This window comes from Prionailurus viverrinus, chromosome A1, assembly GCF_022837055.1.
Source record: "Prionailurus viverrinus isolate Anna chromosome A1, UM_Priviv_1.0, whole genome shotgun sequence".
Lineage (NCBI taxonomy): Eukaryota > Metazoa > Chordata > Mammalia > Carnivora > Felidae > Prionailurus > Prionailurus viverrinus.
In genome coordinates this window covers 92714555-92858733 of record NC_062561.1, presented here as the reverse complement: position 1 = coordinate 92858733, position 144179 = coordinate 92714555, and the positions used below count along the sequence as shown (strand labels likewise).

At 41.8% G+C, this 144179-nt stretch overlaps 4 protein-coding genes across 9 annotated transcripts; 2 read left to right on the top strand and 2 right to left on the bottom strand.

The window, feature by feature from the left end:
* Positions 1 to 27666: 27666 nt before the first annotated feature.
* Positions 27667 to 99042, bottom strand: YTHDC2 (YTH N6-methyladenosine RNA binding protein C2). Of its 3 annotated transcripts, XM_047857783.1 has the most exons (30): positions 98663 to 99038; positions 97381 to 97471; positions 89620 to 89816; positions 88099 to 88298; positions 84348 to 84514; positions 83732 to 83834; positions 82681 to 82837; positions 78863 to 78970; positions 77351 to 77499; positions 75740 to 75875; positions 71272 to 71398; positions 71003 to 71068; positions 66124 to 66302; positions 65777 to 65873; positions 65610 to 65697; positions 65441 to 65521; positions 63403 to 63485; positions 59634 to 59739; positions 58052 to 58171; positions 57182 to 57454; positions 53943 to 54069; positions 52593 to 52798; positions 52053 to 52248; positions 44548 to 44657; positions 42541 to 42833; positions 38328 to 38505; positions 31727 to 31930; positions 30849 to 31031; positions 29553 to 29644; positions 27667 to 29455 (listed from the first exon to the last, which is right to left on the bottom strand). In XM_047857783.1, the coding sequence occupies exons 1-29, from the start codon at positions 98841 to 98843 to the stop codon at positions 29564 to 29566; spliced, it is 4287 nt and encodes a 1428-aa protein (XP_047713739.1). In that variant the 5' UTR covers positions 98844 to 99038; the 3' UTR covers positions 27667 to 29455; positions 29553 to 29563. The 3 variants fall into 3 exon arrangements, 2 of the variants coding, with proteins under 2 accessions (XP_047713739.1, XP_047713745.1); XM_047857789.1 differs by lacking the exons at positions 89620 to 89816; positions 98663 to 99038; XR_007152019.1 differs by lacking the exons at positions 27667 to 29455; positions 29553 to 29644; positions 30849 to 31031 and having other exon boundaries at positions 31794 to 31930; positions 38328 to 38479; positions 98663 to 99042.
* Positions 99043 to 114279: 15237 nt separating this feature from the next.
* On the bottom strand, positions 114280 to 116432 carry LOC125174089 (transmembrane emp24 domain-containing protein 9-like). The gene is made up of 5 exons (XM_047873872.1): positions 116191 to 116432; positions 115725 to 115825; positions 115269 to 115394; positions 114573 to 114719; positions 114280 to 114429 (listed from the first exon to the last, which is right to left on the bottom strand). The coding sequence occupies exons 1-5, from the start codon at positions 116318 to 116320 to the stop codon at positions 114280 to 114282; spliced, it is 654 nt and encodes a 217-aa protein (XP_047729828.1). The 5' UTR covers positions 116321 to 116432.
* A 9506-nt stretch (positions 116433 to 125938) lies between these two features.
* Positions 125939 to 129745, top strand: TMED9 (transmembrane p24 trafficking protein 9). The gene is made up of 5 exons (XM_047873860.1): positions 125939 to 126156; positions 126327 to 126427; positions 127192 to 127317; positions 127677 to 127823; positions 128887 to 129745. Exons 1-5 carry the CDS (start codon positions 125973 to 125975, stop codon positions 129034 to 129036), a joined length of 708 nt encoding a protein of 235 aa, XP_047729816.1. The 5' UTR covers positions 125939 to 125972; the 3' UTR covers positions 129037 to 129745.
* A 2833-nt stretch (positions 129746 to 132578) lies between these two features.
* B4GALT7 (beta-1,4-galactosyltransferase 7) lies at positions 132579 to 142331 on the top strand. 4 transcript variants are annotated; one of them, XM_047868577.1, is made up of 7 exons: positions 132579 to 132718; positions 134482 to 134643; positions 136143 to 136505; positions 139214 to 139439; positions 140740 to 140823; positions 141092 to 141196; positions 141630 to 142331. In XM_047868577.1, the coding sequence occupies exons 1-7, from the start codon at positions 132669 to 132671 to the stop codon at positions 141783 to 141785; spliced, it is 1146 nt and encodes a 381-aa protein (XP_047724533.1). In that variant the 5' UTR covers positions 132579 to 132668; the 3' UTR covers positions 141786 to 142331. The 4 variants fall into 4 exon arrangements, with proteins under 4 accessions (XP_047724533.1, XP_047724547.1, XP_047724541.1 ...); XM_047868591.1 differs by lacking the exon at positions 134482 to 134643; XM_047868585.1 differs by lacking the exon at positions 141092 to 141196.
* Positions 142332 to 144179: the final 1848 nt, after the last annotated feature.

Genomic DNA, 144179 nt, shown 5'->3' with positions numbered 1-144179 from the left:
GTGAATGGTGTGAGAAAGTGGTCTAGTTTCAACCTTCTGCATGTTGCTGTCCAGTTCTCCCAGCACCATTTGTTAAAGAGGCTGTCTTTTTTCCATTGGATGTTCTTTCCTGCTTTGTCAAAGATGAGTTGGCCATACGTTTGTGGGTCTAGTTCTGGGGTTTCTATTCTATTCCATTGGTCTATGTGTCTGTTTTGGTGCCAATACCATGCTGTCTTGATGATGACAGCTTTGTAGTAGAGGCTAAAGTCTGGGATTGTGATGCCTCCTGCTTTGGTCTTCTTCTTCAAAATTCCTTTGGCTATTCGGGGCCTTTTGTGGTTCCATATGAATTTTAGGATTGCTTGTTCTAGTTTCGAGAAGAATGCTGGTGCAATTTTGATTGGGATTGCATTGAATGTGTAGATAGCTTTGGGTAGTATTGACATTTTGACAATATTTATTTTTCCAATCCATGAGCAGGGAATGTCTTTCCATTTCTTTAAATCTTCTTCAATTTCCTTCAGAAGCTTTCTATAGTTTTCAGCATACAGATCCTTTACATCTTTGGTTAGATTTATTCCTAGGTATTTTATGCTTCTTGGTGCAATTGTGAATGGGATCAGTTTCTTTATTTGTCTTTCTGTTGCTTCATTGTTAGTGTATAAGAATGCAACTGATTTCTGTACATTGATTTTGTATCCTGCAACTTTGCTGAATTCCTGTATCAGTTCTAGCAGACTTTTGGTGGAGTCTATCGGATTTTCCATGTATAATATCATGTCATCTGCAAAAAGCGAAAGCTTGACTTCATCTTTGCCAATTTTGATGCCTTTGATTTCCTTTTGTTGTCTGATTGCTGATGCTAGAACTTCCAGCACTATGTTAAACAGCAGCGGTGAGAGTGGGCATCCTTGTCGTGTTCCTGATCTCAGGGAAAAAGCTTTCAGTTTTTCCCCGTTGAGGATGATGTTAGCTGTGGGCTTTTCATAAATGGCTTTTATGATCTTTAAGTATGTTCCTTCTATCCCGACTTTCTCAAGGGTTTTTATTAAGAAAGGGTGCTGGATTTTGTCGAAGGCCTTTTCTGCATCGATTGACAGGATCATATGGTTCTTCTCTCTTTTTTTGTTAATGTGATGTATCACGTTGATTGATTTGCGAATGTTGAACCAGCCCTGCATCCCAGGAATGAATCCCACTTGATCATGGTGAATAATTCTTTTTATATGCCGTTGAATTCGATTTGCTAGTATCTTATTGAGAATTTTTGCATCCATATTCATCAGGGATATTGGCCTGTAGTTCTCTTTTTTTACTGGGTCTCTTTCTGGTTTAGGAATCAAAGTAATACTGGCTTCACAGAATGAGTCTGGAAGTTTTCCTTCCCTTTCTATTTCTTGGAATAGCTTGAGAAGGATAGGTATTATCTCTGCTTTAAACGTCTGGTAGAACTCCCCTGGGAAGCCATCTGGTCCTGGACTCTTATTTGTTGGGAGATTTTTGATAACCGATTCAATTTCTTCGCTGGTTATGGGTCTGTTCAAGCTTTCTATTTCCTCCTGATTGAGTTTTGGAAGCGTGTGGGTGTTCAGGAATTCGTCCATTTCTTCCAGGTTGTCCAATTTGTTGGCATATAATTTTTCATAGTATTCCCTGATAATTGTTTGTATCTCTGAGGGATTGGTTGTAATAGTTCCATTTTCATTCATGATTTTATCTATTTGGGTCATCTCCCTTTTCTTTTTGAGAAGCCTGGCTAGAGGTTTGTCAATTTTGTTTATTTTTTCAAAAAACCAACTCTTGGTTTCGTTGATCTGCTCTACAGTTTTTTTAGTTTCTATATTGTTTATTTCTGCCCTGATCTTTATTATTTCTCTTCTTCTGCTGGGCTTAGGCTGCCTTTGCTGTTCTGCTTCTAGTTCCTTTAGGTGTGCTGTTAGATTTTGTATTTGGGATTTTTCTTGTTTCTTGAGATAGGCCTGGATTGCAATGTATTTTCCTCTCAGGACTGCCTTCGCTGCGTCCCAAAGCGTTTGGATTGTTGTATTTTCATTTTCGTTTATTTCCATATATTTTTTAATTTCTTCTCTAATTGCCTGGTTGACCCACTCATTCGTTAGTAGGGTGTTCTTTAACCTCCATGCTTTTGGAGGTTTTCCAGATTTTTTCCTGTGGTTGATTTCAAGCTTCATGGCATTGTGGTCTGAAAGTAAGCATGGTATAATTTCAATTCTTGTAAACTTATGAAGGGCTGTTTTGTGACCCAGTATATGATCTATCTTGGAGAATGTTCCATGTGCACTCGAGAAGAAAGTATATTCTGTTGCTTTGGGATGCAGAGTTCTAAATATATCTGTCAAGTCCATCTCATCCAATGTCTCATTCAGGGCCCTTGTTTCTTTATTGACCGTGTGTCTAGTTGATCTATCCATTTCTGTAAGTGGTGTATTAAAGTCCCCTGCAATTACCACATTCTTATCAATAAGGTTGCTTATGTTTATGAGTAATTGTTTTATATATTTGGGGGCTCCGGTATTCGGTGCATAGACATTGATAATTGTTAGCTCTTCCTGATGGATAGACCCTGTAACTATTATATAATGTCCTTCTTCATCTCTTGTTACAGCCTTTAATTTAAAGTCTAGTTTGTCTGATATAAGTATGTCTACTCCAGCTTTTTTTTGGCTTCCAGTCGCATGATAAATAGTTCTCCATCCCCTCACTCTCAATCTAAAGGTGTCCTCAGGTCTAAAATGAGTCTCTTGTAGACAGCAAATAGATGGGTCTTGTTTTTTTATCCATTCTGATACCCTATGTCTTTTGGTTGGCGCATTTAATCCATTTACATTCAGTGTTATTATAGAAAGATACGGGTTTAGAGTCATTGTGATGTCTGTATGTTTTATGCTTGTAGTGATGTCTCTGGGACTTTGTCTCACAGGGTCCCCCTTAGGATCTCTTGTAGGGCTGGTTTAGTGGTGACAAATTCCTTCAGTTTTTGTTTGTTTGGGAAGACCTTTATCTCTCCTTCTATTCTAAATGACAGACTTGCTGGATAAAGGATTCTTGGCTGCATATTTTTTCTGTCTAGCACCCTGAAAATCTCTTGCCAATTCTTTCTGGCCTGCCAAGTTTCAAAAGAGAGATCAGTCACGAGTCTTATAGGTCTCCCTTTATATGTGAGGGCACGTTTACCCCTTGCTGCTTTCAGAATTTTCTCTTTATCCTTGTATTTTGCCAGTTTCACTATGATATGTCGTGCAGAAGATCGATTCAAGTTACGTCTGAAGGGAGTTCTCTGTGCCTCTTGGATTTCAATGCCTTTTTCCTTCCCCAGTTCAGGGAAGTTCTCAGCTATTATTTCTTCAAGTACCCCTTCAGCACCTTTCCCTCTCTCTTCCTCCTCTGGGATACCAATTATGCGTATATTATTTCTTTTTAGTGTATCACTTAATTCTCTAATTTTCCCCTCATACTCCTGGATTTTTTTATCTCTCTTTTTCTCAGCTTCCTCTTTTTCCATAACTTTATCTTCTAGTTCACCTATTCTCTCCTCTGCCTCTTCAAGCCGAGCTGTGGTGGTTTCCATTTTGTTATGCATTTCGTTTAAAGCGTTTTTCAGCTCCTCGTGACTGTTCCTTAGTCCCTTGATCTCTGTAGCAAGAGATTCTCTGCTGTCCTGTATACTGTTTTCAAGCCCAGCGATTAATTTTATGACTATTATTCTAAATTCACTTTCTGTTATATTATTTAAATCCTTTTTGATCAGCTCATTAGCTGTTGTTATTTCCTGGAGAGTCTTCTGAGGGGAGTTCTTCCGCTTGGTCATTTTGGATAGTCCCTGGCGTGGTGAGGACCTGCAGGGCACTTCCCCTGTGCTGTGGTGTATACCTGGAGTTGGTGGGCGGGGCCGCAGTCAGACCTGATGTCTGCCCCCAGCCCACCGCTGGGGCCACAGTCAGACTGGTGTGTGCCTTCTCTTCCCCTCTCCTAGGGGCGGGATTCACTGTGGGGTGGTGTGGCTCGTCTGGGCTACTTGCACCGTGCCAGGCTTGTGATGCTGGGGATCTGGCGTATTAGCTGGGGTGGGTAGGCAAGGTGCTCGGGGGCAGGAGGGGCAGGCTTAGATCGCTTCTCCTTAGGTGATCCACTTCAGGAGGGGCCCTGTGGCAGCGGGAGGGAGTCAGATCCGCTGCCGGAGTTGGGTGTTTGCGCGGAGCGAGCAAGTTCCCTGGCAGGAACCGGTTCCCTTTGGGATTTCGGCTGGGGGATGGGCGGGGGAAATGGCGCTGGCGAGCGCCTTTGTTCCCCACCAAACTGAGCTCTGTTGTCAGGGGGCTCAGCAGCTCTCCCTCCCTTTGTCCTCCAGCCTTCCCGCTTTCCGAGCAGAGCTGTTAATTTCTGACCTCCCAGACGCTAAGTCGCGCTTGCTGTCGGAACACAGTCCGCCCGGCCCCTCCGCTTTTGCAAGCCAGACTCGGTGGCTGTGCTTGGCCGGTGAGCCGCCCCTCCGCCCCGGCTCCCTCCCGCCAGTCCGTGGAGCGCGCACCGCCTCGCCGCCCTTCCTACCCTCTTCCGTGGGCCTCTCGTCTGCGTTTGGCTCCGGCGACTCTGTTCTGCTAATCCTCTGGCGGTTTTCTGGGTTATTTAGGCAGGTGTAGATGGAATCTAAGTGATCAGCAGGACGTGCGGTGAGCCCAGCGTCCTCCTAAGCCGCCATCTTGCCGCAACTCTTTTTGTTCCTTTTCTTAATCAGTGGCAGTTCCTCAAAGTAATTATATAGGGTTCTAATTTATGTTTTTATATTTTTTGAGTTCTCATTCTATTCTACTATCTTCATCTCTTTCATTGTGAAACATGAAAACAGAGGAAAATACATAAAACATAAATATACATAGTTTAACAAATTATTGCAGAGTGAATATTCATACAATCACCCCCAAGGCTGACTTCATGGGGGTGCAGTTACACAGGGACTCCCACTTAGAAGGGCTCCATGCTTGGTCTGATGACCTAGTGTCACTGTCTTGATATTTCTAATAATCTTAAAAACAAGGGACCCCACATTTCCATGTTGTATAGACTCCACAATTTATGTAGCTCCTCCTGATGACCATCCATGTCAAGAAATAAATAATTGCCTTATGTCCAAAGCTCCACCCTGTCCCTTCCCAGTTACAATCCCTTTTCTTCCCACGAAGATAAGATCTATCTTGACTTCTATGGCAACCACTTTATTGATTTTCTTATAACTTTACTAGCTGTGTATGATCCTCAATACTATAGTTTAGTTTTCCCCGCCTTACTGAATTTTCATATTGTAGCACATCATCACGATTACAGATGCCACTAAAATACTATTTGTAAAAAATTATAGGGAATGGAAATCCTGACAAGATGGCTGATTATCATAGGCTCTTGCTTCCTCCTCCAAACCAACCCTGAAGATGTCACGTAGAAAAGAGCCATGGGGCGCCTGGGTGGCTCTGTCGGTTAAACGTCTAACTCTTGATTTCATCTCAGGTCATGATCTCACGGTCATGGGATCGAGACCTGCATCAGGCTCCAAGCTGGGTGTGGAGTCTGCTTGGGATTCTCTGTCCCTCTCTGTCTGTCCCTCACCCACTCACACACACGTTCTGTCTCTCTCTCTCTTTTCTCTCTCTCACAAAAGAAAAATAAAGAAAAGAGTCATGAATGGAGCTAAGGAACTAATGTAAAAAGAAAGAGAAAGCTACAATGTCCCAAGCAGCATGTCACAATGATGACCTAATAAGGTACCTGCACAAACAATAATGAGCAAGCAATCCCACAATGAACATGTGTAATAAATGTCCAGGGGAAAAGTACCTGGTGCAATAAAAGCACGTAATGGAGATGTGACCAAGCCTAAAGTGTCTGAGATCTTCCCAGGAGTAACTTTTGCTCTGAGGTCCAAAGGAGTTAACTGAGATGAGATCCTTGCTTTTGGAAGGAGCACGACAGGGCTGAAGGATTCGAAGAAGACAGTATGTAGCAAGCAGACGAACCTGGAGAGAGAAGCAGGGTCCAGATCAGACAGGCTTTATCCCAACTACAAAGATTTAAAATAGGTTAGTGACGTGATCCAGTTAGGTTTTAAATGGTTACCTGAGTTACAGAGAACACACTGGCAGGGAAAAGTGGAAAGGAAAGACCCATTACATGGCCCCAAAGGCACTCCAGGTGAGATATGCTAATGGCTCATCTAGGGCAGTGGCAATGAAAGGGGAGAGACACAGATTGATCTGGAAGATATGAAGAAGTAAAATGGTCAGTTGTGGTTGGGGAGGTTGAAGCCAAAGGATGTATCCGGATGAAGAACAATGCCCAATTCCTGACATGCACATCTGGGGGAATTGTGGCACCTTTCGCTGAGTTAGGAAACCCAAAAAGGGGAATGTGATTCGGGGAGGGGGGGTTGGGGGGGGGTGTCCCAAGAGTACGCTTGGTAGAGTTTTAGACATGGTGGTTTAGCTTTCCTTGGAGACATCCTGTGGAAGTGTTGAGTGGACAGTGTGGACCTTAAAAGCCTTTCACGTGGCTTCAGGGGCTCCTGGGTGGCTCAGTTGGTTAAGCCTCTGACTTCAGCTCAGGTCATGATCTCACAACGCATGGGTTCAAGCGCCCTCCCCCCCCCCCCCTGCCTCCCGTCAGGCTCTGTGCTGACAGCTCAGAGCCTGGAGCCTGCTTCAGATTCTGTTTCTCCCTCTCTCTCTGCCCCTCCCCTGCTCATGCTCTGTCTCTCCCCCTCTCTCAAAAATAAATAAACATTAAAAAAAAGAAAGCTTTCATGTGGCTTCAGATCACACACAGGAGTTTATCATTTAAGAAAGAAAAAAGAAACAAAAGGAAGGAAAGAAAGAAAGAGAGGAAGGAAGGAAGAAAGGAAGGAAAGAAGGAAGGAAGGAAGGAAGGAAAGAAGGAGGGAAAGAAAAGGCACAAAAACAATAGTTACTTCGTGCATCTTTCTTATTCCTTTCTCCAGTTCCTGGAGAAACTAATGAAGTCACAGGCACTATTCTTACTGGGACAGTCTCATTCCCAGGTCAGGACTCTATCTGAAGAGCTCTATAACCTATAACCTCTGATATACAGCTATTCCCAGTCCCTGGACATTAAATAACACTAATACTAATACTAATACTAATACTAATACTAATACTAATAATACATTTAACTCAAAACAACTCGAGAGAGCTCCTTAAAGAGCACCGTATAGGGCGCCTGGGTGGCGCAGTCGGTTAAGCGTCCGACTTCAGCCAGCTCACGATCTCGCAGTCCGGGAGTTCGAGCCGGGCATCGGGCTCTGGGCTGATGGCTCAGAGCCTGGAGCCTGTTTCCGATTCTGTGTCTCCCTCTCTCTCTGCCCCTCCCCCGTTCATGCTCTGTCTCTCTCTGTCCCCCCCCCCAAAAAAAAAAAAGTTGAAAAAAAAAGCACCGTATAGATTCTGAGCTCTTCTTTTTGGGTGCCTACAAACATATTGAACATAGGTGCTCATGGAGAATGATGACGAGACTGGACACGGAGCTCTTTCTCAGTAAAGGAGAGCAATTAGGTAGAAGAATCTGACTTTCTGCATCAATAGTTTTTCAGACAGTATGTGCATCACTTTTCCTTAAAAGGCTGCAGATGTATTCCATATGAATGTAATACTTCAGCACTAATCGTTAATAATTCAAGAGTTCCCACCATACCACTATTCCAACAAAGTCCGATGACTTCCGTTGCATCAGTGATCAGTGTTTAAAAATGGACACTCATTTTACTCATCTCACAAGGGGGTGGGGGGTAAGTAATCTACCGTGCTAGCATGTTAGCCAAGGTCAAGACACTCTTCAAGCTTTCCCTTTGTTCTAATAGCAATGTCCCATATAGAAACAGGCATTTCTTACTTGCCATGTCTGCTTCTCCTTGCATGATAAATAAAATTCTCTTAGCACCAATTATTAATTTATTAATTATCGCCAAGTAAAAATCTGTTAAAAATACCCAGAGGATGGGTCCTGGAGGTTCACAGCTGCAGATCCAACAGAGTTTATGAACTTGTTGCCAATGAATTAGGAGGCTTCCATATGCTCAGAGGCCATTATCTGAACCAAAAATAAAATTTCTAATTATTTCCATCCATAAAATGTCCAGAAGAATGCTATGCTATGCTAATTTTAAGAATATAGAGTAATGTAACAGATGTCATGGGTGGGCCACTACCTAGGAGGGACAAAACCCTTCAGTGAAGGAAGTGTTCTTTTTGGCATTATCATATTTCATGAGTTATGAGCTCCTATTATTAAATAAGAAACAACAGTGCATTATTGGAATGTCCTCTCTCGCCCAGACTCTGAAACAGGTGTTTTCCATGGTATCTTGTTCAATCCCCACAATTTACAAGGTGCATATGACCTGTGTTTTACAAAGGCAAATCCTAAACACATTAAGAAACTTGCTCCCAAGTCAAGTGCATAAGTAGACAGCAGAGCCATCAATTAATGCTTCATCTCTGGACCACAGAAACTCTACAGGAAATAATGGTAAGGAACAAGTGGCACCCTGCACATGTTAGAAATTCTAGAAGGAGAAAAAGAAATCCCCCAATGATGACAATTTTCAATGTGCTTTTCACTTCAGGTCAATTCTTGGTCACGTCAGGATACAGAGAGCAGAAAAGACCTAAGCCACGGAAATCTTGTGAAAAGCTCTAAATCTGCTTCACCAATTCCTTTTCTTGTTTGGTGTAAGAGGTTAAATTAGGTTGCCAAGAACTAATGCACAAAGATCTAACATTAACTTGAGTTACAGGGAAACAATAGTCAAACAGAATTAGAGTCCACGGCACATGTGAGCAAATGACTTCAGAATTCTTCCAATCTCCCTCTTTCTCTACATGCAAACCAGGAATTAGACATTTCCTCAAGACAGAAGAGCAATGACAGTTATCACATTTTCATAACGACTTTTTTGATCGTTTAACGTCAAAACCCCTTGCTTTAGAATCTCTCTGCCACAACCTTCATTTTCCCCTCTTAGTTTTTGGGTTTCTTAATTTTTTTTTTCCTTTCCATAGAAACCTAGGCTTCATATAAAATATTTTCTTATGAAGCTGAGGGATCTGCTGTTATGGGAACATACTGGTTCTGCGAGGGTGCTCTCTTAGGATCCTGGCCACTCTGAAAGTCGTCTTATTCTGGAAGCAGGTCACCAACATTGGGTAGCCATATGATCCCTTTCAACGTCATCTCCTTTGCCATCTTTTGGAATAGAAATGTGCCCAGCCAAGGTCTCCATATTTCTCCCTGATCCACCCATGAGATTAATCCATCAAGTTAAAGATTACTAGAATCCACTAAATTCCATTTTTGAGATCTGTCCCTTCCCAATATCCAAGGATACAGCAGTCAGCTAAGTATCCCTCTTCAATTTGGTTTAAATGATGTTGTATCTAGAAGATATTCTTTAACCTGTGACATGGCATTTAGCTGTTTCCTAGTTTCATTATAGATATTGCCCTCCTATATTTGATACATTTTATTCACTTCCATAGTTTTCAGGGACAGGAATAAGATAAGCTTGCTCTTATTTTATCATCTTTCCAGAAATTTCTCCAATATGAATATTTAAATACTGGATAAAATATTGAATATTCATCAAAGTTTGATTAAATATTGTATATTTAAATAGGCAGAGCCACAGAGTCTGGGTAGCTCAGTCAGTTGAGCATCCCACTCTTGATTTTGGCTCAGGTCATGATGTCACAATTCATGAGATCCAGCCACACGTCGGGCTCTATGCTGACAGTGTGAAGCCTGCTTGGGATTTTCTCCCTCCCTCTCTCTCTGCCCCTCCCCCTCTTGCTCACTCTCTCTCTCTCTCAAAATAAATATTTTTTTAAAATTTTTAATGTTCATTTTTGAGCGAGTGAGCGAGCGAGAGAGACAGAGCATGAGCAGGGGAGGGGCAGAGAGAGAGGGAGACACAGAATCCGAAGCAGGCTCCAGGCTCTGAGCTGTCAGCACCGAGCCCATCGTGGGATTCAAACCTATGAACCGAGAGATCACGACCTGAGCCAAAGTCAGACACTCAACCGACTGAGCCACCTAGGTGCCCCCCAAATAAATATTTTTTTTAATTTAAATAAATAGGCAGAGCTATACACTACTGAATATCAAGAAAAGATACCAAAAATGCAAGCACCTAAAACCTCTTTTGACGGTCAGTGTTGAGAGTACTTACCTAAGCTTTGTTCGAGTGTGAACCTTTGACACAGGCTTGAGAAATCACGTCACCCACTCCCTTTTAAACACTGACTTACCAGTACTGGTCTCCTGTGCAGCGTGCTGGGACCCTATAGGAACACAGAGTTAGCAGGGAGGGTAACCATTCTACTAAGACATCCTATAGATAACCACCGACAACCCGGGTGGTTAGGCAGGCAGATTACCTTGCACCATGAGCAGGAACCACAAACTGGTGCTTTGTGTGCTGTTTAGTAAGGAATTATTTGATGAGCAGTGGAAATATCTTCCTAGAGTATGAATTTCATAGTTACACACTGCGTATCAGCTGAACCTGAACCACAGCATGAAGCAGCCCCAAGACCACATGGCCTGGGTCATCAGACTACACCATAACCCTTGTCACAATGGGCTACTCACTTCTCTGCAGGTCCCACAAACATCCCTCTACCCGAACTTTTCCATTTCTGCTTGTCCATATTACCCATCTTTCCAGAGCCAACTCAAATGCTTTTCCCCCTCCATGAAGTCTTTATCGTTGCTTTCTCCGATCAAGATTATCCTTTCCCTACTTTGCATCTCTATTTTACCATCTGTCCTATGTCTCCATTCAGCCAATCATTAGTACCCAGCACCTATGATCATCCAAGCCCTATTCTAAGGAGTATGGCCACAGTACCTAAAAAGGCACAGTTCTTGTTCTAGGAGCTCATAGTCAAGTGGATGACACAAAGTAACAATCAAAAATAATTTTATGTCAAGTGCAATTTGATGTGTGAAGAAAAATTAAGCTAGGTAAAAGGTAAGATGACTAGAATGAATGACCCTGGAAGGGGTCAGGGAAGACTTCTCTGAGTATGTGACATTTGAGCAGAGACCAAATGGAGTGAGGGTGTGATCATGGTAAGGTGGGTGGAGAGCCTTTGAAGTAAAGAGAATAGTTGCAGAGGCCCCAAAGCAGGAATTAAATGCTCAGCTTACTTAAGGAACAGTAAGGGGGATGCCTGGGTGGCTCAGTTGAGCATCTGCCTCTTGATTTGGGCTCAGTTCATGATCTCATGATTTGTGGGATCGAGCCCCACATTGGGCTCGGTGCTGGCAGCGTGGAATCTGCTTTGGATTCTCTCTTTCCCTATCTCTATCTCTGCCCCTCTCCTGTTCATGTGTATGCACTCTCTCTCTCTCCCTCTCTCAAAATAAGTAAACATTTTCTTCAAAAAAGGGAACCATTAGAAGGCTAGTGTTGTCTTGGATGGTGGGGGAGACAGAATGGAAGGAAATAACATTTAGGAAGGCTAAGTGGAGTAGAGTCTGGTAGGCCTTAATGACTTCAGGAACTGCTCTGGACACCTCAACATCCTTTTCTTGGGTGAACTCCCACCATCCCCCATGTGGCTCTATTGAATCTCCATCACAACACCCCGCTTGCTTCCCAGCTACAAAACACATGACCCATGTCAGGTCTCCTCTCACCCAGTCAGGAGGTGATCACATGACCCAAGCAGGGTCAAAAGTTTCAACAACTGCATTGCCACCTTGTGCCAGAGGCTGTCTGCACCCCACTCATCACTGCCAATGGGAGTCCTCATTGTCAAACAATTCATGCATAATCCAGATCCAGAATTTTATCCCAGCATCTGCATTTTGAGGTCAGACTCTGAGGAGGAGAATGGTATCCAGGGGTCTTCTGATGATGGACGCCTGAAAGGGGGAAGCAAGGAAGCAGAGTTGGCCAGAGGAAGAAGATGAGCCTCAACGCAGTCCCACTGGCGGTCTCCGTGCTTCCCATGGGAAGTCTTGATGCTGGGATGACCCTTCAGAGTTATCCTGAGTTGGGACAAGAGGACTGAGCCTTTGTGTCCTGGGTATTAATCAGCCACTGGAGATGGGCCACTCTGGGTAGGGGACATGACTTGGGCAAGGCAGTTCTGTTCAGCTGAGGCTGAAGACCTGTGAGGATCTGACACCTGAGGACTTCTGCCAGCAGCCCACCCAGTATGGGGGAATAAGTTCCTCCTTCCCAATGGTGTACAGAGTAGCTAATCATGGTGTTCATCACAGAAACTATGACTAGCAGTAAGTCATGGATTCTTATGAGACTGTTTTAAAGCAGACATACATACATAATAAAAATGTCAATGTTCTGGGGTGCCTGGGTGTCTCAGTCAGTTAAGTGTCCAACTCTTGATTTCGGCTCGGGTCATGATCTCACAGCTCATGAGTTCAAGCCCCACACTGGGGACCCGCGCTGACAGTGCAGAACTTGCTTGGGATTCTCTCTCTCGCTCTCCCTCTCTCCCTGTCCTGCTCATGCTCTCTCTCAAAAATAAATTTAAAAATTTTTTAAATGTCAATGTTCACCTACTAGGTAAATGCCTAAAGACTGTCAACTATAAAATGCTTAATTCAACTTAATGTTGTGATAGGATCAAATGGAATGAGAGACTGAAGTACCTCATGTCAAGCTTGGCACTCAGTATATGTTTTCAAACTAAGTATAATAAAATGTGACCATTAATGTTCCAGTTCAAAAATCTACACGTAACTCCAGCATCATAAACAGGTGTTTGTGAGGAAACTCATACTATAGACATTCAGTGAAGCTTCTGGTTGAACAGGTCAGGGCTTGGACTGAAAACAGATGGAAAGAATGAAGAAATTTTAATGAAGGGTCTGTTTACAAAGGAGGAGGCAGAATTCGGGAAACATGAGGCAGAATGAGGCACCCCATAACTAGCAATAACAGAAAGATACTACCACTTTTAGACCTGATGGAACAAGGGAAGGAACGAGAAGTTACTAGAAACCAGAAAGTCCTAACTGTGGCAGAGAGCTGCCTGACAGGAGCTATGGCTTTTAGCAGCAGGTTGAGGACACAGCCAAGCTACCCAGTGACCCAGCAGACAGTGATGCAGGGAAAGAAGTTCTCCAGCTCTCTCTCTCACCTTCTCATCTCATGCTGGTACCTCCCATTGGCCAAACCCAACACGAAGTCAGAGTAAAGGGGTGCCTGGGTGGCTCAGTTGGCTAAGCATCCGACTTCAGCTTCAGGTCACGATCTCATGGCTCTTGTGTTTGAGCCCCATGTTGGGCTCTGTGCCGACAGCTCAGAGCCTGGAGCCTGCTTCTGATTCTGTGTCTCCCTCTCTCTGCCCCCCACCCACTTCCTCAAAAAGTTGTCAGAGGACATAAAAGTCAGCATCCCAGGCACAGTTAGAAGCATGGGTCTGTAGAGACAAGTGGAGACCATTTCACCACAGCTTGCTGAAATTCAATACACGACATTGAGTTTTAGATATAGTCAGGTATATGTATCAGTACAGATGAAATTGTTGTTGTTTTTAAGGACACTTTATTGATTCATATTGTTAGCTTTGGTGGGAAGAGGTATGAATGGTGAACACTTGGGTTCTTCTCTTGGTGTGGCTGAGGAGATTGCCAAAGACAGAAAGGATCTAGAAACAAAGAGAACAGGGAAGTGGGGGGGAAAGAAAGAAAGAAAGAAAGAGAGAGAGAGAAAGAAGAAAGAAAGAAAGGAAGGAAAAAAGAAAAAGAGAGAGAGAAAGAAAGAGAGAGAAAGAAAGAAAGAAAGAAAGAGAAGAAAGAAAGGGAGAGAGAGAGAGAGAGAGAAAGAAAGAAAGAAAGAAAAAAAGAAAGAGAGAGAGAGAAAGACAGAGAAAGAAAGAAAGAAAGAAAGAAAGAAAGAAAGAAAAGAAAGGGAGCAAGCAAGCACATCTTTTGAAGACTTAGGCATGTCCAGACTCTTTTTGGGGAGAAACATAGAAGATTGTCCCCGAGATAGGTGGATCCAAAGCACACGCCGTGGCCACTCTTCGTGTCTTTGTTTAGTGATCTGTACACAAAGGATGCTACAGAGAATCTGTCCAGCCACTTTCCCAGAGTGGTCTTCGCATTTGACTTGGGTTTTCTCTCTCTTCCGGTCTGAGGAATCCAAACATCAATATTTATAGCACTTCCCTTATGTGTCATCAATATTGCTTACACATATATTTATAGGGTTACCACTGGCTCTGGAAAGAACATAATGCACATAATTAAGATATGTCTAAAGCCAACCAGGGAAGGGGGTAGGAGAAGATTAGTCACAGGGAAGAATCTGCCCAAGTTCCCTCCTTAACTAAATAAAGCCCTCTTCAGCAACACCACCAGCTCCCAGGGGAAAAGGGCCAAATTTCATGCCATGACTGTAACTGAAATATACAAATGTCTCAGAACCAAAGAATCTAAAGTCTACAACCAGTACCATCCCCAGTCCTATGGGAGCCAGGGGCACATCTTTCAAGTACACTTTGGTAGGAGGAGAGCCCCAATTCCAGGGCATCCTTTTGACTATTTAAAAGGTCTGGTCCCGGTCAAATCTCTCCCTTAAACTTTGGGCATCAGGTTGTCTATCTATGAAACAATAAGACTGAACTATGTGATTTCAAAAATTCCTCCCAACCTAAAATGAACTTGAGAACTTGCCATTAAACTGCGCTTTTTCCATTCAATAAATCAATGAACCTCGCTATTGGTGTTTGAAAATGCGTACAGCAGCACCACCTAGCGGACAAAAGGTAGTAATACTAGCGACGATTAAGACCACTGAAACGAAATTTCACAAGGATAAAGTAATTTTTGTGGGACATTCCAGGGAAGATCTCTTAACTTCTTTGTAGATTGTGGCCCTCTTGGAGAATCTAACAAAAGTTATGGACCCTCCTACCACCCAACAATGCAAAAGGCACACATACCAAAAATTCTGTGGGAATTTTGTGGGAATATGTGAACTTCCCCAGCTCTCCCCAATCATGCATGGGTCACAGTTTAAGAACCTCCTGTAGGGACACCTGGGTGGCTCACCCAGTTAAGTGTCCCACTTCAACTCAGGTCATGATCTCACAGTTCATGAGTTCAAGCCGCACATTGGGCTCTGTGCCGACAGCTCAGAGCCCGGAGTCTGCTTCAGATTCTGTGTCTCCCTCTCTCTCTGTCCTTTCCTCTCTCTCTCTCTCTCTCTCTCACTCTTGCTCTCCCAAAAATAAGTAAACATTAAAGAAAAAAAAGAACCTCCACTGTACACATTGTAAGGAAAGTGAAAAATGATCCTATAATCATCAGGAATCAATAAATGTTGTAACAGAGTTACAATTTTTTTTAACTTAACCATAAACCAAACCACCTTTTTTTTTTTTAATTTTTTTTTTTTTAAGTAGGCTCCACACCCAACATGGGATTTGAACTCATCATTCAGAGATCAAAAGTCACATGCTCTACTGGCTGAGCCAGCAAGGCACTGCCAGATCCTTCTTTTTCCTACTGGGTAACAGAAAGGGTACCCACTTGCCCAGTCATTTGCTCCTACCACCTCTGATTCTTGACAGGATGTGACAAAGATACAGGGGATGTTATGCCCAGAATTCGTGATCCCCAAAGACCACCAGGGAGCTGAGTCCGATGCAAAAGCAAGAGCCTTTATTCGAGCTAGCTCGAGCTCAATCCCCTACCTGCACCGATGCAGCGGTGAGATGCTGGGGAGAGAGAGCGAGTTTCAAAAGCACAAAGGTTTTATAGGGGTCTAGGGGCAGTTGGTGAGGTAATGGCTGTGGCCTCAGCCGATTGGCTGGGGAAGGGTCGGAGTCCTGTTAGGAACGTCGCCGGGCTTGTTTTGATCGGGAAGTTTGGGTGAGCGGGAGGTTACTCAAGGGAAGGAGGCGTGGTCTGAGGTGTCTGCGATTTTCCCGGAAAGGGGACATCTCGGGGACATAGTCACTCAAGGTGGAGGATACAGAACAAGATGGAGTCGGCCGGTGTAGGTCCGCCCTTTCAGGGAGGCTGGAAACCCGTTGAAAAAGAAGTGAGAATCTAGCACTGGCAGCACCCAGTAGCAGCAGAGCCAGGGGTGCGGTCCTGATCCTACCTTTCCTGAGCTCTAAGTCCATCTACCCCTGCCTGTTTCCATACCTCATCCTTCAAATCCATCAATTCTGGAAGCTGTTTGACATCCTTCCAATAAAGCCCTTCACCACTTTGAGTCAGTATGTGTTACTTACAATTAAGTAACACCAAAGGTTGTGATTGATACACCAAATCCATAGGGGTGAACTGAAAAGGTAACTCTTCCTCAGCGCAACATACTTCATCATGTACTTAATAGCACTTTTAAAGCAAAAGACCAAAAACTAATCAAAATTTCCAGAAGCCACGTCTCCTCTAAGGATGATCAAAATATTGGCGGAACATTATAGGTGTCCTTCTCTCGCGGGATGATCCCGCATTATGCTGTTTATACAGTCCTCCAAGAAATCATTTCTTGTTTTGGTATTTTCCCCTACATTTCACACCAGAATTTGGTTTAATACAATCTCAAATCCTTTTTGGAACAAGACAGAGTCTTTTACATATTTATATACTCACATAAGGGTTTCTGATGTTTAGCCAAGATAAATTAAGGGTGGATGAAACATGTTCTTAGGAAAAAAAAACTCATGACTATAGAATTGTTTTTTTAAAATTATGGCCAGGGGCACCTGGGTGACTCAGTCAGTTAAGCATCTGATTCTTGATTTCAGCTCAGATCATAATCTCACAGTTCATGAGTTCAAGCCCCACGTTGGGGTCCATGCTGATAGTGCACAGCCTACTTGACATTCTCTCTCTCTCTCTCTCTCTCTCTCTCTCAAAAATAAATATTTTTTAAAAAATTATGCCACATGGAAAAGAAAGACCCACCAACAGTAAAAATAGGTGTTTGGTTTTTAAACCCAAAGAGAATAGGCCCAATATTTTTTAAAGATGATTTTCTTGATTTAAAAATCCTTTTGAAAAAATTTATCCAGGTATAGCTAAGACCATTTCCATACCCAGATCATTCTGTTTAAGGAACCATATGCTCCACTGCTAGCTAAGTATACTTTAAAATAATGTAATATAATTGTTCATACCCTCTCATCTAGTAACACCACTGCTGGGTATATGTCCTAATGAAATTATTTAAAATAAGAAAATGTTTGCATTAATACTAGGGAAAAAAAGACAAAATTAGGTATTTTATTATAATAAATGAAATTTATTAAATATCACATAGCCATTACTATGAATGAATTAGAAGTCTGAAATAGCATGGGAGCAACATTATCATATAACTTTAGATGAAAATAAATAGAATAAAATATTGCTCCATACTAAAAAGAGACTAGGTAAAATTCATATTCAATAATGAATTTTTCTCATTGTTATTTTCTTTACTGCTCTTAGTAACTTTTTTTTTTTTTTCAACGTTTTTTATTTATTTTTGGGACAGAGAGAGACAGCATGAACGGGGGAGGGGCAGAGAGAGAGGGAGACACAGAATCGGAAACAGGCTCCAGGCTCCCAGCCATCAGCCCAGAGCCTGACGCGGGGCTCGAACTCCCGGACCGCGAGATCGTGACCTGGCTGAAGTCGGACGCTTAACCGACTGCGCCACCCAGGTGCCCCACTCTTAGTAACTTTTTAACGTTTATTTAATTTGAGAGTGACAGAGACAGAGCGAGTGGGGGAGGGGCAGAAAGAGAAGGAGAGAGAATCCCAAGCAGGATCCACACTGCCAGCACAGAGCCCAGTGCAGTGATCGAACTTAGGAACTGTGAGATCATGACCTGAGCCAAAGTCAGAGGCTTAACCAACTGAGCCACCCAGGTGCCCCTGCTGTTAGTAATTTCTTAAACATTTATTAAATACCTGATAGGCATTGTGCAAGAAACTCAGTATATAAAATGGAAAGATTCTCCACCTCCAGGCCGTGTATGGTATGTGGAACAGAAGGAGGCAGCACATGAAAACAAGGAATACAATTACTCTAATGAAAATATGCAAATTAGGAAAAAACTAGACCAGTACCTAGGAGTGGAATGCTTTTACTGCTTTTATGTGTATGTTTTTTTTTTTTTTTTTTTAAATTTTTTTTTCAACGTTTATTTATTTTTGGGACAGAGAGAGACAGAGCATGAACGGGGGAGGGGCAGAGAGAGAGGGAGACACAGAATCGGAAACAGGCTCCAGGCTCTGAGCCATCAGCCCAGAGCCAGACGCGGGGCTCGAACTCACGGACCGCGAGATCGTGACCTGGCTGAAGTCGGACGCTTAACCGACTGCGCCACCCAGGCGCCCCTATGTGTATGTTTTTATGTGTGTGTTTTACTTCTTCAGAAAATGCCCAACTGTTTTCTAAAGTGGTTCTATCATTTTACATTCCCACCATCAGGGAATGTGAACATCCTTGCCAACACACTAGTTGCTCTAACAGATATGTGAGGGTATCTTATCGTGGGTTTTAGTTTGCATTTTCCTAATGCCTAATGGTGTTGAGCATAATCTCATGTATTTATTTGTCTTCTGTATGTCTTTTTGGGCAAAATATCTTTTCAACATGGCCCAGCTTTTTAATTGGGTTGTTTTCTTATTGCGGTTTTGAGAATTTTTTTTACGTATTCTGGATACAAGTCCTTTATTAGATATATGTCTTCCAAATATTCTCCTGCAGTCTACTGCTTGTAACAGTGTCTTCTGAAGAACAGAAGTTTTGGGGTGCTGGGTGGCATTCAACTTTGGCTCAGGTCATGATCTCATGGTTCGTTGGTTTGAGCCCCACATCAGGCTCTGTACTGACAGCTCAGAGACTGGAGCCTTGCTTCGGATTCTGTGTTTCCGTCTATCTCTGCCCTTCCTCTACTTGTCTTCTCTCTCTCTCTCTCTCTCTCTCAAAATAAAGAGTGAAGAACAGAACTTTCAAATTTTGATGAAACCAAATTTATCCTTTTGTTCTCCCAGAGACAGTGGATGTAAGAAATCTTTTCTCCTGTTTTCGCCTAGCAGTTCCACAGTTGTGGCTCTTACATTTAAGGCAATGATCTATTAGGAGTTGATTTTTTTTATATTCTGTGAGATAGGGATCTAAGTTCATTATTTTGCATATGAATAGCCAGTTGTTCCCTCACCATTTGTTGGAAGGGCTATAACCACCTCCATCACATTGCCTTTAGGCGCTTGTTTAAAAAAAAAAAAAAAAAAACACAATTGTCCGCAGATGTTGGGGTTACTTCTAGACTCTCCATTATGTTCCATTGATCTATTTGTCTATCTTTATGCTAGTATCAAACTGTTTTGTGTACTACAGCTTTGTAAGTCTTGAAATCAGGTAGTGTGAACCCTCCAAAGTCGTTCTTTCTCAGAGTTGTTTTGGTTATACTTGATCCTTTGCATTTCCATATGAATTTTGGAATCAGTTTGCTGGGGTCTACAAAAGGAAAAAAAAAAGGCTGCTGGGGTTTTGATTGGGATTGTGTTAACTCTATAGATTTTGGAGAGCATTTACATCTTAACAATACTGAGTCTTCAACCCATGAACGTGGTATTTTCTTAGGTCTTCTTTAATTTCTCTCAGCAATATTTTGTAGTTTTCAGCCTATAAGTCTTTCACATCTTTTGTCAGATTATTCTTCCTAGGTATTTGATATCTTTGATGTTATGATCAATGGTATTATTTTCATTTCCAATTGTTTGTTGCTATTATATAGAGATTTTAAAATATTTTGGAGGTATATTGACCTTGTATACTGCAACCTTGTTAAATTCACTAACTTGTTCTAGAAAGTTTCTTAGAGGGAAAGTTCTAGTTTTGGTATTGCATAGCTAATAATTTTGCCTGCCCCAGAATTTTCATTCTGGGAATATTACTTTGATAATCCTTTAAAGAACCATTTCTCTCCTATCCTTCATCCATGTGTTTGAGGTGAGCATTCACTATACATTTGGTCAATTACCACAGTGATAATAGACTAGTGTGGAGATAAGTACATGACCAACTGATCCAGGAAGAGTCAATCGTGGAACTTACAGGAAAACATTGCATTTTTCTAGCTAGTTCAAAGTCGGACATTACTCATTTCCAACTCAAGACCACTGTGGTCAGAGAACACACTTTGTGGCACGTGAATCCTTTCAAATTCATTGAGATTTTAAAACAAAACTACCAGGGGCACCTGGGTAGCTCAGTTAGTTGAGTGTATGACTTGATCTCAGGGTCCTGAGTTCAAGCCCCACATTGGGCTCTGTGCTGGGCATGAAACCTACTTTAAAAAAAAAATTTTTTTTTAAATAAATAGGGATGGCTGGGTGATTCAGTCGGCTAAGCATCCAACTTTAGCTCAGGTCATGACCTCACGGTTTGTGGGTTCAAGTCCCACATCAGGTTGCAAGCTGACAATGCAAAACCTGCTTGGGATTCTTTCTCTCTCTCTCTCAAAATAAACTAAAAACAAACAAACAAACAAACAAACAAAAACACCTTTAAATACATACATTCATACATACATACATACATACATACAAAATCACCATATTGACTCAGCAATCCTACTTCTGGGTATATATCCAAAAAATTGAAATCAGGATCTCAGAAGGATACATGCTTTCCATGTCCAGTGCAGCATTATTCAAAATAGCAAAGACATGGAAACAATGTAAATGCCTATCAAGAAACGAATGATTGAGAAAATGTAGCACATACATATGATGGAATGTTATGCAGCCTTAAAAAAGAAAAAAAACCTGTCACACACAACAGTATGAATGAAGCTGGAGAACATTATGTCAAGTGAAATAAGCCAGTCACAGGAGGACAAAGAGTGGGTCATGCCATGTACATGAATAAAATCTAAACAGTCAAAATTGTAGAAACAGAGAATAGCAGTTGCCAGGGACTAGGGAGAGAGGGAGATGAAGGGTTGCTGTTCAAAGGGTAGAAAGTTTCAGTTATACAACATGAGTATATTCTAGAGATCTGCTGTACTTATGGGCCTCTAGATCTGCAGATCTAGAGATCTGCACGTTGTTAACATTATTGTGCACTTAAAAATTTGGTAAGAGGGTAGATCTTCTATTAAGTGCTCTTGCCACAATAAAATATAAATGTTTTGAAATTTGTTTTATGGCCCACGAAATGGTCTATCATGATACATGTTCTGTGTGCACTTAAATAAGGTGTATTCTGTTGCTGTTAGGTTGATCAGATCAAGTTGGTTGATAGTGTTCTTCAAGCCCACTGTATCTTTTCTGATTTACTGCCTACTTTTTCTATCAATTATTGAAAAGGGGGTATTGAAATGTCTGACAATAATTGTGAATTTGTCTGTTTTTCCTTTCAGTTCTATCAATTTTTACTTAAGTATTTTGAAGCTCTTTTATAGATGCCTAAGTGTTTAAGATTATTACGTCCATTGACCCTTTCAATCATGACTAAATGACTGTCTTTATCCCAGATTATATTCTTTGCTCTGAATTTTCCTTTGCCTGATATTAATATAGATATACTAGTGTGTTTTTTTTTCTTTTTCATTAATGCTAGCAGGGGATAACTTCTTCCATTTTTTTTAACTTTTACCTTATTTGTGTCTTTATACTTGAAGTACATTACTTATAGGCATCCTATAGTTGAGTGTTGAATTTTTTATATCCAATCTAACAAGCTCTCTGTTTTATTTTTATTTTTTTTTATGTTTATTTATTTTTGAGAGAGAGACAGAGCGTGAGCAGAAGAGGGGTAGAGAGAGAGAGGGAGACCCGAAATCCAAAGCAGGCTCCAGGCTCTAAGCTGTCAGCACACAGCCCGACACAGGGATCAAACCCATGAACCGCAAGATCATGACCCGAGCCAAAGTTGGAACAACCCAACTGACTGAACCACCCAGGCACCCCACAAGCTCTCCATTTTAAATGGGATTTTTAAATTCTTCTTAATTAAGTAATCTCTCCACCCAACATGGGGCTTGAACTCACAGCCCCAAGATCAAGAGTCACATGTGCTTCCAAATGAGCCAGCCAGGCATCCCTTAGTTGGGACTTTTAGACATTTAATATGGTTATTGATTTTGTTAGGTGTGCATCTACCATCTTGCTACTTGTTTTATTTTTGTTCATTATTTTTGTTTCTATTTACTTCCATTTGTTGTTTCTTTTTTCCTCTTTTCTGTCTTCTTTTGGATTTTTACAAGTCTGGCTGATGGGAACAGGCACTATTCCCTTTAATCCTTTCAAACTGTTTTTCCCCCTACCCTTTCTGCCCATGCATGCATTCCAGCGAGACCATCTACACATCTCTAGGCTTCTCTCTGTAAGCAGTTCTCCCTCTGGTATTCTGTTCTATGAACTTGAGCTGTTGGGTTTCCCCACTTTCAACTCTGTCTCCTCAACTCAGGAGTCTTGTCATATATATGTCATATATATATGAAAAAATATATATACATATATATGTTGTTTCGAGCAAGAAAGTAAATCTGGTCTGTTACTCCATTTTAGTTAAAAGTGCAAGTCCTTGGGGCACCTGGCTGGCTCAGTTGGTGGAGTGTGAGACTCTTGATCTCCAGGTCATGAATTCGAGCCCCACACTGGGTGTAGAGATTATTTAAATTTATTAATTTTAAATAATTTAAATTTATTAATTTAATTTAAAAAACAAGTGCAAGTCCTCACTACCCCACTTTTAAAAATTGCTGTAGGGGCGCCTGGGTGGCTCAGTCAGTTGAGCATCTGACTTCTGATCTCACAGTTCCTGAGTTCCAGCCCCACATCAGGCTCTGTGCTGACAGCTCAGAGCCTGGAGCCTGCTTCGGATTCTGTGTCTTCCTCTCTCTCTGCCCCTCCCCTGCTCCCGCTCTTTCTCTCTCCCAAAAATAAATAAAACATTAAAAAAAATTTTTTTAAGATGTAAAAATATCTCAATAAAGATCAGTCTTCTCCACAGTGGTGTTGGACCCACTGGATAACCACATGTGTAAAAAGGACTCTCAACCTAAATATCACAGCTTGTATAAAAATTAACTCTAAGTGGATCATGAATCTAAATATAAAATATAAAATTACATAACTGTTAGGAAGAAACATAGAGGAAAACCTTCAGGGGTGCCTGGGTGGCTCAGTTGGTTAAGCGTCCAACTCTTGATTTTGGCTCAGGTCATGGAATCATGGTTTGTGAGTTCAAGCCCCACATTGGCCTCGGTGCTAACAGCATAGAGCCTGCTTGGGATTCTCTCTCTCTCTCTCTCTCTCTCTCTCTCTCTCTCCAAATAAATAGATAAGCATTAAAAAAAGAAGAGGAAAACCTTTAGTGACTGGAGATAAGGTTCTTAGACATGACATCAAAGTCACGATCTTTAAAAGAAAAAAAAATTGCTAAGTTGTAGTTCATCAAAACTTAAAACTACAAAAATATTGTGAATCTACAAAAAACTACAAAAACTACTATGAAGACAATGACAAGACAAGCGACAGGCAGAGAAAAAATACTTGCAAATCACATACTGGATGAAGAGCTCGTACTCCAAATGCAGCAGCCCTCCCTTTCTATGGTTTCAGTTATGGACAGTCAGTCTCAATCCACAGGCAGACGATTCTCCTTCTCTGGCACCATCAGGTAGGTCGCAGCCTAACGCCATGTCACAGCACCTACGTCATTCCCCTCACCTCATCCCATCATGCGGGCATTTTATCATCTCACAGCATCATAAGAAGGGTGAGTACAGGACACTAAGATAATTTGAGACCACATTCACATAACTTTTATTACAGTAGATGGTTATAATCATATTTAATTTGTTGTTGTTAATCCCTAACTGGGACTAATTTAGAAACTAAGCTTTATCATAGGTGTGCACATATAGGAAAAAACGCAGTATATAGGGTTCGGTACAATCCATGGTTTCAGGCATCCAGTGGGGGAGCCTTGTACATAAAGGGGAGTACAGGCTATAAGGAACTCTCAAAACTCAACAGTAAGAAAATAACTTAACTTCTAAAATGGTCAAAATTTGGGGTGCCTGGGTGGCTCAGTCGGTTGGGCATCCAACCTCGCTCGGCTCGGGTCATGATCTCACAGCTTGTGGAGTGACAGGACTGAGTGACATAACAAGCATAATAAGCATATGAAAGATGTTCAACATAAGTAGCCATTAAAGAGCTACAACCGAAAACCATGATCAGATACTGATGCACATGTAAAAGAATGATAAAAACAAAAGATACTGACAATAGAATGGCTAAAATAAAAAAACCAAGAGGGGCGCCTGGGTGGCTCAGTCGGTCAAGCGTCCGACTCTTGATTTCAGCTCAGATCATGATCTCACAGTTCATGGGTTCAAGCCCTGTGTCAGGCTCTGTGCTGACAGAGCAGAACCTGCTTGTGATTCTCTCTCCCTCCCTATCTCTCTCTACCCCTGCTCTGCTCTCTCTCTCAGAATATTAAAAAAAAAAAGAAAAGAAAAGAAAGAAACAAGTGTTGGCAAGGATGGGGTGAAAAAGTAAAGCTCTTGCACCGTTGGTGGTAATGCAAAGTGGTGCAGCCACTCTGGAAAACAGTAGGGAGGTTCCTCAAAAAATTAATAGATTACCATATGATCCAGTAATTGCACTACTGGGTACTTACCCCAAAAATACAAAAACACTAAAATGCACCCCTATGTTTATTGCAGCATTATTTACAATAGCCAAGATTTGGAAGCAGCCCAACTGTCCATCAACTGATGAATGGACAAAGAAGTGGTGTATAATACACAATGGAAGGCTATTCAGCCATAAAAAAGAATGAAATCTTTCCATTTGCAACAACATGGATAGAGCTAGAGTTTAACGCTAAATGAAATAAGCCAGGGAAAGACAAATACCATATGATCTCACAGATATGTGGAATTTAAGAAATAAAACAACCAAAGGGAAAAAAAAGTGAGCAAGAGAGAGAGAAACCAAGAAACAGACTCTTAACTACAGAGAACAAACTGATGGTCACCACCAGGGAGGTGGGTGGGGGAGGATGGGTGAAAATAGGTGGTAGGGATTCAAGAGTACACTTACCATGATGGAAGAAACAAATAAAATAAAAAGAGATGAAGAGAGGTTGTGAACATATCCCTCTTAGATATATTGGCTTGCCTCTGGCAGGTGTCTTGGTGTAAATTGAATTAATTACAGTATACTAATATTTATGAAGTTATTGCACCAAATAGGAAAACCTAACATGCAGAATAGGCACCTTGTAATAATAAATAGTTCCTTACACTGTTCTTCAATGGAACAAAGCAACAATTTAATAAAATTGATGTGTATTTTCAACTTAAAGAAAAAAAATATCCTGACAACTGTTAAGTGCTGTCAAGCATGTGGAGCAACCTGACCTCTAAAATATCGCTGTAGGGATGCAAAACAGAAAAGCCACTCTGGGAAATAGTTCGGCAGTTTCTTATAAAACATACACTTACCGTATGATCCTGCGATTACAGTCCTAGGTATTTACTCAACAAATGGCAACTTATTTTCACACAAAAAGGTGTGCACAAAATAGCTGTTCTATGTATAATCACGTGTGCGTATCCTAGGTCAATGACTAAAAAAAATGGCATGTTCTATACAATGGGATACTACCCAGCAATAATAGGAAATGAACTTTGATATGTACAACTGGGATCAGTTTCAAAGGCCTTATGCTGAGTGAAAGAAGCCAGTCACTGTGTGATTCTATTTATGTAATATCCTCAAAAGAAGAACACTAGAATGACAGAGAACAGACCTAAGGCTGGCTGGCATTATGGGTGAGAGAAGGCTGTTAAGTACAAAGAAATGGCATGAGGGAGTTTCAGGGGTGATGGAACTATATCCTCACCAAGGACAAAGTTCTACAAGTCTGTGTGTCAAAATTCAGAGTTGCACATCTAGGAAACATTGATTTTACTGTATGTTAATTATAAAAGTTAAATGAGCTCTCAGGGCGCATGGGTGACTCAGTCGGTTAAGGGTCTCTTGATTCCAGCTCAGGTCATGATCTCATGGTTCGTGACTTGGAGCCTCACATCAGGCTCCGTGCTGACAGCTCGGAGCCTGGAGCCTGCTTTGGATTCTGTGTCTCCCTCTCTCTCTGCCCCTCCCCAGCTTGTGCTCTGTCTCTTCCTCCCTCTCTTTCTCAAAAATAAATAAAAACATTTAAAAAATTGTTTTCATAAATAAAATGAAATAAAAGTTAAATAAGCTTCACAGAAAACTTTCCAGTGAACCTAACACTACATGGTGATGACCAGTTGGCCAGAGGTTCTAGGAAGAGCATTCCAGGCAGAATTAAGAGCTCACACTCGTCTCTGGGCTAGAACACACCTATATTCAAGAAACAGTCAGGAGGTCAGTATGGCTGAAGTGGAGTAAGTATAGGAGTTGGGGAGAGACCGCCTGAGGTACAAGACAGGACCAGATCATGTAGGTATCCGTGCCATGGGAAGGACTTTGGCTTTTGAGAGAAACAGGGAGCCACTACAGGGCTTTGAGCAGCCAAGTGACACAAATTGTTCTTAAAAGGATCACTGGTTTCTGTGTGGAAAACAGACCGGTGGCAGCGGGGAGAGGTCAAAGAGGGAAGACAAATTTCAAGAAGCAATTTCAACAACCCAGGCAACAAGGACCGTGGCTCAGTCCAGAGTGGGTGTGACCGACGCGGGGAGAAACAGTCCAAGTTTAGATCTACTTTGAAGGTAGACCCGAGACAATTTTCTGATGGATGAGACCGAGAGAAAGAAATGCGTCAAGGATGACTGTATATTTTCTGGTCTGAGCAACCGAAAGGCTGGAACCGGCATCAGCTGAAGAGAGAACAGCTTTCAGTGGAACAGGCTGTAGGAAGGAACACTAGTTCCATTTTGAAAATGCAGCATTTGTGGTTTTAGGAGACAGTCAAGCGGAAATTTCACCCTTGGCTGGAAAGACCAAAGCACACCTGGTGGCCCTGAGCACGCTGAGTGCACTGTGTGGTCCAGTGTGTGGGGAGGAGCTGTGGAGAGTGCTGGAGCACAGCAAGCACCTGTGCCACAGGAAGCTCACACAGACTGGCAGGTGTTGTCACTTGTCGGTTACATGTGTGGTCCGAGCGGATCCAGGGGTGAAGCTCACCTGACTTAGTCCTCAAGACTTTCCCTGCTGCAGGAAGTAAGATTTTATATGGTGAAGAATGAGTCTCTGAGGACAAATTCTTAAATTCTCAAATTCGGTCTTTTCTTGAAGTACACATTTGAGATTATGCCCCCCGCCACGCCAATCTCTGCTGTAATTGGTAGAGTGAGGCTGGGGTGTTCAGTGGATATAGTGGCACATCACCAAAATGCAGTGTCCTGACTGAATGCAAGGTGAATGGCTGCGCAGTTTACCATATTCAAAAGATTTTATGTTGAACACATCTTGAGCTTTTTTTTCCATCCCCTTGTGGTAATGAGGCAAATTTTTTCAAGAAAGAGATACTGATGTGAAATCATCACCTTCTATATATCAATTTAGTATTCTTCAAGGTGTTTGAAACTCATTAATAATATCTCAAGGGATATTATTGATAAGCCCTATTATAGAGCATCAGAAATAACAAGACCTAAATAATTTAACAGAATTTCATTTAATAAGTATATTTAAAGTTCATCTCTTCCAAAAACAGCATTTTAATTACATTCAAATTGTGTTCATTTTAAATATCAACAAACTCATCATTTACATACAGGGCTAGATATTAGAAAACAGAAGGACATTAAAACAAGTTTTATTTTTTAAAAGTTCTCACTTCCAAATTTAGAATACCATAAACTGTTAAATATATACCCAAACAAAATGTATATACAGTACCAGGAGAAAAAAAACACAAGTTGCTCTAATAGGAAAAAAAAACCTGTAATACACATACAGCAGAACATAATTCACATAGGCTCAATTTACAAGTGTATCTCAAAGTATAAAACAAACCAACAAAAAGTCAGTAATGACAAACACAGGCAAAATTCACAGCTGCCATTCTAAACTACTGCACCAACACACAATACTTTCCAAGAGAAAGACGGGTTCCCAAGATCTTATGTTGACCCAGGACTTTTCACTTCTTTGTTTTCAAATGCAGAAGCAAAAAAGCCTTAAGAGTTTTCTTCTTGCCTTTAAATTAGATTCATGTTGGTTTTTCTTCAATAACCCAAATATATCATGAGAAGTGCTATCAAAGCTGTTCTATTTAGAGCTCAATAACCAAGACATTTCTTTCATTCCGTATTTCCCTATACCTCTATTTTCCTTCAAAAAGCCACTGGGGAAACTTTACAGAGTGGTGGTAAAGAGATCAAATAATCCTGAGAAGACAAGGAAACAGGAGAGCTGGCACTATCACTAGTTTACCAAAAATTACACACACACACACACACACACACACACACACACACACACACACACCCGTTTATTAAACCATAAATGCAAAACAGTAAGAAATCCAAAAACGCAAGGAGCCTGAAAAGTACTGGAAAGCAAGCAGGAGGCATGCTGAATTGTGGTGTGGCTTTCGTTTGAAAGACATACACCAACCAGGCTCCTGCTAACTGCTGGGCACTTTTTGTAACATGCACCATTTGTTTACATTTTTAACTTGTCCAAGCTGAGTTTCTCTAGCCAAAGCAGAGAGGTCGTAATTACCGTGCTCAGGTAAGAGAGGTGTGAAGGTTGTAAGATGAGAGGAGGGGGTAAGATGCAGGACCAGGAATAAAACTAAGCACTAAATCTGATCCAGTCAAAGACAGGAAAGAACCCTGATTTTCTTCAGATTTTACTGCACTTTGTAATCAAAGAAAAAAGAACATCTCTCCTTTTTTTCGTAATGTAGCTCAGGTTTAAAATGGCAGAATGAATAGTCCTTAATCAACACACACTATTTTTAAAAGAGACATTTTTAGAATTGGATTGTTTTTAATGACAAACCTTAAGAGTTATTTAGCTCTTCTAAAATGGTGCTCAGAGGTACTGATACAGGCCCTTCTTAAAAGGAAACAACTTACTTTGCATTAAAAAAATCATCAATAAGAGTTATGAGTCAGTGTTTTCAACAAACGAAATGTTTAACTTCAAATTAAGTATGTTTTTCAAGTAACTGCTGTTGTGCCAAATAGTGTTACCTGCTACTATTTTATTCAAGTATAAACATATAATTAACAAACATTACATAATCATTCTTTATGATCACTATAAAAATTTAAATTACCCTTTTCTCTTTTATATGAAGATGGTGGTTCTAAAGTAACATTAAGCCAGAAAAGACCATTCATTCATCACACACATCTATCTACACCTCAGTTTTTAGAAGTCAGTGCATTCAGTGGTTATAAGTAGGTGCAATGTTCTTCTGTAGTTAAGAGATCTGAAAGAGTTAAAAAAAAAAGGGGGGGTAAGTAATTTGAAAGATATCCTTAACAATCATAAATACTGCCAGTACTCAAAGTCAAGTATAGTGTAACCTGAGTTCAGGTCAATCAGTCGTGGTTTTTTCTCCCGACGGAAGGCGTTCCCATAACTGGAGCAACTGTTCACCAACCTGAGGCTCGAGCTCCTGGATAAATCACAAGTCACACAACAAACACCAAGGGAAATGGATTGAATTTTTTTTAATCACCAAAACCTATGCTGATAGAAATGTAAGAGAAGTACTTTGAATTTCATTTTTCTACCAGAACATGAAAAAATCATGCAACCTATGTTCAGGTTTGTGAAGTTCACTTCCAGACTTCAAGATTGTAGTTAACCCTCAAATACAGCAACTATTTGTGACAAAACGGTAAAGAGATTTCCATGGAGTTCTTCTGGAGCTTTTTACTATGTGGAAATCATGAATTTTTTTTTAAATGGAGATTTACCAAAACCACTCCACTTCAACTTTCAAAGGTTTACTGTGAAACCTAGTGTATTCGATGTTTGGGGGGGTTGTTAAGAAATTATGATGAGTATATAATATTCTTATCTTAGGAATTAGGCTTATTTCAAAATCCTTAGTATAGAATAAAAATTAAAATATTCTGATACAACTGAAAAGAATGTCATTTATAGTCCTCTTGTGATACGATGTGCATTTAAAAAGAACCCAAACACTTTTCATATGGCGATTTAAAGCGAGCCACACTGGTTTAAATAGATTATTAGCCGTGTGACCTTAGAATAATTTCTCCTATTTCTCCTACCTAAAATTGAGCTAATAAAGCAATATGCATTAAATTAAATGACCTCATGGAAAGCAGCTAGCACAGCAGTCTATATATATGTTAATTCCCATCCCCTTAACCAGCTTAAAATACATGTCAGCAGCAATGATGAAGGCAAAGCAAACATAACAGAAACAAAACAAGTCACAAAAATATAAAAAGGCTGTTTTTATATTGCATCATTAGTTAAAGGCACAAAGATGTCAGATGCTGTTGTTACCCTCAGTGAGATTACTTCAGAATTACACTCCGTTTTGATCAGAGCTTCAGTTCCTAAGACAACAGGAGCCTCCATGAAGTAACTTACGAAAAGACTTCGTCCGTAATGATGGAGAGAAGTCAAATTTACCAAATGTTAAAAAAGCAATGAGCTCTGTCAAACACCAGTACGAGCAGGTTTTTATACTAACTCTTTTACAAACCTGAGCCACTGTCTCCCGTGTGCACACAGAATATACAATTTGTACTCCTACGTCTCCCTCTCAAACGGACCACTGCATAACAGCAAAACAAAACCAAGAGACCAGAGGAAGGCAAATATGAAAGGCCACCGTATACCTGCCCGTCTCTGCTGATCTGGACCTTCTTGTTGTCGTTCCAGGGGTTAAGTAGATGGTGTGCAAACTGGAAGGGAAGACTCTCCTTCCGGACCCACTCCACCTTAAACACTCCTCCCAGTCCAGCGGAGCCCCAGTCCTGGCTCTTCTCCCTTCCTATCTCCGAAGACATCCTAGAAAATCCCTGTGGGTCAAATGAGGGCAAGGGGAAAGGTAAGGAGGATATTAAATGTCTGAATAAAATTTACCAGAGAAAGCTCTCCATTTTTTTTTCTTTAATTTTAAGGTAAAGTGTAATATAAAAACAATAGATATCTAACAAAAACAAAAAGAAGCTGTCGTTTTTTATAAAAAAGATGTATTAGCACATTTCTAGCCTTCTAACATAATTTTAGTATGAACAGATATTTTCTAAATAATGTATTAACAGCCCTAAACCCACATTTATTCCATGATAAATGGATATACTCTAACCTATAAGTTTTACTTCCAAAATATACATCAAGTCAAGATGAGTTAAGAAACATACTCAAGTTTCTGGATTGTCAATTCTAACTTGCTTGCCTATTTAAATAAACATTTTACCAAAAAAGTCAAGCTTCTCATTACTCTTAATCCACCTGAAAAACAGTAAATCTAAAGTTACCTTCAGAAGGAGAAATGGTTTATCTAAAGAGATTCTGGTAAGACAAGGAAAACAAAGGGATCCCTATTATCATTCCCCTGAAGAGGTACAATACATTCCTCATTCTGTCAAGCAAAATGCATTCTTGCATTCTGATGCAATAAAAAGCCAGGGTGGTTTTGGTTTTTGTTTTAATCTCTGTGGTCTAACCTGCAGCCAAAACAACCCCATTTTACTGGTTCAGGATGGCTCACCTGGAAATGTCCAGATCCTTGAACAGAAAATACCAAGTAAACCATGCTGCTTTCCCAAAAGGCTCGATTTAGCTTCCGCTCATTACTAGGGGTTGTAGACCAGATACCCTTCTGCTGAGAAATTTCAAGGTTTCTCAAATTGCTACTCTTCATTATGAAGTATCGAATAGGCATGTTTGGTCTTGGTGAAGGAGATTTTGAGCCCTATAAAAGAATGCATAAGTTCTTGAAAGGTAATTTGACCTTTCAAAATCAATAGGCTCCATTAAATAACATCTTCATAAACATATAAACCAAAGTATTTTACCAAATATCCAACAAGTGCAAATAGCTCCATTGTGCCTGAAAAGCTACACAAGGCTCCCTCAGAATGAGGTTACAGAGCCAAAACCAAGCACTCATTTTCAGAGCATTCAAAATCTCTTATCAAGAAGGATTGGGGATTATAAACTTTGATTTATATTCCAAATGTATTTTCAGAAACTATTTTAATACACTTTCAAAGGCTGAAAACAAAGCAAAAATTTGCTCCAGCTTCCTGCCTGGATACAGCTTCCAGGCAACAGTGCAGGGAAGGGAAACAGAATCCAGCAGTCTCAGTGAACTGCAGAGAGAGAGCCTGGAATTGAGAGGCCAGAGTTAGAATTTGCACAGCAGTGTGCTGGATATAAGAGATTTGCACAGAAGGAGAGTTCCCAAGGAACTGAAGAAGGGTACCCACAAGTTTCTGACAAGTACTGACCTGCACGTGAGTGAGAAAACATGATTTAACGCCAGGGAAAGATCCAGACAAAAGCAGTAAACTAAGTAATTCCTGGAGCTCACACGGGGTTCGGAGTATTTGATGTTCTCCCCAGCCAGAATGGAAACAACTGTTAATACATAGGGCATCAGCCCACAGAAGGCTCATGCCTTAGTACTGAAACTAAATTAGTACCAGAATAAAATCTGCTCAGGACCTGCTATAACACTTAAAAGAAGGGGCGCCTGGGTGGCTCAGTCGGTTAAGCGTCCGACTTCGGCTCAGGTCACGATCTCGCGGTCTGCGAGTTCGAGCCCCGCGTCGGGCTCTGGACTGATGGCTCAGAGCCTGGAGCCTGCTTCCGATTCTGTGTCTCCCTCTCTCTCTGCCCCTCCCCCGTTCATGCTGTGTCTCTCTCTGTCTCAAAAAAAATAAATAAACGTTAAAAAAAAATTTTTTTTAATAAAATAAAATAAAATAAAATAAAAACACTTAAAAGAAAAATCTTAAAAACATTTAACTGATTGCCACTTACTTAGTGGTATACCAGAGAGATGTCTGACACTACTGAAAGGAATACAACAAAAATCTAGCAGCCAAATGAAATTATAAGGAATGCAAAGAAACGGAGGAGAACAGATCCATAACCAGGGAAAAAATGAACCAACAGGAAAAGATTCACATCTGACAGATGATGGAATTAGGAGACAAAAAAATGTCAGAGCAGCTATTATATTCACTGTGTTCAAGAAGGTAAAGTAAACGTGCATGTGCCTTAAAGGAGAAATGGAAAGTGTTTTTTAAAGGCCCAAAGGGCATTCTAGAGATGGAGATATAATATTTAAAGTGAAAAATACATTAGAAAGAATGCACAGCAGATGAGACACTACAAATAAAAACATCAGTGAACTTGAAAACATAGCCAGAGAAACCATCTCAAATGAAACAAAGAAACCAAAAAAGAATTGAAAAAAATGAAGACAGCTTCAGTGACCTATGGTATAGTATCAAGTGGTCTTGCACTTGTATATCCCTAGTCCCAGAAAGGAGGGGGAAGCAATGAGACATAAAAAATACGTGAAGAAATAATTATCTTAATTTTTCCAAAATTGATGGAAACTATGAATACATAGATTAAATAAGAACTACAAACGGGGCACCTGGGTGCTTCAGCCAGTTAAGCTTCCGACTCCTGGTTTCAGCTCAGGTCATGATATTGCAGTTTGTGACTTCAAGTCCCATGTTGGGCTCTGTGCTGACAGTGCACAGCCTGCTTGGGATTCTCTCTCTCACTCTCCACTCTCTCTGCCTCTTCCCTTCTCTCTCTCTCTCTCTCTCAAAATAAGTAAATAAACTTAAAAAAATTAAAATTAAAAAAAGTTCTCATCATAAGAAAAAACATTAAAAAAAACTACAAATAGAAACATATCAAAATCAAATTGCTGAAAACCAGTGATAAAGAGAAAATCTTAAAAGCAGGTAGAGGAAAAAGATACATTATATACAGAGAAACATTATATACAGAGAAACAAAAATGATAGTAAACCTCCCTCAGAAACTATGTAAACGAGAAGATAATGGAGTGACATCTTTGCAGTAACAAAAGAAAACCACTGTCAACCTAGAATTATATACACAGTAAAAACAGCTTTTGGGGTGCCTGGGTGACTCAGTCGGTTAAGCTTTCAACTCTGGCTCAGGTCATGATCTCATAGTTTGTGAGCTCAAGCCCCATGTCAGGCTCTGTGCTGACAGCTCAGAGCCTGGAACCTGCTTCGGATTCTGTGTCTCCCTCGCTCTCTGCCCCTCCCCCACTCACAGTCTGTCTGTCTCTCTCTCTCTCAAAAAATGAATAAACATTACAAAAAATTTTTAAATAGCTTCCAAAAATAACAGTGAAAAATGGTTTTTCAGACAAAAGCTTAAAGAATTCATTTCCAGAATATCTGTACCAGAGAAAATGTTCAAAGAAGGTTTCCAGACGGAAGTGTATGATCCAAGATAGAAATCCTCATCAACACAAAAGAATAAAGAACACAAGAAATGGTAAATATTTAGTAAATATAAAACACATTTTTCTGACTTTTGGTACAAGATAATTTACTATGAAGTAAAAAAAAACCAATACACTGCAGCAAGTATAACAAATATACAAATAAAATGTATGAGACGAGTTACACAAAGAACTAAAGGGTAAAATAAAAATACACTGTTGCAAGGTTCTCAAACTATACCTGAGGTGGCATAAAACTAATTCAAGATATACTAGGGAAAGTTAAAAAATGGCTACAGTAGTGAATTCTACCAAACATTTAAGGAAAAAATCATATCAATCCTATGCATCTCTTGCAAAAATGAAGTAGAAAGAAAACTTCCCAAATAATCTTATGAGGCCAGCATTACCGTGATACCAAAACAATACAAAAATAACACAAGAGAACTATAGAATATCCCTCATGAACAAAGATCCCAAATTTAACAGAAGTTCTGATTAAGCAAAATCAAATCCATTAATATTTAACACTATAATATGTCATGATCCTGCGAGGTATAAACATTAGAAAAGCAGTCAACAAAACCCACTTTATTAATAGAAGAAAAAAAAATTGTGTTATCATTTCAACAGATGTAAAGACAAAAAAAGCACTGAACATAATTCAACATTTATTCCTAATAAACCCTCTCAGCAAACTAAATCCAAAAAGAAACATCCCACAGTTACATTATGATAAGTGGTGACAGATTTAATGAGGGATGGAGGTTGGGAGGGGAGGGTTGTTTTCCCTCAAAGGTCTGTTCTCAACACTGTTATTAAACATTTTACTGGAGGTTCTAGCCAGAGAGAACAGACAAGAAAAAAAATAAACAGAATCAATACTGGAAAGGAAAAAAGTGAAACTACCTTTATTAATAGATGAAATGGTTATCCATGTAGAAAGTCCTGAGAAATCTCATATAAAGCGAACAGAATTAATAAATGAAGTAAGATCACGGCATATTGGGTAAATATACAAAGGTCAAATGTACTTCTAAATCATAGCAATGAACAACTGGAAATTAAAAATTTTACAAACAGCATCAAAGATATAAAATATTTAGTGATCAACTTAACAAAAAATGTATAATACGTGAACTCTGAAATTTACAAAACACTTGTGAAAAATTAAAGAATATCAAAAGAAATGCATATATATACCACACTTAATAGATTATAAAACTAAAAACTGTTATCAATTTTCTTCAAACTGATCTACAAATTCAATGCAATTCCACTCAATACCAAAATATGTTTCTGTAGAAATTAACAAGCATTTTCTAAAGCTTATATGAAAGACCATTAGAACACCCTGAATACCAAAACAATTTTTTTATTATTTTTTGAATGTTTCTGTATTTTTGAAAGAGAGGGAGACCAAGCAGAAGAGGGGCAGAGAGAGAGGGGAGGACAGAGGATCCGAAGCAGGCTCTGTGCTGACAGCAGAGAGCCTCATGTGGGGCTCAAATTCACAAACCATGAGATCATGATCTGAACCGAAGTCGGACACTTAACCCACTCAGCCACCCAGGCCCCCCAAAACAATTTTTAAAAAGAACAAAAGAGTTGGAGAAAAAAATTAACTGGTTTCAACTTAGTATAAAGCTACTATAATCAAACTACTGTAGCAAAGGCAAAAACAGAGAAGTAGTATACAGATCAATGAAACAGGATACAGTCCAATAAATTGACTACATATTTACAGTCAATTGATTTTTGACAAAGATGCCAAGATAACTTCAATGGGAAAAGGAGAATCTTTCCAACAAATGGTGCTAGAACAATTGTATAGGCAAATGACAAATTATGATCCTTGATCCACCCATACTATAAACAAAACTTAACTCAAAACAGATCATATGCCTAAATATAAGAGCTCTCACTGTCACACTTCTAGGAGAAATACTTTGTAATCCTGAGTTAAACAAAGACGTCTTAGAACACAAAAAATATGAACCATAATAGAAAAATAGATGACATCAAAATAGAAAAAAATAGATATGGTAGACTTTATCAAAATTAAACACTTGCTCTTCAAAAGACACTGTTAAGAAAATGAATATGCAGGCACAGCCTATTAGAAAAAGCTGCAAAACATATATAATTAAGACTTGTATCTAGAAATATATTTTTAAATCTTACTACTAAATAAAGAAGACAACCCATAAACAACCAAAAAAGTTGAACAATTTGAACAGCTACTCCACACCAAAGAAAATTCAGGAATGGTAAATAAGCACATAAAAAGATGCTCACCATCATTAGTCATCAGGGAAGTGCAAATTAAAAACAAAATTGGAGATCACTATATACCCACTAGAATGGCCAACAGTAAAGAGATTACTATTGTCAAGAATATGGAGTAAATGGGACTCTCAATAGATGATGGAAGGGAATAAAAAAAGTACAGCCATTTTGGAAAATGGTGGGGATAGCTTCTTGTAAAGATAAACGTATACTTAACCATACAACCCAACAATCCTATTCCTGGGTATTTACCCAAGAATAGAAACCATACGTACACACAACAACTTGCCCTCAAATATTATAGCAGCTTTATTCACAACAGCCCAAAAGTGGAAACAATCCAAATGTCCATCAACGGGTGAATGGATAAACATTCTATGGGTATGAGCCAAAGAGTGGAATACGATTCAGCAATAAGAAGTAATAAACTAATAATACACTGAATAATTTGGATGAATTTCAAAAGTGAAATAATTCAGTCACAAAAAATTACATGCATAGGATTCCATTTACAGCAAATTCCAGAAAAGGCAAAACTCTAGGGACAGAGAGCAGTTCAGTTCAGTGGTTGTCATGATCCAAGGGTGATGAGAATGTTCTGTACCTGGCTGTGATACAGTTACATAATTATATACATTTGTCAAAATTCACTGAATTGTACAGTTTAAAGTGGTGAATTTTACTGTGCGTATCTAAATAAAGGTATTTTAAAATAAAAACCTCAAAACCTAAGAATGCAAATCCACAAAAAACATTTTATTTTCCTCTTATTTAACAAAAGTGTTTCAGCAGATATTTTCCTCACCAGAACACAACATATAGCTAAATAACCCTAATGAAATACTTACTCAGTACCAACAGGAGAAATAAAAGTAACATATTCTAAACATTTGAAATCATTTGTATTACAAATTTTTTAAAAGATACATAGTTCTCAATTCCCTACCAACATCTATCTTCCTAAACCCATCCTGTCTTGTATTTTTTTAATATAACCACTGAATTGGAAAAATCAATAACTGAAAAAAAAAACTAATTTGAGACCATCTTTTTAATTTTTTTTAATTTTTTTTTTCAACGTTTATTTATTTTTGGGACAGAGAGAGACAGAGCATGAACGGGGGAGGGGCAGAGAGAGAGGGAGACACAGAATCGGAAACAGGCTCCAGGCTCTGAGCCATCAGCCCAGAGCCCGACGCGGGGCTCGAACTCACAGACCTTGAGATCGTGACCTGGCTGAAGTCGGACGCTCAACTGACTGCGCCACCCAGGCGCCCCGAGACCATCTTTTTAACAAAAAAGGTTCTAATGATACAGAAAGGAAATAACAGATGGCTGAGTTATGGCATATAACTCGGTAAATGATCAGTTTTAAAACATCCCAAGATGGTAACAACGAGAAATGTTTGGCAAGCAAGAAAGACTAAAAAATTTACTCAAGGTGTTTCAAGTTTACCAGATTCAATTTATATCAAGAACAAAGACCATGATGAGTAACTGAAAAGTAGAACTGTTCTATAATTTTGCTTAAATCTGCAACATTAGATGTGCTAGGGATCAACTTGTGGATACCCTACCTTTCCTGAGGGTGGAGGAGAAGGGCTGGCACAAGGACTCGGGTAACTACTGCTGTCTGTAGATTTCACAGAAGACTGATCCGATCGGTCATCAGTGCTTCGTTTAGGATGTAAAATTCCTCTATCTTTGTACTTCTGAGGTGGGTGTAGTGCTGGAGATGGAGATTTCATCAATACTCTTGAGTGAGAAGGAGGAAGCAAAGATCAGTTACATACAAGCTCGTGATTGAAAGCAGATGCCATTTCAAACCAGTTTCAGGGGCGTTATGATTTACGGAATAGTATTTAAAAAGGGAATTTCATTCTTCTCTTACATTTTTTTTTAATTTTTATTTTTGAGAGACAGAAAGACAGCACAAGTGGGGTAGGGGCAGAGAGAGACACACACACAGAATCCACAGCAGGTTCCAGGCTCAGAGCTGTCAGCACAGAGCCTGACACGGGGCACGAACTCACAAACCATAAGATCATGACCTGAGCCGAAGTCGGACGCTTAACTGACTGAGCCACCCAGGTGCCCCCTCATACATTTAGAAGTTTAATACCATCAGGGACATTAAGGGACACTTACAAAAAGAGGTAAAAATATATTTATTAGCGATCTACAGAAGTCCTTAATGTTAACAAATACTCAAAGTATGATTTCCCTTATAAAATTCCTAGCCTCTTGTATGATGGTTTAGGAAAAGAGGTCTTTAACATTCCTGGCAGTCAGGAATTTTATAATTTTTCTAAAAGTATATGTCTTTGTGGAATAACCAGACATAAAAAAGAAAAGATATTATTGAGTATGTACTAAAGTCATTCAATAGTAAAGTCCACAGCACCACCTATAAATTATACTTGTCAAAATACTGGATTTAATCAAGCCGTGAGAGCTAACTGCCAGTTTACACAAAATATATATGGTATGGCAACAAATAATGCCAAGAAGAAACAGACAAATCCAGAATGTGGTACACCTCACAGTATCACCACCCCACTTTCTTCAAAAAAGTCGAGAGGACCTGCTCTGGATCATGAGAGACTCAAGACACATGACGCCCTGAGAAATGCATGAGCCATTTTACTGGGACTGATCATTGGAATTCGATTATGTAGGAAAAATTCCTCTATTTTTAAGAGATGCATATTTAAATATGGAAGGGTAAGATGACATGATATGTGGGATTTATTTTAAAATATCTAAACCAGAAGCATTTGGGTGGCTCAGTCAGTGACTTTGGCTCAGGTCATGATCTCACAGCTCATGAGTTCGAGCCCCACCTTGGGCTCTGTGCTGACAGCTCAGAGCCTGGAGCCTACTTCGGATTCTGTGTCTCCGTCTCTCTCTGCCCCTCCCCTGCTCCTGCTCTGGCTCTCTCTCTCAAAATAAAAATTAAAAAATTTACAAAACTTTTTTAAAAAAGTAAATAAAATATGTAAACAAACAAAAAAAGCAGGAGAGAACAAAGAAAATTTGGTTAGATACGGATATGGAGTTCATTACGGTATATCATTTAGTTTGCTGTGTTAAATAATATTTATAATAAGCGTTTAAAACAAAAAACGATGTGTTCAATAATTCATAAGCTTCCAGAGAGTCTTGTAATTAATAATTACTCTTCCTTCAAGACAAGTTAAAATAGCTTATCCCCACAATTCGCCCCTGCTTCAATCAGTATCTTTAATCCAGGATTATTTCTTTCACAAATGAAATAAAATAGCTAAAGCCTAAAGGTATTAACAAAAGAATATATAAGGAATGCACATCTGAATCATCAACAACTTAAGAAGTATAAAAAACAACCTTTCAGGGTTTTTTTCCTTCATGAATTGATGTCCAATGCATTATCTAAATTCAACCCCTAAAATCCCATCGTTCCCACCCTAGAACCTCAGAGACCTGAAAATTAGGCAAAAGAACTTAACGACGGTAAAACCGGGACTCAAACTCACAAACCATTAAGATCATGACCTGAGCCAGAACTGAGTTGGATGCTTAACGAAATGAGCAACTGAGGCACCCTAAAATGTTTTTATTTAAAGAAATTATGAGGGCGCCTGGGTGGCTCAGTTGGTTGAGCGTCCGATTCTTGGTTTTGGCTCAGGTCATGATCTCACAGTTTGTGAGTTCAAGCCCCACATCGGGCTCACGCTGTCAGAAAGAAGCCTGCTTGGGATTCTCTCTCCCTCTCTTTCTGCCCCTCCCCTGCTCGTGCTCTCTCTTTCTCAAAACAAATAAACTTAAAAAAATTTTTTAATTAAAAAAAAATTATGTACCATATATCTTGCCAATGTACAGTGAAAACATGAACTACAGATACTTTTTCTCTAAGAAGTAATCTCACAGACTGTAATTTCTCCTTTCAAGTATAAATTTTCCTAAGAGTCCTCATTCTTTTCCCCACCAAATATATCAACTTCAAGGCATTATCTATCAATAACACCAAAAGCCCGAAAGTAGATGAAGTTCTGTATCTCCCTGTTCAACAGGTAAGAATGAAGAGTGCCAGACTACAACTTGTAAGGAAATGCAAATGGTATCACAGGTGAAAAACTGAATTTATAAGACAAACAATATCTGAATTGTAACTAATATTACACTTTATAATTTTAATTGTATTAAATTTATTTTACTAAATAAGCATGTATTACTTTTATTGAGAAACAAGTAGCCTTTCTCCTAAAAATGTGTGTGCATGTGTGTATATATGAATATATAGGCACACACGTATATACATCTGTATGTATACACACAGACCCACATATACACAACACACAGAGTCTCTACGAACCTAACATATTTTTATAGATGGGCCTAGGAATAACACTACCACCTAGCAATGTCTATGGAAATCTATTCCCATATTCTAAACCATTTTTCGAGTAAGCTTTTAGATCGATATTTCCAAAAAATGGGCATTCTCTAAGAAGAAAATGTGCTTTTCACTCTTCTATCGCTCAGGAGGGCCTACATCAGAGAGAAACATTCAGGAACGCACATGATGAAAAGGTTTTCTTGGCAAACGACTGAATTATTCCTCAAATGCAATATGTGAAGAACTTGGAAACCAGTACGAATTACTTCTCTGTAATTCAAGTCTGACCTAATGAAGCCTTATGCTTCATTCAAATGTGCAAATCTGACCAAAAGAAAGTACTAACAGCCCCATTCAATCCTTACAAAACAGTAAACATCATGTATCTTTTATGTTTCCACTGTTCTATTTTTCTTTTTAACAATGAAATATTCTTACTACACAGACTTTCTACCAGTACTGCCGAAACTAGCATCACAGGCAAGAATGTCGTGTTCATTATCAATTCTAACAGGGTAAAAAAAATTCTAAACTGATATAAAGAAATTCTGATTCTTATAAAATATAAATTTTATTCTAACAAATGGGTTTTTTTTTTACACAACAAATATTTCTGAATCATGGCCAATGATTCATTATAACCACTATTATATCATCATAATATGTTTTTTGATAAATAATTCAATATAAGAACTCTCTTATTAATAATAATCATATAGTAAATAAAAATACCATGTATAATTGCTCAATGTTAGAAAGAAAAGAAGAACCTGGCTAAACTGTAATAGATTTTGCCACTAGAGTAAATTTGTTTACTTCTGTATCATATGTCTCTGCTGGATAAAATAAAAACTCTTTGAAGGAAGAGCTCTTGTCTGTTTGGTACACTGCTATCTCTCTTACACCAAGAACAACACACATTCATGTGTCACTGAGAAAGTGAATGAATAATTGATCTTCTGTAGGAATACTAGTCAGCACTACTGATACCCAAGTAAGACTTGTGAAGAGGCTGTTCTTTTAAATGGCCATAACCCATACTTCTTGCTATAAGACATATGCGAAAGATGTTGCTTGCCATGTACCAACTAAAATACAGAATTTTAATATACTGCTATCTTTTTAACAGACCCTAAATCTGTGAAGTCTTGAAATTAAACATTTTTAGTCTTTCCCAATAAAAAATTTCCTTATTAAATGACTCACAGATACCAGTAGCTTAAAATCCCTCATATTATCTTACTACTTACAAGAGCTATGTTTGAAAAGTAAAACACTCTTCACATTTTATTGTAACCTTTTACGTACACTCTAAGCAATTTTTAAATATTATTAAAACATCTGATTCTATGAGAAATAACTCATTTTCCTGGAGAAAATGTCCCCGTTTTGATAAAATGTTATAAATGTACCTTTCTGCAGTAGCAGACTCATCAGAAAATTCAGTATCTGCGGAAGTTTTCCTGCTATTATTGGACCTCCAAGATGATGCCAAAGGAAGTTCTTCTGAAGACATAGGCCTTGGCCTCTGGCCTATCCCAGACGGCTGCTGTAAACCTGCACACTGTTCCTCAGTGCTTAAAACAGCTATAATTGCTCTTATGGTAGCTTCATCAACTTGAGACCAAGGTTTGGATGGAGCTCTCATTCGGCGTAAAAATAAGCTGTGCCACTTCTGTCTGAGCTGCAGCAATAAACTGGCTGCCTGTAATGAAAGTTCAAACAGGTACAAGCAAAATGTATACCCTACTTGCGAGACACCCATTTACTAGTTAAAGGCTGCAACTGTTTCCAAAGAACACTCTGCAACTTGTAAGGAGTTAATGTATTCTAAGGTATTACATTTTATGTAATTTACTGTTAATTTCATTCTTTTTGTTGCCCGAATGAGATAAAAATTCTTATTTACCATATTGGAGGCACTAGAGACACAAAATCAAATGAAACAGTCCGATGGAAGAGACGGTAAACAATGTGTGGCAGAGTGTGATTAAAACTGGAAATGGTAACAGCACAGTAAATGAAGAAAAATACATTTAGTTCCATTCGTGCTTTAGTGCCTACAGAACATCCAAATGATGATGCCCAGAAGGCAGCTAGATTCACAGAAAGGTTCACAGAAAGGCCTAAACTAAAAATATAGACAGACTTGGGAGTCATCAGTGCATAAGTGGTTACTGAATCTACACAGAGAGGTAAGTCCCTGGAGATTGTACAGAGACATAAAAAGAGCAGAGAAAGGCCCGGAGTAGTGGAGAACATCTAACATTTAAGGCACAGACACATAGAGAAGAGTCAGTGAAAGAACCTAAGAAGGAATGACCTCTGAAGAAAGAAGAAGAATCAGGAAAGATTCATGTCACGGTTAACTTGTGACAAAGAAGTTGGGACAGGGGTGAGGAGGAAAAATGGGGAAGGGCAGAATTATGAAAGGAAGGGTATGGACAATAAATAGTGCCCAACAGGAGAGAAAGAATGAATTCAAGGACGGCAGGCTGGCTTGGACAATGTGGGGCACGTGCTGACCTTGGCAAGTACAGTTTCAGTGAAGGGAATGGCTGGTGAAAAGGGAAGTGAGACAACTGTCGGCTGAAGTGATGAATGAACAGACAGTAAAAAAGTTAAACCTAGCCAGCTGTCAATTACTGACAGCTCAGCCGACCACATCCCCCCAAAAAAGGACATAGAATGATCTTTTAATACTAACAGTTGACAATTAGAAGTGGTTCAATGATGTAACAATCACACTGCTTCAACTTTTTCTTTGTTGTAGTTTTCAAATTGTCAATTTCTAGCTATTTAACAGATTTTAAAAGCAAAATAATCATGCTGTATCTAGTCTCAGAGTTCAAGTCTAAATGTTTATGTGAAAAATTACTGCAGCAAACTTTCAACATGGCAAAGCAACTTTAAACTCTAATTTAGCCAAATGAAATATAATCTGAAATTATATTACAACATTTCCCTTGTCTTTAAACTGTTTGGTGTAACAGAATATTGATTTAGTAGATTTCACCACTTAATGCACATTCTCCTCCTTTTCTTCCCCCAGTAATATTATTGACCAAAAATGTGCATTACTGGGGCACCTGGGTGGCTCAGTGGGTTAAGCATCGGACTTCAGCTCAGGTCATGATCTCAGTTTGTGAGTTTGAGCCCCGTGTCGGGTTCTGTGCTGACAACTCAGAGCCTGGAGCCTGCTTCAGATTCTGCCACACCAAGGCTTTTCAAATCCTCTATTAAAATAAACCCCATGGGGTATGTCAGAGAATGCATGAGGGCCCTGTGAAAACTGAAAAACAAACTATATTCTCAAGTACTAAGGGCTCAATAGTAAAGATATAATTTTCATCATGCTGTATGTCAATTCGTACTACCAGAATGAAAGAAACTTACCACACTACTGAAAAGCAACTTACCTCAGGCTCTAGTTTGAAATTGAGCCACTCATCAAGTTTCAAAGCTGCCAAATTAGCAGTGGTTCTGTCCTCCATTTCACTATCACTACTGTCATTAGGAACACCATCCGCTGTTCAAACACATATTGAACGGAAAAAATTTCACTCTTACCACCATATAGCAAAAGAAGTAAGTAAACACAGACACTGTGTATTTACACAAATGCTCCATACTAAGAGTTTGGGTATGGAGTTCTTCAAAGCCAGCAATTCACAAATTAAGTCTCAATACTTACAAAAAAGGGGGGGGGGGGAAGCAAGGCATAATCTCTATAATCTCTAATCAAAATGCAACAAAATAAAAAAGACTATAACTTAAAAATCAAAACAAAGAGCACCTGGGTGGCTCAGTCTGTTAAGCATCCAACTCATGATTTCAGCTCAGGTCATGATTTCATGGTTCATGAGTTCGAGTTCTGCACTGAGAGTGCAGAACCTGTTTGGGATTCTCCCTCTGCCTCTCTCTCTCTCTCTCTCTCTCTCTCTCTCTCTCTCTCACTCCCTCCCTCCCTCCCTCCCTCCTTCTCAAAATAAATAAACTTTTTTTTTTAATTTTTTTTCAACGTTTATTTATTTTTGGGACAGAGAGAGACAGAGCATGAACGGGGGAGGGGCAAAGAGAGAGGGAGACACAGAATCGGAAACAGGCTCCAGCTTCTGAGCCATCAGCCCAGAGCCTAACGCGGGGCTCGAACTCCCGGACCGCGAGATTGTGACCTGGCTGAAGTCGGACACTTAACTGACTGCACCATCCAGGCACCCCAGAAAATAAATAAATAAACTTAAAAAAAAATCAAAACAAAATCTTTAAATAATAACTGAATAAAGATGAAAACTAAGAATATAATTTAAAAAGGGAAGAAAACAAGAAATGCTCATGTAAATTCATAGGTTTCAATTTAAAAGAAGAAAAGGAGAAACCACACCCATAACTACATCTTAGAAAAACAGTATAAACCCCAAAGGAAACAAAAAAGGAAGAAAACAGTGAGGGGGAAAAAAACTGATATATTAGATAAAACAAAATGGCAGTAGTCAAAACTATAATCCAGTTCCTTGAAAAGACAAGGCAACCCTCTGGTAAGTTTAATAAAGGGAGAAGGAAGCTCAAATCCATATACAAAATCAGAGCTGAGAATAAGATTATAAAAATTAATACAAACTGTTTTAATCTAAGAAGATCCACTATCCATAAAAAATAATAAATTTGAAACATTCAAAGAAATCTATTCTTTTGTATGAAACAAACTGAAAAAAAAAAAGAAATTACCAAAACAAAGAACAAGAGGTAGGAAAGCCCAGACTATTTCAGGAAGAAACCAAAGGTGTCCTGAAAGAACACCAAACACAGAAATCCAGTTCATCAAGTCTCTCAAACTTTGAAGAAAACAAACAATGGCCAATTCCTTACATGAGACAAGTCTGAACTAATCCTAAAACCTGATATAAATAAATAAACAAACAAACATTTCTGAATATTCCCAACACACATACCTCACTAATGAGCAATTTTAAATAAAATGCTAGCAAAATATGAGCAATGCAGTAAGTCCTCCTTAGTCCAAGGAAGGTTTATTCTTATGATAAATATGATAGTCCCATAAGAAAATATATACAGTACAACAGCAGGCTAAATAAATTTTGATATGAACAAATATCCACAAGCTATTTAATAAATTTCAAAATGTGTTTTAAAACTTCAAAAAAAGAGAGGCGCCTGGGTGGCTCAGTTGGCTAAGCGTCCGACTTCAGCTCAGGTCACGATCTCGCGGTCCGTGAGTTTGAGCCCCACATCAGGCTCTGTGCTGACCGCTCAGAGCCTGGAGCCTGTTTCGGATTCTGTGTCTCCCTCTTTCTCTGACCCTCCCCCGTTCATGCTCTGTCTCTCTCTGTCTCAAAAATAAATAAACGTTTAAAAAAAAATTTTTTTTTTAATAAATAAATAAATAAATAAATAAATAAATAAAACTTCAAAAAAAGAACAATTCTGGAGCAACTGGATGGCTCAGTCAGTGAAGCATCCGACTCTTGATTTTGGCTCAGGTCATCACCTCTCAGTTCATGAGATCAACCCCGTGTCAGACTCTGCGCTGAGAGGATAGAGCCTGCTTGGGATTCTCTCTCTCCCTATCCTTTCCCTCTCTCTCCCCTCCCCTACTCACACGTGCTCCCTCTCAAAATACATAAGTATTTTTAAAAATTTAAATTTCAAAAGAATTCTTTTTTATTTATTTATTTTTATTTGAGAGAGAGAGAAAGAGAGAGAGGGAGAGCATGCGCAAGTTGGGGAGAGGGTCAGAGGAAGAGAGAGAGAATCTTAAGCAGACTCCATGCTCAACACAGAGCCTGACACAGGGCTCGATCCCATAACCCTGAGATCCTGACCTGAGCCGAAACCAAGAGTCAGACACTCAACCAACTGGGCCACCCAGGTGCCCCTTCTACCTTATTTTAATACAAGTACTTTCATTAAAACAAAAATTACTGTCATTATCAATATCACTTTAGAATTTAAACCTTTAAAATGCAACAAGAAAAAGCAGGCCATTAACATGGGTTCCCAAGTCATGAAAAAGAAATAAAAGGAATAAATTTTTATAACAAATTAAAAATTACCACTTAAAGGTACTCTAAGTTAATAGAAAGTCAAAAGGATTAGTAAGAGCTTAGTAAAGCAAGAGCAAATACAATATACTCTCCTGGGGGCACCTGGGTGACTCAGTCAGTTAAGTGTCCAACTTTGGCTCAGGTCATGATCTCACAGTTCAAGCCCCATGTTGGGGCTCTGTGCTGACAGCCCAGAGCCTGAAGCCTGCTTCAAATTCTGTGTCTCCCTCTCTCTGCCCCTCCCCCTCTCTCACTCTGTCTCTCAAAAATAAATAAACATTAAAAAATAAATTCTAGGGGTGCCTGGGTGGCTTGGTTGGTTAAGCGTCCGACTTTGGCTCAGGTCATGATCTCACGGTCCGTGAGTTCGAGCCCCGCGTCGGGCTCTGTGCTGACAGCTCAGAGCCTGGAGCCTGTTTCAGATTCTGTGTCTCCCTCTCTCTCTGCCCCTCCCCTGTTCATTCTCTGTCTCTCTGTGTCTCAAAAATAAATAAATGTTAAAAAAATTTAAAAAATAAAAAATAAAAAAAATAAATTTTAAATATACTCCCCTGTTACATAGTATTCCTTACTAGAAGATCAGCAGGAAAATGACACAAAGAAAACCCATTCACTGTAGTAACTCAAGAACAACAACAAAATCTTAAGAATCATCGTAAGAATATATCCAACCTTTGTAAAACTTACCAAAGAAAAGATATTGCTAAATTTAATAAAATGTGAATAGAAGAATATACTATATTCCTAGAAGCAAACTCTTAATTAAAATCACAAAAGAACTATTGGTTACAGAAAAGATTACAAAAAGATGACTACTGAATATTCATTATTAAAAATAGGAAAGATTATAAAAAATAGCTTATAACAGAAAGGCAGAGTTACAGGGAGATCCTTTGCTACCAGACATAAGAACTTACTGAAAAACAAAATTACTAAACAAGATAGCACAACACAAAGGCAAAAATTTAAAGGAACAAAATATATAGAAAGTTTAAAAATGCCAAATGTAAGATATAATAATGATAAAGATGCCAGGGGCACTTGGCTGTCTCACTTAAAAGATAGGTAACTCTTGGTCTCAGGGTTATGAGTTCGAGCCCCACACTGGATGTAGTGATTACTTAAATAAATATTTAAAAAAAAATAAAGATGGAAAATATAATATATAACAATATGCAAGCTTTCAAAAAGAAGATAAAGATTATTTAATAAATGGTACATATGAAGGGAAAGCTGAAAAATATAATAACTGAAATGAAAAATAAATTAAAGGGAATCAACATCAAGTTAGATGATGCAGAACGGATCAGCGATCTGGAAGGCAGGGTAGTAGAAATCACCCAAGCTGAACAGCAAAAACTGAAAAGAATTTCTAAAAATTAGGATAGATTAAAGGGACCGCATGGAGAGTGTCAAGCATACTAACATTTGCATTATATGAGTCTCAGAAAAGACAGTGGGGAAGTGCAGAAACTTTATTTGAAGAAACAACAGATGAAAACTTCCCTAAACTGGAGAAGGAAACAACATTCAGGTCCAGGAAGCACAAAGAGCTCCAAACAAGATAAACCCAAAGAGGTCCACCAAACATATAATTAAAACCCCAAAAAGTAAAGATAAAGAGAAAAGAATACCTTAAAGGCAGCAAGAGAAAAAAAACAATGAGTTACATACAATGGAAACTCCCTAAGGTTATCCAGCTGATTTTTCAGCAGAAACTTTGGAGACCAGAGGAATGGGCATGATATAGTCAAAGTACTGAAAAGAAGAAACTTACAACCAAGAATACTCTACCCAGCAAAATTATCTTTCAGAACTGAAGGAAAGACAAAGTTGCCCAAACAAAAGCTTAAGGAGTTAATGACCACTAAACTGGCCTTATAAGAAATGTTATAGGGATTTATTTAAGCAGAAAAGGAAAGGCTGTGATTAAAAGTAAAAGAATTATGAAAGAAAACAATCTCACTGCTGAAAGCAAACATACAGTAAAGGTAGTAGGTCAACAACTTATAAAGCTAGTATGAAGGTTAAAGAGAAGAATAGTAAAACCTACCTACCCTAATTACTTAGAAGATGTACAAAATAAAAAGATATAAAATACAGTGTCAAAAAATAAAATGTAAGGTGAGGGAATAAAAATATATTGCTTTTAGAATGTGTTCAAACTTAACCACCAATTTAAAATGCACTGCTGGGGGCGCCTGGGTGGCGCAGTCGGTTAAGCGTCCGACTCCAGCCAGGTCACGATCTCGCGGTCCGTGAGTTCGAGCCCCGTGTCGGGCTCTGGGCTGATGGCTCAGAGCCTGGAGCCTGTTTCCGATTCTGTGTCTCCCTCTCTCTCTGCCCCTCCCCCATTCATGCTCTGTCTCTCTCTGTCCCAAAAATAAATAAATGTTGAAAAAATAAAAAATAAAAAAAAAATAAAATAAAATGCACTGCTGTATACACAGGTTGTTACAGATGAACCTCATGGTAGCCACAACAAAAAACCTATAATAGATACATAAAAAATAAACAGAACGGAATCCAAATATAACACTAAAGAAAGTCATCAAATCACAAGGGAAGGGAATAAAAGATGAAAGGAACAGAGAAGAACTACAAAAACAACCAGAAAATGATTAACAACTAACATACCTATGGATAATTACTTTAAATGTAAAATGACTAAATGCTCCAAAGACAGAGGGTGGCCGAATGGATAAAAAACAAGATCCATCTAATATGCTGCCTGTAAGCGACTCACTTCAGACCTAAAGAAAGAGAAGGCCTCAAAGTGAAGGGATGGAAAAAGATATTCCATGCAAATAGAAACTGAAAAGAAAGCTAAAATACCAATAATCGTATCAGGCAAAACAGACTTCAAGACAAAGATTTGAAGAAGAGACAAAGAAGAGCCTTATAAAGGGATTAATCAAGTAAGAGAATATAACAATTGTAAATATCTAAGCAACCAACACAAAAGCATCGAAACATAGAAAGCAAGTATTACAAGATGTAAAAGGAGAAATTAACAGTCACACACGATAATGGTAGCGGAACACAGCATCCACTTCCAGCAATAGCAAATCATCCAGGCAGAAAACCAATAAGGAAACACTGGTCTCAACACATTATACTAGGTGGACTTAACAGATATATTCAGAATATTCCATCCAAACACAGCAGAACACACATTCTTTTCAAGTGCACATGAAACATTTTCCAGGATAGGTCGCATGTTAGGCCACAAACCAAGTTTCAATATTTTTAGGAAGACTTATATCATATCAAACATCCTTTCTGACCACAATGGTACAAAACTAGAAATCAATTATAAGAATAAACTGGAAAAAACACAAACACGTAAAGCCTAAGCAAAAGGCTACCAAACAAACAATGGGCCAATGAAGAAATCAAAAAAGGAAAAAAATACCTGAAGACAAATGAAAACAGAAACACAATGCTCTAAAATCTACAGGATGCAGCAAAAGCAGTTCGAAGAGGCAAGTTTACGGAAATAGAGGCGCCTAAGTCAAGAAGCAGCAAACATCTCAATCTAACCTTGTACCTAAAGGAACTAGAAAAAGAACAAAGCCCAAAGTTAGTGGAAAGAAAGAAATGATGCAGATCAGAGCAAAAATAAATGAAATAAGAGACTAAAACACAATAGAAAAGATCACTGAAACGAAGAGCTAGTTCTGTCATGAATTGTTTTTAATGTTTTTTTTTTTAACGTTTATTTTTGAGAGAGAGAGACAGAGACAGAGTGTGAGTAGGGTAGGGGCAGAGAGAGAGGGAGACGCAGAATCTGAAGCAGGCTCCAGGCTCTGAGCTGTCAGCACAGAGCCTGATGCGGGGTTCGAACTCATGGACCGCAAGACCTCAGCTGAAGTCGTATGCTTAACCACCTGCGCCATCCAGGCGCCCCTATGTTTATTTATTTTTGAGAGAGAGAGAGTGAGACAGCGCAAGTAGGGGAGGGGCAGAGAGAGGAGGACAGAGGATCTGAAGGGGGCTCTGCACTGACAGGCTGAGAGCAGCGAGCCTGATGTGGGGCTCGAACTCACAAATCACGAGATCATGACCTGAGCCAAAGTAAGATGCTTAACCAACTGAGCCACCCAGAGGCTCCCCGCTCCCGCCAGAACATTTTAAATGCATTACGCCACTTTTAAGTGATAGTATATTTTGCAGCCATTAATATAAAAGATTTTTTAAAACTTATATTCTGCATAATGAAAATAACAATGTAAAATAGCTTAAGAAATATGTAAAAATATTGGGGCGCCTGGGTGGCGCAGTCGGTTAAGCGTCCGACTTCAGCCAGGTCACGATCTCGCAGTCCGTGAGTTCGAGCCCCCCGTCGGGCTCTGGGCTGATGGCTCTGAGCCTGGAGCCTGTTTCCGATTCTGTGTCTCCTTCTCTCTCTGCCCCTCCCCCGTTCATGCTCTGTCTCTCTCTGTCCCAAAAATAAATAAACGTTGAAAAAAAAAAATTAAAAGAAATATGTAAAAATATTAAACATAATTTTTAAATAATATTAAAAAGTGTTTGTATAAGGGAAATGAGATCATGGGTCACTATTAATATTATTTCCTTAAACAATTACCTTTATTTATGTTAAACTGTTATTTAACTTTAAGTGGGAGAGAAAAGTAAACCTATCAAGATTAATCAAAAATACACAAATCAATACCAAGTTACCTTTAGAAAAATCAATTTTAAGAACTGAGGTATACTTCAGTAGTTTCTAATTAGTCTTACCATATCAAAAGGGAGCTACCACTACATAAATTTTGGTAATTTCAAAATTTATTTGGTCCAGTGAAAAAAATTTCATTGCAGATAGATTTTCATTTCCTTCATAATCCATTTACCTCGAAATGATGAAGGTTCTTGAAGAGCGTTACTTGCCAATCTAGCTGGTCCACAGAATACCAATATAGTGACGGGTGTCACTGCTGAACAACATCGAATATTAGCTATTCTATGGGCCCTGGTCATTTCATCATAAATAAGCCAATCTGTAGGTAGTGCCTGAATCGCTGCAGCCTGACCATTGGCTGGAGGAATCTATTAGAAAAATGGATTGAAGAATTGTTAACTGTATGTCACCTAGTTTACCGGCAATACTTTTAAAATGTAAAAAGTCCCTCAATGAAACAGATGAGGTGTATTAATACTCAAGCAAAAACTAAAGCACGTCCTTGTTCATACAGCTAGTAGTCCTCATTACCTAACACACTACCTCTTCCAACTCTAAGATTCCATCAAAAATTTGTTCCAATGTTGAATTAGACATAGGTAACTAATTTCTTAAAGCAGGCTGGTATTTGGAGCATTTTTGGTTGATCTTCAACTATGTAAATTAGATCAGTTTGACTTCAAGGCCTAAGACAGTATTAAAAATGTTTTACCTTTTTATACTGAGGCTGACTGAGAACTGAAGTGGGATGAAACCGAACTTTTTTCTCCTTTGGCCCTGTCAGTACTACATTCTCTCTGTCCACATGGACTACATTAGGATACATGCCTGCCACCAATGCAGCTTTAACGACAGCCCAGTTCTCGGAATTTGTGTTAACATCTCGAATGTCACCACCGCCTCGTGCTCTAACAAAACCTAGAAGGAGGAAAAAAACCACACCAACTTTTTCTTTTGTGCAAAATATACTTTTAAACGTATGCATTTTTTACAAAAAGTGTATAGCCCATGTAAGTTTAGGGATATTCAAATTCCAGAGCAATTAATAAAATCTCCTCTGGTAAATTTAAGATACAGATTAAATATTCTAATAAAGTTTAGGTTTGTTCACTGGGGATGTGGGACTCTTAAAAAAAATACACACTCTTGCTATAAAGTTCTTCATAAGTTGCGATCAGAAATGTACTAAAATTTAAAAAAAGAAATGCACTAAAGTCACAGCTGAAAATTTAAAAAAATACACACTCTTGTTTTTTATAAAGTTCTTCTTAAGCTGCTGTGAGAAATGTACTAAAATTTAAAAAAAGAAATGTACTAAAGTCACAGCTGAAAATCTAAACCACTCTTCTAACTGGTACTAATAACACTGTGGTTATGACAGACAAATTCTGGAGTGAAGTAAATATATTCTTGCTTGAATTTCCAAAGCCCTTCACATTTCCTGATATTTACAACAACTCGAAATCCTTTGGCTCGCTCCTTATATTAACACTTTAGCTAATCTATGAATCCAGGCTCTGGTAGTCTTTGGCTATTTTTTCAATGTACCATGCTACTCAAAAGGAAATTTAAAGATACAATTCTAAATTGACATAGCAATACTGGCATTCTCTTTAAAAAAAAAAAAAATTAAGTACCTTCAAGTGATTACTAGTTGTTTTATGTTCCACAAACATGAAGACCAGCATTCAGATCAACCTACTTACATTTTTTAACTTCTATTTCACAGAGCTAAATTATCGTTTATTAACAGTGATAAAACAGAGCTACATTATCTACAATGATCTTTGCCAACAAATAGACTACAAATTGCTCACTGCCTACAGTATCAAAAGGTGTTCATAGATTTCTCAGCTACAGGCCTCCACAATATCATTTTTTAAATCAACAAACTCTGAGATCACATAGGAGTCTACAACACAGTTCATAAATACAAGATCTACAACAATGTGAAAACATCATAAAAATAATGTAAAATGGCATCAGTTAACACTACAAATACTACGAGGTATAGGTAGGGTACTCTCAGTGGTCTAAATAAGTTCTCTGGGGAAAACATTACCTGATGCTCTAAGTTGACCAAGCAACTGAGTTCTCATACCAATGATTATTTCCATGGTAGCTTGCGAAAGAAAATTCTTTTCGCAAAAGGCTCGCTCCCACCCATCACTTCGTGCTTTCTGCCATGCCTACAAAAACATAATTATATAACGAGACACATTTACCAAACTCCTTAGTTAGGCAGCAAAGTAACTGAAAACCACTACATTAACCACTCAAGGTCAATTCTCCTTCTAATTATTTGATAAAATCTAGGACTTCATTAAAAAAAAAAAACTCAGGGCGCCTGGGTGACTCAGGTCAGTTATGCGTTGTCTTCAGTTCAGGTTGTGATTTCACAGTTGGTGGGTTCAAGCCCCACATCAGGCTCTGTGCTGACAGCTTGGAGCCTGAAGTCTGCTTCAGATTCTGTGTCTCCCTCTCTCTCTGCCTCTCCCTGCCTTGTGCTCTCTCTCTCTCTCAAAATTAAATAAACATTTATAAATAAACAAACAAACAAAACTCAAAGATACAGAGAACAGATTGGTAGTTGCCAGAGGTGAGGGAGGAGAGGAAGTAAAATGGATGAAAGGAGTCAAAAGATACAAACTTCCAGTTACAAAATAAATTAAGTCCTGGGAAGGTAACTGTAGTACAGCATGGTAACTATAGTTAATAACACTGTATTGTATATTTGAAAGTTGATAAGAGAGATTTTTTTTGTCCACTTTTTTTTATTGAGGTATCACTGACATTTAACATTATACTCATTTCAGGTATACAAAATAGTGATCCAATATCCATATATTAATGTGAAATTATCACCACAATAAATCTAGTTAACATACCAGAGAGTATATCTTAAAAGTTATCATCACAAACAGAAAAAAATTTGTAACTATATGCAATGATAGATGTTAACTAGACTTACTGTGGAGATCATTTTGCAATGCATACAATTACAGTATCAATGTGTTTTACACCTAAAACTAATATGTCAATGACGTCTCAATTTTTTTTATTAAAAAAAATTGAGCGACCGACTTCAGCTCAGGTCATGATCTCGCAGTTTGTGAGTTCGAGCCCCGCGTCGGGCTCTGTGCTGACAGCTCAGAGCCTGGAGCCTGCCTCGGATTCTATGTCTTCCCCTCTCCCTACCCCTCCCCTGCTCACGCTCTGTGTCTCTCAGTCTCTCAATAATAAATAGACATTGAAAAAAAATTAAAAAATAAAAAAATAAAATTTTAAAATTAAATATAAAAAAATAAAATCTAAGACTTTATGATCAAATGAAATTTATCATTAATTTATACTCAAATACTACGAAAGTCACTGAGTTTATAAAATCCCAATGAGAACTACGTATCCTTTAACTTAAATGACCAGCTGTGTAAACATATTTAACTTTTCATATGTGTTTGCTAATTTTCTTCCACTGAAGTGTGGGAGGTTTTTAACTAAGCCATTATAAACACCACTTATATTTAAGGATTCTGCCACTCCAGTCCTCCAAAAATAAGCTCTATATCAACCTCTTAATCTATCTTTGAATGGGAAGTGGGATTTCTAGAAACCATCTATATGCAGTATAGGAAAACTTCTCTTTGAAAATGACTTTTATTGCTTTGGAATATAACTGAAAGACCAAAGCAGTAATTTATCCTTTCTGCTCTTGAAGGAGCTGGGGGGAAAGCAAAGAATACATAGGAATTCTACTCCAAATCTCCCTCTAATTATTATCTACTCAACAAATCTACTGTAAGACGTGGTATCTAATAGACTCAATAGCATTGCATTATCCATTGTTCAATAATGCTCACAAAATAGCTTGCCAGTGTTTTCTTTAAACCGTATATAGTGAAAAAATCGTCTATGCCTGGAAAAGAGTCACTTCTGCATAAACAAAATGAAATTTTTTTAATGTTTATTTTTTTTTTTTTAATTTTTTTTTTTTCAACGTTTATTTTATTTTTGGGACAGAGAGAGACAGAGCATGAACGGGGGAGGGGCAGAGAGAGAGGGAGACACAGAATCGGAAACAGGCTCCAGGCTCTGAGCCATCAGCCCAGAGCCCGACGCGGGGCTCGAACTCCCAGACTGCGAGATCGTGACCTGGCTGAAGTCGGACGCTTAACCGACTGCGCCACCCAGGCGCCCCTATTTTATTTTTGACAGAGAGAGAGAGACAGGGCACAGGCAGGGGAGGGGCAGACAGATAGGGGGACACAGGATCTGAAGCAGGCTCCAGGCTTTGAGCTGTCAGCACAGTGCCCGATGCAGGGCTCAAATTCACGAACGGTGAGATCAAACCTGAGCCGAAGTTGGCACTTAACCAAATAAGCCACCCAGGCGTCCCAACAAAATGAAATTTTTAAAAAATGTATAGTCATAGCCCATATTCAAGAGAATTTAAGGACGCCTTTTCAAGAAATAACATATTCTTCTCCACATATCTGAAATTCTAAATTACATATCATTTCCTTTCCTCAGAATCCTATTTTCCTTATCTTTTCTTTCTTATTTATCATGTTCATCAATTTCTCACTACTGTTATCTTAAAAAGTTTTAAATGATATTTAGATTTTATTTTATAAAATTAAGTTCTTAGCATCGTGTCTTGAGCACACAAGAAAAAGACATACTCTAAAAAAAAATCAACACAGAGATATTAAATTCAAGATAAGTTTCTTCCTCGGTTTGTTCTACATACTTTGAATAATATACATTAACTCTTTTTTTTTTTTAAGTTTACTTATTTATTGTGAGAGAGGGGGAGAGGCAGAGAGAGAATCCCAAGCAGGCTCCACACAGTGTGGAGCCCAATGTAGGCTCAAACGCACGAATTATGAGATCATGACCTGAGCCAAAATCAAGAGTCAGACACTCAATCGACTAAGTCAACCAGGCACCCCATAATATACATTGGTTCTCAACTAAAATTTGAGAGCATTCCCTGTCCAAGATATGATTAAAAGGAACTTGGATATTAAAAAATACATATAAGTAAATAAATATATACATACATATATTCCTACAGGGAGAAAACTGAGAAAATAAAAGAAAAAAATGTAGAGAAAAACAGTGATAATTTTAACACAAGGACAGCAGGAATGTATGTTTCTGAGCTATTTATAAAATGTGACTTTATAAGGAAAACAAAATTAATGGAGTCCTAGCTCTTTTTTAATTTGTTACACTTGCCCCAGAAGTGTGTTCAACCAGCAACATGTTCAGAAATGAAATGACAACAACGACCAGTACCTGGAATGCTCTGAGAAGTGCCATGTGGTCACTGAAAGTTCCTGCAGTGAAGCGTTTCCTACAGAGCATAGCTGCGCGCTTTTGAGAGGCCTGGGTTGGCAGTACAAAAGGGTCTCGATAGGCCAGGGTGCAGGCAATTGTAAGGATGGGGTCCAGACACTTTAACACGACAGCACACAGGACCATTTTTCCAAGATGTGGTTCTACGGGCAGGTCAGCCAAATGATACCCAAGCTCAGTGAGATCTTCCCACGCGTCCATTGCATCTATTGTCTAAATAAAAGCACACAAAACAGAATCTGGCAGGACCAAAATGTTTCATGATGTTTAATTGAACCGCATACTTAAAAATCATAAAGAAATAAAAATGTAAATTTTCTTTTGCCACATCTTATAGAAAACATCATTTGCTTCAAATATTTTATATAAAAAAAGATCTACATCAACTGTTTTACTGTAATTACCATGAGAGTATTATTCCAAAGTACATGCTTCTTTCAGATAATCTTTTTTTTTTTTTTAATTTTTTTTTTCAACGTTTATTTATTTTTGGGACAGAGAGACAGAGACAGACAGAGACAGACAGAGAGAGACAGAGAGAGACAGAGCATGAACGGGGGAGGGGCAGAGAGAGAGGGAGACACAGAATCAGAAAGAGGCTCCAGGCTCTGAGCCATCAGCCCAGAGCCTGACGCGGGGCTCGAACTCACGGACCGCGAGATCGTGACCTGGCTGAAGTCGGACGTTTAACCGACTGCGCCACCCAGGCGCCCCTCAGATAATCTTTTTAAGTACAAAAATCAGGCAAGATATATTCCCACTTTAAATTTCAAGTAAAATCAGTAAAGTGAAAACTATGAAGACACGAACCTTAAGCATGTGTACAGCATTTCTTACAATTAAAGCAGGTGGAGGTTCAGGAGCTTTCATTAGGAAATCGGCAATAGGACAATTAACTGGGGCTAACAGCTTAGTATGTAAACAAAGTTCCTGCAAATAAGAACAGCAAATAATGTTGAAATGCTGAAATTTATGGTGATTTTGTTTTTTAAAGAAATCATGGGAAACACAGTCCCCAAACCGACTAGTAGAGTCTCTGCTTAAAATGAACAGTAGAGGGAACCATGTCTTTCTATGAAAGACAGGCTCTAACCTTGCCCTAGGTGCTAGAACTTTAATATAATAAACACCCTCCATTACCTCCTATCAAGATTACCATTGCCCACACTGGCGATGTCTCCTCACACAGTTCTTATACATAACAGTAAGAGTTATTGTCCAGAAGTCTCTTTTTTTCCTTTACATTACATTCTAGAATCTTTTATCTGTTCAACAAAGTGCTTGCCAGGTGCTAGGGACTATGCAGCAAGTTGGGAGAAAAAGAAGATAGACAAGTGTCTGCCCTGGTGGATTTTTCATTGTGGGAAAAACAGAATAATGACACAATTAACTACTTAGTTACAATTTTTATAAATGCTGTGAAGGATACAGAGAACTAAAGAGGTAAAGGAAAATATTTAATCAAGTTCAGGAAAGGGCAGGAGGAGGCCATGGGAAGTCAAAGACAACATCTCTGGGGAACCAGCACTTAAACTTGGATGTAACGACTGAGTAGGAGGTAATTATCAAAGAAACAAGAGGGAGGATTCTAGGGAGAGCGGAGCACACAGAGGAAGCCCCTAATACAGAAACAAGGTGTGCTTGAGAAATTCGAACTACTGGTATGAGCAGAGAGAGAAGGAAAGACAAGATGTCAAAATTAAAACTAGAGACACAGGAAGGGCAGATAATTTAGGCTCCTGTTAAGAGTTTTGTATTTTATCCTAAGACCATAAGGCATGGAAAAGTGGGAAGTCATCCAGGTACATGAATACCAAAAACATGATCCAGTATCTCTGGAAATGTTTAGAAACCAAGATCCATCTCAGCACACCAGATAATCAAATTTATGTACTTCCGGTAGTTTTCCCTAGAAACTACAATGTCTGGCTATTCTGTGAAGTGAGAAGACCTAAAGCAAAACAATAAAGGCCAGGAAATCTCAGCAGACTCCCTTCTAAACTACCGTCGTAATCTCAGCATCTTAAACTGAGATTGTGGCATTATCTTTTGGACCTTAAATAATTTGTTTTCTAATCCTCAGTGAGAATGTGAAAGGTGAACACAATGTGGTCGTTAGACTTCTAAAATGTCGCATATAAAAAAAAGCATATTTATAAACTGTACCATAATTTAAATGCATTCAAGTAACTCTTTAAAATTTTAGAGGTTTATGGATTTTCTAGTATAGGAAAAAAATGTTAGGTACATAACCACCCTACATAATATACATTTTATAAGTTCGTTTTAGGAGTTGATTATTTAAAAGTCCAACTAGTATAAGTTAAAATGGTCCTTTCTCCTCTGTCACCCACAAAAATAGCCTCTAATTTAGAGTTTCATAAACTCCTACCTGTAATGGCATTCTCAAAAGTTCTGGAGTCTGAAATTCCAACATATTCTGGAATCGGAGTCTGCTGAACAGCCGGAAACAAATTCCAGGTCTACATCTCCCTGCCCTTAAAAGTGAAATAAAAAATTGAGATTCAAACAAGAAATGAAGACTATATCAAGGAAACTATACAAGCAGTGTGCTAAGGAGACAGAGCAATGGACCAGGGTCAGGACATCTGAGTGCAAATCCCTACTATGGTACTCCTCCCCTCTGAATCTTTCCAGAAGGCACTTTACCCATCTGGGATTCATTTACAAAAATTCATAAATGACACCTACCTGATAAGCCTTCTAAAGCAATGATTAAAAAAAATTTTTTTACGTAAGATACATAGGAGACTAAAAATAAAGAAAAAATACATGGTAATTTAAATTTCACCAGCTTTGTATATGTAAATGATGAATCACTGAATCCTACTGCTGAAACCAATATTGCACTGTATGTTAACTAACTAGAATTTAAATAAAAATTTGAAAAGAAAATAAATTTCATCAGCTTTACTGAACTGACACAAGCACTGTGCTCAGAGCTCAGTGCATATGCCGCTGTTTAGAATTGCACAAAGCAGGCATTAAACAGCTCCCAGGGAGTGGCATCCCCACCACCCTCCCCGTCACCGTACAGACTTGTATCATTTTCTGGGAAGCAGCAGAAAAATATCTCGAAGAAAAGCAGTCTCTTTTCATTTCACCCACAGTCATCATGTCCGCTAATGGCAAGGCTGAGTATGCTAAATGAGAGAGATACAGAAATATCCCTACCTTGGCAAAGCTCACAATCCAGACCCCCAAACATAACTAACACACTGTTGTAGTTACAAAGTTACAAAAAATTAGACTCTGGACCACTGCTTCCTTCATCAGTACTTTCCTCACTGTCAATGCATCCGCTTTCCCTCCTCTCCTGCCTCTTCTGAGATACCTCTGTCTTTTGCCAGTCCTTAAATGTTGATGTTCCTGTGAGGCTGGACCTCAGTCCTCTGCTCTCCTGCTCTACCCTCTCTCCCAAGGGGATCGTAATTATCCTCCTGACTTCAGTTTCCATCCACTGAGATCTCTTCATCCTAGCCCTACATTTACCCTTATGAAACCTTTTAGCCCCACTTAGGTTTTCCAGTCAAACTCAACACAACCAAAAGTTCATTCTTCTCCCCAACAGAACCACTATTCCCACTTTCCATGACGACGGCACCACCATCCACAAAATTTCTAAGACACCTGTATGACATCCTTGACTCCACAGTATTCCTTACCCCTTAGTATCTCCTGAATGAATTATCTACTTTATTTCTCCACTATCACAATCCACACTACTGTCATCTCTCCCTTACTTTAAATGCAAATATTAATGAAAGAGCCTCCTACTGGGTCCTCCTACCATCACTTTTGTCTGTACTGACTCATTCTTCAAAGAGCTAAAAGAATATGATCATTGGACCATCCTCTGGTTTATTAAGAAGACAGAAAACACAAAAGGGTCCTTAAGGACCTGTCCGCAACTTACCTCTTTCCGCTCTTTTCACCATTCTCCTCTAAACTAAACTCCACCCAAACAACTTTCTTGCTCACGCTTTTCTTTAGGCCTTTGCGTAAGCCTTGCCTCTGCTAGAAAAGCCTTCCCACAACATCTTTTTTTTTTAACATTTATTTATTTTTGACAGAGAGCCACAACACCTCTTTATTCATATTTATCTCAGATTCTACCTTAACTCCTCTAGAAGCATAATCCAGTTGTAGCACAAATCACATAGTATTATCATTGCTTACTTTACTGGATTCCAAGAAGAACTACACCATTCCCCCCACCTCAAACTCTACTCATCAGACTCTATTGATTATTGTATCCCTAACACTTGCACAGTAAAGGCTGTAAAAAAAAGGGGCGCCTGGGTGGCGCAGTCGGTTAAGCGTCCGACTTCAGCCAGGTCACGATCTCGTGGTCCGGGAGTTCGAGCCCCACGTCAGGCTCTGGGCTGATGGCTCGGAGCCTGGAGCCAGTTTCCGATTCTGTGTCTCCCTCTCTCTCTGCCCCTCCCCCGTTCATGCTCTGTCTCTCTCTGTCCCAAAAATAAATAAACGTTGAAAAAAAAAAAATTTAAAAAAAAAAAAAAAAATACCTGTTGAAAGAGATGACAAGAAAAATTTTTACAATTTCTGATTTTCATCCCTAATAATATACTATTAACAGCCTATAAACCTAGCTCAGTGTATCAAGCCACACCTTGTCATAAGAAAACAACTGATATGGTAATAGCAACAAGCCCTCAAGAACATCCTATGAAAGTATAAAGCACAGAAATAATGCATCCACCATCTTCAGCATATGAGGCACATCTTTAAAGTCAGTATCTGATGTTGTTCTATCAGTTAAAATGAAAGAAAAAAATCAGTCAAATGATTATCGAAAAATACAATACTTTTTTAATCTTTTTTTAAAAAGAAAAAGTAACGCAAGCATGTTATTTATTTATTAAAATAAGTAACCAAGCTACAAAGCAATAAAATGAAAATTAAATCTCAAGAGCCCCACAAACCCACCTTCTCAGAGTCAACAACTGTTTTTTTAATGTTTCTCTCAAACTTGACAATGCATTTGTGCCTAAATATATACTGGGGCGCCTGGGTGGCTCAGTCGGTTGAGCATCAGACTTCGGCTCAGATCATGATCTCACGGTTTGTGGGTTTGAGTCCCGTGTCGGGCTTTGTGCTGACAGCTCAGAGCCTGGAGCCTGCTTCGGATCCTGTGTCTCCCTTTCTCTTTACCCCTCCCCCACTCACACTCCATCTCTCTCACAAAAATAAACATTAAACTATATATACACATACATATATACATACACATATACATATTTAGCACAAGCAAATACTATTGGATGCACGTTCTACACTTTACTTTTTTCAATTAATAATATATTCTGAAAACCCATTCCACTATAAAAATACATACATCTACATCTTTCCTTTTAACACTTACCTAGTATACCATTGTGTGACTACAGCATAATTTATCTAACTACAATACTTCACTACTAATGGACACTACAATGTTCTCAGATTTTTCACTATTACAAACAATGCTGCAGAAAACATTCTTAAACACATCCCTGCACACAGTGCACAAGTATACTCAGGACAAATTATGAGAAGGTGAATCCAGTGGCAAAGGGTAGAAATGGATCGACAGTTTCAAACTGTCCTCTGAAGAAGTCACACCAATTTACACTCCCATCAGCAAACCATGAAAGCTTACTGGCCTATACTTTTGCCAACTCTGTTGTATGTACTGTTAAACATTTTCATCAATGACAATCCGGTGATAAGCAAAAAATATTACCTCACTAATTTACATTTCTTTTGGCATATATGAGGTGATATATGTGAGGTTCATGTATTGGTCTTCGTGAATTGATTTGGAAGGGGTTTTTTTGCAAAATACAGAAATTAGTCCTTTGTCCTATGTAGCAAATATTGAAGAGATTTTCCATTTAATTTTGTCTATGTTTCTCACATCTTCTGAGTATAGATTATACTAGGCAAAAAAATTTAAAATAAGCTGAATTCAACCTTTAAAAAAAAGTATATTTTAAAATGGATTGCTTTACAAAAATATAAAAATGAAGATTAACATGAAAATCTTAACATTTTATAGAAAGAATATATATTAAATATGTAATACATACCAAAATGTTTCCATTTTATAGGCAATTGAGTGAATGAATGTACATTACCTGCCTTTTCGTTGTATGGCACTAGCTTTGGAAATCCACACCATTTTTAACATTGTAACAAAATTCAGTGCATCAAAGGATTTCTGTAATTAAGTTTTCTTCATGTTAAAACTTTTATAAAAGGTGTTTAAGAAGAAACAGCAAGAAACATTATGAATATATTTTAACATGCCAAGTTTAATTTAAAGCCTCTTCGCCTGGGTGGGTCAGTCAGTTAAGCGCCCAACTTTAGCTCAGGTCATGATCTCGCAGTCTGTGAGTTCGAGCCCCGCCTCAGGGTCTGTGGCTGGCAGCTCAAAGCCTGGACCCTGCTTCAGATTCTGTGTCTCCCTCTCTCTCTCTGCCCCTCCCCTGCTGAGTGCATGCTCGCTCTCCGTCTCTCTCACTCTCAGAAATAAATAGGGGTGCCTGGGTGGCTCAGTCAGTTAAGCGACCCAACTTTGGCTCAGGTCATGATCTCACAGTTCATGGGTTCCAGCCCCATGTCAGGCTCTGTGCTGACAGCTCAGAGCCTGGAGCCTATTTTGGATTCTGTGTCTCCCTCTCTCCCTGCCCCTTCCCTGCTTGTGCTCTGTCTCTCAAAAATAAACACTAAAAAAAAAAAAAAAAAAAAAAAGAATTTTAAAAAGAACCATTATTCCCTCCATACATCCTCAAAGATTCTAAAGCAAAAATTCACTATAGAGAAATACTTTAAAACAGTGGATTCCTAACTAGAATATATACTTAATCATTCAGTGACTTACACTTTCCCTTTCATAGGATAACTATATAGAGCAATTACAAATGCATTCTCATAATAGTTTAATTATAGGATCTTTAGAAAAAATAGTACCAATAGTTTTTAATAAAATGTCACATTTGTCAATTTTGTATGTAAAATAACTTCTGACACTATCATCATATTCTTAACTATGGTTTACTTGATAAATGATACCTATAGGAATTAATTTCTAAATTATTCAAAATTCACTTGTTCAGCTTTAGCTAATTTCAGGGCAATAAAATCTGAATTTTTATGGACTCACCATTCAGACTTTTAAAGATAATATTCATCATTATCCTCTTATAAAAAAAACAAAATGTATTATCCCTTCTTTATAGTATCCAACTATAATGAAATGTCCAAATTTTATAATAAAATCTTGTGTTCTATAAGATATTCCTTAAAATTACTTTGAAAACATTATAAAGCAATTAATAAATTTTTTTCACATTAAAACATGATCATTTATATCCACTAGAACAGAGATGATTTGCTTTCCCCAACATAGATAGTATCGTTCCTTGAAAATCAACCACCTCTCACTTTCAACTCTTTCAGTAAAAGGACCTACCAAAGTTAAGGGCATTGAGAACTGCTGAGTATTCTAATGCTAAAGAAAATAAATGCTGTCTTTTATTTCTACTGGGTTGGCAGTAAATATTTTAGCCTTTGTAGAGAGTCTCTGTTGCAACTAATTCAAATCTGCCATCTGCAGTGTGAAAGCAGCCATAGTCAATAGGCAGAAGAGTGAACATGGCAGTGTTCCGATGGAATTTATTTTGATAAAAGCAGGTAATGGACCCATGTGTCCGCTATCATTTGCTGAACTTTAGTTTTGTCTGCTTCCTCTGAGTATGGTTCTCTCAAACTAAATATCTTTTGAGTATCTGCTACATGTGGAGCACCGGAGATTAAACATTGAACAGGAGGGACATGGTCCATGCCCACATGTAGAAGGAAAGCATACAAAATATGTAATCAAATTCCCACACCGTGACAAAATTTTCAGTGTAGCTAGCCAACCCTTTACTTTCTTCCTAATATTTAATCAGCAGAAGCTCATTTTTTTAATATAATTTGTTACACTAACTGGATCTTATATTCTGAACTGTTTAAAGTAAAATATTCACTTCAGAGAAATCAACGATTACTATGGTAAATTCAGGCAGAACCAGAGATTTTCCCACTAAAGTGAATTCTGCTTATAAAAGCATTTACTGGAATGTAACTTAATCTTCTTCATTTAAATAAAATACAATTCCTCCAACCTACCTCTTTCACCTTACCAGAATCAATAACAAAGACAACATCGTTGACTGTGATGCTGGTTTCAGCAATATTGGTGGAAAGGATCTGCAAAATGGAATGTTATGTTACAGTTAATACGAAAACAGGACCAATGACTAATAAAATGGACAAAAGAAGATGTTATAAAGCTTACAATTTTTCGAACACCAGCAGGCGGGTTTTTCAATACCTTCTTTTGATCAGATGTTTGCATATTTGAATGAAGCATAAAGACTTGATATCTGTTGACAATGAAAGGGGAAATACACTGTGGTACCTATCTGTTACTTAAAGCAGCAAATATAAAGCTTTAGCTTTTACCTGTGTGTGTTATCAGCAAACCGCTTGTCATCAAACAGGATGCGATCCCGCAGTCCAACAATTTCATCATATCCAGGCAGGAAAATTAATATTGCTCCTTGGAGAATAATAATGTTTTAAACAGTAAACCTCTGGTTTTACAAACCAGAACCAATCAACAGAACCATCTATAATGAACTCTACCACGTGTTTTTATGTACTAATAAACTGTGATACTTATGATGTTTAAGAGATTATTTATGCAATACTGACAATGGAATTACACAAAAATCTGTACACACAACATATTAATTTTGAAATCGAAGTATACACTCTTGTTCCAGTTATTTTAGACAGTAGTTATTTACCAGCATCGCAACCATGGCAGATATTGTATAGAAGGTGCATGATCAAATCCAAGTCTACTTTTTCATCATCAAAACTGTGATGATAAGCTTTCAGGAGCTCTCTGTCTTCTGCATTGAGGTCACTCCCATTTGTGTGTACCAGAGAACTTTCATCTAGATTTCCAAATTCTAGTGAAGCACTAGGAAAAAAAAGACAAAAACAACAACAACAAAAAAAAAAAACCACAAACTCAATTTTCATCAAAAAAGAGTAATCCTTTAAGGCCAACAATTCCCATGATATCCTTCTTCAAATTTTAAATACACCCTAAAGAGGGTAAGTGATACTTAATGTCCCAGCTACAATTCATGTTTTGGTTTACAGTACATTATCCAAAGTAAAATTTGTCAGTAAGTGATTTTTGAAAACACAATCTGAAGACATTTCTCCAAAGACAATATACGAATGGCCAATAAACACACTGAAAAGATGTTCAACATCATTAGTCATCAGAGAAATGAAAATCAAAACCACAATGAATACCACTTCACACTCACTAGGAGGACTACAATAAAAAAAAGACAAGAAAGTAAGTGTGGAGAGAGGGTGTGGAGAAACTGTAACCATCATACATTGCTGGTGAGAGCATAAAATGGTGAAGCCACTTTAAAAAAGAATATGGTGGTTCTTCAAAATGTTAAACACAGTGTGACCACACATCCCAGCAATTCCACTTCTACTGCTAGGTATATAAACAAGGCAAATGAAAATACATGTCCATATAAATATGTGTACACAAATGTTCATACCAGAATTATTGGTAAGAGTCAAAAAGTGGAAACCCAAATGTTCATCAATTGATGAATGGTTAAACAAATCGTGATGTATCCACAGAGTAGGTTATTAGTCAGAAAAAGAACACCTGCTACAACATGGATGAACCTTGGAACACATTATGCTAATGAAAGAAGCCAATCACAAAAAGACCAAGTATGATACCATTCCACTTAGATTAAGTGTACAGAATAGACAAACCTACAGAAACAGAAAGTACACTAGGTGTCGAGAGCTGGAAGACTTGCGTTTTTTGGGGGGAGATGGGTAATGAAAACGTTCTCAAAATTGATTGTGGTAATGACTGTGTAACATGGGTGAACTAACTCATGTGGTATATAAACTTTACCATAATGAAACTTAAAAGACACAAATTTTCAATCATCATTTATATCTCAACAGGTTGTTCACTCTTATAAACAATACTGTGAAGAAAAATCTATGTTAAAAAAACAAACAAACCACAATTCTACAGGTACCAGCTTAACATGACTGCTAACGTGGTAATTCTATTCTAAAAGCAGATTGATTTCACTACTTTCCAAAAGCCCAGAATCAGCATAAATTAAATAATTGCTTGCTTCTTCATCCTCTATATAAAAATATAAACTACTGCCATCACTAGTAACTATCAATAAGATTTCTAGGAAGTTCAGTTCAGCCCATTTCTCTTAAAGAGCTTACTTAGCAGAAAATGAAGCCTGATCTCAACAGGGAAAATATTAAACTTAAAATTGTAGTATTTTAAATTTAAGATCCTTTTTCAAATACTCCAAGCTTTTTGGTTTTTTACTTCTTTTTTTTTTTTTTTTTTAATTTTTTTTCAAAGTTTATTTATTTTTGGGACAGAGAGAGACAGAGCATGAATGGGGGAGGGGCAGAGAGAGAGGGACACACAGAATCAGAAACAGGCTCCAGGCTCTGAGCCATCAGCCCAGAGCCTGATGCGGGGCTCGAACTCACAGACCGCGAGATCGTGACCTGGCTGAAGTCGGACGTCCAACCGACTGCGCCACCCAGGTGCCCCGGTTTTTTACTTCTTAACAGGTAAATGAGGAGAGGAGTATGTTCTTTGTTTAAAGCTCTAACTTCAAGGGAGCCTGGTTGGCTCAGTCAGTAACACCCAACTCTTTATTTCAGTTCGGGTCATGATGTCATGGTCGTGGGATGGAGCCCCATGTCGGGCTACATACTGGGTGTGGAACTTGCTTGAGATGCTCTCTCTCTTTCCCTTTGCCCCTCTCCACTAGCACTCTCAAAAAAACCCCACTAACTTTACATATCAATTATCAATAATCCAACACATATTTTATTAATAAATTGCATTTTAAATGTTTAAAATTGGTGATTGATAATGTCATGATCTGTGGACTAAAAAGAAAGCCCAGGTAGCCAGGATAATTAGAATATTATCCAGATAACTCCTGTACTTGGTAATGTATAGTGTCTACTGACACTACTTCCTAGCACCCTAAGAAGCATTCAAAGTGGAGCATTCAAAGTATTAGCACTAAAAGGACTGCAAATTCTGGGTGCTATTAACTGAAATGACAACAAATCCTGCCATTGCTAAGAACTTTGTCACTCTAAACGTCATTAGCATTTAATTGAAATTAAAACGAAAAGACTAATTTCATACTTCAAACATACTTCATCTAATACCTGAGACTATATCTATAGAATTAAATACAAAAACCCAAGTCATATAAAACATTTATATGTTCTTCAATAAAAGATGTTTTGATATATTTTAACTTCAAATTCCATTTTTTTCACTTTTGATTCTTATAGGTTGAAGACCGATAGATGCTATCCACGTATTACTAAACATGTTTTCTTCAGGTACCTTTTCCTTTAATAAAATATCTTTCCCTTTTCTTAAGATATCTAATCTAAAATCTACACAATCTGGAGGCGCCTGGGTGGCTCAGTTGGTTAAGCGTCCAACTTCGGCTCAGGTTGTGATCTCGCAGTCCGTGAGTTCGAGCCCCGCGTCAGGCTCTGTGCTGACGGCTCAGAGCCTGAAGCCTGTTTCAGATTCTGTGTCTCCCTCTCTCTTTGACCCTCCCCAGTTCATGCGCTGTCTCAGTCTCTGTCTCAAAAATAAATAAACATTAAAATCTACACAATCTGACCTAAATTTACCGAAAACCTTTAATTACCAAAATGAAGGCTTTGTTTCATAGGATTGTGAAAAGTATTGTCTGATTCTTCTTTTTTAAATCAAAGTAGAATCAGTTAAGGAGGATCAGTAGCACAGGAGGTAGACTGCAGTAATAGGATTAATTAGGTAGCCCCCATGAAGGTAAGATTTAAACAAAGATATGTGTTCTGTTCCTGTTTTATAACACATTGTTTCTCTTTCATGAATATTTTCTATTAGTTTTTGAAGTCTTCTTCTGGTCACTAATGCTTAGTCCCATCCAAGTTCCGGGTTTTTTGGTTGCTATTGTTGTCTGTTGGATTGTGGGTGCTTTTTCCCCTCAAAGATTCCCAGTGATCAATCCCCAACACTTTGTTCATCTTTAAAGACAATGAAAAAAAAAAAAAAAAAACAACTCCATCTGCACAGGTGACAATTGCTGAGCTATCTAGTTTAAAGATGGTCATTTCACTGAAGGAATACCCAACCTTCTATAATTCTAATTCTTTTCCCTCGGCTTCGTCTGTTTTCCCAGGAAAGAATTCTCAAGTTTTCTGCTAAAGAACATAAGCTTCAAACAGGAAAAGGCAACAGGACAGCAGTGGAAGGGAGTGGATGGTACCTCAACTTTCAGTCTTTAGATTTTTCTGTTTGATGCCTCACTCCTACTCTCCCACTGTGCCTGGTACCTCCAAGTCCAACATGTCCGTGGCTTTATTTTTTAATATACTTCCCACTTCCTGCAAAGGTGGGGAAGTGGTATCACCTGGTGGAGGGGAGAAGGGAATCTGGAATTCTAAATGTTCCTCATAGAGAATTTCAATCAATTCTGGGATTTTGGGGGTTTTTTTGTTGTTATGTTTTTTGTTTTTGTTTTGTTTTTGGCCTTTTCTTTCACTGTTATTCAGAAGTAGTTAAGTGAGGGGCGCCTGGGTGGCTCAGTCAGTTGAGTGTCCGACTTCAGCTCAGGTCATGATCTCACGGTTGACGAGTTTGAGTTCCGCGTCGACCTCTGTGCTAACAGCTCAGAGCCTGGAGCCTGCTTCAGATCTGTGTCTCCCTCTCTCTCTGCCCCTCCCTACTCACGCTCTGTCTCTCTCTCAAAAATAAACATTAAAAAAAAAATTCATTTAAAAAAAAAAGAATTAGTTAAGTGAGCCTCTAAGAAGCTAAAATGAATCTGTTTCTCACTGGCACTTCCCTCTGTGGGCACTCAGGTTTCAGTTTTCTCAGCTCTGCCACGTCAACCAGCACCGATCCACTAGCCTTCTAGTACCCAAAAATTTACTAATTTCTTCGATCAGTTGCTATGACCTCTTCCAATCTCTTTCACTTTATTAGCTTGAACATTCCTTCTGTACCGTTTCAACGAGGTTTTGTGAAAATGCAGATAAATTACATGTGTTCTAGCTACCATGTTTAACTGGAAATCCTTCTGTTTTTCAAAATAAAATAAATTATTACAGCATAGTGGATCTTACTGGCACCCTACAAAAATTTTTTTTTTCCTTAGAATTCCTTAGAATTCAAAAACCAACAGCAAGAAAAAAAAAGCAAAAAAAAAACAAAACACAAAATAAAATCTCTGAATAAGAGACTATAGCCTACAGCATCATACTGATTTTCACAGCTAAGCTTTTAAAAAAGAAGTTAGGGGGCACCTGGGTGTCTCAGTCAGTTGAGACGTCCGACTTCAGCTCAGGTCCTGGTCTTGCGGTTTGTGAGTTCAAGCCCCGCGTCGGGCTCTGTGCTAACAAACAGCTCAGAGCCTGGAGCCTGCTTCGGATTCTGTATCTCTCTCTCTCTCCCCCTCCCCTGCTCATGCTCTGCCTCTGTCTCTCAAAATGAATAAATGTTAAAAAAAAAAATTTTTTTAAATAAAAAAGAAGTTAGGGTTAATTAAGCACAGAATAAAGTTTTACCTGTAAGATTCCAGAAGATCCACAATTTCAGTCTGTCCAAAGTGTTTAGCCCAATCTAAAGCCATCCTGCCAAAATTCAAAGATATCAAACTATTAGAAAAATGATGTTTTCAAAATTATAAAACTAGTCACATTATTCATTCACCCATTAGAGATATTCCAGCAATTATTATAGAACAGCTTTTAACATAAAGACAAACGTAAGAAATCAAAGACAGTACGTGTAGCTGGACCAAGACATACAAAGAACGGATGCAGTTTACAATTACCAGCCATTTGACGCTTTACTGTGCACGTTGGCTCCCATGCTAATTAACTGCTCTACTTGACTTGAAAAACCTCGTCCAGCAGCAACCATCAGAGCTGTTGCACTGGTTTCGCTATGCCTATAATCAACTAAAAACAGGAAAAGATAAATATAGGTTACATTTCCAAATTTTTTAAATCGTTTTAATTTTTTTTAAGTTAAATGAAAGAAATAAATGACTGTCAGGAGAATTCACTTGGGACTTTGCGCCTTAACCCACTACATGGTAACAGTATTACATAACCTTAACTCAGATCATCCAAGGAGATGTCATTCATATGCTTTTAATATAAACACAATGGAGGAGGGGCGCCTGGGTGGCTCAGTCAGTTGAGCATCCAACTTTTGACTTCAGCTCAGGTCATGATCCCAGGGTCACAGGATTGAGTCCCATGTCAGGCTCCATGCTGAGTGCAGAGCCTGCTTGGGATTCTCTCTCCCTTGCCCTCTGTCCCTCTCCCCCATTCACACTCTCTCTAAAAAAATAATAAATAAATAAATAAATAAACAAACAAACAAATAAATAAAAATAAATGATGGAATAGGGACAATCATTTGGAAGGCAAGAGAAGGAAAGATAGTTGTTAAGCTGTCTTAAGCTCACCATGATAATTAAAACAGAAGAGGAAAACTAGTAACTTGCAGAACCCTTAAATAATTTTCCTAAGCCTGGATATGTCTTAATCATCAGATGACAAAATACAAAGAATTAAAAAGTTAATGTTCATCGGCAACTGGTAATGAATGCTTAAAAGTGCAAATGCAAAGTTCAAGACCATTTTTTGTTGTTCTTTCGTTTTATTTTCATTCCACCATTCCAGGCTGTTACTTACTGAGATGTTTAATGGAAATAAAGCATTGGCAGAAAGTTTACAAACCATAAAATCCCTCCATGAGAAAAACAAAGGTCTATTGAGTTTAAGTTCTTTCCTAGAATATATGTCTCAAGGAATGCAATATATTAAAATTGCTTAGCACCAGTTTGCTTAAATTATAACTGGTAATTTCAAAAATAAAGAACCACGGGGGGGGGGGGAGAAACCTCTGCAGTAAAATTTAAGATAATTACAAATGGAAAATTTTAGATACCCAATTATTCTCATTGTTTAATAATACTCTACAACATGGTAACCATTAATACAAATCAATGGTTCTTAAGATGGGGAGGAGGACTCAGAAGAGAATTACCTCAAGCTTCTTATTTCTAAAAGCACAGATAGCCATGATTTACTCTAGATTCAGAGTCGGTAAGTCTGGGATGGCCAGGCACACGCATTTTTAAAAAGGTCTGAAAAGATTATGACCTATACTCACTAAGAGAATTACACCTTCAACTGAATAGTCATTTGATAGCCCTGGAGAACAGAACCAAAATGTGTATATTTTTGAGCAGCAGGTACGAATAAGTATGTATTTTCAGCAGCAGGGTATTAATAAGTATCCAACAATTCCTTAGTACTCCTCTCTTCAAGAGGCAGAGCCTAATTCCATTCTCCTAGAGTAAGAGCTAGACTACGTAACTCACTCTAAAAGGTACCTACAGCTTCCTGCTTGCTTTTTCTCCTTCTCTTTTGATCACTCACTCTGAAAGAAGCCAGCTGTCACATCCTAGGAAGAATAAGACAGCCAGCCCTATGAAGAGATCCACATGGCAACGAACTGAAGCCTTATGCCAAAAGCAGAGATGACTGGAGGCCTCTTGCCAAGAGCCACGTCAGCAAGCCTCCTCGGAACCAGATGCTCCAGTTCCAGTGAAACCTTCAGATGACCAAACTCCTAACAACAGCTTCACTACTGTTCTATGAGTCACTAGGAGCCAGAACCACTCAGTTTTGCCACTCTCAGATTCTTGATTCTCAGAAGCAGTGTGAGATAATAAATGTTTCAGGTTGCTAAGTTTAGGAATGATTTGTTATGCAGCAATAGGTAACTAGGACAATAAGCATGACAAAGAATGCCTGCATCTTACTAATTACCAACTGCTTCCACAGGATCACATGGAGAAACTGACAACATTAAAAAGAAACCTATGAAGCCCAGGGTCTCCTGGATTACATGAAGTATTTTCAACTCTGGTGCCAATTAAGGATTGAGATTTTAGAAGAAAAATAAAAAGACAGGAAGTCAATAACTGTTCAAAGAATTACTACAACATTTTAGTTTGCTTCACACAGCTTAAAATACTAGCATAGCGTACTCTAGAAAATGTCCAGTGACACTTTTATAAAGATGCAGGACCTGGATGCATAGGATGATGACATCCAAGTAATAGTATACACTAAAGAAATATCTAGGATGAAGGTCAAGAATAATACATTAATGCTTCATAAATATTTTAAGGCAACTTGCCTCAGAGTTCAAATTTTCCTAACTTTCAGGTAAGATGGCAAGGCATTTCTCTTTTGGAGAAAAAAAGACTGCCAGAAAACTGGATATGAACAAATGTTCACATTTCCAAATACAAAAAGTTACTTTTCAAAATACAGATAATTTATTTTTTTAATGACTGATAAACTGGAAAAAAAAAAGTAGATCAAACTAAATTTACAAAGATCTTCATTTCCTTCCTAAGAGGTCTGTTAGATTAGTACATTATGGAATTATAACCATTTGAACAACTACACCTAAATATTGACCTAAAGCCTCTTCTAGCATACATAGCACATGTTCATTGACCCAGGCCTTCTGAGCTAATAAACTGAGAAGGTTTATTAATACACTAGGTAACAATTAGAACTGGGTGGTGGGGGCGGGGGGGAGGGGGGTTGTTAACCAAAACCAATGGGCCAAATCTAATTATGAGATTTAAAAACTCAAAAAAAATAAAAATAAAAAAAATCAGAACAACATGTAAATGATAGGGGGCATTCATTTAGCAAAATCCCATGTTAAAGAAAAAAAAAAAAAGAAGAACTAGAAGTTTTAAAGGTGATATGAATCACTAAGACAATGTGGTTGGCAACGAGCTATACTAACCATAGGCTGAATTGATGTAAGTAAAGAGTAAAGATTTTTAGGCTGATTGACCTACTGTACCTGAAGCTAGTCACTAAGAGACAATAAGTATTTAAAGCTATGACTAGATGAGAACCACAAAAGGAGTCCGTGTAAATTGAAGCAAGGCCTAAGGACTGAGGCCTGGGCCACTGCATATTCAGAGGTCAGGAAAAGGGAAGATTCTGCGAAGGAAACCAAGAAGTTCCAGCTGGAATAGGACAGGCTGATTGAAGGAAATGTTTCAAGAAAGGAGTGATCAATAATAATAATAACAACCCTGAGAAGTTTAGTTGAGGGGATAAACCACTTGACATCTAAATCATTTCCAGTACTGACTCTCTGGCCTTTCATTCTGTCTTTTGCCTAGAACTCACCTCTGGTTACCAATAGTCACTATAATCAACTAACAAAATCAGGCTAGGTCATTATGAAAACGTATCACATGACAGAAAGCATGTGCATGTGAATGAGTACTTGAGCTTATATAACTAACGGTATGTTAAAATTCTCCACTTACTAAATACAAAATCTAGAGCAAAGTTATCAATCTTTTTTTTCCTTCCTTTTTTGAAATCACAAATTTCAAAAAATCAAAGATATTCCCTTGGGAGGGAAGGAACATGTATTTATGGGTACAATATATATACAGAAATATGGGTACAATATATATACAGAAAAATACCTCTGCACATAACTGCACATATATTCACAGACCCCCACATAGCTATTCTGAAGACAACTAGATTAAGAATCCCTGATTTAGGGGTGCTTGGGTGGCTCAGTCGGTTAAGCGTCCAACTTCAGCTCAGGTCATGATCTCACACTTCATGAGTTCGAGTACCATGTCGGGCCCTACCCTGACAGCTCAGAGCCTGGAGCTTGCTTCAGATTCAGTGTCTCCCTCTCTCCCTGCCACTCCCACTCCCCCGCCCCACTCATGCTCTGTCTCTCTCTCTCAAAAATTAACATTAAAGAAAAAAAAAAAGAATCCCTAATTTAACACAATATTTATTCTACTATGCTAATAAGATCTTGATTTGTCCATTTGAAATAAGTACTCCAAAAGAACAAATTATTGGTTGTGAACAACAAATGTAGTACATACATTCTGAATTAAACTACATTTCTTTTTTTTTTTTTTTAATTTTTTTTTTCAATGTTTTTTATTTATTTTTTTGGGACAGAGAGACAGAGCATGAACGGGGGAGGGGCAGAGAGAGAGGGAGACACAGAATCGGAAACTGGCTCCAGGCTCCGAGCCATCAGCCCAGAGCCTGACACGGGGCTCAAACTCACGGACCGCGAGATCGTGACCTGGCTGAAGTCGGACGCTTAACCGACTGCGCCACCCAGGCGCCCCTGAATTAAACTACTTTTCCACCATAAATAACTGAAAGAGTAAAAAAAAATATTTTTTAAGAAGTTATACATACCGCTAACATTTTCAGTTAAAATAAGGTGAAAGACCTGAGCGAAGGCATCGACATCTTTATGTAGCCATATGTCAGAAAGACAAGCATCCATTTCCTTTATTAACCATGGTTCAAGGCAATTCACATCTTTTTCTGTCTTTAAAAAACAAAACAAAAGCAGAGGTTATAAATTACCTGACAGCTTAACCTTTGCTTGCAAAGAATATGAGATGACACAATGGCCACAAGAACTACTTACCACATATAATATAATAGCACAGGCTTTGACATAAAAGTTTCTCATCTGAACACACACACTCCACTTACAATATCGTATCTTGTTCTTACATTTATCTTTCATCTGAGAATGAGTTTGTAACCAAAGGAGCATGATTCAGTCAAAATATTACCTAAACGTGTTTCTAGCAAAATGTTGCTAAATATACTTGTACACCAGTGGTTCTCTCTCCCAGCTGCACATCAGAGGGGCCAACACTGGTGTATTTCAACACTGATGCCAAGTTTATGAGAACCTCTGCTGGTGGAGGCAAGATTCCATAAGGGCTTTAAAATAAGTTCCTGAGGTGATGCTCATGTGCAACCAGGCTTAAGAAACACTGATTTAATGGTCAAAAGGCTATTCACTGAACCAAATGCACCTGCATATGTACCTTCTCATGCTCAAAACAGTTAAATTCTTTTTCCAAAAAGTGCATAGGCCCAGCAATATTTTGCATCACACTAATCACCAGTGCCTTTTAAAGAATTCTAAACCAGAATTAAAGACCAGAAGGGACCTAGGAAATCAGCTAGTTCCAGTTTTCAACCTGGATTCAAACAGTTTCAATGGAACCCAAGGTAGCAGAAGCCCCATGTAGGGATGGGAGTGGACAGTAAAGACGAGCAGGCAGGGCTTCTACAAAATATTTCATTTGTAAAACATTCTGTGGCAAAATAGAAAAAAGAAAAGCAGTTTATAAAGTCACATAGCTGGTTGGTTGTAGAAACAACACCAGTATTGACTATGGGCTCTAATATCAAAAGTTTTTTCTCAATTTTCTCTTAACTGAACTTATCTTACATTGTTCAGCTCACAGGTTCTTAAACTTTTGAGATGATAGGGGCACCTGGGTAGCTCAGTGGGTTAAGCATCCAACTTTGCCTCAGGTCATGATCTTGCGGTTCATGGGTTCGAGCCCTGCACTGGGTTCTGTGCTGACAGCTCAGAGCTTGGAGCCTACTCTGGATTCTGTGTCTCCCTCTCTGTTTCTCCCCCACTCATGTTCTGCCTCTTTCAAAATTAATAAACATAAAAAAATTTTCAATAAAAAAAACTTTTGAGATGATAAAATATCAGGCAATGATAACATATATCCATAATATCTTTATTGTCTTCAAAAAAATCAGAGAAAATATTGAAATAATTTAAATTCATATAAAACAAAAAAAAATGTTGCATTAGTTGCCAAAAAAAGTGTGTTAGAAAGTTTTTCTGAAAAATGTGTTGTAGCCTAAGATAAACGAAGAGAATTACACTGTAATAATTCAGTAACATATTATAATCTTGTAAGATGTTCTTTAAACTACACAATTTTCACTCAAAATATCAGTGTGAAATCAACAAGGTCTTACCAACTGGCTGAAGACAGCATCACCACCATCATCCAACAAATCATACTCTTCAGTCACATTCGGAACAGTTCTCTGCCTCTGAGATTCAGGCTTGAATGTATTCTCTTGAGCCGAATACCACTCTGTAAGAGTAGTTTGTTGCTTCTCTTCTAAATTAGTAACAACAACAACAAAAAAAAAGTACACAAATGCTTCACGTTGGGGAATATATTGTGCTTTTAAAAATTAAGTGAATCGAAAATACTTCAAAGTTGGCTTTATTTTTTCAAAATACATTAATGAGAAACATCCAGTAATGTTTATGCTTAAATATATCATCTATTCCACGTTATTGGTGAGAAGTTTATTTCTAAGTCAGTCCAAATTTCAAGAAAACTATTTGAGCCATACTATAAATATTGCTTAAAACAATGACTAATATTCATACAGCACTTTGTAGAAAAACCATTCATTGAACTTCTACCACCATGCCAGTTGTTTGAGGTATAAGTGATCTACAATTTTCACCTTCAAAAGCTTAGAGATCTACTAGTTTTATGATCTACATATGAAATAGGAATTGCTAATTCCTACTGCTTTTATTCAAGTGGAGAATCCAAAGAACTTAAGATTCTTGTCCAAGGTCACACAGACTAAACAAAGGAAGCAAAGCTTGAAGCCAAATCTCGTATCGCGAATAATGAAGTTAAAAGTAAGCAAGAAGAAGGGCGCCTGGGTGGCTCAGTAGGTGAAGCGTCCGACTTCGGCTCAGGTCATGATCTCACTTAGTGAGTTCAAGCCCCACGTCAGGCTCTGTGCTGACAGAGTGGAGCCTGGAGCCCGCTTCAGATTCTGTGTCTCCCTCTCTCTCTCTCTGCTCTGCCCCTCCCCTGCTCATGCTCGCTCTCTCTCTCTCTCTCTCTCTCTCTCTCTCAAAACTAAACATTAAAAAAAATCGGAAAAAAAAAAGCAACCAAGAAGAATCTTACCCTAACTCCAAAGCTGAGATATACTGTAAGGTCGTGATTAAGAGATGTATTAATGGGCAAATAATGCTAAGTTGTAAGCACAGATGCAATTCATAACGAAATCAAGATTTGAAAACCTGGCATTTGTATCAAAGATGAACCTGTTACTACTCACATGCCACTCCCTTCAACGCCTCCTGCCTACTCCCCATCCGGGTCCTGTGCAATGTGCTGTGGCGGGTCGCATTCTTACCATATGCAGCATGTCAAACACTCGGCAGCACATAGTCTTCGGCCTCCTTAAAACAGTGGCTGTATCTCTGGATACAGACACACTCACCCTCCTCCACCCCAGCATCCACTTTCAATTCCTCTCTATAGATGATAATTTATGCACATAAACCACCATGTAGCAGGTACACTTGGGACCAAACTCTAATATGATTTTATACAATTACGTGCAAGGGAAAAATACTTTCAAGTGTCCTTGTACCTCCACAGGATAAGACCAAAAACTTAGTATTAGTAGTACTTTTGTTTTAAATTTGTTTGATAAAAAGCTTACCTCGTTGTTTTTCCTTTTTGTATTTTAACATTTCTTTGTTTGTGTATCCAGTAGTTCTTAAGATGTCTTCCAGAAACATTTCTTTTACTTCAAAAGGTCTTCCCTGTACTAAATAATAGGAATACTTTAAGGACTCAGTTTGCATCACAGGGACGATGCACATAAAAACATGAGAATCCTGAGTTAATGGAGTATAAAAATCCAAAAGCAATTTCAAAGGTCAAGTGATCCCCATGATATTGTCATGTCATTATATTTAAATATAATTCTGATTTTCATTTTACAGAACTGCTCATTTACTTGTCTTTTCTAGAGTTTACTATCTACTTATCCTGTGTCTGTCATCATGGCAGACCCCAGGAATACAAATCATAAGCAGAAACACAGCTGCCTCCTACTCTCTTGAAGCTTACACACTAGAAAGGGAGACAGACATTAATCCAATAATCCAGAATATAAATGTGAAAACAGAGTTGTAATAAATCCTCTCAGAGAAAAGCACAGGATACCATCACATAATAGGGGATTTGAATGAGTCAAGAAAATCATCCTCTCAGAGAAGATGAGGACCAAGAGAAGGGATAAATGAAATACTAACCTGTATGCAGAAGAAATATACAATGAAGAAAACAAAAGCACATGCAAAGATGCTACGATGGGAAAGAGTATGATGTCTTCAAGAAACTAATTGGCCAAGCAAACTGGAACATGGTGGGAGATGGGGAGTAAAGAGGGGTTGTAGTTTGAGATGAGGCAGGAGAAACAGGTGAGCCTTATTAAGGATTTAGGTCTTCATCCTGAGGTAATGGTTATCCAAAGTTTAAGCTCAGCAGAGTGCTCAACATCCTCAGAATTCCAGGTCAGAAAAGACCACTCTGGCTGCAGTAGATAACACAGATTTAAAAGAGAGCAGAGGAGAAGCACCTGGATGGCTCAGTTGGTTAAGCATTGGACTTTGGCTCAGGTCATGATCTCATGGTTCATGGGTTCAAGCCCCACATCAGGCTCTGTGCTGACAGCTCGGAGCCTGGAGCCTGCTTCAGATTCTGAGTCTCCCTCTCTCTCTGTCCCTCCCCTGCTTATGTTCTCTCTCTCTCTCTCTCTCTCTCTCTCTCTCTCTCTCTCTCTTTAAAAAATAAACAAACATTAAGGGGCACCTGGGTGGCTCAGTCAGTTGAGCGTCTGACTTTGGCTCAGGTCATGATCTCACAGCTCATGAATTCACGCCCCACGTCAGGCTCTGCTGACAGCTCGGAGCCTGGAGCCTGCTTCAGATTCTGTGTCTCCCTCTCTCTCTGCCCCTAACCCACTCACATTCTGTCTCTGTCCCTCTCAAAAATAAATAAACATTAAAATTTTAAAAAAATAAAATAAATAAAAGAGAGCAGAGGAATGGGGGTGCCTGGTTGGCTCAGTTGGTTAGGCATCCAACTCTTGATTTCGGCTCAGGTCAGTTATGACATCAAGCCCCGCATCTACGCTGACAGCATGGAGTGTACTTGGTATTCTCTCTCTTCTCTCTCTGCCTTTCCCCCACTCTTTCTTGTGTGCATACGTGCACTCTCTAGATAGATAGATAGATAGATAGATAGATAGATAGATAGATAGATAAGAGAGGAGAGGGGATGGAAGAGACCAGGTTATCATCTGATAATTCAAGTAAAAGAGAACAATATTTGAAAAAAACTGGTGATGATGAAAAACGGACAAGAGACAGACTCCAGAGATAGGAAGCAAAATACACAAAACTCAGCATTAAATTGGATATGAAGGAATGATATGAAGGGTCAACCATGTTTCTTAGATGTCTGGCGCACAAAACCGGATAGATGATGAGGTCAATCTCAAAGGTAACAAGCAAAGCTAAAAGCAACAGACTGGCTGGTGGGAGCTGGGGTTTGGCTTTAGACATGTCAAATATGAGGTGACAAAACGAGCTTTCAACTAGCAGATGTATAAGTTTTGTAAGAAAGACTGGTTTGTGATGTAGGTGATTAGGTTGATGGTATGATTAACTAAAACGGACAACACAGATTTTTTCTTAACGTTTATTTATTTTTGAGACAGGGAGAGACAGCATGAACGGGGGAGGGTCAGAGAGAGAGGGAGACACAGAATCTGAAACAGGCTCCAGGCTCTGAGCTGTCAGCACAGAGCCTGACGCGGGGCTCGAACTCACGGACCACGAGATCATGACCTGAGCCGAAGTCGGATGCTTAACCGACTGAGCCACCCAAGCACCCCAACACAGATTTTTGTAGAAGAGATTAAATATTTAGGTTGGGACATATTAGAAATGAGCTGCTTATAAGACATCAAAGCCCAAAGCTCTGGAGAACAGTTTGAATTAGAAACAAAGATTCAGGGAGCCCCTGGCTGGCTCAGTTGGTAGAGCATGGGACTCTTGATCTCAGGGGGTCATGAGTTCAAGCCCCACTCTGGGCATAAAGCTTACTTAAAGAAAATGTTCAAAATAAACAAAAAATAAACAGAAACAAAGATTCAGGGTCCATGAGTATAAAAAGAAAGTAGAAGCCACAGGCATGAATGAGAGCTTCCAGGGAAACTACCTGTGCATCTCCAGTACCTAGTAGAGTACAGCACAGACCAGGAAAGAAGAGGAAAACAAAGGAAGGAAGAAGGAAGGGAAGATGAATGAGAAAGAAGGAAAAAAAAAAAAAAGGATCAAGGGAATAATCCCAAAGAATACCAATATATAAGCACCATGCGAAAGAGAAGCCCACCAAGGAGACCATGAGGGTACAAGTGCTAATGCAGAATTAGGAGACAGTGTTGTCAAATAAATTCTGGGATGTGAGCATTTCACATACAAAAAAGAGGGGCCAACCATGAGAAATATGGAAAATTTAAGTAAGATTTTTGTCGAAAATTTAAATAGTAGGCTTGGCAATTATATCAGTATCAAAACAATACTGGTAACAATACATGAATGAACAGCCCCATACACTACAGAAATATAAATCATTTCAGCTCTTTGAAAAAGTAAAATGGCAAAAGCTGTCAAAATTAAAAACAGATACACTCTTTTACTCAACAATTCTACTTTCAGGAATCTATCCCTAGAAATAAGAGCACCAGTATATAAGGATATACATACAGGATGTTTATTATAACACTGTTTATGGAGGGGGGATGAGCAGAGTCTAGAACCAATCTGAGTGTTCAAAAATAAATGGTTAAATAAATCATCGTACATTCGTATTATGAAATATTAAAATAGCTGCTTAGGGGCTCCTGGGTGGTTCAGTCGGTTAAGCGTCTGACTCTTGGTTTCAGCTCAAGTCATGACCTCACGGTTTGTAAGTTCGAGCCCCGCATCGTGCTCTGTACTGACAGCATGGAGCCTGCTGGGGATCCTCTGTCTCCCTCAACCCCTACACCTCCCCTGCTCACTCGCTCTCTCAAAATAAATAAACATTTTTTTTAAATAAAAAAATCATATTAAAAAAAAAAAGTACACAGGAAGTAAACACAGGAGTGTAGACTGCTCTTTTCAAGGAGTCTAGCAACAAAGGGGAAGCTGTAGGACAGAATTTAAGGAGGATACAGGACCACAATAAAGCACATTTCCTTTTAAGAATGAAAAACTGCCTCACAACACAATATCAACCAGTATAGGTGGAGAAGGAGAGGATGGAAATATATACAGATGAATGATTAGGAGGCAGGTCTCAGAGAAAACAGAAATGGATGCACTCTACTTCAGAACATTCCCCAATTCCTATTACAATAAATATAATCATGCCAAAAGTATACCTTCATTAAAATCCTAGAAGAAATCTGACAATTTAACTTACTATAGATCACTGGGCAACTTCCAAAATATCTTATAAAAAGATTTACATCCAAGGCGGCACTAGAAAGAATAAGTTTCAAAGTTGGGTGCTTTTGCAACAGATCTCTTAACTTTGTAAGTAAAAAATCACTAAATCGATCCCTTTCATGTACTTCGTCCTGCAGTAAACAAAAAATAAAACCATGGAATAGTTAAAACATTATGGATGACTAAGCCTTTAAAATTATGGGGCTGCTGGGTTTTATAGTAATTCAAATTAAATGTGAACAAGGCCAATTGGTACTCGTGAAAGTGTTGTATTATGGACAATTCAGAAATAATCAGACATTAACAACCAACTGAAACAAAGCACTGCCTCTTAACATAATATAAAAGACATACAAACTACAACAAATTCGGAATTAGTGGAGTCTAATTTAACATACTTTTGATAAATATAGAATCTACTTAAACATGCTTCAATTAGCATCAGGGTACAGGTGCGCCCTTTGGTTTGAATGAACAAAACTAGTAAGTTTTCTAAAGCTGCTTATTGCAAGCTTCTAAAACTTAATCTAATTGTTTTCTGACACAAACTGGATAAAAGCTTACAACTTTTTAATAAGGTGGTAATTCATCTACTTCATCAACAGCTACTTAATTTAGCAGCTTAACTATGAAGTTAAATGACTATAAAGCGAAGACTGAGAAATACATATTAGCCAAAGGTGGAATCAGATGACTAAGCAGAGAGAGGAAAAAAAAGAAAATTTTCACCCCATTCTGAGGAACGCTAAGTAGTTGTATCATTTTCACATATAAAAAGCACTTTTTGAAAATCTACCTATACATTTAATTTGCCCTCATAAAACCTAATGGTAAGAATTCTTTACTTAATACAAGTAAAATTTATTTCTAATAATTACAGGCAATAAAAAGTAACTTCATTATAATACCTGTTCAAAAAAAAAACTGGCTTTCACTCCTATTCTATTCTAAAAATATAATTAATTACATATTCAAATTTTTAAGCAATCTGAGTTGTATACGGCATAACTCAGCAATATTCTTACCACAATAACATGTGTCACAGTCGACAATGTACTATCTCCCGCCATCAATGTACGAAGCAATACCCCATTAGTGCAAAATGTCAGAAGTGTCTTTGGAGAAACCCTTTTTAAAAAAATAAATAAATAAATGAAGTATACAATTACAACTCTTAAATGTAATTAAAACATGATTACATTAAATGCTAATCTCATATGTAAGTTTTATAAATGTTAAAGTTACTAATATAGCATAGCATAGTATGCTTTATTAGCCAAGTTATTGAAATATGTATTTTATACCTGACGAACTCACAAAATTTTTATTACTAACAGGCTTTTATTAATTATTTTAAGAAACCATTAAATAGATTTTTTTTAAAAAACCTTAAGGAGGCAAAATAACTTGTATTCGATCATAAATCCCCCTATGAAATGGGATTTGTATCCATGGCCCAAACTCTTTCTTCAGCTATGTATTCAAAACCTTATGAAGTTCAGACATGACCTCAACATCCTATCAAAGACTTACTTGGAGCAAAATCATCATCTAACTTTTTGACTAACATAGTCCCTATTTAATTAAATATAAACATTAATCTTTTCTAAGAATGCTAGGCTACAGGAGAACCATGGTTACCTGCTTTCTAATCGGATCTGATATCCAATCGTTTGACCAATCCTTTCTCTTCTCTCTGCAGCAACTCTTTCAGCCACAGCAATAGCTGCTAACCTTCTTGGCTGGGTACAAAATATACGGCAGGGGATACCATTTTTAAAGCAATCATCTAAAAGGAACTGAGGAATCTGAAATGAAAGTTTTAAAGTACTATAAAATGACATGACTATATACCCAGAAAGTCCAAGTCAATCACAACTGAAAAACTACTAGAATTAGAAAAGTTTGGTAACGTGTCCAAATAATCATAAAACCAACAACTTTTATGTAACTTCTAACAATCAGCTAGAAAATGTAATTTTCAAAGATCTGATTCACAAGAGAAACTAAAATGAAAATACTAAAAACAAATTCATACAGGGGCACTCAGCTGGTTAAGCATCTGACTCTTGGTTTCAGTTCAGGTCATGATCTCACAGTACCTAGGATCGAGCCCCACCTCAGGCTCTTGTACTGACAGCAAGGCGCCTGCTTGGGATTCTATCTCTATCTCTGCCTCTCCCATGCTCACTCTCTCAAATAAATAAATAAACTTTAAAAAAAATTTTTGTGAAAAAAACCAAATTCACAGAGAAATAAGGCTTGCACAAATACAAATTCCACAAATATAAAATACAACTAAAAAACACTAACTGAATAAAGAAATAGGACACAATCTTGAGTAGAAATAATCAACACTTCAAAAATGTCAATTCTATCCAAATTATTCTATAAAGTCAACAAAACAACAATCAAAATTCCACTGGAATTTTTTTAAATAGTGAAAAGCATAAAGAAAGCAAAAGTAGCCTAATACTGGGATGTACATGTCAGAAGGACTTAAAAAGTAAGTCTTTCTTGCCGTACCACTACCAGTATTCTCCAAAAAAGTAACTACTATTGGGGCGCCTGGGTGGTTCAGTCAGTTAAGCACTGACTTTGGCTCTGGTCATGATCTCACATTTCGTAAGTTCAAGTCCCGCATCAGGCTCTGTACTGACAACTCAGAGCCTGAAGCCTACTTCAGATTCTGTGTCTCCCTCTCTCTCTGCCCCTTCCCCACTCAAGTTCTCTCTCTCCCTCCCTCTCTCTCTTTCAAAAATAACTATTTTTTAAAAATAACTACTACTTCTGGGGCGCCTGGGTGGCACAGTCGGTTAAGCGTCCGACTTCAGCCAGGTCACGATCTCGCGGTCCGTGAGTTTGAGCCCCGCGTCAGGCTCTGGGCTGATGGCTCGGAGCCTGGAGCCTGTTTCTGATTCTGTGTCTCCCTCTCTCTCTGCCCCTCCCCTGTTCATGCTCCGTCTCTCTCTGTCCCAAAAATAAATAAAAACGTTAAAAAAAAAAATAAATAACTACTACTTCTTATGAACTGTTTTAGGGAAAAAATGTTTACACAATTTAGAATATTTGTGTATATTAACAGGCTTTTATTTACACAAAGCGATTACCGTACTTAATGTTTTTAAATTTGCAGATTTCACTTAATACTCAGATCTACCTAATCCATTCTAATAGCTGCATATTCCATCCTAGGGATGTGCTATAATTTAACAAATATCATGTTAAATAATTTCTAGTTTTTTTAAATTACTGATATTACTGCTTGCTATTATAAAAATTGCTGCAGTGAATATCTATCTTCACAAACTTTTATAAAGATATATATGCAGGGGCACCTAGATGGCTCAGTCGGTTAAGTGTCCGACTTTGGCTAAGGTCATGATCTCATGATTTGTGGCTCAAGCTCCACACTGGGCTCTGTGCTGACAGTTCGGAGCCTGGAGCCTGGAGCCTGCTTTGGATTCTGTGTCTGTCTGTCTGTCTCTCTCTCTCTATCTCTCTGCCCCTCCCCTGCTCATGCTCTCTCTCTCTCTCTCAAAAATGAATAAATATTAAAAAAAAAAGGTGTGTGTGTGTGTGTGTGTGTGTGTACACACACACACACACACACACACACACACACAGGTCAAATGAAAGAGCATGTAAATGTTTTAAGGTGGGTTTTGTTTGTTTGTTTGTTTGTTTTAGAGAGAACAGGGGAGAGGGGCAGAGGGAGAGAGAGAGAGACCCAAGCTGACTCCATGCTCAGCACAGAGCCCAACACAGGGCTAGATCCCACGACCCCAGGATTATTACCTGAGCTGAAATCAAGAGTCAGATACTAAACCAACTGAGCCACCCAGCCACCCCAAGAGTATGTAAATTTAAATTGGAGAGAAGTAGTATCAAATCGCCCTCCAAAACAATTTATACTCCTGCCCATAAAGCAGAAGATGCTGCTTTCCCAACACCTATGCAAATACGTATCGTTAATGTTTTAGTTTCTGCCCCTCTGATAGTTGAAAAATATAATCATTGTTTTGATTTCATTTAACTGTAAGTGAGAGAGAGAGAGCATCATTTCATGCATGTTTCAGCCTCTAGGATTTTTTTAAACTTGACTAGTTTATACAGAAGCATAAATGAACACAAATAAGAAATATTTAAGGAAATAATTTTCTCTTAGGAAATATTTAAGAAGATAATAAACTGGAATATTATGCTACATACTGTAAAAAAACAAAAAGCAAAGAAGAGGGATCCTGGTGCAAAAATAATTAAAGACAGATAACAAAAATTCCAGAAATAGACCCAAGTACTATAGAAACTTCGTTTGATCAAAAGGGCTACCTTAAGTGAAGGGGGAAAAGATAATTAAATAAAAATTATATCGGAACAACTAGATATTAACATGAAGAAAACAGTAAGATGGATTCCTACCTGACATGATATTATAAATTCCAGATGGATTTTTAAAACTATAAATACAAAAATACTAGAATAAAGTATTTATAGGAAAATGTTTTTTAATCTTGGGATAGGAAATGCCTTTCTCAGCATGGCTCAAAGCCCTAAAAAAAAGATTGACAGATGTGACTAAATAATTAGTAAAGCTAATACACAAGATACCACAAAGCAAAGCTACAGAGCAAACAAAAAACTGAGGGAAATCATTTTTAGGATATCTAACAGATAACAGGCATGTAGGCATAATATTTAAAACACCACTAAATACCTTTCTGGTTATAAACACGGTCTTCTCTACCTCACCTGAAAACCCAGACTCAGGAGGCCTCAATCCCTGCCTCCCTATTCCCAGAAGAGCCAAAGCTAACTATGTAGGAGGCTTTTTCAAAGGATAAGACGACTTTGTCTTCCCAGAAGATAAACCCTCTACTTTCCTTTATGAGGCAGATAGCAACCCCAAACCACAGACAGGTTGGGACCTGCGCAGGCCTCAACATCTACAGTCAACTTTATATTAACGTTTGGTATTATTAATATTGCTGTTAGTTTAACTCCTATGCACAAAACACTGACAGGCACTTTATAGACCTCTCTAAACGTCATGGTGAACGGGAGCAAGTATTAGCTCCATTTTACAAATGAGGGCTCCGGCTCACAGAGGTTAACAAGACTAGCCCAGTCCATATTCCTTTCATGATGCCAAACCACATCCCCGCTTCTATTTAAATGGAGGCCCAAGGTGCTAGTTTAAAAATATTTTAAAACATTTCCTTTCTACCAATTCTCAAAACAATACTCCCAGAAACAATTTATTTTTGAAATAAACATTAAAGTACCCAAAAGGGGTTGTTTTTGTTAAAATACATGTAGTATAAATTTGTTATAAAACTGCCATGTGGAAAAAAATATTTTTTCTTCCATAAACAACAAAGAAGAAACCAACCTGTGTAGTCTTTCCAGACCCAGTTTCTCCTACGATCAAAACTACTTTATTTTCTTTAATTATTTTAACAATTTCTTCTTGTTTCTCAAACACTGGCAGAGACTGCCTGAAAGAATCAAATTCAGATTCTCCTCTTTTCACTGGAATCTGAGGTATGCCATTGTTGAGTCGCCCACTCGTTTTGCTCATTTCCCGGTTTTCTTTGAAAATGAATAAAAAACAAAAACATTTATGATCAACATTTTTTAAAAAGCGTTAAACACAAAGATAAGTAATTTCTCTATTCAGTCTGTATAAAGTTAGCAAGCAATAGCTTAGTGTTGTACTCTATGCTTAATATTCTTTAAAAAATAAGTTATAAATTTCAATAGTAATCAGAAAGCAAATTGCTAAAAGTGTTTCTCGTGCATAACATTTACAAACAAACAAAAATCAATCACTCCATACCCATTAAAAATAAAACGTGATTCTGATATCCTAAAACAGTTTTCAGGCTTGCTTCTATCAATAATTAGACACAAAAAATTAAAATTTTGTAAGTAGGTAACAATGTGCATTATTTATAAAGTCTGTTATGTACAATATGAAAACACGTTATGAAAAGAAAAATATTCTCTGTGTTTAAAGCTAACTATGTAAGATTATGTGAACAGATAGAATGATACGTGTAAACATAAAGTCCTAATGCTTAACAATTTTCCTAATTGAGAATTTTTGCCAACAGCTACATTTTATTAATAAGACAAGAATAAAAAAGCATAATGTTTTATACTCTTCACATAATTCAAAACATTTTTGTGTGCATGTATTTAAAACTTAATTCCCTCGCTATCTAAGACCATGTGTTTGCTACACTCTGCAAACCTACTCCAACAGACGATGGAAATTATGAAATCTGTTGCTTTAGGTTATTAATGGTTTTCTCACTAGGAAGTTATTTTTCCAAATAATAAAATTACAGCTTCATTCTATAACCTAAATGTATCATGTATCTAGCTTTCAGCAAGTTAGTGTAATGAAGACTCTGTCCTCTTACCAGAAGCTAAAGCCCCAGTTCAAAATCGCACTCATTAGCGTGCCTCGGCAACATTAATACAGCAAAGTCCAGACCTTGAAGCCAAATCCCAGCTCTGCCGTTTACGGGCTGGTTGAGTAGCCTTGAACAAATTATTTAACTGCTCTGCACCCCAGTCTACTCACCCTTGAAATAGAGGAAATTCTTACCTTGGGAGGGTTGCTATGAGGCCCTCTATAAAGAGTTTAGTATCCTGCCTATCACACAATAAGTGTTCCAAAAATGATAGCTATTACTGTGACACTTAAAGATTTGTCTAACTTCATGACATGCCTTAACACTGCATTTCATTCCCAAAGTTTCACAGTTCTTTATCATTTCTAACAGACTATTCAAACTGAGAAATCTTACTGCATCTTAGTGTTTTTTTTAATTAATTTAAAATGGAAAAAGAACAGTCATCAATTAATAGGATAAACAAGGAAGCTCCCCCAGAAAATACATACCAGCTTCAACTGCAAACACATTTCCTCTTTCTGTTTTAGGCAGAAGTTCAGTACGCTCTTTATTGGTGACAGGAAATCTTTGAATTAGGCTCCTAACAGCATGTTTTGTATTATGAGTCAAATTACAGGTCATCATTGCATGAGCTGTTTCTGATCCATCTTTCTTCTTCACAGTTAGGTATCTATTTGCTCCCTTTCTGAATATTAATAAAAATCATTTATTTACTATATATAGTCAATTGGTTCACATATGATGTATGCCTACTTAGGCAACACGTCTTAAGCAAAACATTGGAAAAAATCAAAATGCTTTGTGAGAAGATGCTGAAAATCCCCAAAAATTCAATAAGGAGGGGTTTGGTGCTGAAGTGGCCAAAAGACCATTTTCAATTAAAGTTTCAAAATGCTACCAATCCAGTTTTTAAACTGCAAAAAATGGCTTACTTACCCACAAATGTTAAAGTCTAGTCTTAGCAGACTTCATGGTGGATGAAACATCACCAGTTAATATATGCTGGAAGCATACAGAGGGAGAAAACCAATCTGTTGAACAACAGAATCTAAAAGTGATCATTAAAAAGTTATGGTTCACTGTACAGACTAATATATCCCACTGAACGTTTCCATAGTATGCTGGTAATGTCACACCCCATGAAAACCTGTTAAAAGAACCAAGCTTAGTGGTTGGACCAAAAAAGCATAAATCAACATTACTGATAAGTATTTTTATATGCATATGGGGAGAAAAAAACAAATTTTTCAAAGCTTCTGGCTCTAGCCTTCAGTTATAAGGTAATGGTGATTTATAACAGTTCTCAAATGATTTGATGTAGGTATATTTATTTCTTCAACTGATCCAGACTAACAATGTCTTTTTTGACTTTTGTAGCTTCTAGAGTACTAGGTATAATGTTAGACACACAGGAAGTCCTCAAACGTGTTTTGAACGATTTAATAATGCATGTCTATAATCCAGTACAATATAGTACTAGAAAAGAGCGCAAGCTCTAAAAGCATACCAACCTGGGTTTGAATCCTAGCTCTACCACTTAGTAGCTGTTGGGACCATAAGCAAATTATTTAACAGCTCTGAGCCTACGATAATAATAATACCTGCCTCAAATGATTATTCATATGGTTAAATAAGATAATGCATGTTAAGGGAAAACATCTGTTAATGTTTGAGTAAGTTGAGCAGAATAAGCATTAAATGAATTAAAGCTGTTATTATAATTTTAGTCTGGGGAAAAAAATCACTTATTTTTAAAAAGTTACCCAAAATACTTCATAAAAGGTTCTATCATTTGTTAATGTCACTATTATATTACAGAAATGAGCAACAAAGCCACAAATACAATGGTAAGTATATGTACAATTTTTCTAATTTTCATTAGATTAAAAATTTTCAACAAAATCTTCACCGTAAAAATAACATAAAACTGAAGATTAACCTATACAGTTTTGGCTCTCTAAGACTTCTTAAGTGAGGCTTTTGATTTACCAAGGTTTTTAATTTCTGGAAACGTTTTATGGAATGCTTTAATGGATTATAAGCTTTCAGTGCTGTCATCTGCTTTTTTAAAAAGTGTTTAGTCATCTTGAAATTATGGGATAAAAATGAAGTAACTAAATTTAACCTGATCTAGGAATTTCAGCTATTTCCATGGTAAATGACAATTGCTGGATTCTAAAAGATGATCTCTGTAGTAGGTTCTTTTCTATGGACCTTCTGAAAATTCAGCACAGTCGTTATAGACTTAATCATCCATTCCCCATTTACTTCATAAAAATTTTAACTACAGAGGGCTGGAAGTGTGCTGGAATGATCACTAGAGCAAGACTCGGTAGGCTTGTGTTCAGCTAGTAAAAAATCTTTCAACTAACTAGCTGTGTGATCAAAAACCATTTTATCTCTCTGACACTGTATACAACTTAATTCAAAAATCTCTACTATTTCTGCCAGTTCCAAGATGCTTTAATTTTCTTGGAAGTTGTCTTGGGAAAGCTATGCTATATTTCACCTGTAACTAATTTTATTCCATTCATTCAATCAATCATTAATCATATATTAAGCCCCTATTCTATGCCAGGCGCTATGCAAGAAGCCGGGATTACAGTTAAGTAAAACATACTCTCCTCAATAAGCTCACAACTAAAATCAGTCAGATTCAAACTTTCCTAACAGAGCCTGCCTACTAAGAATACATCATTTATGTGCAAAAATAACCCAAACTAAGCATGTGTGAGTACTCAACCATTACCATTTAAAATGTACTGAATTCACTTTGAACATGGGTGAGGGGGCAGAAAGATATTATCAACTTGGTAGTTTTCGTGTTTTAGTAAAAGATTCTACTTGTAGCTCTCAGTGCTCATTCCTACCATATTTAGCTCCACGGTGACAATGATAAATGATAAAAAGATGAATGAAATGTTTGGTAAAATATTTGCATCGTTGTTTTGAGGATGAAAACATTCAATCTAGCAGAGATTTGTCCTACTACGTAAACACGCTGAGGTCTAATTTTGCTTTCATCCCAAAGTGGCTCTACTCTTTGAACAAAACCATTAAGGGACTCCTTTTCAGGGGCACCTGGGTGGTTCAGTAGGTTGAGCGTCCGACTTCGGCTCAGGTCATGATCTCACCACTTGTAAGTTCAAGCCCCGCATCGGGCTCTGTGCTGACAGCTCAGAGCCTGGAGCCTCTACAGATTCTGTGTTTTTCTCTTTGCCCCTCCCCTGCTCATACTCTGTCTCTCAAAAAAATAAATAAATAAACATTAAAAAAAATAATAAAAAAAAAAAGAGAGACTCCTTTTCAAAGCAAAGTTAACTAGAAACTAGCCGCACAATGTGGAAGAGATGCTAAATACATTAATGCCACAATAATTTTTTCAAATAATGAAATGTAAGCTCCATATGCAATTTTTAATATAAAAGTAAATGTGCTAAAATTATAGGCATGAACATCATAGTATCTAACTTTCAAAGTGTGAAAGTAATCAATACATGCTATAATTAAGTTTTGGCTTCCTTTTAAGGAAAAATAACTCATCAAATTTGATGCAATTTTAATATTAATCAATTTATCAATTTACACAGTATGTTACTCAACACTTAACTCAAATACCACCCTATGCCTTATTATTCTCCACTCTCCAAATCCATAAACAGTTTAAAAAATCAGCTAAGGAGCCAAAATCTGAAATGACTTAAAAAGTTCACAACCACCAAGGACCTAATCTCTCAAAAAATAATACATATTTGTATGATGCTTTGCAAATGTGTAATTTCCTATTTCCTTAGTTTAATACTTTCATTATGCAGAAAGATGCAAAGACCTAACTCCAAACCATTTTCTTCCTCATACTGTAATACAGAATTGCAAATTTATTAAAGTCTATTATCATCCTAATTTGTACTTTATTTTATGACTATGTGGAAATTAATAAACCAACCAGTTAGCTTGTCCCTAAACAAAGTTGCTCTCATATCATGGGCACTATAATTGTGGTACATTTGTTCATTCTGTGACTTTGGACTATAAGCAACTTAAAGATGAGACCTATCTAATAATTCGATTTTAACTGCTCACTGCTCCTAGGACATCACCATGAACTCACTGTAAACATCAAAAACTAAACATTAACTATATTCAAATCCTGGCTCTGCCACTCACTAGCCATGTGACCTTGGGGAAAACCACTTAACCTCTCCAACCCTGAACTGTCCCATCTATTATACAGGTACCAGACATTATTAATAGAATCTACTGGTTAAGACTATTGTGAGGATTAAATAACCTACTTAGGGGTACCTGAGTGGCTCAGTTGGTTAAGCGTCCAACATTGGCTCAGGTCATGATCTCAGTTTGGGAGTTTGAGCCCGTGTAGGGCTCTATGCTAATAGCTCAGAGCCTGGAGCCTGCTTCGGATTCTGCGTCTCCTTCTCTCTCTCACCCTCCCCAGCATACACTCTGTGTCTCTTTCCCTCTCTCAAAAGTAAATAAACATTAAAAAAAAAAATTTTTTTTTTTTAAGTTAAGGGCCATGACCAAAGCTAGAGAACCAGGTAGTAAGAGACTAGGAGTCAAATCCAGGTTTCCTGCCTTTTCCTCCAAAGGCTCTCTCTCAAATACATATTAAGGAACCATGATGCCAGGTACAAAAGAAAAAAAAAAAAAAAGGCAGAAAAACTATCTTATTAAGTTAATGAAGTTACGCTAGGCACTGGGGGAAGAAAGAAAAAAAAAAAAACCTTTACTCAAAAGTGAACAAAAAAAACCCATGAAAATATAAGTCACGTACACATTCTCATGCAAATAAAAAGAAAGAACATGTAAGAAGTTCTTCATACATATGAAAACAAGTAAAGGCATTTGAAAATCACAAGGAACACTAGATAAACACTATACTACCTTTAATCAATGATAAATTGGGGAGGGAAAGCACTAAGAAATATCCTAAGAGGGCTTGCAGAGCACTAGGAATAGGAACTACGGACTAGATAAGAAGGCAGGGTTGCCTTGTTTCCCTTAGCATCTTTTTTCCTCTCTCTGTCTCTTCAGTGTTTTCTCACCCACCTTTTCTTGTCCTGACAGCTTCTATCTTGCTCTCTACCTTTCCCCAGGTTTCTCCATTCTGGATCATCCCTTAAATAGTTATGCTACTGAACAGAAACAGAGGTAGACTATTCCAATGGACTTCTTTACTAAGAGTAATTTATCTTTTCTTTTTTTTAAGTAGGCTCCACACCCAGCACAGAGTCCCACACAGGGCTTGAACTCACGACCCTGAGATCAAGACCTGAGCTGAGATCAAGAGTCAGACAGACACTTAACTGACTGAGTCACCCAAGCACCCCTCTAAGAGTAATTTCTAATGGTCATTTTGAAGTTAACAATTTATAATTCAAAACCAGTTTAGGGGCACCTGGGTGGCTCAGTCAGTTAAGCGGCCGACTTCGGCTCAGGTCATGATCTTGCCGTCTATGAGTTCGAGCCCCGCGTCGGGCTCTGTGCTGACAGCTCGGAGCCTGAAGCCTGTTTCAGATTCTGTGTCTCCCTCTCTCTGACCCTCCCCTGTTCATGCTCTGTCTCTCTTTGTCTCAAAAATAAATAAATGTTAAAAAAAAAAATTTTTTTTAAAACAGTTTAACCACAGAAATGATATAGCTGCTTTACAACAGACATTTGTAAGACAGACCTGAAACCTCTAAAAGCAACTTTTTCTTTTTAATATTTTTTTTAATGTTTGTATATTTTGAGAGAGAGACACAGAGAATGAGCAGGGGAGGGACAGAGAGAGCAGGAGATACAGAATTCCAAGCAGGCTCCAGGCTCTGAGCTGTCAGCACAGAGCCCAATGCAGGTCGAACCCCCAAACTGTGAGATCATGACCCGAGTGGAAGTCGGATGTTCAGCCAACTGACTGAGCCACCCAGGCACCCCTCGTATCTGCAACTCTTCAACCCAAACAACAATGAAAACTGGAAGATCTTTCTAAGTTTGCAATGTGAAAATTAATAAAAGGAAACCTCATTAAAGTGGACTGCGGATGCTAGAAGAGGAGGCTGGTAGGGAAAGCCAAACCACTCAGGTCAATTACAGGAAAAATTGTCAATTACAGACCCAACAGAAGACTCCTCCAGAGGAAAGCAGATTCAATTACAAGCCCCAACAGGAAAAGATGTACACTGCATCTTCTACAAGAAATCAACCACCCCAGCAACCCAGCCAATTGAGAAACCAACATCACCCTGAATTTCTTGCTTCTCTCCAATGGACTTTTGTTCAAAACAACCCCTCCCGACTTCCTCCTTCTTCTCCATAAAATAACGTTCCTCTCTTCTGTTTGTTGGACTTTTGGATGGTTTTGTACACTAGCCTGCTTGTCCCACATGGCAACTCTCTACTTCCAAAGAAACCCATCTTCCACTGGTAAAATAACTGCCAGTTTTAAAGTTGACAGCAACAACTTCAGTTGGTATCAAAACCTGATTACATTGACATGAGGCTATTTCCAGTATTTATCTTACTGTGAACAGCCTATATTTTTCGGCAGAAATATTGTGATTAAAGGTGATGCCTGCACCTTACGAGGAGTTATTACATAACATACTGCAAAAAAATCCTAAAATGTTCCTAAAATCTGAATCTCAAAATCTACTTAGTCCAGGTATTCTTGGATAAAGGATTATGGCCCTGTACTCTTTTCATTTTCAAGTGCTGTATTTAACCTACACAGAGGACTATGCTATGGGCATGATTGAAACCTAACCATTGCTTCGCACACTGGCCTTAGTAATGTTCAAAAGGCACATTCACCCCATTTGCAACTATGTGGATGGCACTAGAGGGTATGATGCTAAGCGAAATTAGCCAGTCAGAGAAAGACAAATACCATATGACTTCACTCCTATGAGGCCTTTAAGATAGAAAACAGATGAACAGAAGGGAAGGGAAGGAAAAATATAAACACAGGGAGGGAGACAAAACATAAGAGACTCTTAAATACAGAGAACAAACAGGGTTACTGGGGAGGTTGTGGGAGGGGGGATGGGCTAAATGGGTAAGGGGCATTAAGAAATCTACTCCTGAAATGACTGCTGCACTATATGATAACTAACTTGGATGTAAATTTAAAAAATAAATTAAAAATAAATAAATAAATAAAAGCTGAAACACAGAAACAAAAAACAAACAAACAAAAGGCACATTCACCTAAGCTAAATCCCGTGTCACTCAGTAATGTATCACTGTGGGCATTCAAATACCAGACATTCCTACACCAAATATTTTCATCTTAAGACATTCCTGTTGTTTATTAATATATTAACCTAACAGTCATTTGTTTTCTCTCTTCTTAACCTAAACCCTGGTAAGCTGAAATTTTATCTTCCTTTCCCCCTCTCGGTGGCTCTTAACCAGACACAATTTTGCTCCCCAGAATATTCTGGCAATGTCTAGAGGCATTTCTGGTTGTTAAAACTGTGGGTGGAGGTGTTCCTGGCACATATCAATACGGTTAGATATACTTCTAAATATCCTACGATACACAAGACGGCCCTCCACAATAAAGAATTATCCAGTCTAAAATGTTCATAGTGCCAATACCAAGAAACTCTGCTATATATCAACCCCACCATCCTTATTCCCAAAATGAAATCATTCCACATAATTTTAGAGTTCTTCAATTTGGATGGTTCAAGTGACTTTTTCCCCCCTACAGATGAGGGACCCTGAAAAAAATACATACTGTTTCTTCCTGGTCCATTCTATTTAATCATTTCTAATCATAAGATTCTTAAGTTGGTAGGAAAGAAAACGATTATGTATTCTAAAGTTACCACTACAGTATGGTAACCTTAAAAGAAATAGTTCTGTAAATAATTGTACTTACTATCTTTAGGCCATCCACTCTTTTTAAAAAATGAGACTTAGTTTCTATGAAAAAAGAAAACATCCTCCTCAAGCAAGCAACTTCATCTTTTAAGCTATTTTTCTTACATCTTAAATTTTTTTTATTTATTTATTTATTTATTTATTTATTTATTTATTTAATCTCTAAGGGAAAACAAAAGAGGGAAGGATAAGAGGAAAAGGAAAAAGCTGAGTTTGGTACAGACATGAATCAGTTTATCTACATACAGTATAATTAAGAATGTGAATCTAAAACAGTAATAACTACTTCAATGTAATGAGAAACACTTCTCTTTTTTTGGCAAATAATTCTTTTTAAATAAGAAAAACTATCAGCTTACCCTTTACTTTTAGAAACCAAACCAAGAGACTGACTCAGTCGATGAATAAAGGCTCTTTCAGTACTGGTCAAAGAGGAAGGAAATTCCATTTCTACATGAAAAAAAAGAAAAAAAAACAAACAAAACACAAAGTACCATTTGGGAATATACAATTTTCTTTCAAGGTACTTCAATATAGACACATAAATGTAAAATATGAAAAAATCATACAAATAATCAAATTTATAGGTTACCTGAAAAGTAGATATTAATTCAAGAACTACTAAATGTCTGCCAGAATTGTGATATTAGTAAAAATTACAGAAACATATGATAGAAGGCTCTAATGTTCACCAAAGATTACTCTTATTTGGGCTGGAATCTTCAATTGGTACGATGACTGATGAACATATTTTACTCTTTTAACTTAAGTCCCTACTGGCTTCATTAACAAAAGGCTCACTTCCTTCCATGATGAAGTATGCTCAAGCATTATGAATGCTCAACGTCAAACTCCACATGGTCTTTGCTTTCAAAACAGTACAGACTTATCTCAGACTGGATTTGTTGTTAAACACTATTGCTGAGGCTCTGTGTAATGTAAGTTCACTCTGTCCAGGTCATTGCCTGTTCGGGACCGTAAACTCCGGGTTAACGAACGGGTAACCCTATTTAGGCCCGCAAACCGGACTGGGCACTCAATATGCTGTACGGATGACCACGGGTCGGCTGCCCATTCTGCACTGTGTGACCCAGGACAAGCAGCCTTCTAACCGTAAGAGGTGTGAGAAACGTTTCATCTACCAAAGTCTGATTGTTTTTAAGTGTTTAAGGGTGATGCTCTCGGGATGTAAACAATGCACTACGTGTTCCCAATGCATTTATTTGCCTGATTTCCTTCTCTTCTACTTCTGTAGCTTAAACGTGCCTCCGCTAAGGCTGCCACAATTTCCTTTAAAAAAAAAAAAAAAAAAAAAAGTAGGGGCTTACCAATACCTAAAAGCTGTGGCTAAGCCGCCCCAGGCTGCCTACAGGCCTCTCTCTGGGGAAAGAAACGCCCCCTGCAAAGGAGCAACCCGACTCTTTTCACCTGATTAATGCCGGGCAAGTGCCTTCACCCTGCAGACGCGCAGGACGCCGCGCATCCCACAGAGGGCCACCAAGCGTGGCCCCCGGCCGCCGTGGGGGCCGGGACGGGGGACGGCCCGGTCTGCCCTCCCACCTCTGAGGCAGCCCCTTCACTCGGTGGGCCCGGGCTTGGGGGAGGCGGGGCAACCGGCGGGGTCCCTGTCAGGAACCTCACCTCTCTGGTCCCCGTAGCGGAAGCGCTCCAGAGCGATATTGACTGCGATCTTCACCTCCTCGTCTATACGAATGTCCTTCAGCCCCTTGGCCCGGCCTCCGCCCCCAGGACCGCACGGAGCGGGGCCGCCCCCGCCGCCAGGCGCGGGCGGCCGCGGGGAGACGCTGCTTGGCCTGGACATGGCCCTGAAAAGTTCTCCCCTCGGGGGAGCGGCCAGGCCTGCCGGCTGACGGTCAATGACAGGCGCAGAAGGCCACCGCCGGGACTGGACCGCTCCGCAGACTGTCTGCGTTGGGCCGGGGTCACCAGAGACCCCACCCCTACCCCCCACCCCGTCACCACAACAACAGAGGAGGAGCCGGCGCCGCTGAAGCCCAGGCGAGGCCGGCAGCGCGGGCGTGATGACGTCACCGGGGCCGCAGGCGCCGGTGACCTCAGCGCGTCCGCTTCCCGACTGCAGCAGGCCAATCTCGGTTTTCTCTGTCTTCCCGCGTGCCCACCCACAGGTCCCCCGCACCAAGGGGCTCTCGTGCAGCCTTTTATTCACTGACTCATTCTTTCCTTAAATCCTTTTTTAATTCATTCCGTGAGCAGGTGTGCGCTCCCACCGTGTTCGGACAGGCACTACGCTAAGCCCAAGGTGTACGTTGGGGCCCGGACAGACGTGGTTCCTGCCCGTATGGAACTCACATTCTAGTGGGGGTCACGTTGCCAGATTTAGCTCATAAAAATGCAGGCTGCCCAGTTTGTTAGCATTTCAGATGACGAATAGTTTTTTTAGTATTCGAATTTCCCATGCAATATTTGGGAACACCTATAGTAAAAATAAGTTATTCTACCTGAAATGCAGTTTTAACAGAGCGCTCGTATTTTATGTGACCATCCTAAATGAGAATGACAGACAATAAACAAGTACATGGTTAGATGATAGTTATAAGTGTTAGTTGAGATGATGGAATAGGAAGGTGGAACCCTTTATTTTGGAAGGTCAAAGATTGTGAGAGTTTGGACTTGCTTGTATACAACTCCATTAACATAAACCTACTCGCAGCCACCCTAACTGCTTCCACTCGGGCCTTCCCATGATCCATTCTGCAGAGAGCAACCAGAGTGATCTTTTTAAAAATGTAAGCCAGGTAGGATAACCCTCCTACATAAAGCACTCTAGTAGTGCTTCATTGCAAATACTAAAAACCCTCAATTTTTTACCATGACCGTCTCAGGACCCTGCCTGAACTGGCCTCTGCCCTACCTCCAAGGAATCTCATCTCCACCACTCTCATGTTCACTTACAGTGCTCAAATGCACTACTTTCTTTCTTTCCCTTGTACACACCAAGTTCATTACCGTCAGGGGAACTTTCCACTTTGTATAGTTTCCTCCTGCATAGGACAATCTTCCTCCCAGTACCCCATGTGGATGCCTCTTTCTTGTCATTTAAGGCAGGATTCAGTTACCTAGACAGGCTCTCTCACATCAATCTGTTATCACTCTCACCACTGTTTGAAATTATTTTATTTATTTATAATTTGCTCTTTTCATTAGAATATAAGCTCAAGCGCAGGAACCTTGGTTATTTTGTTTGTCGGTTTCATCAGCAACTAAAAACTGCAGAGAAATATTCATTGGTTAGCCATATTTTAGAATCTGGAATTGGGATTGTTCATCTCTACCCTCTGAAAACTTTCTTCATAATCCTTGAACTCCTAATCTCTTTGGTTGGTTGGCAACTAGAATGAGTTCTGAATAAGCAGAAAATGAAGGCCAGCTTCATTCCAAGACAAAACTCAGATAGTAGATAATATCTGGATGCATCAGATACACTGTGATAAAACATTTTTACTTATTTTTTTAAATTCCTTTTATATTATTTTATTTTTAAGTAATCTCTACACCCAATGTGGGGCTCAAACTCTCAACCGGGAGATCAAGAGTCACACACTCCATCGACTGAGCCAGCCAGGCGCCCCTGTGACAAAACATTTTATATGAGGCCAGACACATATTGTTTCCAATCTCACTCCAAAACTTCTTAGTTCCATCATTTATTGGCTCCATCATTCATTAGTTTTGTGGCTTGACTACTTACGCTGAAGTTCAGGTTTCCCATCTGTAAGTAGATATATTGAATACTCATTTTATAGGATTGTTGTGAATATGGTATAATATGTAAGTATCAAGCATTGATTTAATGTTGTGTTCATTCTTTCATTCTTTCATTTCTTTTTAAACAAATGCCAAAAATCTTCGAACTCCATGCTGACAGCACAGAGCCTGCTTGGGATTTTCTCTCTCCCTCGCTTTCTCTCTTCCCCTACCCTGCAAGCCTGGTACACATGCTCTCGCTCTCTCTCTCTTTCTCAAGATAAAAAAAATTAAAGCTTTTTTAAAATGCCTAAATGCTTATATTCCTGGTGCCTACGAAGAATAGGGAATATGTTCATTCAAATAAAAAATACTTGCCCAAAGGTAGGTAGCAATAAATTATAAGGTTAACCAGCTCCTACATTCTCTGGTATTTTTCCTTACCCCTAGAAATATCTGGGTGCTGAAGGTGAAACACCACAATTCTTTTTACATGTGCTTCAGAGAAAAAATTAAAGTAGGGAACGTATAGGATATTTACAAATGATTTCTTTTTTTTTCAACGTTTATTTATTTTTGGGACAGAGAGACAGAGACAGACAGAGAGAGACAGAGAGAGACAGAGCATGAACGGGGGAGGGGCAGAGAGAGAGGGAGACACAGAATCGGAAACAGGCTCCAGGCTCCGAGCCATCAGCCCAGAGCCCGACGCGGGGCTCGAACTCACGGACCGCGAGATCGTGACCTGGCTGAAGTCGGACGCTTAACCGACTGCGCCACCCAGGCGCCCCTACAAATGATTTCAAGTTATCCTTGACATAGAATAGACCTAAAGTTTTCATCCTTGTTTTTACTACTTAGAATTGTGTAGCCTCATGTAATTATTTAACCTCCCTGTGCTTTAATTTCCCCATCCATAAAATGGATCTGATAACACCCATGTCACAGTGTTATTACCGGGATGAAATCAGATTATATTACCTTTATGCAGATGAAGTGCTTACCGTAATTCCTGGCTCCTGGCTCAGCCTTAGCATTCTGTTATAGTTCAATGCTTTTTACTTCAATAGACAGAAAACCCAAGCAAAAAAGACCCCAAGTGGAGCGCCTGAGCGGCTCAGTCAGTTAAGCATCTGCCTTCGGCTCAGGTCATGATCTCACAGTTTGTGAGTTCGAGTCCCACATCAGGCTCTCTGCTGTCAGCACATAGCCTGCTTCAGATCTTCTGTTCCCCTGTCTCTCTGCCCCTGCCCCATTTACTCTCTCCCTCTCTCTCTTAAAAAAAAAAAAAAAAGACCCAAGTAAGGACATTTCTTACCTTATATAACAAGAAGTCTAAGGGTAGGGTGGTTCCAGGGTTGATTATTTCAACATGGCACATGATGCCCTCAGTCACCTAGCATCTGTCCACCTTACCCCTCTGCCATCCTGAGAGTGTTTGCCACTCCTCTCTTGGTTGCACATCTAGGTAATCACATCATAACACACCACCAAATAAAGGGCAAGAACCGTAACTGCCCACTGCCTGATGTCCTTTTTTTTTTTTTAATGTTTATTTATTTATTTATTTTGAAAGGGAGAGAGAGAATGAGTAGAGGAGTGGCAGGGAGAGGGAGAGAGAGAATCCCAAGCAGGCTCTGTGCTGACAGCTCAGAGCCCGACATAGGGCTCAATCTGATGAATCATGACCTAGGCTGAAATCAAGAGTCAAACACTTAACCAACTGAGCCACCCAGGTGCCCCTCTGATGTACTTTTTTTTTTTTAGAGAGAGAGAGAGCATGCAAGTGAGTGAGGGCAGAGAGAGAGAATCCCACGAGGGGCACAGAGAAAGAGGGAGAGAGGTGGGACTCACCTGAAGTGGGGCTCGGGCTCACCCAATGTGGGACTCAAACTCACAAACCGTGAAATCATGACCTACGCCGAGGTCAGATCCTTAACCAACTGAGCCACCCAGTTGTCCCTCTGATGTCCCTAAGAGACTTCTCAGAAGTCCCAGGAGTAGACATCCTTTTGTCTTGTAGCCAGAATATGGCTAATCCAATAACCACCAAAGAGAAATGAATGGGATTACCATGAAAAGTGTGGTCTTTTCTGTAGCAGATGTCACCCAGAAGACAGTAGACAAAATTAGGGTTCTCTTAGCCAGTAATAAGGGATGGAGAATGGCTATTAGTTCAGCAACCAAGGAAGTTATGATAATCATCAGTGATGTTCACCAAATATTTCTGGCTTGCTTCTTTTCCAAGTGGGTAGCAGAATTGTACTTCCTGGGGGCTCCTGGGTGGCTCAATGGGTTGAGTATCCGACTTCGGCACTGGTCATGACTTCGGCTCAGGTGGTGATCTCACGATTTGTGGGTTCAGGCCCCGCATCAGGCTCTCTACTGTCAATTCGGAGCCCACTTCAGATCCTCTGTCCCCTCTCTCTCCACCCCTCCCCTTGCCTCAAAAATAAACTTAAAAAAAAAAAAAAAAAGAATTGTACTTCCTGGCCCCCTTACATATGATTCAGCAAGTGGGTAGTGAATTGAAATGATATATGTCACTTTCAGGTTGGCCTCACTTTTCACTGTGATTATCTGTGAATAGCTAGCAAAGCACGTACAGGAAAAAAAGTGAACTATCTTATTCCATTCGACTGATTTAAATAACCAAAAACTACAAAAGAAGATGAAAAGAAGGAATAAAAAAAATTAAAGATTACATAAATGAAAAGATACACGTGTTCAGGAGCCAGAAGACTCACTAACGTTAAGATAATAATTTTCCTCGCATTGGTCTATAAATTCAACAAAACCCCACTCAAAAGCCCAGCACATTTTCTTCCTAAAAAATTAACAATATGATGCTTCATATGGCAATGCACTAGAATGGCCAAAACAACTTGGAAATAGGAAAAAAAAAACAGTTTGAGGACTAAAACTACCTGATTTAAAGACTTATTATAAAGCCACATTTAACAACACAACATGGTAAAGGGGCGCCTGGGTGGCTAAGTTGGTTAAGCATCTGACTTCAGCTCAGGTCATGATCTTGTGGTTTATGAGTTCAAGCCCTGCATCAGGCTCTGTGCTGACAGCTCAGAGCCTGGAGCCTGCTTCAGATTCTGTGTCTCCCTCTCTCTCTCTGCCACTACCCAACTCGTGCTCTGTCTCTCTCCCTCTCAAAAATAAATAAAAATATTTTTTTAATTAAAAAAAAAACGCAGCGTGGTATTGACACAAAGACAGGTAAGTAGATTAGCAGTACAGAATACAGTCCAGAGACAGACCCACATGTATTTGTACAACTGACTTTCGACGAAGGTAAAAAAAGACAGTCCAAAGGAGAAAGGATAGCCTTTCTAACAAATGGTGTTTGAACAATTAAATGGCCAAATGCAAATAAAAATTTAAAAGTACTATCAAACCTGGGGCACCCGGCTGGCTCAGTGCAGTATGTGACTCTTGATCTCAGGGTTGTGAGTTCAAGCCCATGCAGGGCATGGAACCTACTTTAAAAACATTGTTATAAAAAAAAATAATAATAATAATAGGAGCACCTGGGTGGCTCAGTCAGTTAAGTGTCCAACTTCAGCTCAAGTCATGATCTCACAGTTCATGGGTTCGAGCCCCGCATCGGGCTCTATACTAACAGCTTAGAGCCTGGAGTCTGCTTTGGATTCTGTGTCTCCTCTCTCTCTGCCCCTCCTCCCACTCATGCGCTCTCTCTCTCTCTCTCTCTCTCTCTCTCTCTCTCAAAAATAAATAGACATTAAAAAAAAATTTTTTAGGGGCACCTGGGTGGCTCAATCGGTTAAGCATCCAACTTCAGCTCATGTCATGATCTTGCTCGTGGGTTTGAGCCCCACGTCAGGCTCTGTGCTGATGGCTCAGAGCCTGGAGCCTGCTTCAGATTCTGTGTCCCCCTCTCTCTCTGGCCCTCCCCCCATTCATGCTCTGTCTCTCTCTGTCTCAAAAATAAATAAATGTTAAAAAAAAAAAAAGAAAATTTTTTAATAATGATAATATCAAACCTTACTTCACATCACACACAAAAATTAACTCAAAATGAATTACAGGCCCTTGTCAAAATATGAGCTAAAACTGTAAAATTTCTGGAAGAAAACATAAGAGAAAATTTTTGCAACCTGGAATTAGAGAAAGATTTGTTTTAGATGTGACACCAAAAGCACAAACCACAAAAGAATAAATTGGGTTTCATATAAAGTACATACTTCAGGGGAGCCTGGGTGGCTCAATGGGTTAAATGTCTGGCTCTTGATATCATCTCAGGACATGATTTCACAGCTCAGGAGTTCGAGCCCCACTTTGGGCTCTGCACTGACAGCTTAGAGCCTGCTTGGAATTCTGTCTCCCTCTCCCCCTGCCCCTCCCCTGCTCGCTCTCTATTTTTCTCTCAAAATAATGATGCAATGAATATAAGGATTTCAAATTAGTGTTTTTGTTTTCTTTGGGTGCCCAGTAGTGGGATTACTGGACTGCGTGGTATTTATATTTTTAAGTTTTTGAGGAATCTCCATATCATTTACCACAGTGGTTGCATCAGTTTACATTCCCACCAATAATTGCAAGAGTTGCCTTTCTTCACATCCTCACCAACACTTGTTTTTTCTTGTCTTTTTGATTCTAGCCATTCTGACTCCTGGGGGGTGATATCTCATTGTGATTTTGTTTTGCACTTCCCTGATGATTAGTGATGTTGAGCATCTTTTCATGTGTCTGTTGGCCATGTTTGTCTTTTTGGAAAAATGTCTATTCAGGTCCTCTGTCTATTTTTTTATTTTTTAATGTTTATTTATTTAATTTGAGAGACAGAGAGGGAGGGAGGATGGGAGGGGCAGAGAGAGAGGGAGAGACAGAATCCAAAGCAGACTCAGCCGAAATCAAGAATTGGACGAGAACTGAGCCACTGAGGCGCCCCTTCTATCTGCTTTTTAGTCATATTGTTTGGGGGGGGGGTTGTTTCTTTGTTCTTGTGAGATTTGTTGGTGTGGAATTGTATGAGCTCTTCATATATTTTAGATATTAACCCTTTATCAGATACATCATTTGCAAATATTTTCTCCCATTCAGTAGGTTGCCTGTGCATTTTATGGATGGTTTCCTTTGATGTGCAAAAAGCTTTTCAGTTTGACACGGTCCCGACAGTTTAATATTGCTTTTGTTTCCCTTGCTTTCCCTTTCATAAATATGTTTCTAAGATCAATGCCCCAGAGATTGCTGCCTATGTTATCCTTTAGAAGTTTTGTTTTTTTTTAGTGTTTATTTATTTTTGAGAGAGTGAGAGAGAGAGGCAGACAGACAGACAGAGACAGAGACAGAGCAGCGGAGGGGCAGAGAGAGACACACAGAATCCGAAGCAGGCTCCAGGCTCTGAGCTGTCAGCACTCACGAACCACGAGATCATGACCTGAGCCAAAGTTGGATGCCTAAACGATTGAGCCACCAAGGTGCCCCATTCTTTAGAAGATTTATTATTTTATTTTTTTTCAATATATGAAATTTATTGACAAATTGGTTTCCATACAACACCCAGCGCTCATCCCAAAGGGTGCCCTCCTCAATACCCATCACCCACCCTCCCCTCCCTCCCACCCCCATCAACCCGCAGTTTGTTCTCAGTTTTTAAGAGTCTCTTATGCTTTGGCTCTCTCCCACTCTAACCTCTTTTTTTTTTTCCCTTGCCCTCCCCCATGGGTTTCTGTTAAGTTTCTCAGGATCCACATAAGAGTGAAAACATATGGTATCTGTCTTTCTCTGTATGGCTTATTTCACTTAGCATAACTCTCCAGTTCCATCCACGTTGCTACAAAGGGCCATATTTCATCCTTTCTCATTGTCACGTAGTACTCCATTGTGTATATAAACCACAATTTCTTTATCCATTCATCAGTTGATGGACATTTAGGCTCTTTCCATAATTTGGCTATTGTTGAGAGTGCTGCTATAAACATTGGGGTACAAGTGCCCCTATGCATCAGTACTCCTGTATCCCTTGGGCAAATTCCTAGCAGTGCTACTGCTGGGTCATAGGGTAGGTCTATTTTTAATTTTTTGAGGAACCTCCAAACTGTTTTCCAGAGTGGCTGCACCAGTTTACATCCCCACCAACAGTGCAAGAGGGTTCCCGTTTCTCCACATCCTCTCCAGCATCTATAGTCTCCTGATTTGTTCATTTTGGCCACTCGGACTGGCATGAGGTGATATCTGAGTGTGGTTTTGATTTGTATTTCCCTGATGAGGAGCGACGTTGAGCATCTTTTCATCTGCCTGTTGGCCATCCGGATGTCTTCTTTAGAGAAGTGTCTATTCATGTTTTCTGCCCATTTCTTCACTGGGTTATTTGTTTTTCAGGTGTGGAGTTTGGTGAGCTCTTTATAGATTTTGGATACTAGCCCTTTGTCCGATATGTCATTTGCAAATATCTTTTCCCATGAAGATTTATGATTTTAGATCTTATATTTAGGCCTTTAATTCCTTTGGGGTTTATTTTGTGTATGGTGTAAGAAAGTGGTTCACTTTTTTTTTTTTTTTTGCATATAGCTGCCAGTTTTCCCAACACCATTTATTGAAGAGATTTATTTTCTCCATTATATATTCTTGCTTCCTTTGTTGATTAGTTGACCATATAAATGTGGGTTTATTTATGGACTCTATCCTGTTGCATAAATCTATGTAGCTCTTTTTGTACCATTACCTTACCTTGTAACCTTTTTGATTTAAAGTCTATTTTGTCTGATACTAGTATAGTCTCCCTGCTGTATTCTGGTAACTGTTTATGTGGAATAGCTTTTTCTATTCTTGCACTTTCAAACCTATTTTTGTCTCTGGGTCTAAAGTGAGTGTCTTATAGACAGCATATAGTTGGGTCATGATTTTATCCATTTTCCCAACCTTTGTCTTTTGATTAAAGAATTTAATGCACCTACATTTAACTTTTTTTTTTAACATTTATTTATTTTTGAGAGACAGAGAGAGGCAGATCATGAGCAGGGGAGGGGGAGAGAGACACACACACAGAATCCAAAGCATGCTCCAGGCTCTGAGCTGTTTGTTAGCACAGAGCCCTATGCAGGGCTCAAACTCATGAACTGCGAGACCATGACCTGAGCTGAAGTCGGAAGCTCAACTGACTGAGCCATCCAGATGCCCCTAATGTATCTACATTTAAAATAATTACTGAGGGGTGCCTGGGTAGCCAGTCGGTTAAGCATCCGACTTTGGCTCAGGTCACAATGTCACATTTTGTGAGTTCGAGCCCATCCAGCTATGTGCTGACAGCTTGGAGCCTGGAGCCTGCTTCAGATTCTGTGTCTCCCTCTCCCTCTGCCCCTCCCCCGCTGGCACTCTATTTCTGTCTCTCAAAAATAAATAAACGTTAAAGACATTTTTGAGTAATTACTGATACGGGGATGCCTGCGTAGCTCAGTCAGCTAAGTGTCCAACTCTTGATTTTAGCTCATGATCTCATGGCTGTGAGATCGAGCCCTGCATTGGGCTCTGCACTGAGTGTGGAGCCTGCTTGAGATTCTCTCACTCCCTCTCCCTCTGCCCTCCCCCGGCCTCTCAAAAAAATTAAAAGTAAATGCTAATAAGGAGGGACTTCTTTCTGCTGTTTGCTATTTTGTTTTCTATTTGCCTTACAGCTTTTTCTGTCCCCCAGTTCCTACATTTACTGTCTTCTTTGCATTTAGTTAATTTTTTAGTAGTGAATCATTTAAATTCCTTTCTCAGTTCCTTTTGTGTATTTCCTATGGCTATTTTCTTTGTGATTACCACCGAGATGACATTTAACATCCTAAAGTTATCTCACTCAGATTTGAATTTATACCAGTTTACCTTCAGTAGCACACAAAAACTCTGCTCTTGTAACAGCTCTGTTCTTACCTATCCGTTGTGGATATCACAGAATTATAACTTTATTCATTGTGTGTAATGGTTACTTTTCCTATAAAAAGAAGCTGTTGAAACATGCAATAAACTGAATAAATCTCAAGAGAGTTATGCTTAGTGGAAAAGACCAATCTCAAAAGGTTGCATACTGTATGATTCCATTTATAGAACATTCTTGAAATGACAAAATCATAGAAATGTAGAACATAGACTCGTTGTTATCTGGGGTTAAAGATGGAGTAAAGGAGTAGGAAGGTAGGCTACAACAGGTCAATATTATATTCCTGTGGTGATGGAAATGTTCTGTGTCTTGACTGTATCAACGTCAATGTCTTGTTTGTGATATTGCATTATACTTGGGCAAGATTTACAATGGGGGAAACTGGGTAATTGGTACACTGGATCTCTCTGTGTTGTTTCTTGCAACTGTGTTGTTTCTTGTGAATCTATAATTATCTAAACAAAAAAAGTTTAATTTTACAAATACTATAAGCTCTTATAAAATATTATCATTTATTAACTCTGCAATCATTTGTTAATTCTGAATGATGGTTACATCAACACTAATAGCATGTAGTTGTAATGACACCAAGAAAAACACAATCAGCAATTCACAGAAGAAATCAAATGACCAATAAGACATACTCAGTATCTGAGGAAACAAAAATTAAAAGGACGGGAGGGAGCCGAGGTGGCTCAGTTGGCTAAGCAGCCAACTTCGGCTCAGGTCATGATATCATGGTTCATGGGTTGGTGCACCGCGTCAGGCTCTGTGCTGACAGCTTAGAGCCTGGAGTCTGCTTCAGATTCTATGTCTCCCTCTCTCTCTCTCTCTGCCTGTCTGTGTGTGCTCTCTCTCAAAAATAAATAAATAAACAAAAAAGAAAAAAATTAAAAGGGTGGGAAGGAAAGGAAACAAGTGGTAAATAAAGGGAAATACAACTTTTCATCCACTGATTTTGCAAAGATTAAAAAGCTTGAAAATGTTTGACCAGAGGGTGGAGAATAAGCACCAGGAAACACTGTTGCTGAGACTGTAAATTGGCACAAAGTTTGAAAGGACAATTTTGTGATCTCTTATCTAAAAACTATGTCCTACAGTAATGCTTTTTTAGAAAATGAACATGAATTTTTATTTCAGCAATACAAAAGAGCAAATAATTAGGGGGGAAGAAAATTTAACCACTTCATCAGAGGAATGGTTAAAAAAATAAGGTACTGTATGAACCACGATTATGTTATATTGTTACTGTTAAGAAAAATGGTGGGGCCTCTGGGTAGCTCAGTCACTTAAGCATCTAACTCTTGATTTCAGCTCAAGTCATGAACTCACAGTTCCTGAGATGCAGCCCCATATCGGGCTCTGCAGTGACAATGGGGATCCTGCCTGTGATTCTCTCTCTCTCTCTGTCCCTCCCTCCCTCCAAAATAAATAAATAAGCAGAAAGAAAGAAAGAAAGAAAGAAAGAAAGAAAGAAAGAAAGAAAAAAGAAAAATGAGGTAAAGACTTCCAATGAGGGGGAAATGTCAACACATTCTCATCAAATTTTCTTCTTAGGGCCAAACAAAACACCAAAGAGGATGTAAATTAGAGAGAACACCTATGATTTCTGTAAAACCTTGACATGGCACAATCATAAACTGCTAACTCCAAGACCTGCCAAAATACGGTAGAATTTGTATAAAATCCAGGAAGGACAGTAAAACCAGGGTATTCAGACCTCTGCTGATCTCACACTGAGCACAGAGCTCTCCAAAACGGGGTGACTCTGCCCCAAGACCCCCATTAATACTCCTTTACCTGGTTGGGAAGGGGGGGGGGGCTGGTTCCTGGAGCCATACAGACCAGAGTAGATGAGATTTAGGAGTGGATGGGTTTGGGAGGCAAGGAAATGGTAAAGAGAGTCTCCCAGGCTTTGTTTGTTTTGTTTTGTTTTAGGTTTATTTATTTTGAGAGAGAGACAGAGAGAGAACAAGCAGGCGAGGGAGAGAGGGAATCCCAAGCAGGCTCTACGCTGTCAGCGTAAAGCCTGACATGGGGCTCAAATCCACAAACCGTGAGATCATGACCTGAGCCGAGATCAAGAGTCGGATCCTTAAAGGACTGAACCACCCAGGTGCCCCCCTCTTTTTAATTTTTTTTTTTTTTTTCAAAGATAAATTCGTGCACTCTTGCAATGCCGAGGAAAGTCAGGGATCCTCGGTTTCAATCCTGTATGAGCTCATGGTTCACTGCGACCACAAACATACTGCAGATACTTGCAGCATCTGTAAAAAGCTGAGAATCGCTACCACTTGCCGGATCACCAAGAAGATCCACGCAAAGGTTTCAATTCAGGAACGCCAATTCGACTCCAGGCAGTAGCAGCTCCCTATTCTGGTAATGCCCGGCAGAGGCCGCGGGGCATCTCGGGTCTTATAGTCCAGCTGGTCGAACTCGCTATCCCGGCATGTCCCGCGGCGGCGTCAAGGTTACCACGCGCCGCCTGCTGCGGCTGCCGAGACTAGAGTAGGGTGGATGCCAAGTGCGAGTGGGAAGGGTGTTTTGCGCCCAGTGAAGGCGGGCTTGACTTCCATATCGAGGAGACCACAGAGAGCTTTATTGAAGAGATTCCGGACGAGACCATAATTATAGGTGCGGGCGGAGGGGGAGAGTTTGGAACAAGACCTTGGGGTGGGGAGAGTCAGCTCTTCCAGAGCCGGGAGCAGCCGGTCTCGCTGCGTCCTGGCGTGGGCCGAGTCCATGCCACCTCGCGCTCATCTGACCTCCAGGAAACTACCGGACGCAGCTGTATGACAAGCAGCGGGAGGAGTACCAGCCGGCCACCCCCGGGCTCGGCATGTTCGTGGAGGTGAAGGACCCAGAGGACAAGGTGAGCCGACCCCAAAGCCCGCGGAGCCCTCCGCCCTGCGCTTAGGCGCCAGACCAGGCAGGTGCTGGTACTTCCCCTCCTAGTTGCCGCATCTGCTGAACTGCTGAAGACAGTTGGGTGTTGTGAGAAGATCGCGCCCGGCTTTGCGCTCTAGGCCAAGCTTGGGCTGCTGCAGTGCTAGCGGCTCCTCTCAACCTCTTACCGACTGCTGCGTGACTCTGCCAAGTCACTGAGCTTCCCTGAGCCGGTTTCCTGGTCTGTGAAATGGAAACTCACCTATCTTACAGGTGTGGTTGGTGCCTTAATTGTGGTGCTGGCAGTCAAAGAATTTTGTCAACTCTAACGCTGTGGCATCCAGACTTTAAGGTTTCACAGGACAGAGTGCTTTCCAAAACGAAGAAGCAACTGTTAGTTTCGCCAGACAAGGATATTAAAACAAAGGAAAACAAATCTTTAGTTGTCCCCTTTCATTTAACAATGGAGTCACCCCAAAAGAGTTGAAAGAGCAGGAGCTCTGAATGAAGGAAAGCCCTTCCCAGAAGCAGTCACATCTCAGCCTCTTCTCAGACTCTTCTCCCTTGCTAGATAAGCTTTTTTTTTTTTTTTAAAGAGAGAGAGTGTGTCCCTGCAAGAGAGGGGGAGAGGAGCACAGAGAGAGAATCTTAAGCAGGCTCCATGCTCAACGTGGAGCCTGTGGCAGGGCTCGATCCCATGACCCTGGGATTATGACCTAAGCAGAAATCAAGAATCCTCTGCTCAATCACCTGAGCCACCGAGGCTCCCTGTCAGATAAGTTTTCGGCAACTGCTGCTGAGCATCTCTGGACCTTCCTTTTAGTGTTGTGGAGTGCCTAAGGCTCTGTTTGCTAACTTTGGAGGCAGTGAGAGCCTTAAGCCCTGTTTCCTTCCAGCCCCATCCTCCTTGTAACACTCGCTGAAGCCCCTTCTCTCTAGGTCATGTTGGTGGGGCAGTATGGCTGAAGGCAGGTTCACTTTCACTTCCCATACCCCCAGCGAACACCATATCTGTCCTGTGGTCTCTCTTAGAGTCAGGATTATGATATAGTGGCCTCCTTTCAGTTTCTCCAAATTGCCATATTCTTTTTTGCCTTAGGGCTTCTGTAGGTGCTATTCCCTCTGGCCAGAACACACTTCTTCCAGCTAACTCCTAATCATAAATGCAATTCTAAAAAGCAGCATTTCCTGACCATCTAGACTAGGCTAGAGTTCCAATCATGTCAATCTTAGTGCACAGCCTTCTCCTCAGAAGCATGCATCACCCTTAGCTGTTGTTCAAGCCCTGCCTCATTTGGTGTCAGACCAGAGGCTCCGTGTGCAAGAGTGTGCCTTTCTGGATCACTCTGCTTCTCCTGTGGCAGACAGCAGAGCACCCCCCCTCCCCCCGCCACACACATATGCACCAGCTTCAAGTAAGGGTAATGGACCCTATGATCACATACTCTGGTTACTCTCTAGTGGTTTCCCTCAGCCTTCAGTTCAGTCCATTCATACTTTCCAGAGGCCAGTCATGACCACACCCACAAATGAGCAACATCTCCAAGGCTTGCAGCGTCCCTCAAGAGTATCTTAGGGGAGGTTGTGTCTGTCCCAGGGGCCAAGAGCAGAGTTTGTCACAACTTCCCCCTCCTAATAGGGAGTCTCCCTTGGCCTTGATGATTTGGACTTGATTTTCTTGATGAGTGAGCTTCCTTATGACAGAAAACATCAGATTCATATGAGCGCTGACTATATTCCAACAGAGCAACCAGCAGAGGGCTTGGTAAAACGTGGGCTAGATCAGGCAGATGCAGTGGGTACATAGATGCCTGGTTATCTATACTTGTGTGTGCATGTGAAGGCTGAGTCACAGGAATGCTGAACATAATGGAAACAATTACTTCCAATCTTGTTTAAGAAAAAGAAAGGAAGGAAGAGAGAGGGAGGGAAAGAGGAAGTAAGGAGGGAAGAAAGAGGAAGAAAGAAAAAGGAACAAAGAGAGAAAGGAAGGAGGGAAGGAGGGGGAAGAAGGAAAGAAAAGAGAAAAAGAATCTCCTGAAAAAAATCAACCAGTGACATCACAAAGAGAGACACAGATTGGCAGAAAATAGTAGGAAGACAGAGGTGCCCACCTGACCTCCTGGAAGATCCCAGCAGTCCAAGTGGCTAGAATAGCACATGAACTTGACCCAACCCCAGAAAGAGAGGATCCACACAAGCACTCAGGTTACCCATAAGATGGACCCAAATTGGACTTTTCTAGAAAGGACTCCACAAGTTGCTAAGGCTTTTGGAGTACAAGCTTCCTTCACCCCATCCATTTTGGGATCAGCCCCCACCAGTACATGTGGGGCCTCACACACCTGTCAATATCTGGTTAGAAACAAAACACTGGAATGAATTGCAGAGTAGGAGGCAATAAATGCTTAGGTCATAGAGTCTGCAGTTTATAATTCACTCTTAATTCTCCATCTTGGGATAGTTCATCCATCTGGTTTAGCCTGGGGATGGGGGCACCGTCACCCTCCTCAGCAGCACAGAGCCACACAGAATCCTTCAGCTCCCCGACCAAGCGTTTAGTGGGAAATCCATCCTTTCCCAAGTGCTGGCTGAGAAACCAGTTCAAAGAAGTCCTCTGTCCCCCTGCCAGTAAGCAAGGAAGCCCTGCAGGGTTGGAGGGTTGGGAACCAGGAAATAGACCAAGCCAGGCCACTTCCCATCAGTGAACATAAGGGGAATGAGTTGGGGCTGGGTTTCTGGGGCCCACCTACACCAGCTTCTTGGCTTTAAAGAAACTCTTGAGGTGCTGCATCTGCCAGACACCTGTGGCCACGAGGATGAAGGTCTGCAGAATGGACCACCACAGCACCCGCTGGTTGGTGCTCTCGCTGGTCTGCCGGAAGCGCTCCTCTCGCCACTGTGGGAGGGGAGAAGGGAGTAGATACGCGTCCGGAACTGAATTGCACTCCCACCCACTCTGGGGGAAGAGCGGGAAGCTTCCCTTCCCAGGAGGTGACACATCCCCCATCCCAACTGTGCCAGCCCAACCCAGCCCCTCACCCTCTGGTATTCCTGCTCCTTCTGGATCAACTCCACCTGCTCCACAAGCTGCTGGACACGCAGATGCAGTTGGGTCAGCTTGTCCTTGGCTGCAAACTCCGCGTAATCGTTGCTGCGTTCACCCAACTGCATATCCAAGTGAATGGCCTGGAACGGGGGAACCAAGGGTGGGAGTCAGGGAGCTTAGCTCCATGGACCTGCTGGAAATCTAGCTTCTGCATCCCAGCCTGGGCCTGACACTGTTCCTCACACACCAACTTGTTGACTGGCCTTGCTCTGGGCGTCCAAACACCAGATCGGGACTCGGCTTGTGTAGAGTTATATATTCAGAACACCAAGGATAGGGACAACATGTGCAAAGGAAACAGAGGTAAGACTCTGAGGCAGTTTACTAAAAGTCCTGTATTGGGAGATGACAATGGAGAGGCCTGAAGCAATCAGCAGAACATCTCTGAATTTCACATGGTGAAACTCAGTCTGTATCCTAGGAATGGGGCAGGGAGCCAAGGGAGGATTTTAAGTCACGGTAACTCCCTCCCAAGGTCTCCTTTTATCCTCAAGATCTGTTCCCCATGTGCTTACTTCATGTAAAGTCCCAGCCCTACTCAACAGGCACCACCCACTGCACCCTTCTCACTCTAGAGGCAGAGAAATTGAGCCCCTGGGGACAGTGGACCTCCCACCTGCCACACTCACCAGCTTGCCATCATAGAAGAGGGCGAACCGGATAGACTCAAGGTGGAGGCAGATCTGGTGCTCTCCTGGAGACTGAGAGGTGAAGGTGAAGCTGCCCTGAGGGCCATACTGACGGGCCAGAAGGTTCTAGAGGAAGCAGCCTCCAGTGAGCACAGAGATGTTAGCCATACATCTGCTTCCAGGAGAACTGTAGGGGTATCCCAGGTCTACACCCCCACAGGCCAGAGGGGACAGTGTGAAAGAAAGGACATCAGTTTGGCCAGAAATTCTCAGATCCCAGCATTGCCAATACAGAGTACAGTTTGCAAAGAGCATGGCCCTCCTTAAGCTATCCTGCCTGTGAGAAGACAGATCCTTCTGTGAGAAATGAAGGACTAGAGAAGGCTACACATTGACTCTGGGGGCCTGGGGGTGGGGGCCCGGTGGAAGGCTGCAAGGAGTAAAGGCCTGCCTCACCTTGTTCTCCGGGTCCTTCACAAACACGAATAAATTGATCCACTGGGGGGAGGGCTGGTACTTTTCCATAGCAGGGTCGTATAGCTCCGTCTTGTAGTTACCTAATGGAGAGGCAACGGAGGTGCAATCCCATCCATACCCATGATGGAGTCCCAGTGGTCAGGGGAGGAACAGGAAGATCTTGAGTCTGAGGAGACCGACCACGGCCCTCGGCCTCTCCTCCCTTCTCCAGCCCCACTTCTCTGCCATCATTCCAGCCTGGTTCAGACTAGCCTCCTAGGGCTCCCATCCCCGGCACAGGCAAGAGAAAGGATGCCTTGGCCAGACTGCTGTCCACCCATCCCTCTGAGCCCTACCCCCGGCAGGGGAGGAAAGATATGGGCCTGAGCTGGTGCCACCCATTTCCCTCCCCTCTCAGGACTCTAGGTGCAGGGAGGGCAAGGCCAGGACTGGCCGAGACGCGCACCTATGACCACGGTACCATCGGGGATCTCCTGGATGAAGCACTTCTCCTCCAGCTCGCGGACCTCGAGGTAGAACGCGTCCCCGGGGCCCATCAGCGCCAGCAGCTGCCCCAGCAGCAGCGGCAGGGCCATACCGGTTGCCCGCGCTGTGCCCCATCCCCGCCCGGGGCCAGCCCGGGGCCCAGCTCCTCGCGCCCCGCAGGCCCCCGCCACCTTCCCAGGCGAGTCCTCTGGTCTCCGCGCGGAGCCTGCGGAGACTGCAAACTTGCGCACGGACTACAACTCCCGGGAGCCCTCGCGTGGCCCCGCCCCCGGCGCGTTCCCGCCGACCCACGCTGCTGAGGGGCCAAGCGAGACCCCCCCCCGCCCCCAACAACCTGGAGGAACGCTCTGGAGCGCTTTCCGCCACCGGGCATCTCTTAATCCACGCAGAAACCCGGGGAGGCATAGCTGCTGTTAGCCCATCTTGCCGATTGGGGTAACTAACAGCTTCAGGGGCGGGGGGTTGCCCTCTGCAACATGCGGCGCAGCCACCCCAGATGTGTGCTGAAAGGATGGGGATAACGGGACCTTTATGACCTGGGCTTCTACCTAGAAGAGTTTAGGATTGATTAGGGGAGAGGGGGTGACATGCTGACATGGAATGAGAAGAGAAGCCCTGTGGGGTTTAGAGGCTGAAGCAGCAATTCAGGAAGGGGAGAGGGCAATGTCGCGGCTTTCGTGGAAGCGGTAGATTTGACTCAAGCCTTGAAGGATGATTAAGATCTCCCTGAGCAGCGAGAGACAAGAACAATTTAGGCAGGGGGGCCTAGGATTGCCTAGCAGCCAGTAGGCCAGTTAAGGAACTAGGGGAAGAAAAGTTACAGGAACTTTGAGGGTGAAGGTAATTGGGCCGAATCTAAGGGCACAGGAGGTGCCAGGCCCATATAATAGGGGAGCCCTTCATCCAGTGTACTTCCGTCTGCACTAGGAACCAGGAAGAGGTTGTGGGTGAGCCTGGAGGGGAGAGAAGATAGCAGGAAAGCCACTGGAAAAGGATAGCAGTACACAACCGAAAGAGGTGGGAGAGTGGAGCCAACATGACAAAATGGGAGCGGAGAAAAAACAAATCTAGAGAATTCCAAAGCCCACAATGCCCTGTGAGAATAGTGTAGACCCAAACATGTCAGTAGAAAGATGTAGTTCAACCCAGGTAGTGGGATGAAGTCTTCCACCACCTAGTGCCTGTGGTGCTAAGAGATGCTCATTACTTTATTCTGCAACGTGTGGTGGTGGTGGTGGTGGTGGTGATGATGATGATGATTTTTTTTAATAAGTTTTTTTTTTAAGAGGGGCACCTGGGTGTCTAAATAGGTTAAGTGTTTGACTTCGGCTCAGGTCATGGTCTCGTGGTTCATGAGTTCAAGCGCCGCATCATGCTTTGTGCTGTCAGCTCAGAGTCTGGAGCCTGCTTCGGATTCTTTGTCTCCCTCTCTTTCTGCCTCTCTTCAGCTTGCTCGCTCTCTCTCTGTCTCAAAAGTAAATAGACATTAAAAGAAATTTTAAAAAATTTTTTAATCTTTATTTATTTTTGAGAGAGAGACAGAGTGTGAGCAGGGGAGGAGCAGAGAGAGAAAGGGAGGCACAGAATTCAAAGCAGGCTCCAGGCCCTGAGCTGTCAGTACAGAGCCCGACACGGGGCTGAAACCCATGAACCATGAGATCATGACCTGAGCCAAAGTCTGACACTCAACCGACTGAGCTACCCAGGCACCCCAAAAGAAATTTCTTTAAAAAATAAGTTGTTTTGGGGCGCCTGGGTGGCGCAGTTGGTTAAGTGTCCGACTTCAGCCAGGTCACGATCTCGCGGTCTGTGAGTTCGAGCCCCGTGTCAGGCTCTGGGCTGATGGCTCAGAGCCTGGAGCCTGTTTCCGATTCTGTGTCTCCCTCTCTCTCTGCCCCTCCCCCATTCATGCTCTGTCTCTCTCTGTCCCAAAAGTAAATAAATGTTGAAAAAAATTAAAAAAAAATAGGTTGTTTTGAGAGAGAGAGAGAGAGCACGTTTGAGCAGGGGAGGGAGAAAGAGAGACAGAGAATCTTAAGCAGGCTCCACACCCAGCATAGAGCCCAACATGGGGCTTGATCTCATGCCTGTGAGATCGTGACCTGAGCAGAAATTAAGTCAGACATTTAACCAACTGAGCCATCTAGGTGCCCCTTTAAATAAGATTTTATTTATTTAAGTAATGTCTACACCCAACATGGGGCTAGAACTCACAACCCTGAGATCAAAAGTCACATGCTCTCCCAACTGGAGCTAGCCAGGCACCCTGATGATCATCTTTTTGGTTCTTTAATGCCCAGCACTATTGTAATCACTTTTTTTTTTAAATTGATTCCTTTTATGTTTTATTTATTTTTGAGAGAGCACAAGGGGGGAAGGGGCAGCAAAAGGGGGACAGAGGATCAGAAACAGGCTCTGCACTGACAGGCTTACAACAGTGAGCCCGATGTGCGGTTCAAACTTCACGAACCGTGAGATCATGACCTGAGCCGAAGTCGGACGCTCAACTGACTAAGCCACCCCGGTGTCCCTGTAATCACTTTTTAAGTTCACTAAGTGAACTAATCTTTTAAAAATTGTTAGACAGACTCTAATGCTGTTCCAGTTTAACAGCTAGAGAGGGAAACAGCTGCAAAGTTGAGTAAAAACTTGCCCAAGATCACCCAGTTGATAAGTGGCAGGCATTTGCTGACACGAACTCTGGTCCAGGTGTTATGAATTAGACCTGTCATCTGCCATCTAAGAGCCCACTGAAAGAAAAGGAGCAATTACAATACAGTGTTTTAAGACTGATAATATATTTTAGTTACCGGAATTGTCCCCTCATTTTAATGGTGTGGCTCGTTGACAATCCTAGGAGAGTGTTTCTTACTTCCTCATTTGGAATGACTATTAAACAAAAATGACAGATTCAGATATTAATAACAGTCACGCTTTATAAAGGCCAAATAAACAAGAGCTGAAAAGCATCTGTTGATTTGGGAACTAGTTGTCTACCAGGGAATGTAGCTACAGCTGGGAGCAAAGGCAGAAAAGCGAGGACTCCGGTTTGGGAGACCGGGGTGCTGTCCTTGGTCCTGATTGTTCTCTGAACCAGCACTACCACCACCTGGAGTAAAGTATTGGCTTTGTTTTGTTTCCAATAAAATTTGCAATCCCTCATAAGCCAATACTCTTATAAAATACAATTAAAAATGAAACTAATCATGTGCTTGGTTATCACATCAATGTTAAATTTCTATAAAAGGTTCTAAAAACTCAATTTCTGTACTTAAATCATTGCAGACCTGTAACAAACATGGATGGACCAGTGGCAGCCCCCACACCCCACTATATGAGTAACCAGTCTTGCGTGGAAGTGGTCCATTGATCAGACTACTCACAGAAATCCCCCAAAGAGTAAAAAGTGGAGGGGCGCCTGGGTGGCGCAGTCGGTTAAGCGTCCGACTTCAGCCAGGTCACGATCTCCCGGTCCGTGAGTTCGAGCCCCGCGTCAGGCTCTGGGCTGATGGCTCAGAACCTGGAGCCTGTTTCCGATTCTGTGTCTCCTTCTCTCTCTGCCCCTCCCACGTTCATGCTCTGTCTCTCTCTGTCCCAAAAATAAATAAACGTTGGAAAAAAAAGAGTAAAAAGTGGAAAATGCTTGCATCAAAATACATGTAAGGAGATAGTGCACCAGTGAGATTTCAAAGCCCAGAATCCAGACATTAAGAAGGGGGAATATGACTGCACAAGGAGTAAAAGTGTTTTGTTAAAAATAGAACAGCCTATTTCTGATCGATGACGAGGCTAGGAACATAAGAGCAGTGAACCCACCAGTCTGCGATCCTCCCACTTGACAAAAAGCTTGTTCCACAATTGCTGCCAAGACCACTGAACCTGGGTGCCATTTGCAAGATTAAAAGAAGACACTGAGGTGCTACATCTACTTGCCCCATCTGTGGTTCACCCAAGACCTCAGAATTTGATGGTTTTTTTTTAATAGGAGAGATTTATTTGAAGACATATTACAGCATATAAAACTATGTAAAGACTTAATTTCCACTCAAACACTGGTAGATTTGATATAATTAATAATAAAAAAAACTTTTTAAAATTTTATTTTATGTATTTTGAGAGAGGGGAGAGGGACAGAGAGAATCCTAAGTAGGCTCCATATTGTCAGCTCAGAGCCTGATGTGGGGCTTGATCCCACGAACTGTGAGATCATGACCTGAGCCGAAATCAAGAGTCAGATTCTTAACCGACTGAGCCACCCAGGTATCCCTCTCACCACTCTTATTTAACATTGTATCAGAAGATCTAGTAACTGTAAGAAGGCTAAGAAAAAAAAAGGCATGCGGATGGGAAAGGAAGAAATAAAACTGTCCCTATTTGTAGATGACATGATTATATATTTAGAAAAGTCTAAGAAATCCATAGATTTCCTAGAACTAATAAATGAATTCAGCAAGTTTGTATAACATAAGAGCAACATGTACAAATAAATCACATGTCTACATACTAACAATAAATATAAGGAAACCAAAATTAAAAACAATATGATTTACAGTCAGTTCACAGAAAATGAATTACTCACGTGAAATCTTAACAAAATACGCATAAAATCTGTTTGCTGAAAATTACAAAATTCTGATGAAGAAAAAGTCAAAGAAGACCAAATAAATGCAGAGACATACTGTGTTCATAGATCAGAACACTCAACATAGTAAATATGGCAATTCTTTCCAAACTATTACCCAAGTTTAACACAATTCATGTCAAAGTCCCACCAGGAGTTTTGTTTTATTTTAATTTTTTCAATTTATTTTTGACAGAGAGAAAGACAGAGCATGAGCAGGGGAGGGACAGAGAGAGAGAGGGAGACAGAATCTGAAGCATGCTCCAGGCTCTGTGCTGTCAGCACAGAGCCCGATGTGGGGCTCAAACCCACAGACCACAAGATCATGACCTGAGCTGAAGTCGGACACTCAACTGACTGAGCCACCCAGGCGCCCCAGGAGTTTTTTTTTTGTTAACATAGACAAGATTATTCTAAAATTTACATGGAGAGGCAAAGGAACTAGCATAACTAAAACATTCGTGAAGAAGAATAAAGTGGCAGAAATCAGTCTACCTGATTTCAAGACATTGTATGCCTTAGTCAAAAAATCAAAACTATAGGGGCACTGGTGTGGCTCAGTTGGTTAATCATCCAACTCTTGATTTTGACTCAGGTCACGATCCCACAATTTGTGGGATGAAGCCCTGCATTGGGCTCTGTGCTGACAGTGTGGATCCTTCTCGGGATTCTCTCTCCCTCTCTCTCTCTGACCCTCCCCTGCTTGCGCTCTCTCTCTCTCTCTCTCTCTCTCTCTCTCTCTCTCTCTCCCTCCCCCCTCTCAAAATAAATAAATAAAAACTTTTAGAATATATCCTGCACCAAAGTAGTACATTTGTTACAATCAATGAACCTACATTGACACATTATTTTCACCCAAAGTCCTTAGTTTACACTGGGAGTCCATCTTGGTGTTTTACATTCTGTGGTTTTGGACATGTATCTACCATTATAATGTCATATCGAATAGTTTCATTGCCCTAAGAATACTCTGCATTCTGCCTATTCATCCCTCCTCCTCCCTTCCTGGCAACCACTGATCTTTTGCCTTTTCTAGAATGTTGCATGGTTGGAATCATACAGTAACAATGTTTTTTGGATTGGCTTCTTTCACTTAGCAATATGCATGTAAGGTTTCTCCATGTCTTTTCATGGCTTGATAGCCCATTTCTTTTTGGCACTAAATAATATTCCATTATCTGTATGTACCACAGTTTATTTGTACACTCACTTACTGAAGGACATCTTGGTTGCTTTCAAGTTTGGGCAAGTATAAATAAAGCTGCTACAAATATCTTTATGCAAGATTTTGTGTGGACATAACTTTTCAATTTATTTGGGTAAATACCAAGGAGCCCTATTGCTGGATTACATGCTAAGAGTATGTTTAGTCTTATAAGAAACTATCAAACTATCATCCAAAGTGGCTGTAACATTTTGCATTCTCACCAGCAATGAATAAGAGTCCCTGTTGCACCATAACCTTGCCAGCATTTGGTGTTGGTTGTCAGTGTTTGGATTTTTATCATTCTAATAGGTCCCTGGTGGTATCTCATTGTTTCAATTTGCATTTCCCTAATGACATATGATCATACCCAGGTTTTCATATGCTTTTTTTGCCATGTATGATCTTCTTTGCTGAACAGTCTGTTCAGATCTCTTGCTCATTTCTTCATTGGGTTATTCATTTCTTACTGTGGAGTTTTAAGGGTTCTTTGTATATTTTGTTGTTTTTTGTCTGTTCTTTGTATATTTTGGGTAGCAATTATTTCTGATATACATCCTTTACAGAGATTTTCTCCCAATTTATGGCTTGGCTTCTCATTCTCTTGAAAATAGCCTTTTCTATTATTTTTTTTAATGGTCATTTATTTTTGAGAGCAGAGACAGAGCGTGAGTTGGGTAGGGGCAGAGAGAGAGGGAGACACAGAATCTGAAGCAGGCTCCAGGCTCTGAGCTGTCAGCGCAGAGCCTGATGAGGGGCTAGAATTCACAAACCATGAGATCATGAGCGGAGCCGAAGTTGGACTTAGCCACCCAGGCACCCCTTGAAGATAGCCTTTTCAACAAGTGATGCTATAGTTATTTGCCATCCTTTGACACACACACACAAACACACACACACACACACACACACACACACACACACACACGACTTGACTTATACCTCACACTTTATTAAAAAAATGAACTCAAAATAGAATATAGATTTAAATATAAAGTATAAAACTCTAAAGCTTTTATTTTTTAAATGTTTATTTATTTTTGAGAGCATGAGCAGGGGAGGGGCAGAGAGAGAGGGAGAGAAAGACACACAGAATCTGAAGCAGGCTCCAGGCTCTGAACTGTCAGCACAAAGCCCGATGCGGGGCTCGAACCCACCGACGGCGAGATCATGGCCTGAGCTGAAGTTGGCCGCTTAACCGACTGAGCCACCCAGGGGTCCCTAAATTCCTCTAAATTAGTATTTAAACATGTAAATTCCTTTCCCACATTCTTCTGTGTATATTTTACAGCTATTTTCTTTGTGGTTACCATGGGGGTTACATTTAATACCCTAAAAGTTAAAACATTCCAATTTGAATTTATACCAGTTTACCTTCAGTAACACCCAAAAACTCTCTGCTCCTTTTAACAGCTAGCTCTGTTCTTACCCTTTTCTGTGACTGATATCAAACAAATTATATGTATACACATCATATGTAGTAGTTACTGTTTTTGCTATAATTGTTGATACAAGCAATAAACTGCTTAAATCTCCAGAGAATTAACTAAGTGAAAAAAGCCAATCGTAAAAGGTTATATACTGTATGATTCCATTTATACATTCTTGAAATGACAAAATTATAGAAATGAAGAACACAGATCAGTTGTCTGAAGTTAAGGAGACGGTGAAAAAGAGGTGCCTGGATGGTTCAGTTGGTTAAGTGGCTGACTTCAGCTCAGGTCATGATCTCACAGTTCTTGAGTGAGCCCCACATCAGGCTCTCTGCTGTCAATGCAAAGCTTGCTCCGGATCCTCTGTCTCCCTCTCTACTCCTCCACGCACTCTCTCTCTCTCTCTCCCAAAACTAAAAATTTTAAAAATAAAAAAAATTTAAAAAAAACAAGGAGCGCACCTGGGTGGCTCTGTTGGTTGAGCGTCCAACTCCTGATTTTGGCTCAGGTCATGATCTCATGCCTTGTGATTTCAAGCCCCACATAGGGCCCTCTGCTGTTAGTGAGGAACCTACTTCAGATCCTCTGTCTCCCTCTCTCACTCTGCCCCCACCCCACTCTCACACATCCTCTCTCAAAATCAAATAAACATTAAAAAAAAAAAAAGGAAAGGATGAAAGAATAGGGAAGTGAGTGTGGCTTTAACACACAACATGAGGGATCCCTATGGTGATGGAAATGTTCTGTGTCTTGACTATCAATGTCAATGTCTTGTTTGTGATATTGCATTATACTTGGGCAAGATATTACAATGGGGAAACAGGGTAATTGGTACACTGGATCTTTCTGCATTGTTTCTTGCAACTGCATGTGAATCTATAGTTATCTCAACATAAAAAGTTTAATTTTACAAATACTAGAAACTGTTATTATTATAAAATGTTATTGTTTATCAATTCTGTAATCATTTGTTAATTCTGTGTGATGGTTACATCAACACTAATAGCATGTTATAATAACATTAAGAAAAACACAACCAGGGGCACCTGGCTGGCTCAGTCAGCTTAGCGTCTGATTCTTGATTTGGGCTTGGGTCATGACCTAATAAATTGGTGGGTTGGAGCCCTGCGTTGGAGGCTGACAGTGTGGAGCCTCTTTGGGATTCTCTCTCGCTTTCTCTCTCTGCCCCTCTCCTGTTCATGATCTCTCTCTCTTTCAAAAATAAATAAACATTAAAAAAAAAAAAAAAGGTTGAGCACATTAGACCAGAGTGTGGAAAATAAGCATTAGGACACACTGCTGGTGAGACTGTAATTGGCATGAAGTTTGAAAGGGCAATTTTGTGACTTCATCAAAAAACTATGTCCTATAGTAATGCTCTTTTAGAAAATGAACAAGAGTATTTATTGCAGCAATAAATGTAAGAGCAAATAGTAGGGGAAAAGAAATCTTAACCACTTTCATCAGAGAAATGGTTTAAAAATAAGGTACTGTATGAGCAAAGATTACATTATATTGTTACTGTTAAGAAAAAGGAGATCAAGACTTACAATGAGGGGGAAATGTCAACAGATTGCCATTAAACTTCCCTCCACAGGGCCAAACGAAATAACAAAGAGAAGCCGAAGTAGAGAGAAAACCTCCAACTTCTATGAAACCTTGACGATGCACACAGTCATAAACTGCTGCCACAATACACTAGACTATGGATCAAATCCAGGAAGGACACGAAGGGCAGACTCAGACCTCTGTTCATTTCACACTGCGCGCAGAGACCCCCAAAACGGGGCGACCCTGGCCCAAGACCCCAATACTCCTTTACTAGCGGGCCCCTGGGACACCGAACCACCTTCGGAGAGAAGTCATCAGGGCAGTGCTCCGGCAGCAACACTCGCGTGGATGATGTCAGGTACTGATGAGAGTGCGGGGGGGTGGATACCGGGGACCATACAGACCAGGGTAGACCAGATTTACCAATGGATGGGTTTCAGGTGGCAAAGACGTGGTAAAATGAGACCTCAGCTTTTTGTTGTTGTTTTTGTACTTTAACTTTTTTTTGCAAGATAAGTTGGTGCACTGTTTGTGTCATTTTTTAAAGTTCAATTTTTAAAAATAGAAGAAAGCCCAGAGTGTCGGATGCAATCCCGAGGAAAGTCAGGGATCCTCGGTTTCAATCCTGTATCTGCTCGTTATTCACTGCGACCGCAACCAAACTGCGTTACTTGGAGCATCTGTAAAAATTTTATAAACACTAATAGTCGCCCCGCCGCCAGGGCGATTAACAAAAAAAAGGTTTCAATTCTTGGGCCGTAATTCGGAAGCAGGCAAAAGCTGCTCCCCAATCAGGTACTGCCTCGCCGCGGCCGCGGGGTATCTAGGGATTTGTAGTCCAGCCAGTCGAACTCGCTGTCCCGGCAGGCCCCGCGGCGGCGGCAGGGCTACGTGGCGCCGCGGGCTGCGACTGCGCCGGCAGGTGGAGCAAGATGGCTGCGGAGCAGGGCGTGAGGGTCGTCAGGCCCCGGCCCGGAGGGGAACTGGGAAGGGTGATTCGGGCCCTCGTGCTGCTTCTGTGTTTTGTGGCCCGCGGAGGCGCGCTTTACTTCCACATCGGGGAGACCGAAAAGAAGTGCTTTATTGAGGAGATCCCGGACGAGACCATGGTTATAGGTGCGGGCGGAGGGGGAGAGTTTGGAACAAGACCTTGGTCTTGGGGCGGGGGGTGCGGGAGAGTCACCTCTTCCAGAAAGGGGAGCAGCTGGTCTCGGCGCGTGCTGGCGTGGGCCGACTCCGCGCCACCTCGCGCTCATCTGACCTGGACTCGCCCCACTTCCCTCCAGGAAACTACCGGACGCAGCTGTATGACAAGCAGCGGGAGGAGTACCAGCCGGCCACCCCCGGGCTCGGCATGTTCGTGGAGGTAAAGGACCCAGAGGACAAGGTGAGCCGACCCCAAAGCCCGCGGAGCCCTCCGCCCTGCGCTTAGGCGCCAGACCAGGCAGGTGCTGGTACTTCCCCTCCTAGTTGCCGCATCTGCTGAACTGCTGAAGACAGTTGGGTGTTGTGAGAAGATCGCGCCCGGCTTTGCGCTCTAGGCCAAGCTTGGGCTGCTGCAGTGCTAGCGGCTCCTCTCAACCTCTTACCGACTGCTGCGTGACTCTGCCAAGTCACTGAGCTTCCCTGAGCCGGTTTCCTGGTCTGTGAAATGGAAACTCACCTATCTTACAGGTGTGGTTGGTGCCTTAATTGTGGTGCTGGCAGTCAAAGAATTTTGTCAACTCTAACGCTGTGGCATCCAGACTTTAAGGTTTCACAGGACAGAGTGCTTTCCAAAACGAAGAAGCAACTGTTAATTTCAACCGGATAAGGATATTAAAGGAAAGCAAAAGAAAAAAAAATCATTGTCACTTTTCATTAAAAAAAAAAAAAGAACCACACACAAAACAGAGTTGAAATGGCAGGAGCTCTGAATAAAGAGCCCTTTCCAACCGCAGGCCCACATCAGCTTAATTTTAGATTCTTCACCCCTGCCCCCAGAAGTTCTCAGATAAGCTTTGGCAACTACCGCCGAGCAGCTTTGGAGCTTTTAGTGTGTGGGGTGCCTATGTCTCTGTTGGCTAACTTTTGAGGCTCAGAGAGCCTTAAGACTTCTTTCCTTCCAGCCCCATCCTTTCTATAACACTCACTGAAGGCTTTTGTCTCCAGGTGATCCTGGCCCGGCAGTATGGCTCTGAAGGCAGGTTCACTTTCACCTCCCATACCCCCGGCGAACACCAGATCTGTCTTCACTCCAATTCCACCAAGTTCTCCCTTTTTGCTGGAGGCATGCTGGTGAGTGGACCCACATGGGGCTCGTAGCTTTCAACCTCTAAACCCTGGTGGGGCCTGGAGACTGGCAGTGCTTTGGGTGTGAGATGAGTGTGTCGGATTTTGTGTCTCCTAATAATTTTGGGTTTCCGCTGAACATCTGGGCACAGTCCCTGAACTCCTTGTATGTGCCTTGGTCCAAGTGTCAGCCAAGTTTATTCATGCCTGTTTGCCTAGAGCCCCATAGGGCTGGACACTGTGGAGGCCTCAGCACTGGACGAAATGCACAAATGAAGGAAGGTAGGGGGACCAGCTGTCAGTGCCTAGCAGGAAGATGGAGCAGGGCTGCCCGATTTCTTTTTCTCTCCCTTGTCTGTCCCCAGAGAGTTCACCTGGACATCCAGGTGGGTGAACACGCCAACGACTATGCAGAAATTGCCGCCAAAGACAAGTTGAGTGAGCTGCAGCTACGAGTGAGACAGCTGGTGGAGCAAGTGGAGCAGATCCAGAAAGAGCAGAACTACCAACGGGTATGTGGTTGGGCCAGGAGCTCCTGGGTGGGCTTCTTCCCAGAAGCCTTCCCCTGGCTCAGCCAGGAGTGGCATGTGTGTCAGATTCATTATGAAAGCCAGAGGACTTAACTGTGCCGCTTTGCAAGTCTAAAAGGTGGGGTGGGGATCACTAACTCCAGTGTGTAACCAAGGAGACAGGCTCTTGAGAGGCCATCATTGCTCTAAATCCCAGTTACATGTACACAGTGACAGAGCGGGAATTGATATTAATACCTTGGGTGTTATTTCCATGGCTCCAGGTGCTTCCAGGACCAGCTATTTCAAACTCATTTGTGTCCAGGAGCCAGGTGGTACCATGAATGAATCTGTGACCATAAGGACTGTTGTGTGTCTAATCCTCAGTGGCCTTGGTTAATTGTCAACCCAGGGTAGCCTTGCAGATAGATATGCTACCCTGGCTTTTAAGAGGAGCTAGAGATCCAAGTGTTTTGATGTGAATTTTTACCAGGTTTTAACTATTGGCAAAACACATCCAGCCACTGGGCCACCAGTTTGCAACTTGTGCCCACAATCCTCAAGGAGCAGTTGGGGAAGACCTGGGCAGAGAGCTTAGAGCACGTGCACTCCTGAGTGCTATAGGGCAGCTCTGTCTGATAGGGTAATACTACTGGCACTTCACCTCCCCTCCCCCCCGCCCTCCCTCCCCCCACTGGCTCTAGGAGAGGACCAGGGGAGGACTGTACCTGACACATGAGCAGACAGAGGTTGGTTGGTTGGTTTGAAGTAGGCTGCATGCCCAATGTGGAGCTTCAACCCCAAGAGTTGCATGCTCTACCAGCTGAGCCAGCCAGGCACCCCCAAGCAAACAGACTTAAATGAGTGGGTTCCTGGAGGTCATCTGGCTGGGGAGGATGAATGCAGTCCCCAGGTGGGGTCTCTGGCTCTTTGCAGACACTTGATTGGAACCTGGGCATAGCTCCTTGATTCTGGGGCATCCTCTGCAAAGGGAACCCAGCAGTTAGAGTGGCGCCAGGTGGTGCCCAGCAAACTTAAGCTCCTCTTCCGCTCTCCCCTCCCACAGTGGCGAGAGGAGCGTTTCCGGCAGACCAGCGAGAGCACCAACCAGCGGGTGCTGTGGTGGTCCATTCTGCAGACCCTCATCCTCGTAGCCATCGGCGTCTGGCAGATGCGACACCTCAAGAGCTTCTTTGAAGCGAAGAAGCTGGTGTAGCCAGCTCACAGGCCATCCTTCCTCCCGGGCTGGGGGAGAAAGGGCCTCCTGGAACTGATTTCTCTCTAGCAGGAGGACTGGTTCCGAGCCATGGATGTCTGGAGGGGAAAGGGGCTACAGGCACCCCAGGCACAAGTTTAGGGCAGGAGCTTGGCTGGCTAATACTGAGCAGGTGGTGGGGCAATGCCTGTCCCCTCCCCTGGGCTCTAAGCCCTTTGCAGTAATCACCCAGGGTCTGGTGAAGCCACTGGGAGCCCCATTGGCACCTCAGAATCACAGTGTTACTGATCAGGGATGTGAGGCTGTTGTCTGGGGTGGCTGGGGAGGGGGGAGTGGGTAGGCACGCCAGTCTTTTTTCTGTCTTCCTTTGCTAACTTGGGATTTGAGCAGGTTGGGGTGTGGCCGTGATTCCCTGCCGCCCTGGGAACCTCACTGTACCCTCCTTGGGCCTAGACCCAGACTGCAGATCCAGGGTATGTGTGTCAATGGAGGGTGGGGTTGAGGGGGTTGCAGTGTGGGAAACTAGCCCTGAGGTTGACCTCAGCTTCTCAACATGGTTGTCCTTTTGGGGGCTTGAGGAACTGGGGTCAGGCCAGGCAGAGGCCTTGGTGCTGGCTGGGGATGGGGCCTGCAAAGTCTTAGTTACTGATTTCATTTTCAACAAGTCTAGGTTTGTTACATTGGTTTCCCAATAAAAAATAAAAAAATTCGCTTGTCCCACATAAAGTGACTGTGCCACCGAGGTGCTCAGGGAACGTCAGTTCTTCTATGCAAAGCACTTAACATTCCAAGATGAATACCCACCTGTGAAGTTCATTCTTTCCCTCCCCTCAATACCTTTCTGTAGCAGGGGATAGTGGGTTTGCCCAAGAGCATAAAACAAGTGAATGGTGGGGGGTTGGTGCCTTGTTCAGGAAGGTAGTGTGCATTGAACAGAAGAGCACTGCGGGTTTGGGAAGGACAGAAATCCTTGGGCTGGTGGGGATGAGGATGTAGATGGTCTTAACCAACAGAATGGGATTTCAGGAGGACCTTGAAGGAGAAGGATTCGGATGTAAGAAGGCAGAGCAGCCGTGGTTGGAAGCCCTGGCAGATGGCTGGCATGGAGGTGGATGGACATGGTTTCCACTGGAGTTTAGGGAGGGGGCTGAGGAAGCCGTTAAGGGAAGTTGGTTAGAGTTAGAAGAGACTCGCATATTACCCAGTGTTTGACACAGTTTTGGGTACAAGAACCGAAGATAAATTTGAGGAAGGTGAATCCAGCAGGGTGTGAGAAAGAGACAGGCTGGGGAGGCCAGGCTGTGGACTACTTGAACTGACAAGGGGATATGGTCTGACCTCATGCTACCTCCTAGACCTCTTCCACAATAAAAACAAAAAACTTGTTTAGAATACCCTTAGTGTTACAGAAAATTCATGATGTTAGTTCTCCCTATTATTGTCATGCACCAGTATGGTACAAGTGTTCAAGTTAATGAAACAGTATTGATACATTATCTTAGTTTTATTTAAGTAATTCCTACACCCCACATGGGGCTCAAACTCAGGACTCCAAGATCAAGAGTTGCACGCTATTGAGCCAGCCAGGCTCCCAATACGTTATTCTTAACTAAAGCCCATAGAGTATGCAGAGTTTCTTAGCTGTTGCCTAATGCCCTTTTTTCTGTCCCAGGATCCCATCCAGGACAAGTTACATTTCACCCCTCCTTGGCTATGACGGTTTCTCAGACTTGCCTTGTTTTTTATTACCTTGACAGTTTTTAGGAGTACTGTTCAGGTATCTTGTAGAATTCCCTCAATTGGGATTTGTCTGCTGTTTTTCTCATGATTGAACTGGAATTCTGGGTTTTTGAAAGACCATAAAGGTGCCATTCTCATCCCATCATACCAAGGGTGCTTATTATTAACATGATTGTGGGTGTCACTGTTTAAAACTAATTAGGATTTTTATGTGAAATCTGATTTCTTTCTTTTTTTTTTTTTTAATTTTTTTTTTTCAACGTTTATTTATCTTGGGGACAGAGAGAGACAGAGCATGAATGGGGGAGGGGCAGAGAGAGAGGGAGACACAGAATCGGAAACAGGCTCCAGGCTCCGAGCCATCAGCCCAGAGCCTGATGCGGGGCTCGAACTCCCGGACCGCGAGATCGTGACCTGGCTGAAGTCGGGCACTTAACCAACTGCGCCACCCAGGCGCCCCGAAATCTGATTTCTTGAAGCAAATCAGATCTGACGTTAGTGGGGCTTCATTCTGATGTAACAACAATTAGCAAGACTGAAGGGCAGCTGTTCCCCTTTAGAAGGGCTTGTGCTTTCAAAGGTCACAGTCCCACCTCCCTGTTTCCATTATTGGCCTCACCCACTGACTGGTCTCTTCAGGGGATCAGCCTTGCCTTTGTCACCAGCCAAACCTGGGCTGGATTTGCCAAAGTTCTGTTACAGAGTGCAGTGCAATGGCAGAGTTCAGCAGTAAGGTCCTTCTTTGGTCGGCTGTATGCTGGGTTTAAGGGAGAATGGGCGTCGCTGGGGATGATTAATTTCTCACAGTAAAGTCCTTTTGAAAGCACAGTGGTTGAGGCCGTAGATTGTACAAAGTATCTTGGTTTACACCCTGAATTGCCTGTGTCTTCATTTCCTCATTTTTAAAGTGGGCATAGTAAGTACACTACCCATAAGGACTGAATGAGAGAACAGCAGTAAGCAACTTCGAACAATGACGGGCACACAGTAAGAGCTCAATAGATGTTAGCTATTTATGAGGGAACTTAACATTTTCCGAAGAGCGGAGATTAAGCCTAAGGACTCTGCTGCCGTCTTTTCCCAGGTGGGAGGCTGGCCCAGCCAACTAGGTTCACACTGTGCCAGGACGGATCTAAGAACCCAATCTTCCTCCCCTTCAAACAACCCCACCCAAGTACCCCTCTTCTGTGTAAGGGCCATCGTTTACATAGCGTTGCCTATGTGCCCAGCACTGTGCCAAGTATCCTTGCATGTTACGTTCTCCATTAACCCTCACAGCAACGTGTAGCTCAGGAACTATTTATACATGCCAGTGAGGAAAGATGCCAAGAGATTGTGCTTGCCCCCTAAACACAGCCGAACTGGCAGAATCAGGTTTCGAATCCAGTCAGTCTGTCTGCAGTGCTTGGCTCCTAACCACTACGTGGGGTCTGGGCTGAACCCAAGTCGGAGTCCAGAGCTTGGCCTTGCCACCCTCCGATCTTGCTACGGGAGGAAGCATGGACCACCTGGGCCCGAGAAGGGAGGAGGAGGGGGCGGCAGGACGGAGATACAGATCATGCCAGAGCGCTGGAAATCTGGAGTCTAAGTACAGTACCGGCCCAGTGACGTGAGCCCCCTCTGAGGTCTCGGTTTCCCGGGAGAACAAGCAGTTCCCCAGTGGGCAGTTAGCGGTCCGGCGACAGGAGCACTCAAGCGGTCCTCGAACGCGGAACCTTTGAAGCTGCGGCTCCCGGGAGCACACGGCGCGGCTGGAGCAGCGGACCCGGCGGACCGAGGGGCGGGGCGGACTGGCCGGGGCGGGGCGGGAGGCGGAGGCGCCGCGTAGGCCCGGGAGGCCGGGCCGGCCCGGCTGGGAGCTCGAGTCCCATGCGCCGCCACCTCCCCCCACGATGTTCCCCTCCCGGAGGAAAGCGGCGCAGCTGCCCTGGGAGGACGGCAGGTGAGCGGCGGCGGCCGGCCCGGGCCCCGTCCTCCCGGGTGCCGATCCTTTCCGGGCCGCCCCGCGGAATCTAGGAGCCCGAGGCCGTCGCGTCCCCAGCTGCGGGGCTTTCTGAGGGTCTGTGGTTCTCCCAGTGGGCCACTGGCTCGCTCTGTATACCGGGTCTCTGTCTCTCCGTGTAGGTCTCTGACTCTACCAGTCTCCGCCACTTCGCGGGTCTGTATTTCTCCGATGACTTCCCTTTGTGAGTTTCTGTCCCTCTCTTTGCGAGTCTGTCCCTCGGTGCGGGTCTCTTTGTGTCTGTGTTTCTCCGCTGGCATCTGTCTTCGTGCGGGTCTCTGACTGCGTTGACCTCTCTCAGTGGATTTCTGTCTTTCTGCCTGCCCCCGGCCTCTGAGGGTCTTTATTCCTTTTCTCTGGTGTCTACTTCCCCCCATCACATCCGTGTAACCTCAGACCCCATCCTCCTTCAGGCTTCCCCATCCTTTGCTGACCGCCCAGAAGAACACACCAGAAAGAATCTCTATGCTAGCCTGGTAGGCCACTGACTGGCACGAACTAGGCACTCCTCACACGTAATGCTGGTTCATTTCCGGTGCAGCTGTACTTGAGTGGGACCTCCTGCATGTGTTAGGTGTGAACTTGATCCAGACCTTAGCTGATGATGTTTTCCTAAACAGTATTGGGGTAGGGGAGTTATTCGGCTTTCTAGATTTGGGAGAACACCCACACTTCATTCGTGAGATGTGCCCCCAAAACTCTTCTCACCCGGGACACACACCCAGATAGTGGGTCTCCTCCCAGTGAATATCACCTCTTCCCCCGTATGTCTCTTAAGTTTGCCAGGTGCCAAAACATTCGGGAACATAGTGGGCAAAAGGCTTGTGTTTGGGGGATTTTGCAGACTTGGTGTTGAAGCAGGAAGACAGGAATGTAATAGAAAGAAAGCCTGGACAGTGTGGAGTCAGCCCTGGGCAGGAATCCTCTTTAACAGCCATGTGACCAGGAACAGATCACTTAATCTTTCTGACCTCAGCTTTTCCATCTCTGAAACAGGGATCATAATATCTACAGGGCTGTATGAGGATTAAAAGAAGCCACGTATGTAACACTCTTGACACTGTGCCTGGCAGGCAGGAGGTATCTACCTTTGCAGTTGGGAGGTGCTGTAACTAGAGCAGCTGATATTCAAACCTGTATCACTAAGATTTATGTAAGGGCAGAAACAAAAGGTAATAGAGGAGAATTTCCATTTCCACATCCCTTTCCATAAACCTTTGGAACATACCTGTGTTCCCAGAAAAAGTTACTGCTGTCAGTTCCTGCTTTTGACACAGGGGTACAAAGGTCCAGGCAACAGATTCAGGCTAGCGTAGCAGTTAAGAGTGCTGGCTCTGGAGCCAGCCCAGCTGGATTTGACTCTGCCTTTTCTAGCCCTGGGCACAAGTTGATGGAGATAAACCTCACTTAGTCGGCCCCTCGGAGCAGGGTGCCCTGGGCTTGGGAGCAGCTGGGACTGCAGTTCTGGAGTTTGCCACCAGGCGGCACCAGGAGTTCTCGGTGTCCGCTGTCCTGAGGAATTGACATTTGGCTCTGAATTCAGTTGCTCAGCCAATTGGGCCCTTAAAGCCCAGAATAAGATTGCCTATGAGAATGTGATCCTGCAAAGGGAAGCTGGGCTGAAGCAATAGTGTGTGACAATGCACGGAATGCCCAATCCATGCCATACCCCTGGATGATGGTCACTGCTTCTTTTCCCAAAGGTGGGAGATTTCCTCATGTCCGTATCCCCGGTCTCCACCCCAGCCCCAGAAAGAACCCAGGGGGCGAGGGAGAATCTGTAGAGGTTCCAGCCTTCCCAGGCCACTGGCAGAATTGGGCTCTGCTCTTGCCCAGCGGAAACCCCCACCACAGGACAATGGGGGGTAAGTCTTAGCTGGCCACCCCTCTGCTGTGTGTGAGACCTGGCTTCAGGGTTGCTGGCTTCCAGGTTGGCAGTTGTGTGTTAGAGAAAGTCAGGAGTTGGTCTGGCTCTGGCGTGTGACTTAAAGCATGCCCTGACTGCTTGAACCCTTCCTGTAACTCACCAAGCAAGCCCTTTGCTGTCTAAACTGTTCTGGGGCCGCAGACAGGAATGGCTTATCTAGGGGGACAACCAGCAGGGACACAAGGGATTACAGAACTCTGAATGCTTCGAAGAAGGAAGGACCAGATACCATGGAGAGAGCATGCATGTCCGTTTGTGTGCACGTTAAGGGTGGGCAGTGCTGGCCCTGACGTTGGAGTTGAGGTAGAGGGACGTTGCTGGTTATGACATGGGAGTCTGGCTCTGAAGGATCATCAGAGGGCATCTCAGACTGAAGTGGCAGGCTGTGTCAGGGCTGGAGCAGGAAGGAACATGGTGAGTGGCGAAGGTCTGGGTTACCCAGTGTGTGGCACTGGGTGAGTGGTGGGGGCGAGTGCAGGCAGAATGTATACTACCTTGTAGCTAACTGGTGACTCCCAAAGGCTATAAAGCAAAGTGCTTTGCAGGTTGTTTTGGGGGGGTAGACTAGAGAGAGCTTCCCTTGTCTTAGGTTCCTCAGCTCCTTCTCTGTCCTCAGCAGAGAAATCTGGTAAATTCCACCTCTCTAAGCCAGACAGCGATCTCTCCCAGCACGACCTCGGTGTCCAAGCGATTCAGATGCACTTCCAGCTTCTAAACGGAGCCTGATTTCCATACCTAGCCCTGATCTTTCTCTCCCTGTCCCATCTCTCCTCCCTTGTCACATGAGCTGCCTCTTGGACTGAAGATTGGAGTCTCATTCAGTGAACAGCGACTGTCAGTTTGGGTCTTGCATTGTTTTGGGGGTAGGTTGGATCTCCCCAGGGTAAACACTGGTCTTTTCCCTGGAACTGATGCCAGGCCCCTGCCTTGAGGACCTTTCTGGTGTGAGAAGCAGGACTGAAGTGAGGGTTTATACTGGGGGTAAACTTACAGAGGAGGAGGACTGGAAGGTGGTGGGTGGGATCTCTAAGGCAGGGCTCCTGCCCTCGGCTCAGGCTCAGACCCTTCAGCCACCGTACTGGAGAACGGCAGGTACCAGAGACCAGGAGTCTCGCCCCTGCCCTCCAGCAGCTCTTGGTCTGACCCGGACTCACTTACAGAAAGTAAGAGGGCGTGAAGGAACTGGGGCAGCTCTGACCCAGGGTTGGAGGGCTTCCTGGAGGTGAAGTGACACCTCCTGGGCCTAGAGCAGTAAGCAGGATTCCGATGTGTGGTAGCAGCATGAACAAAAGCGTTGACGTTGCTTCTGCACTAACTGCCAGGCACGTGGGGCAGACCAGTCATGTGCACCTTACCAGTGGGGAAGCCAGAGAATGGGTCTGCCAAAGGGCTCCGGCTCCACTCTCCCTTCTGACCCCACCCCTGCTCTTGTCCCAGGTCCAGGTTGCTCCCCAGCAGCCTTCCCCGGAAATGCTCCGTCTTCCACCTCTTCGTTGCCTGTCTCTTACTGGGCTTCCTCTCCCTGCTCTGGCTGCAGCTCAGCTGCTCTGGTGATGTGGCCCGGGCAGCCCGGGGACAAGGGCAGGAGACCCCAGGCCCACCCCACTCCTGCCCCCCGGAGCCACCTCCCGAGCACTGGGAAGAAGACGCGTCCTGGGGCCCCCACCGCCTGGCAGTGCTGGTGCCCTTCCGTGAACGCTTCGAGGAGCTGCTGGTCTTTGTGCCCCACATGCACCGCTTCCTAAGCAGGAAGAAGGTCCCGCACCACATCTATGTGCTCAACCAGGTGGATCATTTCAGGTAGGGACGGCCTCCCAACTCGGCCCCCCCTCTCCAAGGCCTCCCCTTGCCCAGGCCCCTCGGCTGCTCCCTCTCCCACTGGGGTCCAGTGTCAGGGGCTCCTCTGGCCTGGGAAAGACCACCCAGCGCAGTGGCGGGAGGGTGGGAACAGTAAACCCCTCTCGCTGGTGTGACGGGAATTTGAGGGGAGGACTGGGGCTAAGGAGAGTCCTGGTGTGATACCCATTTTGAAAGGATCGCCATGGCTGTCGTAGGAGGAATACCTTTTACCAGAACAGGAGAATGGGGCAGAGCTGGGAGGCCTGCTGGGCTGTTGGACGGGAGGGCCTCTTGGCTGTAGGGGAGCAGGGGTGGAGAGATGTGACGGGGAGGAAGCACAGACCGAGCTTTCCAGTGGATTAACTGTGGTGATTCGGGAAAGGCAGGGTCAAGGCCACAGCTTTGAAGCTGTTCACAGTCTACTGTTACCCTGGGGTCCTTGCCCTTTACCACGCGCTGCTCCCCTCCGTGAGCCAGTGCGCACATCTCACGCTCCACCTCCACCTCCTTTCCCTCCACCTCGCTCCTCTGGGAGGCAGACCCGAAGGCTCTTGGACCCCGCCAGGCCCTTTAGGCCACAGTACCGCCCAGTCTTCACAGCCGACCCTCCTCGTCCTCACTTTCTCCTCACCCACCTTGGAGTCCACGGTCCATCATTAACATCCGTCATCTCGCACTTCTCACCTCCCTGACCCACCTGCTGCTGGCTGCTCCATGCCTATTCTGGGTCAGCTGGCTGTCCCCCCACCGGCGATGAGCCCTGGCCCAAGAGGGCCCTCTGGCCTGCTGCCTCTCCTCCTCTGAGGCAGCCCGGCGCCCTTTCTCCTGTCCCTCTCCTCGTCAGCCGTGGCTGATGACTTTGCTCCCTGTTTGAGAAGTCGAGCCAACAGGAAGAGAGTGAGCCCTCCAGCCTCTGTGCTCACAGACTAGGCTCCCACCATGCTGAGGATGCACTGCCCCAGCCCCTCCAGGGCCAGCTCTTCCGGTCTGGCGCTGGGTCCCCTTCTCGCTCTCCTACTCAAGGACATCGCTTCAGCCATCCACTCCTTTCTCTCCCTCCTGGATTGGTTTCTCCTCCCTTCTGGGGCATTTGCATCAGCAAACATACTGAAATAGCTCCTGTCTAAAAAGAGAAGGAAAAGCCCCCGTGACCCCTTGCCCACCCCTGTCACCTCATTGCTCTGAGCCCCTTCAGAGCAGAACTTTCCTGTCTCCCCTCTCACTCTCTCTGGAACCTGTTCCCCTCAGATGTTTACCCCCCTCCTGACGCTGAAGCAACTCTCACTGATGTCACCAGTGAGCCCACCTCCTTAATCCAAGCACTGTTCTCAGTCTTCCACCGCCAGGTAGCATTGGCCAAGTGGGTTACTTATTCCTCTTGGAAACACCTCCGTTTGACTTCTGAAACAGCACTCCGGTTCTCCTCCTTCCTCACCTCTGCTAAGTCCTTTGCCCGTTCTACCTCACCTCCCTGACCTCTCGACTGGCGCTCTTAGGGCTCAGTCCTTGGGCATCTTCTTTTCCGGCTGCAGTCACTCCCTGGAATGTCATCTGGCCTCGTGGCACTAAACCCCTTCTGTGCCCTGGTGGCCCCCAAGTCTGTGTATTCCCGGCCTAGACCACTCTCCTGACCTCCAGCCCCCTGCGTCTGGGCACCACATAACCCTCCGTCTGGTGGTCCCGAGCATCCCAAGCTTCACATGATCAAGGCTGAATGTCTGCTTTCCCACCCGCCCTCTTCCCTATTTCAGGAGATGGCAGCTCCTCGCTTCCGGTTGCTCAGGCCAAAAAGCCTTCGAGTCATTGTCACCTCCTCGCTTTCCCTCAGCACACCCCGTCCCTCGGAATGTGTCTCAAATCTGCCCACTTCTCACCACCTCCCTGAGCTAAATCACCATCGTCTCCCACCCAGATGATCGTAGCCTTCCAACCCTGAGCCTCCCTTCTCTTCTCAACACCCCAGCTAGAGTGATCCTGTTAAACTGGAAGTCACAGCACATCCTGGCTCTGCTCTCAGCCCTGCAGGGGCTCCTGCGTGGTACCGGGGGGTCACAGCCCAAGCCTGTCAGGGGCCAGTCCCCCACTGGCCTCATCCCTGAAGCCCTCCTGGTCACCCTGCTTGGTCACACAGGTGTCCACTCCTGCCTCGGGCCTTGGCAATTGCCTTCCCCTCTCCTTGGAGACCCACTCCCTCTACCTGCTTCTGGCTCATTCCCTCAGGCCTTCACACGTCACACCATTACCCTGGCCTTCCTGCTGGCCCTGTCTGCAAGAACACCTGCCCCGCCCCCCAGCATGCTCTCCCCTCCTCACCCCGCGCGCGCTTCTCTCCTCCGCGCGCGCTTCTCTCCTCCGTAGCCCTTGCCGTTGGCTGGCTGGTTACATATTCCCTTATTGATTTCTGTTTCCTCTTATCAGAACCTCAGCTCCTCGAGGGCAGGGCTTTGATTTCTCTCCGCCGTAGCCCCAGTGGGCCGGACGGTGTCTGGCACATAGCTGGTAGTCGGTAGACGTCTGTGTGATGAGCAGACGGCAGGCGGGGGGGCAGCCCCACGGGGAAGTCGGCGTCGGGTGGGAAGGCGGCACAGGCGCTGGGGGGGCGGGCGCCACAGAGGACAGGCTGTCACGCAGTTTGGGGAGCGCGACCTCACCGCCCCCCACCCGTGCAGGTTCAACCGGGCGGCCCTCGTCAACGTGGGCTTCCTGGAGAGCAGCAACAGCACGGACTACATCGCCATGCACGACGTGGACCTGCTCCCCCTCAACGAGGAACTGGACTATGGCTTCCCCGAGGCCGGGCCCTTCCACGTGGCCTCCCCGGAGCTGCACCCGCTCTACCACTACAAGACCTACGTGGGCGGCATCCTGCTGCTCTCCAAGCAGCACTACCAGCTGGTGAGACCGGGGGGCGCCCGCCTGGGGCAGGCATGGGCAGGAGGAGGGACGGTCCCAGGCCCGGCTGATGAGAGGGTCCTGCCCTGACCGGTCAAGGGAGTCCAGGAGCGGGACCGAGCCAGTCAGGGAGGATTCAGCCACAGTAGCGGGAACCCCCTGTGAGCTGGCTTCGGGAGACTCGGGGTTCGTTGGTTCTCAATGGAACAGTCTGAGCTGGCTTCAGGGGTGGCTTGCCAGGCCTCTTAGCGTCACCAAGGACGTCTCTCAGCTCGGCTTTCTCTGGAGTGGATTTGTTCTCAGGCCTATGAGGTGCACGGTGGCCGTCCTGGATGCACGCTGCGTGCACCCAGGCCGGGGTTCAGTGGACGGTGAGGTCTCTTCCCCAGCAGCCGGGACAAGAGTCCCAGAACTGCGCCACCCTGGCTCCTGATTGGCCTGACTTGAGTAGGGGTGGGGGAGAGGGGGCTACCCCTGAGTCCATTGTTGTGGCTGGAGGTGGGGGGGGGGGCAGTGAGGGAGTGAAGGTGGAGGGAGGTTGGGGAGTAGGTGAGGGTGAGGGGAGAGAGTGGGAAGGACTGAGTGGCTTAGACACTGGTCTTTTGCCCTTTTCTTCAGGCTGCGGCTGAAGCCAGCTTTACAGAAATGAAGCCCTAAGTTGGGTGGCTAATAGGGGTCTGTCGCAGGGCCCAGCTGCCCCTCTTCCCACAGGAAGAGACCAGGGCAGAGCCTCCCAGGAGAAAGGGGGGTATCCGGCAGGCAGAAATCAAGCAGGAGTTGGCACTTCTGCCCATTGCCAGTTGCCCTGAAGAGGTGCCTTCCACCAGTCAGCCTTTTTTTTTTTTTTTTAATCTATTTATTCTGAGAGAGAGAGAGAGAGAGAGAGAGAGCAGAGGAGGGACAGAGAGAGAGGGAAAGAGAAAGAATCCCAAGCAGACTCTGTGCCATCAGCACGGAGCCCGACACGGGGCTCAAACTCAAAAACTGTGAGATCATGACCTGCGCTGAAACCAGAAGTGACACTCAACCGACTGAGCCCCCCAGGGGCCCCCAGTCAGACATTTTTGAGAAACCAATCGTGTCACACAGACTCAAGGGCCCATGAGAACAGGCAAGGGGCCTGGCATGTGATGGCTGTCCTCCAGTAGCTCAGAGGTTGTGGGAACTATAAGCCTCTGGGTGCACATTAGAACCTCCAGGGGAGGAGGAGGAGAAAGGGGGCTTTGGCCTACTCCTGGGTGGTCAGAGACCAGGGAGCGCCCTGGGAGGATGGGGCAAGTGACTCTCCCTGTCTCTGTGTCAGTGCAACGGGATGTCCAACCGCTTCTGGGGCTGGGGCCGCGAAGATGACGAGTTCTACCGTCGCATCAAAGGGGCCGGGCTGCAGGTAATACTCCCCTCAGGGCTCCCCACCTCTTCAGCATTGGGGCTGCCCCAGGGTTCCCTTCCCTGCCCTCAGATGACATTCCTGGGGCTTAGGGATGACACCCCCAGTTCTGATCTCAGCCTGGCCCCCGATAGGCATACCTCTTCTGCAGAATGGCAGTACAGGCCCCTGCCCGTGGCCCATGGCAGGTGCTGGGACCCCAGAGGACTAGCGGTGAGGACCGGGGCTCCAGGAGGGCGGCCTGACCCAACTTCTTTGGCCTCCTTAGCTTTTCCGCCCCTCGGGAATCACAACTGGGTACAAGACATTTCGCCACCTGCATGACCCAGCCTGGCGGAAGAGGGACCAGAAGCGCATCGCCGCTCAAAAACAGGTGCTGGCTGGTCCCCTGACTGGGGATGGTTAGGTGGTGATGTGGGGAAACAACAGGGCCAAGCGTTTCACCAAGCTCTCCTCCGGCCCAGATGGCCCTGCCCTCCCCTGCGTGGCCCAGGCCAGTCTCTGGGCATTCTGCTTGGGCACTGTGCCCTGTGCTGGTGGCCACTATGGGCACCTGGCCACGTGGGTAAGCTGAGACCTCAGCGTCCATGCAGGCAGGGAGCAGGGGAGGGCCTCAGCTATCGGTGCCAGCGTCCCAGGCGGACCTGTGACACGGGAACCACCGTCCCCCAAACAGCCTCTTCTTTAGGAGCCATATTAGCCCACCTGAACGATCTCAGCCCTCTTGCTTACTGGTGGGGCACAGCTGCGGGCAGCCGGCGGCCTCAAAGCCCTGAGTGCATGCTCTCTCTCCATGTCCTCCCCAGGAGCAGTTCAAGGTGGACCGGGAGGGAGGCCTGAACACCGTGAAGTACCGTGTGGATTCCCGCACAGCCTTGTCTGTGGGCGGGGCCCCCTGCACTGTTCTCAACATCATGTTGGACTGCGACAAGGCTGCCACCCCCTGGTGCACATTTGGCTGAGCCAGCTGGACAGTAAGGAAGCCTGTGCCCACAGGCCACACTGCTTACTCAGGCTCTGGATAAAGCCTCAGGCCCCAGGGCCCACCTCCCCTAGGATGTGGGGTGGCCTGAAGCAGCGGATCGCAAGCCGCACATTTGCAGCGGCCCAGCCCCCAGAGGTGGGCTTGAGCCAGGACAGGACACACACAGGGTGCCTGGGACGCTGCTAGCAATAAAGAGTGATGGAGAGAGACTGGGACGTGGCTCTCACCTGGGACTGTCCGCCGCGCCTTCCTGCTCGCCCTGCTCTCCCCGTCTTCGCGAGCCCACACCTAAGGGCTTTTCCTTCCCCTGGACGGACGGCCTCATGCCAGGATGCAGTTCTGAAGCCAGGCCGCTGACATGGGTGGCCAGGACAATGCAGAGGGTTAAAACTGCAGGTTTCTGTGCAAGCCCCACAGAAAGGGAACAGCCGAGACCAGCTCTCTCTGGCTATCACCATGTAGGAATGCGGGCCTGGGGTGGGCCAGATCTTCTGAGTTCTCAAAAAGAAACTTGAATTCTGGATTCCTGAGTGAAATCAGTTAGTTTTTAAATGATAGCAGCTAATTGAAACTTCAGAAAAGTGTGGCGGGCCGAACAAATGTGTCATGGACCACCAGTTTGTCACCTGGGGCTGAGCGGAAGGGGACGGGGGAGAAAGATGGCACCTCTCTTAGTTATAAGCTGGTAGGGGGGTAGGGCAGGGCTGGGGACGCCAAGGTCAGGGGAGCCTCAGGTGGGAGAGACGCCGAAGGCCAAGGTTCCTGCCACCTCCCACAGCCCTCCAGGCTTCGCTGCCCTTCTGGGCAGTCTGCCCCCCTCAGGCCATGGTGGGCTCTGACTCTAGGGTGGGGGTGGCTTCATTCTGCCACACTGAGACAGAACTAGACCCACGGGACCAGACTCGGGGCAGGCAAAATGTGGTGGCAAGGACTTGGTCATAGCTTGAGGGTGGGAGGACCACGTTTCTGAGGCGAGAGGGAGAAGATGAAAGGCAGGAGCATCCTGCAGTGTTCCCCGCATGCGGGCAGATTACCACTGATCACACGATGTCCAGGAGAGGTGAAGGAGGGGAGCCGAGGGAGACCATGGAACTGGGGAGTGACCTTGGAGAAATTATCTGGAGGGAAGCCGGGGGCCAACAAGAGTGGGAGGTGAGGGGCTCTGCAAGGCAGATCATTCCTTCAAGGCATTTGACTGCCAAAGATTTGGGCCAGTGGTCAAAGGAGTCTGGGGACTGGTTAAGGGTGGTTTGGTTAACAATAAATAGGACACCCTAAATGCTAGAGGAAGGGATTGAAGTCCCAAAGTTCAGGAGGATGGATTCAACAGCTGTGCTCCAAAATGACTACCCCTCAGAGGGTGATCTCAGTGCTGCTGGGTGCAGTTGTGTGCGTTGCGCACTGCACCACCTGAGCACAGCATAATGGAGTAGTGTATCTGTTCAGATGTACAACAGAGGTTCCATATCCTCAACTGACCTCGCCCAGCAATTCAGCTTCCCTCAGTACAGTGAGGGGCAGATGGACTAATTACAGTGCAGGGGTGCTGGGGGGGGCTTTCTCAACCTTGAGGCCCAAGAGAGGGGAACGAAGCGCTCCCTGTGTGCCAGTCTCTGGACAACCCCGGCTGCATCATCTTGGACTTAACATAGCGTGGAGGCAGAACAGCAGCCTCTTTGGTGTTGGTGTGAATGGATGTGACGTCAAAGCCCCCAGCTCTGCACACTTCTCTCCCTGGCTTGTAGCAAGACCTAAAAGGATGAGGAGACCCTCCTCGCCATCTGCATGGAGGGCATAGAATGAACAGAAGAAAAGCAGGATCCACTGCCTGAGCCTGGACTGGGGCGCAACTCCAACCGTGTGGTCCCCCACCCCCCGTGGTCACTGCCACCACCTCCTTCAAGGAGCCTGTAAGCACCCAGCCCGGGCCTGTTGCAGCCTGAATCCACAGCCTCCCTCCCTCCCCAGCCCAGGCCTCCCCCCGGGGGGTCTCTCCAGGAGAGTAGGAGAGGGCTGAGCGGTGCCTGGCAGGGGGAAGAAGCAGACAGCTCTGCAAATGCCAGAGCACCTTGGTGCTTCCCTGGCTCCATGGAGGGGGACTAACATCCCCGTGTTGCTGGCCAGGGCGTGGATGAGATTAGCCCTGGACGTAGCAATACCTGCCACGGCACTTGTCCAACATGGTGGCTGTAATAGCAACTATAACAAGCAGGCACTAGTCGAGCATTCACCACGTACAGGACTCTTTATGTTGCATTATCTTATGGGGCCTCCCTCTAGCTAAGCTAGGTCCTATTTATTAACCTGTTTTATGGAGGACAATGATGAAGCATAGAGAGATAAGTAGCTTGCCAGGGTCAGAGAGGTGATA

Bases quoted from the DNA above. Each gene is read 5' to 3' on its own strand.
- TMED9 (XM_047873860.1), top strand. From the start codon at position 125,973: ATGGCTGCGGAGCAGGGCGTGAGGGTCGTCAGGCCCCGGCCCGGAGGG. The intron at 127,318-127,676 runs GTGAGTGGACCC...GTCTGTCCCCAG, and splicing joins TTTTTGCTGGAGGCATGCTG to AGAGTTCACCTGGACATCCA. The intron at 127,824-128,886 runs GTATGTGGTTGG...CCCCTCCCACAG, and splicing joins AAGAGCAGAACTACCAACGG to TGGCGAGAGGAGCGTTTCCG.
- YTHDC2 (XM_047857783.1), bottom strand. From the start codon at position 98,843: ATGTCCAGGCCAAGCAGCGTCTCCCCGCGGCCGCCCGCGCCTGGCGGC. The intron at 44,658-52,052 runs GTAAATGGATTA...GTGTTTGAACAG, and splicing joins AGAACCTTCATCATTTCGAG to CGGATGGTGTTCCTAATGAC. The intron at 31,032-31,726 runs GTGAGCCATCCT...TTTGACCCACAG, and splicing joins AAGGATCTGGACATTTCCAG to GGATTTTCTAGGATGTCTTC.
- LOC125174089 (XM_047873872.1), bottom strand. From the start codon at position 116,320: ATGGCCCTGCCGCTGCTGCTGGGGCAGCTGCTGGCGCTGATGGGCCCC. The intron at 115,395-115,724 runs GTGAGGCAGGCC...TGCTTCCTCTAG, and splicing joins TGAAGGACCCGGAGAACAAG to AACCTTCTGGCCCGTCAGTA. The intron at 114,720-115,268 runs GTGAGTGTGGCA...CCCCCGTTCCAG, and splicing joins TCTTCTATGATGGCAAGCTG to GCCATTCACTTGGATATGCA.
- B4GALT7 (XM_047868577.1), top strand. From the start codon at position 132,669: ATGTTCCCCTCCCGGAGGAAAGCGGCGCAGCTGCCCTGGGAGGACGGC. The intron at 136,506-139,213 runs GTAGGGACGGCC...CCACCCGTGCAG, and splicing joins AACCAGGTGGATCATTTCAG to GTTCAACCGGGCGGCCCTCG. The intron at 139,440-140,739 runs GTGAGACCGGGG...TCTCTGTGTCAG, and splicing joins CCAAGCAGCACTACCAGCTG to TGCAACGGGATGTCCAACCG.